We start from the raw sequence: 115,379 nt of genomic DNA, 5'->3' as shown, positions 1-115,379 counted from the left end.
GTGATCATTATTATCAGGGCGCCGCAGCGCGCCTCGCCTGGGAACGGTCATTCCTGGGATTGTCGATAGCCATGAATAATTCAAGGCGCTGGCGCGGAGGCTGAGGAGCCCGCGATAAGGATATCCAGAGATCAGATGGAGGCTCCGGCGTTTTGAAAGAGAAGGGAAGAGTGTTAAACTCGATCCCTGGCTCCCGGTCCGGCTGTGTGTCTCAGCCGTAGGAGGATGCAGTGTCCAGCCGCTGACTTCAGGTCAGTGCTCTGGTCCAGGGTCAGCTCGGAGGTGCGAACTGTCTGTCCAGGGCTTCATCCCCTCAGAACGTAAAATCCTGCAACACTGAGGGATGCACAGCCCTATAAACAACATGCTGCACTGCTTGGCTGCCTTCRTGGGGGAAAGCATCACACACAGGCAGTCTTGTTTCAAGACTGTGGCAATTGACTCCTGTCCTCCCACCCTGCAGCACTGAAAAGAGCCTGACTCCATCTCCTTATATGAATCAGAAGGCTGCTCTCTTCACCAGCTGCATCAGAGGGTCCCATGTAGCCCTCTTCTCCCCATGCTGAACAAACCCCWTTCCCTCAGCCTCTCCTAACAGGGCAAGATCTCCAGTGTTCAATWATTTTAACACTCTTGAGGGACTCATTCTAGTTTATTCATGGCTTTCCTGCACTGTGGATCCCCAGACTGGATGCAGTGGAGCCTCCAGTGAGGCTGTCACCAAGAGACTGTCTCCTCTTATTCTGTGGGGCTACAGCACAGGATGCCGTTGGCCTTTTTGCRGACAGCCTGTGCTCCTGTTTCATGTCCACCAAGGCCCCCAAATCCTTTTGAACAGACCTGCTCCTCACCACTCTGTTTTGTTGCTCAGGGTTCTTCCTTCCCAGGTGAGGGACTTGACATTTGTCCCTGTTGAATTTTGTAAAKTTTCTGCTGGATAAACCACTGAGGTACTATTACTACTATCGTCTAAGCTTCACCATCCAACCAATTTTTTGCTGTCTAGTTATCCACTTATCCAAACTGCGGTATCTCACCTTGGATATAAGAATATTGTGAGCCAGGTTGTTAAAAGCTTTGCAAAAGTCAAGGTGCTGCCCTTGAATCCACAAATTCAGACATTTTGTCACAGATTGGTAAAGCAGTTGGCAAATTCATGTTGGGTCTTGCAGCTTTCACYGTGAATCTTGGGAAGAAGCATGATCCAAAGCCTGGGGATGGYGGTGTTCCTATCTGGGCACCAACAAAATWGTGAATRTTTTTGTARTGTTTTTACTTTCTCATTTCAACAYCAAGAAAACAGCAAGAATGTCRAAGAGCAGTTTGCCACTGATGCCCATGTTAATTGTTCTTGGAGCTTTGTGTTGACAGTGTTGATGACTGCATAACCAACCAAGGATGAAACATTACCAGCTGTTTGTTGGTGAAAGGAAACTGGCAGAAAAATTATTTACTCAACATGACACAACGTGTCTGGATGTACTTCCTCCTGGTCACATACTCATCCCCAGATTCATCACAAGATAATTAATGCCAAGAACATACTCTTCCATTCCAACCTGCGAGACAAATAAATACTTCTTCCATCCAGTGACCTCAGCTTAAGGTTTCATTGCATTATAAATATACATGTCTAGCATGTATAACAAAAAAGCAACACAATGGTGAAGTGAATTATCTGGATTGCAACATGCACTTGGCTCTGATAATAAGCACTTACAGGGAACATGAGCTCATTGGGGAATGTTAAAAACCTGGGATGACAGACTCAAAAAAGMAGGTACATGAACTGAGACAGAAAAGCTGGCAAAAATGCTGTTGTTGGAAATGGAAAGTAAACATTTATGTTTTGAGGGGAAATTCCTAAATGTGTGTGGGTTTGATTATAAAAATACTACATTTTAACATAAATATAGTTTTATAGCTCTCATTCATGTTTTAAAACTTACTGTGAAATTTTTAATTTTAAAATGCAAAAAGCATAGGACAATGTCTTCCTCCTCTTATTCCCTCCCTGAATCATCCTTGTTCTGCCTAGGAAATCACAGGTGTGTCTTTGCCAGACATCTTCTTAAAGGTAAAAACCAAAAAAATGTAGGTTTTCTGCATGTGTGTGCATAAGTAAACTAAAAGGAATCCAGTGTAACATGGGGAGCCAGACATAGAAGGTGAAAACAGCATAATACTGATTTCCATCTGATCATCTGCCTTCTGTACTTGCTTGTTGTTTGGCAAGTTCTACTTGTGAAATGGCTGTGCAACCCTTCCTATACGGCACGTTGTCTCCAGGAAAGCAAGAAGGAGTTTTTCATGCTCTGCTTACATACAGTTCTCCCAAATTAATTTAAAATACTCGCATGTATGTAATAGCTAACATATGAGAAGGCTATTGCTAATTCCCACATAATAAACAGGATAAATCAGTTGCTTGGTTTCGCTGAGATATCCAAGATATCCATATGGTTTTCTTTTAGTTTTCTTTTGTCTCTTGGTCCCCTCATCTCTATAAATGAACTGCTCTTTGTGTTGCTTTGATCCAACAGAAAAGAAAGGYATTATGAAACAAGTCCATTAATAACATTTGTATACTTATCAAATAACTACTCATCAGATTAGACAGTGGCAGGGCCTTCCAAGGTATTAAACAATGGCATAATGAATGTCAACAGGGAGGTGAGCACCAACAAAATATAAAAGATATCTAAAGCAACACAACAAACATGTACTGCAGCTCCTTGTCTAAGAAGATACCTATGGTTTCCTTGCATGCACACCATGTTTGCACTGAAATTGCAAACGTGGTGGATGGGATAGTCCATTTCTARATTATTTTAGCCCAGATTCTCTTGCAGTCCCTTTCACTTAAACCCAGAGTGGCTTGGATGTGATAGAGTCACACCAGTACTAATCAGGCCAGTATTTGGCTCTTTAGTTCAATACTTGTTTAYGGAAAGCTAAAAAGGGATATTTCCTTTTTTATTTTAACTTCTCAGCAAGCATTTTGCCACAAGTAGAAAACCATTATTATGTTTAAGCAGTGCTATCACAAAACGCAGCACATTTAGGAGCTGTCATGGGGCACTGACTAATCCAAGAACACCACTGTCTTCTAAACTGAGCAATGAATTGACTCTGTTAGTGTTAGAAATCAGTATCTTTGATCATCAAAGTTTACATTTTGGGATAYTTCAGAAGGTATATCCCTCCTCAGGCAGAGGAAATAAGGAAGAGCTTGGTTGCAAGTAATTATGGCAGCACAGAAAACAGCACCTGGAGCGATTGGCTTCCCTGGGAGTTGGACCCAGGTCTGCTGGCTGATTCACAGGACTAGTCAGCATGACTTCACAGTCTGTAATCTGGGTAAAACACAGGAAACCACCTGTGGCTACACTAAGGAGAGACATTCTATTCCTGCAGGATTTGCTATCTGTTTATGAATCTAATAGCTTGCTTCCTAACTGTGCACTGATTTGAATGAATATGTTTTATTGTATTTGTCAGTGTGATGAATGCCAAGAGTGAAGTCATCCAGGCTAGGAAATATAGGATATTGTAGTCTGCAGTCTGTACTAGGTCCTTTTTCTCAGAATATTCAGAGTCTACCAAAGTCTCAGCATTTTAAAAGACCCTTGCCCACTTCATGATGMTCTGGATTTGCTTGAATGCTCATAACACAAAAAAAAATGTTGGCAAATTTTAGCTGCAACCTGTTCACTCTCTTTGTTCAAGGAATTGGAAGGAAAACCCAAAGTTTATGTATCACTGTGTAAACTATGAGGCATGCCAGAGAATGGTGACCATGAACGCTGTTGCTGTGCAATAAAAATGATGGAATGCCTGGAACAGAGATGACAAACCACTACGAAATACACAGTAAGAGGATGTCTAAAAACSACCAAAGGACTAGCAAAGGTGTAGTGTGCATAAGACCCATGGTATTGTCTGAGTGACACATGCAGATGACAAAATATCCTTACATGGCATTTCAAGAGATGTTGTATGATACAGAYAAGTCCATGGGACCTGATGGGATGCACCCTATAAGGACTGGGGGAGCTGTCTGGTGTCAYTGGAAGCCTGCTTCAATTATCTGTAAAAGGTTGTGGTGATTGGCCAAGGTTCCCACAGAATGTAAGGGAGCATATCCTCCCTGTCTTCATGAATGGCAACAAAGACGATTCAGGGAACTGGAACATATTTAGAGATTTAGAGATTTAGAGAATGTGATGGAGAAAATAGCCCTGAAAATAGTTTCCAGTTGTTTTAAGATAGTGTTTGGGAGTAGTCAGCACAGATTTATAAGAGGAAATCATGTCTAACCAACCTGATAGCTTTCTATGAAGAGCATCTCATTGGGTGAGGGGAGACAAATGAACAGGGTCCCAGACAACCAGATCGAGGTGCTCTGCATCAGCAGGGGGACAGCGGACAAGAAGTACTCCAAAGGCTCCTTCCARCCTCAGCCTTTCTGTGGTTCTGTAAAATGCACCTAAGACACTGTTAAGGACTACAGTTTGTGTGTGTGCTTGACACACACACCAAATAAGCAATTTAAATGCATGACAGGAGATAGATTTTAGAAGCATCTATAAACTGGAGTTCTGTTTTGTATTCTGTGGCCYAAGCAGCTGGAAAAGTAGATCTCTGTAAATACCATTTAATTACTAGCACAGAGAATAATGCTTTCTGTTTGCTCRAAGTATAGGAACAACAGATTTTGAACTAAGTCTGTGATAAACAGTAAATGCTTTGGCATCCCAAGCTGCTGAAGTAAGTGTATCCCAGGGCATTCATAATTAATTCTGACTACTCAAAAAACAACCTAAAAGAGAGRCAGATCCTGGAAAGAAAATCAGAAATCCCAATATAGTATCTGTGTTTCTATCTCTAGCTTTTGTTCAACTTGTTCTCTTTTTATTCATTCTTCCCATTCTTAGGAAATACTGGTGCCAGTGAGGGACTTGGAAAAAACACATATGGAGAAATCTGTTGAGAACAGCTGAAATAAGGCCCATTGTGAACAGATCTATTGCACTTTGTTGGCTGCTGTCTGTGCAGAAGTTTTGTTCCATAACTCAGAAAAACAAGAAATCTCTGCACCAGCTAATTGGAGTACACCGATTCTGCGGGGTAAGAAATCACTTAGGCTTATTAAAAACAAGAACTCACAGGCACATTATCAAGTGTACACATGAACACAAGAATATGTTTGGGTTATTTATTAGGGACTGTCTTGGATGGGCCTGCTTTCCAACACTCACATTACCCTGTTTACCACATTGAAGAACTCTGCTCCAGTACAGAACTACCCCTCTGCTAACAGCCCTGATATCACACTCCTTTGAAGATGAGACAGACCTATTTTGAGAGTGTTGTACACAATTATGAATAAAAACTCAGGGAATTAAGAGGCCAATTTCAAATGCTATTTATGCAATGCTGGGAATATGGCAATCATGCTTCAAATACCTATTTGCTGTTGTTTTTATGACTTCATGTTAGCTCCATTAAGTTTTAATGTACACTGGAATGCTGTGAATGACAAGTGGCAAAAAATGCATTGAAACAATTCCTTGCTGTGAGGAAGACTTTAAGGAGGACACTGCATTAACAGTTTATTTCAATAATACAAACTTCTGAGAGACTGGAAATTAAGTGTTCCAAATGAGCTTTAAATATAGCACAATAAGTTCTCCATTTTAATGGACAAAGCCTGTTCCCACTAAATGTACCCTTGTACTGCCAAGAGGGCTTTGAAATAAAATAAAGTGGCAAGTTTGAGGCTATTAGTGTCAGAGTCAGACCAGCCAAGCAATTGTAAATTAGGCTGATCTTGGTATTAAAGAAATCTCTTTGCATGAACTCTTATGTTCCATTTCACTCTGGAAACCAAAGTTATTCCCTTGAGAAGCTACCTGGCTTCTGAAGCATTTGCTGAAGCATGCAAAATACTACAGATGACTGCTTGAATTCATTTCCAGATAACAAAGTATCTTTATTTAAAATATAATCTTCATTAATACTCAAAGTTCAGAAAAAGAAAATTAAACTCAAAGAAACATATAAAAGCTTTTTGTAAAATAACAGTACTCCTCAGCAAAATCTTAGGGTTAATAACCACAGATTAGTCAAGTCTSTAACTCTAGACTGAATCATAACAAGAACTGTTATTTGTAGCATCTCCTGATTTGGTAAAACCCAAAAGGTATCACTTTTCATTATGAGGTAAGCAAAGTTTGCCAACAAAGAATTCATTTAAACTGAAAAGGAGGACACAGAAAATGAGTGGCAAACGGGGAAAAGTAAAAAGCTTCTACCCTTGAAAGTCTGTGACAAATCAGGACAAATCAATGAARTGACAGTCTCTGTCTCTGAATGGTCTCTTTGTCCAAGTGGCTGCAACAAYCAACCTGATCATAACCCTCACGTAGTGTCATGTCTGGCACCCCTTCTGGGTACTTTGGATGCCTCAGGGCCTGGCAAATGCCAGTGGAGGTCTGGGCAATTGAATCAAACTTCTGAGATACTGGGTTTTGAGACCCCAGCGATGGTACTGACCAGACCTCCACTGCCTACAGTGGAGCTTAAAGAGCTGCCTGTGCCAGACCAGATACACAGACACGCAATGCAGGACTCTGTCTCAAACTTATTTTCTCTCAAAGGCAAAAAAAACCAGCCATGGTAAACAACCTCTTTCTTAACTTACAATGGCAGCTGAATCAGCCAAAAGAAACAGACCTTTAAGAACTAAGTGCAGCAGAAGATATGAAAGGTTCCCAAACTCTAAAATGATGTCTTTTTGTTCCTATATTAATAGACAGCTCTTCACATAACGGGACTTGTTGATGGGACAATCTGAGGAACCCTTTCTGCTTGTGTCAACATAAATATAAAATGCCATGCAAAATGTTGATAGTGTTATAARTTTGGTAACATTTGTGCACTAAAAAATGGAAGAAAAAATATTTTGTACTCTGCTATATCAATGCATCTGGAATGTCATCAGCATGACCACCAATGAGCTCAGGGTCATTAAAGCAGTAAGGCCTAACAGGCTCTCATCACCCTGATCAGTTCATAACCACCTTTTTTTTTTTCTGCAATACCACTCTGCAACCTCTTCTCCTCTTCCCCCCGGGGATTTAAGCTGTCAGTGCTCGAAGCCAGCTCTGACACAGCACAGCTGCACAACCTGATGCACCTCAGCCTCTGCTGTTTGCTGCCTGCTTCCTGGAGTGGTACCTCAGATGTCCCAACCAATGAAGCCATCACAGAAGCAGCTGGCACACGCAGCTGACAACCAGACACTTGAGGGATGGCAGGACACCCCTGCTTTCACTGGTGCTTTTATTTTAATCACTGCACCCAACTTCTATCCCTAATTTTGCAAAACTCCAAAACCAGTACAGTGAGAAGTGTGGAAAAACGCATTTGCAATGTACTGRGATCACTCAGGTAATTGGAGCTCCAAGATCTTCTTACCTTTATCTGCAGTACTTGAGTTTTCAGAAAGATAAATATAGTGGCAGAAGCTTCTGAAGACTTGTATTTTAATTCCCGATGATTTGCATCTTAACTGCTCAATAATAAATGGTATTTACTAAACACAAAATTATTTCTATTTGTAACTACTGTAACTTTCATTCCAAAACTGCTACAAGTTATGAGAATGTATTTTTAAGGATATGCTAGTGTTATTGTTTAAAAAAAAACCCAGCCCATACCAGAAAAATGGTTTTATTCTCAAAATAAAAAGTCAGCAATATAAAGTATTATTTTAACATTCTTCCTATTTAAATATTGGTGACAGATTATGCATTTCCTCAAGTAAAGTGCTCTTTTTACAAATAGGTATTTCATTTTTACTTTTACTGCTGTTCTAACCTCATAATATTGAATAGATAAAGTGTATTTTGGTTAACAAAGAATGCAGCATTACTTCTCCTTTGTATTTCCTCCCACGAAACCATTACATTTTCAATCTACAYTCCTTTATCTGTATCCAGTCAATAGAGGCATATTCAGTTTATGCATTTCTCCATGTAGAAGGTGTCACAATTTGGGGTGGTCTTCTTGCCTTCTTCCATGCTTTTGTTGCTCTTGACTGGGCCCATGTAGGTCTCCTATGTAGTTCTTCACCTACAGGCAAGAGTGGAATGAAACATCCATCTTGCATGCTCCTCCATTTTTCCTGCTCTGATGATGTTCTTCTTCCTAATTCCAGACCACTGATACCTTGAACAATTCAACACTTAGGTTGAACTATAGAAGCAATCTCTTTATTGTTTTGTCTTTTTGTAGGTTTTGCATTTTAAGCATATTACTGCAGAAAGTCCTGTGCGAATGTAGTCAGGACTAAGTTTTCAATTTTTCATTTGTACACTTGGTTTTGCTCAGTCAGATGCCAAACTTCACCATAAGGAAAAAAAATCTTTTGTTCCAGTAGCTACCTTTTAGAAGAAACAGCTTCTTGTGGTTTTAAAGAGCAGCCAGGTGCTGTAAGAGGGAAAAGAAAGAAGTCTGAAAAACTGCAACCCACAAGAATCATAGCAGTAAACAAGAGCCCACATTTCCCAATGTAATWGTTATACTAGAACCTAACAATTTGATCCTGTAATTCAATTTTACTCATCTTAAGCCACCTCCTGTTTGGAGAAGGCATAAAAAGTCAAAGTCATACATGAAAAGGTCACCTACTGCCACACAGTGTCAGGCACCCTTTTTTTCCCAAGGTGCACCTTTCCAGTAAGTGACTACCTGAATCCTGTGTGGTTTTTATTTGAAGGTCTGTATTATATTAATTTTGCTCGTATTTTTACTTCTCACTCTTGAGTCTCTAATTCTCTGCTCTGGATAATTTGCACTTGATATTTATGAATGTGAATCAGGAAGTGAAAAGCAAATACTCAACGGTATCTACAGATACATATGGATACATATGGATCTATCAATATATACAACATACTAGAACACAGAGRAACTGGAAGACCAGAATTTCCTCTAACTATAGACTGAATGGTATCATACTTTTTTTTCATCATAGGCATAACTACTCTTCATTTAAACTTTTGTCTGCAGAATATTCAGTTTATTCTTTCGATTTCTATGTTCCACTTTTGTTCATTGCCCTCACCAGATGTTTGGACGTTCTTTTTCTTCCCACCTGTTASAAGTGTTGTTTAGATGGGGTACAGCAATTGGGTGCCTCTACCAAGTGACAAGGCTTATCTTTTTCTTTCAAACATTTCAATAAACTTGGCATTAGAAGGCAAACTAGGTTAACTGGCAGTTAACTTTACCACCAACCAATCTCAATGGTTTCTTCATCTTTTTCATAATGATTAAAAATGACCTAGCAGAAAAAAGATTTTGTCCTTCTGAGTATAAACCTTGGATATGTTCTTGCATTTTTAAAGAAATGGCAAATTATGTTGCAAGCCATAGACTTGGGCAAGGAAACTTCCATGGAATGCTTCCATTTTTTATCAGTTAACATGTAACACTTTCTTACACATCTACTGTAACCAGCATATATGACTTTAAGTCTCCTCTTCTGAAGGAAATTTTTCAGTTGCTTTGCTCCCTTTTTCTTTTCATAGAATCCACATGAATTTTTTTTTAGCTTTCCATTTCTGATTTGGCAAATTTGTGCTGAAATGCAGATCTGTCTTCTTTGCTGTCATTTGTTTTGATTAACCTGCAGACCACTGCCAGATCTGTTCAACCTTTTGAATTCACTCAGCTGATGGATGCATGAATCTTGATGCAGCCCCCCCAAATAAACTGAACAGTTAGTCCTGGCAATCAGGGATACAGAAAGCCCAATTTTTCTTTTTTACCAAAATCATGTAAGCAAAAAGGTCACCTCAAACCACAGACAGAAACTTTCCCTGGAGTAATAGAATTTTTTAAATCCCATTCCCTCAGAAAGCTGGACTTCATGCTGCCACTTGCTATTTCATTGAAGCTGGAATGTCTGTCCAGACAAAGGAGGAACATTTTGTTCCCCAAAGCATTTTGCCTCATGCMTCCATGGGCTGATCATCTGCTTTAAATGGTGAAGCAGCAAGGTTTACTGGACACATTCACTGGGCTACAAAGAAGCTGTATCTTCCTAGTAGTTTCTCTTTGCACTGTCAATTTTCAAAGCCATAATGATAGCCAAACTACCAAAGTGTCAAAACCCACCAAAATGTTCACTCTTGGAATGAATTATTTAATCAGAATTTTCTAAACGTGACCAATTCATTTCCATTAAAAGGAGAGATGGAGGCAACACTCCCCATGCAAGTACTGTTTGCCTGTTCAGAATTCATGGTGTCTCCAAACCATGGCTTACAGGTCCAGCAACCTGTGAATTATTTACACTGGTCTGTCTTATGCAGTTCAGGCAAGGACATGGAATTCCCACAGCCTAACTTAGTACCCCTGTCATGAGGTGGGGAGGAAGAAGACTCAGTACTTCTGACAGAATGCAAATGTACGTTGAAGCCTGTTCTTTTCTGCAAGGCAGAATCAGCTCACTTCCAGGCCCAGAGATGATACAGCCACTGATATGCAAAAAAAATTTCTCCCAACTGTGAGCTTGAACATAACTGAAATAGCTCATGTGCCAAAATAACAAACACYCAACAGCTTTTCCACAAGTTCTTGTAGTATCACAGGGAGCTCAGAAGCAATGATCTCAGCAGGAGGTGCTCAACCGGAAGCTGCAAGAAGTCAGCAACTGATTCTGAACTACCAAAAAGAAAAATCCCGAAGAAATTGTAGAATGTTTCCTTAACAAGACTGTTGTGTGAAATAAGTCATACCATCAATCCTGCACTTCTGATGGTTTTGTTTTTACTTATTCTGCCTCTCCTTGTTTTCCTTCTGTGTATTTCCTAGAAGGGTGAATACAGACAATCACAGCAGCTCTCCTTTCCATACTATAAACACTCAGATGCACTTCTGTATCTGCTGCCTGCTATCTCATACCAGCAACAACTCCTGACCCAGTGGTAGCAGGGAAGGGACTGAGTCCGGGCAATGTGGACTGGGGCATTTTGATCAGAACAAAAGCTAGTATGGGTGGGAAGGGTGTGAAAGCTGTAGACATTTGCAGTCTTCGTGATGATAATCAGCCAACAGACCTTCCAAAATTATAAACTACATTTCYAGGAAGTGAGGATTAGGTTTCCTTCCCCTGCTTTTTCATTTATGATTCATATGGATATACTTGGRCTGTATTTCACTTTCTTCTTTACACCCCTACAGGCTGAAAATTCCACAAAAGCAAGAATACAYTGACAGCCACCCTAGTTTAGGCACTAAGCTTTTAAAATTACTCAAAGTATCCAGGAATTCACAGSAATAGTGTGGAAGAGAGTGAAACCAACACAGCTGGAAGAGCAGAATGTTTTCATTAGTCTGTGAGCTACATCTAGCTTTCTCAAAGGGCAAATCATGATSTGGATTTCTTGATAATGGTGTCCAKACAGGCTCCTAAGAAGAGCTAAAGGGAAAAGAACTGTAGATCATACAAAAAGCATAAAAATTTCACATATTACTTTTCAAGTGCACCACAGGAGACAGTCAGTTACAGATGTTATGATATCCATCAATGATTAGACTGTAACGAGCTACAGARGTAAGTTCACATCAGAAAAACTAATTGTATTCACCACAGAAAAACTTGGGAAGGATTTCATTTCAGAAGTCTTCTTTATGAGGGAGCCCAAGATGCCTTAACCTGAAGTACTAGCAAAAAAGAATACGAAACAGGCGCAAAAAGCAAGTAATTTATAAGCAAATTTCTAAGCCAGATGTCCTACAGAAGCCCAAGGATTAAGCAGCTGAACTGCTGTGTACAGAGCACAGGCTGTTTAAATTGTCACATAACTGAGATGTGATAATAGTGATGCAAATTTGTTTAATGGTTCAAGAGGAAATGCAGGGAAACAGAGACCAGTGAGACAGACAGTAAAACCAACCAGATTAACAGAAACTGTAACAAAGATTCTGAAATTTTGTGGAAAACAATCAAAAAGGGATTTGAGAAGTCTTGCCTYACCAACCTACTAGAATTCTTTGAAGGTGCCAGCAGTCTGGTAGATAAATACGGTCCATTTGATGCCTGTATTTTAACAAGGCACTTTAAAAGATCCAAGGTTAGTTCTTAAGATAATAAGGAATTTACAGGGTAAAAATAAAATGTCTTGTGTGGAAAAAATAATCTTTTAGGGAACCAGAGGACAGAAGGCTGAAGTAAATAGTTATTTTTTCCACAGCAGAGATATTCACCACTAGAATTTCATAGGGATCTGCATAAGGATATTCAGGATATGAACAGCATAATCAATACATGATTTTGAAAGGGCAKATAGAGTGAAGTGACAAACCTTCCTAAGTTATCCATGTAAATAAGAAGAAAGATAACAGAAGACTGACAAAAGRACTTCATGTAACATCTGTGCATACACAATAACAGCAGACAAAATYTGGTGAAGATAAATGTGAAGTAATATGAAGTAAGGCAAATGGAAAAGAACATGTATTGTGTGTGTTTATATGAAATTACAGGTTGTGAGCTCAAGCTCAGGTTATAAAAGGTAATTCCAATTACTACCAATTCAGTCTTCAATGATAGCMAATACAGCAAAGTACCAGAAATAACTAAGAAAGGGCAAGGGAATGGAAAGCAGAGAACAGAACTAAAAAACAAATATCCCTCTGTCATATAAATTCGTAACATGCCTATTGTATGCTAGGCTGTTATCTCCCAAGTCTGAAAAGATGATAGCAGAAAAGAAAAAGAAGTTAGAAAAACTATGGTACARGGAATGACAAAGCAGCCTATAAGCCTTCCACTTGGATAAAGAACATGAAGAAGAGTACCACAGTGATCTGTAAAATCATCAGTGACATGGTAGCAGTGAAGAGGAAACAACTATTCACTGTATCTTCTGATCCAGTATGGTGAAGCAGAAGAAGTCAGGACATGGCAAGTTCACAGCAAATGAAAGCAAGCAGCTCTTCATATCAGTGTCAGATGAGACTGGATGAAAAAGTTGAACACAACTGTATGGACCTTGGATCTAACTTGGTACAGCTGCTCTTATGCTCTAAAATACGACACATTCCTGGAAATTCCTTCAAGCTCCAGAGACTGCATAAGAGTTCCACTGCTACTTTTTACAATAAAAAGCTGCTTACCTGGTGCAGAAACTTCTTTTATCAACAAGTTCTCTTCCTCTTTTTTCTCTGTTAGTGCTTCTGTTTCTGTTTCACAGACAAATCTATATCATGGAGCTCTCACACGCAAAACCCCAAAAGCTACATCTCTACAGGCAGCYTTCTTGCAGCATCTTGTCAAAAAGACAACAGGAGCAACTGTTGCCTTCATTCTTACAAAATGGTRTTCTCTCCATCTCTGTGTCACCATYCCTGTCYTTTGATGTCTTCAAGATACTTAAGGTCAGCAAGTTGYTTGAAGATATGTTACACCTTTATGCTTCTTTGGTTCTTGAGTAATTCCAGCTCTTTGCACCATGTAATCAAATCCCAAATAGCTTCAGCTCACCTAATAGTACCTACAGAAGAGGTTCTTCAGCTCTGGGATGTTATCAAGAGACATCCAGAAATTCCCACACATGCTGACTACAATGAGAATGGGAAGCTGCACAATACATACTGTGACACCTGACAGTGGCTTTCAGCCAAGCAGAATACTGGAAGTAGCCCAAATTCACTAACTACGTCAGCAATTCCCAGTTTTCCCCAAGATATCAGTAGGTCAACTGTTAGCACCTGCTTTCACATACCTAGTGAAATGCAGCTGAGACTGGAACAACTGGGACTTGCTCATTATTAAGGTTTCCTAAAGCATACRCTACCTGAATTGTGTAACAAACAAATGAAACAAATGAAATCATTTTGTGAGTGAATGAAAGCATTAAAATAAGCAATTGAAGAAGAGGTACTTCTAACATGATGAACTACTCAATGCTATTCAGTGGCTTTTGTTGTTTCTACTAAAACCGGGATACAGAAGTACACAYGTGAATAGGTTATACCCCATTCCTTAATCTGGAGTAACAGATGAGTATCTGCCTTTGTTTCAGGTGGCTGGCAGGACAGAGATTTGCCATTTTTATACCTGAGAGTGTAGGAAATGTATTCATATATTACAGGTCAGCAAGACCTTCCTGTATGTTTTGGTTACAGCCAGTACATTTTAAAAGGCAGTTTGTCCAGCTTGGCTAGCAGATAGGGAAYGCATGGTTGGAATGCATGTATTCCRAAGAAACTAACTATAGATAATCATAAAAAGAGCACCTATGCAAAATAACTAAATGCACAAATATAAAAATACGTAATTCCCATAGCTGCCTAARCCATTATACCAAATTGTAAATCTGGAATATATATATTCTACCTGATTATACTAAAGTGTCTCCTATAAGGATGCATGCAATATTTATATATATATTATACAGGAACACCTATCACTGATGCTACACATGTACATATAGACGCTATAGACAGTATACTATATACTCTGGTTTGCTATACATTCATACATTTTCTGTTTAGTAATGCATAACAAAACTCTTATGCTTATTTCAGATAGCACTGAAGGGTGTATAAACATCTTACAGATCCCTCTACTTATTACCCTAAAAACTTCTCTACAGTCTCGGCAAGAGACAGTGACACACATCATTACCCAGGAAAACAGCTGACTGGCTTGTTTGTCACGTTCTGCCATTATTAAATAAAATATCCATCCACATATTTGGACATTAGGAAAACTTTTTTTCACAGAAGGAATGATTAGACATTGGAATGGGCTGCCCAGGGAGGTGGTGTAGTCATGATCCCTGGAGGTGKTTAAGGAAAGACTGAAYGTGGCACCCAGTTGCCATGGTCYAGTTGGCATGGTGGTATTTGGTCATAGGCTGGACTCTATGATCACAGAGGTCTTTCCAATCTAACTGATTTTTGTGATTCTGTGATTCAACCTGYAATTCATTTTTCAATTAATTTCAGGTGTTACTTACATTGGGAATGACCTGGTGGTCGTGTATTACTAACACTACTCTCAAAGGAAGAGTGGAAGTTGTGTATAGTTTCTTGCAAAATCTGTCTCTCTCGACCCTGTAAAAGAACAATAAAATAAGGTATTCTTAATTTCTGTTTAAAAATTAATTTATTAAGAGTACACAATAAATATGTAAATACATGTACCTATGTTCAGTATATCATTAGAAATAGTAACAAATCCTTACCTCACAGACACATACAGAAAACCTTCTAGTAATCTTTTCCTGAAACTACCAGACTGCAGTAGAAATACTATCATTATTTGCTTCATATCTTTATGGCATATTTTATCATAAAACATCATCCACCTCCCCTAATTTTAAGCCTCATCACTTGMTACTGTTGATCTTAACTTAGGGAAATTGCCTTTGTGTTTTGTTTGTCTAAGCTTCCACTATTAGAGAGCAAATGGACCTCAGATCTAAAAAAGCAGCTGAGAAGCATCAGCAGGCCTAATCAAAGACATGTTCCAGTACAAAATCCCTCTGACAAAAGAACTGTTTACTGTACATCACTCTTAGCAAATTTGCTTACAGATTTATTTGTTTATATCAATATAAAATTCAAAGTTAATACAAGTGTAAGAAACCAGAAAAGTGCTATTTACCTGATCACAGAGGAGTGTTATGTTAACCAAAGGACACTTATAGTGTATTCTCTAGCTGGACTACTGCAGCCAGATGATTCTCTTTAGCTCTGCTGAAATCAATATTCAGAAACTGCAATATTGCTCATGTTTACAAGTAGCTTCTTCACTGGACTATGAAAGAGAACAGGAAGTGCCACAAARGAAGATTTTTCACTGATCAAATATATGAAACACTTTATTTGGAAAAAAGTAATTTAGCTTTTCTAACTAACATCTGCAACTGAATTTCAAAATGAATGCTGAAATAATTACATAAGCAAACCTTTAAATAATTTACTATATACAATACTTCAAAATATACCTTTCCTGCATTCAATTCAGAAATAGCTGCCAAAATTTGCTGCCTCGATCCATCAGTTTTAATACCCAGCTCTTTCAGATCACCATCAGTAAGTGTAAGGAAAGCTTCCATATCCACCTGCATTAAAATAAAAAAGAGAAAACACATATTTATCTATGCAAAGATTCATTACTATAGGTTGAAGGTGGTTTGTTGGGTTTTTTTAATTGTATAGACTTAGTGTAAATATTCTGCAAAGAATTTTTAATGTGTTACCAGCACCAAATGGAACACATTTTACACTCTGTTGTAAGGCTTCTAATCTGCTGYTATTCATTCAACTAATCATGATAGTACATCTAAAATATTACTGGATTTTTAGKTTTTTTCCCACCAAGTGCTATTAATACATATATTCTTCACAGAAATTCCTTTGCTACTTGAATAAGCCTAAGGTTTCTCTTTTCTTTTCTTCGCCCYTTCCCCCCTCCAAGTATTTTTGGAATTTCAGAATATTGTGTTTACTTTTCCAGTGTCTCCTGMGAAGAACCTAGGTTTTGTTCATGTATCAGTTTTTATTATAACAACATATCCATAAGGCTGTGATAATAACAAATATCTGAAACTTTTCATAATGATATAACCTKCACACACAAAGCTCCTATCATGCAGGAAAACAATAATAATCCAAAATATTGTGATGCAGCTAAATTGTCCGGGCTTGTGCTGAATTTTGAACTCYGTGGCAATGCCAACTTAGTGCATATCCATTTGCTACCCTTTACTTTGACCAAGTAAGCAGACTCATATTGCTAATTGCAGATATTTGCTCACATCTGATCCTACCATAAACATTGTAATGAATTAAATTTTACTTATTTTCAGCAACATTTCCTTTCACCACATCCTTCAGCAAGTCCGTGTCACAGGTGTCATCTACCAGGATGCCTACGTTCCCCAATTTAACTCTCCTGCTGCTTATGCAGGGCAGATAAAGAAGATAAAGCAGCTATCTTGGTGACTCACACCCTGCTGCTCTCCATCTGCAAATGAGGTTCCAGCTGTGATTCCAGGAATGATACAGTTTGTCCTAGAAACTGTTTAGCCATATTGGATATAGACATATATAGGAAAACCAGAGTGTAAAAACAGAGAGGAAAAAAACCCCTGTCTACATGAAAGTTGTAGGTTAAGTGTAAAAAGCTCTGCTATTTGCAGCATCCTGAAGAATGGCATAAATATCTCTTGGTACATGTTTCAAGGTCCTCTCTGCAAGCAGGAATGGTTGTAAAACTTGAAATTTGAGATTCTGAATCACAAATCTGATGCAACATGTGTTGTACCCTTCTTATGCTAAAACAGAAAAAAAAAATCTTTCAAAAAAGACGTACCTCCTGTTCCTCAAATATAGGCTGRTATTTCTCAAGTGACAATTTTTTAAGGATGCCAGTCAGCTCATCTGTAATAACAGAAGAAAAAGGAAATCATCCCCATGGATTAGAAAAGATTTTAATGATCTCAGCATTATGAATAAAACCTGTATTTACAATAGTCATGTATGGTAATAAAAAACCAACCACATTTATTCTCTATCAGAAATTGAAATATTGGCTTACTCTGTTCTCACCGACTTACACATACCTTAATTCCATCTAGTCTTACTTTGCTAGGATAAACACTGATGTATCCCCCTTTCTACTTGATTAGAAGGATCTTACAAAACCAAACAAGTAAGGACAATTTAAGCACTTCAAAGCCTAARATGCAGATGCTTGGCCCCAGATGACTGACCCAGATTGTGCAGGTAAGACAGAACRAAACTCCTCAAGCAGGCAAGGAACCGAATGGCATATTTCTATGTCATCATCCAGGAAGGCAAAGTGTAGAGCAAGCAACCCCTGGGGTTCAGGTGTTTCTGAACCCTCTTCTCCTTAGGTGCCCAACGTCCAGGCATCTTGAACACAGACAGCTGAAGTCCAGCTAAGATGAGAACTCGACAGAATTTAAGTTTTACAAGCTCACCTTCCAAAGCTAAAAGCACTGAATATTGTCTTTCCGCTCAAAGTCTAAGGAAATTAAACATTGCAGGACCTGACAGTGACTCTTCCCACACATTTAAAATGTGTTCAGTTAAAAAGCGTAAGTGCACTTTCAAAACAACCTGACATCACCTCTCTTAATAACATCTATCTCTCTCAGCTAAAGTTTTATTACTTTGCTGTCACCAATAACTAATTATCTTTTTTACCCTTAAGTGCCAAAATAGTTTAGTTAAACTAAGAGGTCAGAATAAAAATGAAGAACATGAATTACTACATTATAAAATGAAACTATATTTAATATTCTGCATATAAACTCAATTTCATTTTAAAGACATCAGTAGTCYATTACCAAATATACTTTGCTTTTATTTATTTCACTTCTTTATCTTTTGACTGTCCCTTTTCTTTCATCACTAGAAAGAGAATCTCACACTCTAAACTTCTCAGAAGACATCAACTACAACATACTTCYGTGTACTATTCTGCAAGACTTCTTTACACAGAAAAGTCTACAGAAAACTGAAGAGGGAAATTCTAGTCGAGTCTTATTGTCTGCTAGGGTTTTGTTGGTGGTTTTTTTTTTTGCCTCAAGTTCAATTAATTTGTTATGCCTAACATGTTTTGCAAAAGTTGACACGGTCCCAGGCTAAAGGCTTTAGTACCCTGACTAATCCATGGGAAAAGGTAACCAGTTTTAAACATGTATCATGGGAACTTCTCCACCTTATTTGACAAAAAATATCTTAGAGAAAGTAAACAGAATTCACATTAGAAGACCTTAGATATATTATTAATGTTTTTTTTTTTCCTTTCAGGTTGTTCGTTACCCTTCTCAATTTTCATCACGCTGGTGTGCTTGGAGTGTAGGCCATGACATGAAAAGAAACTCTCAGGATCTCTGAGCTSAGAGTCTTATTGTCATAAACAACTACAATATCAAAGCCCTTTCACATACAGAAAGAATGCTTTCAGCTGTAGGCACTTCATGCTTTCCTCTATCCCTCTTCCAGCTCCTGTACTATTACACTACATCTGAACAAAACCTGAAACCGCTCAATTTTACAACCCTTGCTTACTATGTTTGTCCTTTGTTTTATCACTCTCATTTGCTCTACACTTACCTTTYCTCCTCACTTCCAACCCTGGAGCAAGCAAAGGTTCTTAAAGCTCTTATTGCTTTTGCCACATTACTCCTACTTAGTACCTCCTTTCATACTACCCTGTAGCAGTAAGGTAAGATCACCTTTCTCCAAGTTTTCAGAGCCTTCTTTTACTCTCACGTGGTTTCGTCTTTCATGATTCTCTACATCGCTGGTTCTCAGAATTGGGCCAAGCTGTTGATGGTCCAAGTGGTTGCCTAAAAAGAAACAAAGAACACCTCTGAACCCTGCTGCCTACTGTGCCTTCACCGTAACAGCCAATGCAAATCAATTTTCTTACTCATTTGAGTTCACTTGAAAGAAAAGTTAACACTGTAGACATTCTGCTCAGCATATCRGTGTTTGAACTGCTTCTGCTGAATCAAATCACAGTAAGAGAAGCCCTTGAATTAAAGGACCACATAACTACAAAAGCTTACAAGCACAACAAACCCAGAGCTGCTTGGGCTTCTGACAACCTTTTCTGTGCTACAAGGGAATTCACTGTATCCTGGCATCAGTGTGCAGTCACAAAGCCCAGCTTCACCGGGTGAGATGACAGCAGCTGATGGCTTGGGGAATTCACCTCATTATTCAGCAATGAGTCCTGTTCCTTTCATGCATTTCTAAATCAACAACTTTTATCTTATCAAGTCAAGTTTATAAAATGGCACCAAATGTGTAAGGATTTGCTCCAGCAGTCACTAGAATATGTTTCAACTAAGCCTTATGAAGAGGACAGAAAGAGGGTCAAGTATCACCCGTTCTCAGTATCAAATGGAATTACAGTTTTAATGGAYGAAGCTGGCACAAATGAAAACGAACCAAAATCGATAGAAACAATTTGAGAAAAAACAAAAATAGTACAAAGTGCCTCTTGCAGAAACCAAATAAAGTACCTCCATTTCTTATTTAAAAATTTCTGAATCAATCTATTTTTTTTCACTTTTTTAAAGATATTTACAGGAGAAAACAAAGTTATTGATATCCTGTTTCCAATGCAGTAAAATGATTTTTATAAGTACTTTAGACCTAATAGTCTAATTTCAGAGGTATTAATCTTACTGGAAAAGTAATAATAAAATCATTCTTTCTTATGACTTTAAGTAAAAAGAGGTTGCAACATGGTTATTTTTGTGATTTACAAAAATAAATGCACTACAGCTCTTAAAAATCAACTTTATGTAGCTATGACTTGCTACGAATAAAAAAAAAAAATCTATCTCTGTAGTGATGTACTGCTCTGCATTTACAAAAAAACCCACTTCTGATGAGGAGAAAGTGTATTTTGCACCTTCCGTGAAGGTTGAAAAACAGGACTTAAGCCACAAAGGGGGAAAAGGAAGGAGGCCATGTAAGAGTGGCCTACCTACAYATTCTATGCTAGCTTTGAGATGATACCAATCTCTCAAAAAATKGAAAGAATCACAGGTTTTGAAAGAGAAACAGGCTCTTATTGCACGAACACAAATGTCACTGTAAGGAACACTACAATGTATTTTCTGGAAAGAAAAGAGATCTTATTCTCATGCAGATACACAGTAGTCCAGTACAGTTATAGCTCCAAATATGTAGTGCTCTTGATGAATAAATTTCCTGTAATTAGTGAGCTACTCACAATCCTCTGTTATAGTACCGCTGCTGGAGCCATTGCTCTTGGCATGTCTGTGAGAAGAAGAGATGGAAGACTCWGCATTTTGAACCTTAGGAGATGGGGAAGGTGACGGAGAAGGTGTGAGAGTTGGTGATGTGCTTTTAGACGTAGATGAAGTCCCAGATGGAGGTCTTTTGCTTATCTCCAGTTTTTGCTGCAGTTAATGACACAATCATGTCAGTAAAAAATGATCAAAAATTGTTTACCTATATATGATGCTTTAGTATTACTTAAGTTGCATATCATTCCTGCAGAGCATGCAGTCACAACTAAAAGTTTCTGCTTGATCTATATTGAAATAATTGGAACAACAGTGATTTTATCCCAGATGAAAGTMTGTCTCCTCAAATTCATCACAAAAATACATTTATTAAGGCTGTAATTTTGTAGTAAGAAAATTATTTCTTGTAAAGCAATACTGCCCACAAGCACTACAATTATTGTCTTCCTAAAAGGAATAGTCCTTTTAGTGGCTTAAGTCCTATAGTGGCTTAAGTCCAGCTGTCAACTATGCACCACACGGCCTCTCACCTCCCCAACTCTGGTGGAATGGGCAGGAGAAGCAAATTTAAAACTTTCAGTTGAGATAAAAACTGTTTGGTAACAGAAACAAAGAAAATAATTTTGACTCTGAAAATAGGGATTTTAATTCAGAGATTAAATAAAGTCTCAAACATTTTCAAAGCATATCAGATGCTCATTTAAAGCAGCACTTCATGCTGGACTAACCAGAAACATGTGGCAAGCATAAACTAAATTTTGGGTGCATTAAAACCCTYGCTGCAATGGAATGGAAGTTTCCAGCCAAGCCTCAAACCTGTTACCTAACAGGAGTCAAGTGATTTAGTAAGTATTTTGCAAAAATTTAACACATTGTGAAGCATGGAAAACAGGAAAATATATGAACTAAAATCAGGAGTAAGAATAYATGTACACATATCAGCAGTCTTTTCTGAAAACAACCAACGTACCTCATCTCCTAAATTCCTCAGTCTACRTGACACATTTTGATGTCTGCACTCTATGACCCAAAACCAAGGTGATTTTTTCATGAATATAGAGTTTAACATCAAATACTTTTTGTYACTCAGGCTACTACAACAAACTCTAAGTTGGGCTGGTAACAATGCATGTGAGAATGACAGTGGTTTTCATCTCTACAATTTTGCTTCTGTGCTGTGGCATAAATGGGACTTTTCTAGTTAATGAAAGAGAGCACATGTAAAATATAAAATTTACATGAGTGSTACCATTCTTCCGTTACTCTAGCCTTTGTCAGAATATCATACATCCGTTGTCCTGCATTGTATTGACTAGAAGTAATGTAGCATGACACAAATTTGAGAGGTCTCTGAAGAGCATCATGAACTCCTTTCAACTTTCAGTTCCAAATTTCAATCTAAATTGTTATTGGTCATTTGTGTTTCAGAATGGTCTTCCTATACTAACACATTGTCTGTATTTATTTACATTACATCATTCTGTAAAACGTGACTAATGTTTTCTTTTCCTTTCTTTAAAACTTGCACAATCTCACCCCTTTTTTACAAAACTAATGAGTATAATATCACTGCATTTTTAGATCAGCTATTTCCAAGTTCARACAGCATGATCCTAATGCAAGGACACCAGCCATTCCTCAATGGGTATTACATTTCTAGCATTTACATTGCTGATTACAACAACAAAGCAGACTGATAGCTTTTGCAGCCAGTGGGGATCCATATTTGACTGTGCTCTCCCAAAAGAAACTGATGCTCCAAAAAATCACCTCAGTTGTGTGACACATAAACATCTATAGTGAGACCCACACTATGACACATTTTGTTACTGTTAGATGAATGAAATTCATCTAGACATCTAAGCAAAGAGCACGGAAAAAGCCATTGCCTTTCCAAAACAGTGGAATAAATGTTGTTTAAAAATCTTTTAAACAGTGTGATGAACAGCCTTTCCAGAAGATGATCTACAGCATACTGCACTTCACTACTGTTTTATTCCCCAATGTCTCCAAAAAAAGGCCGCAGGATCAGCAGCCCAAAGCTCACAGGCACAGGTATTATCTTTTGGTAGACTGATTAATATAAGTGAAAAATGAGATTTTGGGGGGCACACAAGAAGCTCTTCTGAAATTATTTCCAAGATAAAAACAAGCTGAGAGGACCTGCTGAGAGTTTAATTAAAACATACTKGTCAGACCACCTCTGAAAGAAAAAGCATTTGGCAGCTGCTCTGCAGAGAAGACTTTTATGAGGTAAGAGGATGACAAAGGGGTTTTTGTCTATAGAAAAACGAGACTGATCATTTATAACTCAGGGAGCAGTTCCATGGGGTAGAAAGGGAAGAAACATTATCATATGCCAAGAATTGGTATGAATCCTGAGACTTTGTTGGTCCCACTGAGTTAGAAATTTTAGCTCCCCGACTCATCTTTGAAAAGCAGCCAGTAGTCCCTCTGGAATCAGCACTGACAGATCACAGACAAAGTGATTATTCACGGAATCTTTCCGCATTGGTAGTTAGACCTTTTCGGTTTCTGATTCTTGTTCTCCAGAAATTTCCATGAAATTTCTGAACAACTTTGCAATTTCATTTATCATTTATATGTACTGATGAAATACAAATATTGTATACTGTTGCTATATAAGACATCACAGAATGAGATCACAAAATATTAATTTTATACTCTGGCCATGTTCATTTCTTCAGGACAGATCTCAAGAATCTCATTCAAAAATGCAAAAAAATCAAAACAAAACAAGCTGCTTGAAGATTACACAAGCAAAAGTTGGAGAAATCTTGCTTTTACCTAGGTATTCTAACATTTGCTGAATACCAGGCATTAGAACATAACCCCTAAATTATGTGCTTTCTTTCTCTTGTTCTCTGAAATGCAGTGTCCCCCTGTTTAAATAAACCTGTCTATTTCTCAATAGTGTTATGATGCTGCTTTCTAATTTGTGTCTCTACGGATCTTGAAGGTTTACAATCTTTACCCTCAAAAATTCTGTATAAAGCAGTTGTGAACTTCAAAGTACACGCACAAAATGTGCAGGTCATGAGGGTAAAGCTACTCCAGGGAATTGACAGGTAAGTCAGTGCAGGTAACAAGGCCTTGGGAGCAAAACCTGCCTTTGGTGATGGCCTACTGTTTAAAAATAACACTCAGTGGAGCAGACTGGGCACATGCATATTGTTGTGGTCAGCATATCCAGGTACAAATCATGTCATGCTCTGCATTTATGTTGAGCCTTTGAAGGGAAATCATCTAGAGAAACTAATTATACCACTTCGGGATAAAATCCAGGAATAACCTTACATAAAACACTGGATCTGGACCATAGAAAGAAATAATGAGAAACCGTAACATGGCAGATCTACCCTATGATCAAGCATTACGTTTACTGTTTTTTAAAACAGAGTGAAATTAATAATAAAGTAAAATCATTTATTATTAGGTTTCATCCTTTGTAGACTTGCACTTAAAAGTAAGGTTTGTAGAGCTGGAAAGTTTCCACTAATGTAACAAGTGTTCATTCATTTTTGGCTGTGCAATATTGTACACCAGGTACCCATGACTGAGATACAAYCTATTAAAACTAGACCATTTGGAAGTGCAAAATTTTACATTTCCCATTACCTTTACATGTCCATTGCCAACAACCTGAGCACACTGCAAATCAGACAGCGTGGATGAAGGAGTTGACTGGACTGGACTGTGCTGTTGGCTGGGTTTCTGTTCAGGTAAGCCTGCCGCTTTTCTTCTTTGGGCTGCAATCTGAGACAAAACATTATCTGCACTTCCACCTAAAACAAAAAAATAAAATAAACCCAGTAAAGGAAACCATAATTTTGAAATGTTTTCTAACTCTCAAACATTCATTTAAAAACTGAGTGGGTGAAGCAAGAGGAAATTGTTAGGTTCAGATCTGTCCAGCAGCTTTCAGAAAAAAGACCAAAAATCAATCATAGAAGAGAGAAGCCAGCTCTGTCTGTACACACACAGAGCTGTCCTTCATACCCTTGGATATAGCTTTMATGAGCTACTTCATCATATTGTCTTCAACAGCTACCAGGTGCAATGCTTGCAGCTTTGGTTTTAATTGAAAACTGACTTCTATCTTGAACAAAAAGTAAACAACGTGTGTAGGAGTCAGCTCTGTGACATGCATTGKGCAATGAACCAGCATCCACCTGATCCATCATAGGTGGACCCAGTAAAATTGCACGACATGGGCTGAACACTGAGACTTCTGTAACAGATGTGAGGCTTTGCTTCCCTTATGTAAGTGTTCTAAGTCCAGCCCTGTGTCCACTAAATTTACAGAAGCTTTGCTTCTACAATGGTAGGAGTGCTTAGAAAAAGTTTAGCATCTTCTATCGTCATCACAGACACTAATTTTTTAACTGAATCAAATACAAATTACTTTTTTATTAAAAATAGTACCTGATCTGTTATGCAGTTCTCCTCCATGCCTGYTAATTCCTGCAATGTTATTGGATCCACCAGAAGAATGGGGAGAATGGTTGAAGTTGTTGGAATTTGAAGGAGATGCTGGTCTTCTTGCAAAAGTTGGTAATTTGACTGGTCTAGTACCTTTGCTAGCAGATGTCTGGAAAACAAAATGAAAAATCATTTTCCTCTTTCTTGACTGAAAAATAAAGATCAAATTTCAACTGCTATTTTATTTATCCCATGTTCTGAAACTTTCACTGAAGAAAAAAAGGGCTATCAGAAAGAATCTTATTTGACATATATACTGAATACACACTTATATAATTATATATATACTGGATATATTTATTCAAAGAAAGATATTGCACCATATTAAGCTATTAATTCTTCTTAATCTCAGGCCAACACTAATAAGCATATATGATGCACCTGWGATATGATATAAACACTATTATGAGCAGTGAGAAAGAAAATCACAGGTAAAATTTCTTTCCTGAAGAATCCTGGCTTTGTCTCTCCTATCTTACAAAAGAGCTACCAACTTCTCATCCATCATATCCCTGCTTCTTACAAACTAACCTGCAAGAAGTGATATAAACTTTCTCTCCATTACTTGCATTTTTATATTCCCTGCAATCTAAACAGCCAGCTCCATCATTGAAGTTTTAACAGAGGCACTATTGATCTAGCTATACACTATCCAAATCCTCAGCCACATCCTCCTTCATTTCTTTTGCTTTTACACCATTGGACACTGCCAGCCACCTCATATATGAGCTTTTGCAGCTCACGTTTTCATGTTTGTTATCCTGTTGCTCAAATCACTCTTCCAACTCTGACTGACTATTTCTCTCCTTCCTATTCCCTCAGCAAGACCCTTCTTTCCTCACAGGAGTGATGGCTAGTGCTCCCCTACTTTCCCTGCTCCTCACTTTATACACATGCCAATTTTCCACTTACACTATTACAAACATCTTTTTTGGGATGATAAACATTTACCTTCCTGTTATGTCTCTTCCTTTCTAATACTCCGCTTTATTCCACCTAAATCAACTCTATTGGTAATTAAGCTAACCTTCCCTTAAAAAAAGGAAACGAGAAAAAAATTCCCTCTAAATGTTTTCATTGTCCCATTTCTAGAACTGCCATTGAAATACAGTTCTGGACTGGCCTTCTCTACACCTGGCTGTTACAGTCTACAGCTGGAGGAGTAAGGTCTTCTTTTTCTCCTACTATGAAAGARAAGGCTCTGAAGGTTTTATTTCCTGTTTCAAGAGAAACCACCTATTTTTCTTTTGGTTTATGTTTTAACTGAAAACACTGTAGAATCAGGCAAGCTCCTYCTATAAAAAAGAAATAATTGAGACTTTTTCCAGTTTTACAGTATTTGCATTCTAAGGCTGTATGCCTTCAAGCCCACTTGATCATTACTTGATACAATTTTATCTGTTRTTAATCTTCCAGGACATTGTCTGTATATTGCTCTTAATGCTAATTCTTCCCTCCTGCTCAGTTTCTAAAAAATGAGCAATTTTCATTCTTTTTTTCTGTCCCTGGTTTTCTTCAAAATCAGAGCAGTTTCCACCACACTGCTGGTGGTTCTGATTAACAGCAAAATAAAAAAAAAAATAAAAAATAAAAAAAAAAAAAGCAGTTTCCACCACACTGCTGGTGGTTCTGATTAACAGCAAAATAAAAAAAAAAAAAAAAAAAAAAAAAAAAAAAAAACAAAACAAAACAAAAAACCCAAAAAAAAAAACAAAAAAAAACAACCAAACTTTGCTCCTTTATGTTCCTTGCACACAGATGTGCATTCTTCCTAAGCAGCACTGCTTAAAAGGACAAGCCATTGCTGAGACAGTGGGTTAAAAGCAATTTCTAATCAGAAACAGAGTAGCTCACCAGTCAGCAGTGCCTGGGCATAACACAGCATTTTTGTACACATTTAGTTWGCTTACTATATCAGAGTTCCCACTGCTGTTAAAATCATGCTTGATTGCTCTCTGTGGCCAGGCAGTTCTCATCTGTTCAGCTTTGCCATCTTTGCTGAGTCGTGTTCGGTCAGAATTCCAAAGTTCAAAGCTTGAGGGTGGTAAGAAAGGTGGTATCACTGCTTTCAGCTTATCACTGGGTAGCCTGGTAAATGGAGCACTACTCCTCAGCTGACATTGGGAAACAAAGAAAGGGTGGGGGGAAAGAGTCACTTCTTAAGAAAGATTACTGGGAGCTGGTGTTGTAGTCTCAAAATTTTAAACTAAGCAAAAAGATGAAAACATGCATTTTTAAACAGAACAAAACAGAAATGAGACAACAAAAGTACTGAAGAAAAGAACAACAAATAATAACAGAGATAAACCAATGAACATTGTGGCATGGCACCCCTCAATATTATGCTTGTTCATTTGATACAATGAAAATTGTTCATTAAGTGGCAGAAACTGTCTCTTTCTTTACTGGGCTAAATACTGCTCAAGTTGACTTTAACAAGAATGTTAAAAATCARTTTCCAAAGAAATAACAATGCAGTCCTCTCTGTATTCCCAGACAGGATGCTGGCAACAGTGAACAACTGTGTGTTCCTGCTGTATGTGTAGTGCAGAAAGAGATAAAAACGTCACAACTGATTTCACTTCCTGAAGTTCTGTCAGTCACATCAGAAGTTACTCAAATTTCTTACAAAAGAACAGAAAAATAATAACCAGCCAAATTTAATGACATCACCAGGGAGTAAGCTATAAAGAAATATAAAGCTACAGCATAACAAGCAAAGAAATATAGTAACACAAATATACATCCCAAACTAAGTATTTCATGGTTGCCTCTATTAGTAATTTCACACCTTCATTGTATCATCCATGTTTTCCTCAATTCATACTGCTTGTCATCAACTAAGCCGCTGTTCCCTCCATTTTACGAATTCATTGYTGATCAAACAAAGGAGTGGGTAACTCTTGAAAGAGGTTGGTAGAGCTTCCATACCACACGGTGTGTACTGTTTTCTAGTCTAAAAACTACTGGTGTATCAAAGCATGTCAGTTCCTGTCTAGTGACTATAAACAAGCTCTTTTTCTAAAGGTGACTTGGACAGGAAGTAAAAACTTTTGGGAGCTGTATGACCTTCTGAATTAGGCTGAACACACCAAGAACACTGTAACATACCATGGTTGTCAACAATTCATCATCTTTTCCTCCTTTCACAGTGTTTGCACCTGGAAAATAAATAAATGATGTCATATTTATATGCTTCCACTTTTGTTTGTGAGGATAGCTCATTGTTTATAAACAATCAACAGCTCTACCCTCAGTAAGCATACAGTACAAGCACACARTGGCACTGTTATGCACCTCAACTAAAGTTAAGCCAAGTCTTACTTTGCATTGCAGACTGTGGGGGATTTTCATGGAGAGCTGTACAATTTCAGTAGATGTGCTTTACAAATTGGGCTTTTCCCATTTCTCTTTCTTCTCAGAATTATTTATTTGTTTAAGTAAATTTGTTTTCATTACAAAAATTAGTTTATGGAAGATACTAACACTTTCCGGTGACACATCAAATTTAATGGTCCTTGCAAAAGAACATGTACATGGTCCATGCAAAAGTAACATGGCTATATTAGCATTTTCCTGCTTAAATTATGCTGCACTTTGCATGATCAACAGTGAGTACAAATGTCTCTTTCGACATACTACAAATACGTGTTTCTTCACTTCTATTAAGCTAAAGCAGAACTAAACCAATAAATCAGAAATAGTATCATCTTGAGTACCCCGTAAGAGCTCATTACCCCCTAGAGAACTCTGGCTTTACCACTAGCTTTGTTATTGGTGTTCCAAGCTGTAGCASCATCAAGGTTTCCAGAGGTGTCCATATCACTCTGTGAGAGAACTTTTATAGTGGAATTTAATGACGGTTCAGGCTCGTCTGGAAAAGGCACAAACTGATTGGAAGGAAATCCATGGCGCAATGTCTGTGTCAGCTTCAGCTTGCGAAATCGATTGGACATTCTGTTCCACCAGGACTAGATTGAGAAGAAGACACAATAATTTAGTACCAACTAAAAGAAAAGAAAAAGTAATGTATAATTAAGTAAACCTTACAGTAGCAGTAATTCTATCAACAAATTTTTTAAATAATATAAAATGCAAYGTTAAAGTGGTTTTTGCAGTTACCAACAGAATCCTTCAAAGAACTAGAAAAATGGTGTTGCCATTACAGAAATGCCTGAGACATYTGTAACAATACTAGGAATTAAAGAGTATAAGGGGGAGAAGTGGAAATCTCTGCCCTCAAACAGCTTTAATTTAAAATAGGAACTGAATGTGGTAATTCACACTGCTCTAATATTGACACTGAGAGTGCAACTTGCTGAAGAAGAACAGGCAGGAAGAAAAAAGAGGAGATAGAATTTTTGCATATGGAAAAGGGACAACTTTGTTTTTGAGGCTGTTGGGAGGAAAGGGTTAAAATCAAAGATGAGTAGGGAAGAGTTTCTGCTCCAAGTGTCCTTGCAGCTGGGAATGCTAAAAATATAGGTGAGGAAAGCTCCATTTATTATGCCTAGTGTTGTTCATCCTGTCTGTTTGGAGTAGAATTCTTGTGTAGAGATAACCCAACCTCGGAGACATGTGTGAGGCCTTTTGTAATAGGATGAGCTAAGTCTGCTGGATCCTGGGTCCCTGTGTGTCTCTGGCACTCAGCCTTGTTGCTGAAATAACAAAATAAATCTACCCCTTGCATTTTGGCTGTAGTTGCCTTGGTTACTTGCATGTGTTGATTCACACAGGGGCCATGAAATGGTGAGAAACAAAGCAGTTAACAGCTCTTGAGTGATGCAGATGAAGAATGAGATCATGAATATCCACCACACTATCAGCAGGTAAAGGAACAAGGGCCCATATTATGCATAAATTTAAAAAATAAAAAAATCACAAAATAAAAAGTGTTCTAGTTAATGACAAAAGTGAAAAAGAGATGAGACTGAAAAGTGTTTATTTTTTTTAAACTTCAAAAGCAGCCTACCTGTGATCAGGTATTTTAATATGAACACCATTAACAGGATGAAGGCAGGAATATATGTGCATTTGCTTAACAGAATAAGAMTATTTAAATGAGCTTACACAAATTAAAACCAGACACGATTGATTAAAATTAACACAGACTAATTATAGACAACATGACCTCTGAACAARTATTATCTTCTGTAAAAGTTAAAGAGTATTGAAGAAGTTGCAGAAAACACAAAAAAGGCAAATATACAATCACTCAAAAAGGAAAATCCAAAATCTTACTGATCAAAAAGCTTAACATGAAAGTGCTTAACTGAAAAAATTTCATATGCCACCACAGTTCGTAAGACACAGCCAGCTTAGGTTTGTTGAAAATAAATCTTACCAAATCAATCTCTTTTTGACAGAGTAACCATTCAAGTGAGCAGAACGGAGGAAAAGCTGTAATACAGCTTGACTTGAATAAAGCTGTTATTGCTATTTCATGTAGCATTCATCAAACAACTGAGAAATTATGGTTCAAGTAAAATTAATAAAGGGGAAAGACCACAGACAAATAAAGGAGACAAATTACCAATGATTTGTTCTGAAACTGAGAGAACATACTTTGCACAGTATGTTTGGGAATGTTCACTAACAACAGCAACAATGAAACCTAACATGTTTTTCGCAGTCTATGGAAGACACCCATCTACACAGTTTCAGAAGCACCTTCAGTAGCCTAAAGTTAAACAATGCCAAATCAACATTATTCAGTAGAGGTCAAGCTGGCATACAAGAAGAACAAATCAAGTGTACAAATATAGGAAACGAAGWAAGTAGCAAAGTCGGTGTACTAAAGAAAAAAAAAATCATTCATGACATAGCAGAAACTAAGCAAAATGTACAGTGTTACTGCTACTGCTGCAAAGAAAGAGAAGTGAATTTCACTGATAACAGCAGGAAACACATCTGTGAAGCGGTTCTTGTGTGCCACTATGTGATACTAAGTCCCTAGCTAGAATCTCACCACTCATTTCGGAACTCTCATCTTGACGGGTRACATACAAACCAAAAACAGTAAAAAGTTTAGGAAACAAAACCTACAAGCAAAGAAACGTGAATTAATCAATTTTATTTAGACTAGAAAAAATAAGACTGAATATGCTAGTTTTACAAGTATTTATACAGCTCTTATAAAAATGAAGTGGCCACGGAACAAGAATCTGTCAAATTAATCAGCAACAAAAGAGATATAGGTTAGATAGGGGAAAAGAAACTCTGACCACTTGTAAGCACTGTAATTTGTAAGCACATTTAGAATATTAAATTTCTGTCAATACTMATGATCCTTATCACTGACAAATCTTTTACTTTACCTCACAAACTTTTATGACCCTATTTCAAACCTTCGTGTCCTAACAGTGCAAGGGATGCAATCCAATCCATTGTTGATCTGTGTTTCATAAAGCCAAAAACTAATCTGACAACTTCCCATCTCAACACATCCATCTAAATTGAGAATGAAGTTGTATCATACCGAGTAACAGCACAATCAGATGAAAATAATCACATGTTCCTTCATAGTTAAAACTGCAAAACAAATTTGAGCTGAAGTAGAACTTTAAATGGTCTTTAACATTCATGTCAAAAACAGCCTAGAAATTAACATGTTCTGTTTCAAGATCCTCATAATATTTATATTTAAAAGGTGGTATCATGGACTACAGGAAATTCTGAGGTACATCATAATTAAAGATTATTCACCTAAATAAACAACAACAACAAAACTAACTTTTTTTTCTTCTGTTTTGCAAACAGTGTAAGTTGCAGTATCTTTGTTTAAGTGGCATACACTTATTCTGTTGTTTCTTATCCATGTTGTTTCCTACTGGACGACCATCAGTTTTTAGTTAAGATACAGCATACCAGGGGACATGTACACCTGAAGTGCATACTCTTCCACTACTCTTCATATTAAAAACTCTGCTATGATCTTTTTAGTTTTTAATGCCAATAGCCTGTTTGCATTCATGGCTATAAAGGTGTCTACCCTCCACCCAGATTTAAAACCAAGATCCTAACGGAAATTGAGTTCCAAGCTTATGAACATGGGTACCTTCTATTTAATCATGACATCAATTTTTAGGCACTGCAATGCTTCAATGCAAACTCTTCCCACTGCCTTGCCATCTGACAAAAGGAAGCTAAACACRTGCTACACTCCACAAAGCCGGGACACACCATCAGCAAGGAATTCAGAAACAGACACAACTCCCCAACAACCCTGTTACATATTAGCTCCAAAATACTTTTTAGCTATTACTTTCTCTTCATTACAGAAATTACTGAGATTTTATCAAGAATGAAAATATTTACCTTTAGGCCTCCTTTGTCATCTGGCAACACTGGGACATTTAAGGATTGCCTACTTCTGGAACAAGGCAGAGATGATCTGTTGTTCAGTTTATTCTTGTCTTTATCCACTTGCATGCATGCTGATGCCAGTAACCTTACAAGCTCTGTGTCTAAAAGGAAGCAAGTTAAACTAATTTTTGGTTTGTTTTGCTTTCCCAAATTACAGTTGATACACTGACACTTTCCCCGTAAATAACATGTAAGTGGCAATTGATCTACTTCTCAAACACAAAGCAGATGAACCCCCAAACCTTCTTTCTTTCTTGACCTATTTTCCTATGCCTTTTACCCACACTGTGGGCTGCAGTCCTACCACCTCCCTAAAGGTATTTATCAATATAAGTAAGCATGCTATTCAGCTGGAATCAGACAAGTGTGACCAAGTGAACTGTCCCCTCTCATACTTTGTACCAGTTAAGAACAATATTGTGATGCTACCTTTTCTCACCTGACACAGAGGAGAGTAGAGAAAAATGAGTATTCTTTCTTCAAGCGTAGGTTGCAGAAAGGAAGTTCGAAATTAAATTCCAAAGAGAAAGAAGATGTTCAGCCTAGACAATGAACGCTGAAAAGAAATGGTAAGAAAAGAGATGGGCAAAAAAGAAGTAATAAAAAGCAAGAGGAAGAAAAAAGTATAAGAATGACATGGAGACAGGAAAGCAAAACAAAAAAATTCTGTAAATCTGCATTTTGTACAGCAGTCAAGCAGGAATTTCAGAAGGGCAAATGGAACTATTCTGTCACAGAAGTTAGTTCTAAAATAATTCACTGTATTTATTGTCTAAAATGTTGTATTATCAGTGATCTAGTTCTGACAAGGAAAAGAATCTGCTAGTAACCAAGACCACCATAATGCAAAAATTCAGAGACTTCATTAGCAGTAATGGGTTTTGGCTTCAGATAAATCAGTTCAGGTACCAAGGAAGGTTAACAACAACAAATTATGTATGCTAAACAAACTGCAACAAAAACTAAATGCGTTTCATTTAAGCCTCCCCAAAACATACTGCCTCGTTCTACAGAACTCCATACAAACCTGAACCCTAAACTGTGATTTATTCTCAGCCTTCACAGAACTAGTGGGAGGTTCAACCAGGAGTTCCCTAGTTTTGTTCTGTGATCTCTGTCCTGTCCCTTTGGTCTTTACCACARGGCAATTTCTAGCTCCAGTTCATAGCTCTGGGCTAATGACACTACAGGATACCATTCCCCACAATCAAATGCCACTCAACAGGCTCTGGTGACGTGAACAGCACAGTTTTTGAGCATCTTCAGAAACAAAAGCAAGAGAATGCATAAAATCTGTTACCCCATAAACATATACACTCATCTAACCAATTAACTCAAACCCCACCATTTCCAGACAGTATCCTTCCTTGGTCGGCTCAGCCTGGACATCACAGGATACTTCCTAGCAACTGTAATGTATTTTCTAGATTGGAAAGATGTGTATTTATGCTGTACATTTCTCCGGAGCATTTTGAAATAGCATACCTGGATCATTCAGCAGCATTATCAGGTCAAAAGCTGTGTATCCATTTTTTGCACGACGGTTGACATCAGCTCCTTGATTTAACAAATACTTTACAACGTTTTTGTTTCTTTAAGTGAAGAAAAAAAGGCATCGATCATGTTAAAGAAAAAGCAAATGAAGAAAGAAGCCCCCAATATTCCATTTTCAACCTTTTATAACTGCTTCTCAATTAGAGATCAGTTTCACACATTTTACAGCTAACTTAGAGTAAAATTTGTTCACAAGTTCTTCAAGGCCCTCACAAATCCTTTGTCAGTTACTGTTTACTCACSACGAATTACATTAATCAACATGCAGAAAGTCAGCCTTAAAAGCCTAATTTGTACAGTCAATTTCYTAAGCTGATCCTTTGGAAGTGACTGCAGTATGTTGCTAAACACCTTCCTAATGGAAGGTGTTTAGCAACCATTAATAAACCATTAATGCCTAGAGCAGAAAAACAGATGGAACACAAAGGTCATTTCAGTAGTCATCACATGCAAAAGCTAATACTTCAATGTAACCTCATATTCACAACATGCATATTAAGAAATTGTATACAGAAAAGCCAGACTGACTGGAGATAGTTTATAAACTTCAAASAGTACTTCACTTAATTACAGGTACAAATTATATAATTGAGAAGGCATATTATCACTTCCTTGAGGTGTTTAGAATGTGAAAACAATCAGCATTAAATGTCAACCAACACAAACACCKTCCAACAAAAGCTCCTCAAAGCTAGCTGCATGAAAGATGCTCACCACCCCATTCCAGTTAGCACCTCTCCCCTCTGATACATCTAAAAAAATAAGCAGGACTTGCCTTGTGAGTTAAAAACAATACTTTTTAATTCAGCCTATGAAATAACTGAATAGAAAACATACCTAGGGAAAATAGGCAAATATATTCAATACAAAACTCATGAGTAGTGACTGACCTTGTATAAAAACACTGACATGCATCAGCAACACAGAAAAAAAACATTCTCAAGCACCAATGGGTAACAGCAAATTCTAACAATGAAGCTGAAAATGGATCTCAACATCTTCACTTCAGAGCATCATTTCTTGTCATACAAATTCCGCTCCTGAACTCACTCCACACAAAATCAACCCAAAATTGAGGAGGAATGTTACTCCTCTCTTCTAACAAAAATTGTGCTTATCCTTATCAGAGCTCCTMTGCATATTCTTATTATTTTTCTCCTCTTCCTTAAAACTATCATCCCTCCACCCTGTTTTTCAGTCCTGCASCTTAAGCACATAGAGATGTAATTTTTAGTGCCTCTGGCTCATAGGTACCTTGCCTGCTCCCTTCTTCAAGCCCAAAACCCTCCACACAAACAGTGTTCCTGAGGAAGGGTTAGCTGAGCCTCTGTGGAAGCCAAAGATTTCCAGATGTTATGAAAATATGCAACTCTCCACGCTAAGAAAAAGGCTAGGATGAAAAATATATAATTACAAGGGTAAGTATTAATTTATRCACATAGTGTTCTAGCCACTTTGGGGCACTCTGAATGTGGCTTTACACACAGGGCTCTTGTGTATTACTAATAAGTAATTTCAAGTGTATTAMTAACACCCTGATTGCTCCTCATAGTAAAACTTAGCACAGCAACTGTGTTTCTGCASCATTCTTGCTGCTCATCTATTGATCCAGATGTCCATGGAGTCAGTCTTGCTGTCATTTCTTACCTAAGACACCAGAGACAACACTGAGATGGTTTCACAGATGGCTGTGATGCTGGCATTATCTCGGGTGACTAGGGATATCTTTTATCCTTCATGGATAGCTCTAAGTTTCCAAGAAGTCATGGCCTTATTTCCAGGGCTGGKACATCCTTCTGGTCTTTCCACTCAGCTGGAGTCCTTAAGTTAGCTGTACTTAAGCATAAATAATACCAAAGACTCCTAAAATTCCACTATCTCAAACCTTAAGCATATTAACAAAATTAATTAACGAAGTTTCAAATTCTAAAGACTGACTGATGTATTGGATTATATTCCTAACCCAGTCCTCCAGCAAACTGAACAGCCAGTATCTGAACACATGCAGGACTCAGCTTTGTGTGCTACCACAGACAAAAGAAATGCCTGAGTACCAGCAAGGGGACATGCCAGCAGCCCTGCACATCATTTTGTGGTGGCTGCTTCTGTTCCGGATGTGTGCTGGGTGACTGCTCCTAAGTGAAACAGCTGCACCAGAAAATATGATCTTCTTTCACTTCTGTGGAATGTCTGTCASTACTATCAATAAAGGCCCCAAGAACTACTTGAGAAAAGTTTCACAAGGCAATGACAACTTCCTATTTTTCCTCTTTGTTGCACTTGCATAGTCCAATGAGATCTACTGACTAAAAACAAAATCTGGAGCAGAATACCTGCATTTATACAATTAGTACACTACCAGGCAGTGACATTAACCTTCACCTTGCTGAGGGCCTCATCTACAACAATGAGGAGAAAAGTTCACCTTCCTAAACTGAATATCCTGTATTCAATGTTAAGTGTATGATAGACAGCACATATGAAATACCAGCCAGGCCAATGCCTGTGGTCTGATTCCTAAGCGTCTACTTGGATTTATACAGGAGCATTACAGAAAATGACCATTACTTTGATTACATTTCCAAAAACTCCATGAAAATGAAAGGCTGAATAGGAGAACCTAGGAATGGTTTTCAGACTGGAAAATATGGTACATGCAAGAGTGATTGCCTTGAAGCTTAACAACTTCATGTAGGCTTACAACCCTGGCAGGAGSGGTGACAGTCTCTTTCACAATACTGAAAAACATCGAGGGATGGAAGCTGAAGTCTACACTAAGGCTCCCTATGACTGCCTGGAACACTATGATCCCAGTACTTTCTGAGCTTGCTTCAGGTTTCTGAATGTTCCACTCACCCTGAAGCCCAAACATCACAGAATCACARAATAAGCTGAGCTGCAAGGGACCCACCAGGACCATTGAATCAAACTCCCAGCCCTGCACAGCACCATCCTCAAGAGTCACATCATGTCCCTGAGYGTTTTGTCCCAACATTCCTCAAACTCTTGTCAGGTTTGGTGCTGTAACCACTTCCCTGCAGAGTCTGTTCCAGTGGCCAAATAACCTCTGAGTGAAGAAATTTTTTCTAATACTCAACCTAAATTTCACCTTGACACCTCCAGCCATTCCCTCAGATCCTGTCACTGGTCACTATAGACGAGAGATCAGTGCCTTCCCCTTCTCTTCCCCKCATGACAAAGTTGTAGACTGCAATGATGTCTCTGCTGTCTCCTCCAGGTGGAATACACCAAGAGACCTCAGCCACTCCTCAAAWGGCTTCCCCTCAGGGMCCCCCACTATTTTTGTTGCCCTCCTTTGGACATTCTCTAATASTTTCGTATCTTTCYTATASTGTGGTGATTTAAACATGATTTAGATCTGCTCCAAACGGCTGAGGGCAGTGCAAAACTCGTGGAAAACTGAGGTCACAAGTCTCTAAATTTCTTGTAAAACCTCTCTGCTTCTAGAGTCAGCATCAAAAAGGGTTTTTTCTATCGGAATGTAAGAAAAAATAAATTTCTTTACTGACACAAAGAAAATACAAATCTTACCCATGGTACGTGGCCTGCATTAGTGCTGTCCAGCCATGGACATTATCCTGTTTATCAATATCAGCCTTTTTCTCAACAAGGAGCTGAACAAGGGGCAGCTGTCCAGTTACAGCTGCAATCATTAAAGGAGATGCACCATCAACATTGGTAATATTAACCTGACTTGGATCTTCATCAACAATCTCTTTAACCAGCTGGAAGTTTCCTACAAAACAGTGACAAAACAACTTAAATGAGCAACAGAGAACTACCTAGCCACTGAACTATGCATTTTGATTTACTGACACTGGTATGCATTTAGCAGAACTAAAACAGAAAAAAAATAAAGCACTAGAACAACTGCAACACTAAAGTGAAGTATCTGTACTGTTATTTGGTCTTTTAGTTAATTACTACATCCTTCCAGCCTACATAAAATTGCAATTAGGGTTAGGGTTGTTTTCCTCATTTTCCCTGCCTGTATACTTAAGGTGAAACCCCATTATGATAATCATTTTCTGTAATGAATGACTAAAGAAGGCTGTAAGAACTGCACTGCATCCTACATGTGAAGACACAAATAGGGAATATTTCTATTAAATAGCCACAAGATGATGTCATGCAAGGAAAATTGATGATACTGAGGCAACACGATTTCTCCTTCAAAGATCCCTATTCCAYTCCCACAGGCTGAAATCACAGAATCAACAATCTTAGAATGAAAGTAGRTGGATACAAAGGCACTCTAAAAGGTGGTGGAGGCCATCCCTTGTCTCATGCAGCTAGAACAATGCCTTTTCTCACACTGACCCATAGGTTCCTCTTACAAAAGCAGTTCACTGATTCTAAAAACCTTTACTGATAGAATTCCATAACTTCCCACAGAGTCAGTCTATTCCAGTGCTCAACTTTCTTATTCTCAGTATGGTTTGGGGTTTTTTTGCCTCCAGTATTTGAACTACATCTCCAATGCAAAACTYCTCTACTCCTTGCTCAAGAGTAAAGCATCATTAGTCATCTTTCCAGCTCTTTAAAAGTTAACCTAATTTTCAGGTTTCCACATAAAGAAGCTGATAGTCACTTGAGTTGACTAGATTAGGAAAAGTAGTACAAAATATGTCACTTAACATATATGAACAAAATTGTGGGTTTTTTCCAAACCTTGAAGTAGAAGTGCTTTTAAAAAATATATGAGGTAGTCACGATTACCTTAAACAGGGAGMTTATGCTCACCTCCTTTATCTTTTTGATGCCCTATGGCAGCCAAAAGCAGGGAAGAAGATAAAGAAAAAAGTAACTCTGTGACTATGTGTACCACCACAGGAACAGGGGCAAGAACAAACAAATCAACTGCCATGCACATGGAAAAAGTCTCACCTTTGAAAAAACCTTCAGGTGGTAAACTGCTTCATGGCATGGACTACTTTCAACTCAATCACAGGCATGAACATTTTCCTTGGAAAGTCAGTCAGAATTCCAGACAAACCCTGAAGGCACTTGAATGCACTCAGTAAAACTCACCAATACCACTCAGCTAATTTCTTGAAACAGGAATGATAGAAAAGCATAAAACTAGTTTTTTTTTTTTTTATGTTCCAAATAGTTAAAAGACAGCAGGTGGCTTTTTTAACACACACCCACATCACAGACTGTTAAACAGAAACCTTGGAACCTACGACTCCAGAATTTACTTTGAACCCTAGCGGGGACACTCCTTAACCTAATTAGTGTCTTTTTTAATGGTGCTRCCATCCGTACCCAAGTAAAAAAGCCCAAATCCAGTGTGCTGACCGGTATTCATTTGGTCCATCCCATGACACTTCTTCTGACCCAGCACTGACATTTGTAAATCTCAAAATTCACACGGGTACAAGAAGGGCACACGACTGCTCTAAAAATCTAACAGACCCGAGGCTTTCACACATGAAGAGTGGGAACAGAAAAATCCTGTTTCCCATGCTAGCAAACAACATGCTCTGAAGTTAAAAAAACTAGACAAGGTGGAGGAATCATGGCAATACTTACCCAGTTTTAAAGCATGAAACACATCAGGTTGCCTCTTTTCTGTATCTGAAAAAAAAAATATTTCTATTAGCAATCCAAAAAAAAAACCCAAAAACTTTCTAGTGAATTTTTTATAGGAATAACTATTAAAAATTTAAAGTACCRTAAAACTTATGTTTAGACATACATTTAATAAGAACAAAGCAAGTRCTGACAACATCTTTATTACCCATTATTGCCCATGTATCTGCATGGACAGGATGTATGTGCAGGCAGAGTTGGCCTTATGAATCTAGAAAACCTTCTGCAGTCATATGACTTAAAGTTGTATTGAAGGACTGTTYAAGTGAGAAGACTGGAAGAAGGACTCACCTGTATGGTTCTCTCTAAAGAGCTAAAGCTACAAACTATAATAAAGTACCAGCACCACCTTTTCAATATCACKCTCCATCAGGAAATTGTATTTGRAAACTCTTTTGTTTCCAGCCTGGAAGTCTAAAATACCCACTGAAGAACCACAGTATGGTTTTGTGGTCTGGTAAAACTCTCYGCACAACAGTGAACACTCAAACAGCATGGAATTATTTTGAAAGGTGACTCAAAAGGAATTTTGCTGACCAGTTTTATTTCCTCTTGACTATTTCCAGGCTAATTTGCAAAGGTCACAAAAATAATAGTGTCAATTTAACTACACAGCTTATTACTTATGAATTAATTTTTTCAGCTCCCAGACAAACATATTCATCATAAGAACTGTAATTATTACAAATCGTCATGTTTTGAGCAAAGAATCATTCTTTTGTCATGGTTAACAGTGCTTTGAAACTTCTGACATTATGTAAAATGAGGAAAAAATAGTGACATATTTTGCACCTTCCACWCAGGCCAGAAGAATATACCATCCTCTGTCTTCCAAATTATTAAGGACACTATAGAATCAATGGRCTAACAAGATTTTATTGAAAACAAKGAGACACTGAGAGATTTCATTCCAACTCTGGAATTTTTATGAAATACAGAAAAGATTAATATTCACAGCTTGACTCCAAAGGAAGTCATCTTAACATGCTGACTAAAAGCAATTGCTGAAAAGCCTAAAAATACTCCAAGAAACTCAAATTATTTTAACACTAGGAAAGAGAGTGATGGGTGTACATTTTCTCCTGATTCAGAAACTGCTCTTATAGAAGGAACTGTGRGTATGAACTGACCATTGGAAAACAGATTTCAAAAGACTAGTTTAGGAAAGGACCAGGCTCCATACTTGCCATGTGAAAACCCTGGAAGAGAAGCAGCTTCAGGGAGCAAGAGACCATGAGAAGATGCCAGAAGGGTCAGCCTGCCATCTGGGTAAGTCTAAGTAAGGACAGGGACAGAAAGCAGGCAACACCCAAGCCATCCCAGGTGTTCTGAATCTGCTACTGACGACAGCGCTGAGAAGAGAGCCGCTTTCTCCTGGGAGGCAAGTTGCCCTTTCTATGGCAATGGATCAGAAGAAAAATACCYTTTTTGCTGTCTTCAGTATGACAGAAATGATCTTTTTTTCTTCACAGGGTATTTAAGACTCCAGTGCTAGGAAGAGACTGAAGCATTGCCAAAAACAAATGCAGAAGTTTGTGGAAGAGTAACATTTTTACTCCAATCTCTGCCCCAGTAAGTTTCTACACTCCTGAATCAAAATCCCTCTCAGCACAGGTGACAGAAACATTAACCTGCTTTAAAGCAAGCCCAGTCTTCCCCTTCAATATGATTAAGTCATATGACCACAGGTTTTTAAAATTCATGAGGCCAMCTCTGCCTGCACATACCTCCTGTCCATGCAAACATGTGGGAAAGTTATAAAGCGCTGCACTAGTGAATCCAATGGATCTCTGATTCTGTCTACTGTAACCAACTGATGTCTATTCCTCAAGAGACTGATCATGAGCATCTACAATGAATCAAGTTCRCCTGGCAGCATGGCTGTGTGAAAGCTCTAGAGTTTCAACTTAACCAGTAAGTCAGTATCTGATGGAGTTAACACCTCTGAAGCAGAAACAGATGTCTGATGTGTGTTCTTCAAGTACAAGGGAAGCTTGACCTGCAGGAATGACACCAAACTTAGGCAACGCTTCTGGGGATAGCAGGCATGTCCATATTGCAATACAGACATAAATAGGTAGATTTAAGGAAGTCTGTATAGCTATCACAACTGGCACAGACCCTAAAGTGAACTATCCTACCCTGCAAACTTTCTACCACCACTGCCTGGTCGGTGGTAGCACCTGGAAAAGGATCTTTCTAGAGCTAGAYACATCCCTGTATTTTATAGCAAGCAGTCCAAAGCTGGAAAATCCAAATGCAGCTCTTCCAAACCCTCTTATTAAGCAGTTCCCRGTACTGGTTTTCATAAATATCTGGAAAAGTGTCCCCACAGCAGCCACATACAGACAGGAATCTTACCCTGCTAACACAGAAAAAATCAGCTGAAGTTGGGCCCTCATACCTCACCTGAAGTAGGTGTGCTTACTCCAACATTTTCAAAATCCAGTTGCAAATTACAAAGAACATCACGCACATACAAAATAAGCTCTTCAATTTCTAAATACACAATCAAAACTGCAAGAAAGTGAAACAAAAAAATAACATTCCCTACCTGCYTGAGGTCTGATCGTTGTAAGAGGTTCCAAATAGTCCTTCATGTCTTTGTGTTTGAAGCCAACGGAGATTTCATAAGGTGTTTTATGTAGCACGTTCAAGTGATCAGGATTGGCACCTTTTTCCATGAGYTGCTGTGCCAAGCTCACCTTTCCACTAGCGGCTGCCAGCATTAAAGGACTCCAGCCCATCGTCTTTACAGTGTAGTTACAATCAGCTCCCCAGTCTAACAACAGATGTACCACTGCCTCATGTCCATGCTGGGCTGCTGCCATCAGTGGAGTGATATCAGGAAGGTTGTCTCTGCTGTTGTTAAGTACATTTGTGCTAAAATGGTCGTAATTGTCCACAAAAGCTCCGGATTCCAGCAACCATTTTACCATGCTGACATGGCCACCTCTGGAGGCCATTGTRAGGACGCTGGCTCCTAACTTGTTCTGTGCATTGAGATCAGCACCATTCTCCAGCAAGATATGGGCCACGCTAATATGTCCAAACCTTAAGAGAAAGAGACACAGAGGAGAATTAACACTTTGGATTGCAAAAACCAACAGACGCCAAAGACAAACAATTGTGTTACCAAGTTGAATATTGACTAATGCATACACTATGAGGGCTCACACACACATCACCCAATGTGACAACAGGCACCTTGCTAGAGGACAGCAATCATCAGCTGATGTCTGTAAACTAAATCATTCTACATGTTCCACACTCATAAAGCAGGCACCTTTGAAAGAGGATGGTCTGGTCAAAGCAGCAAAGTGACAGCCTCATTCTGCTGCATGGCACCAACTCATAACTTCCATGAACCAGAGTCACTTTTATCGTCTTATTTCCAGAGCTGTATCATGTTAAAGGATCAAAGCCAGTTTGTTTCCAGGGATCTTAAGTACTCATTACTACTGAACTGCAAAGAGTCAAGGCTAACTAAGGGAAAAAAAGACCATTCTATGAGCTGAATCATCAGCCTTTTATAGTTGTATTATCCCTTCTTTTCCAGTTGTGAACCATCATGAACCCTCATAACAGAAGACTCAGGGAATACAGACGTGTCCATGAAGCTCAGAGAAGAACATGGKTGAGTGGCCACCACGGTTGTAAAGTTAGATGAATTTCCTTTGACACCAAGGGGACTAGAAGTGACCTTAAAGAGAAATGGCTCTACTAGCAGAGTGGGACAGCTGGCCATATGAATGGCCTTTACTGTTAACCAGCTGAAGAGCCGTACATTTCAATAAATGTAATACYTGACAAGATGTGGGCATTGTGCTCCTGTTGCAGACATCATGCACTATATGCTAGTGAACATTGTGCTTCGCACAACCCAACTTTGACACTGAAAGCAGCCTTCATACACTGCAGCAAAGCAAAGAATGCTACTAACCACTAAGAGCAAACATGAGCCCCAAAGTCCCTAGTTTCCTTCCAGAAAGTACACAGTTGCCAGAGGAAGTCTCTGGAGTCKGTGTACTTCCCAGGTCTATCCTGGMAGCCTTCACCACATCCATCACCTCAGTAGAGCCTGCAAYCCCCTGTACATGGTTAATTTCATGCATATATACTATCTCCTGTCCACCTGCAATAAGGCTAACTACAGCCAGAAAATTAAACATCTACGGAAGCCTGAAACCTACCTTTGTACAAATACAAACACTGTGTTCCCCTTCTGATTATCCATTAAAAAGAGAAGAGAAAAATGCTCTTCTACTCTATGTTTTCTCCACAGATTTCAGCAATACATACAGTGCTTTTCAAATGTCAGCCAGTAATTTCTTGAAATCAGTGAGAGGGTTATAGTCATCTGACTTTAGTGTTTTTAGGGAATGAGCATATGGTTTTCATTAAAGGGAAAAAAAATCTAAGACTGTTCCTGCAACTTTTATTCAAACTTTCATAAAATAACAAAATTGTTGAACCTTGTCTTCCTTGTTCTTACTGGAAAACCAGCTGTGTGACTCACTCTTTGGGAACTTTYTATGGTCATTAATTGAAAAGAGAAATGTTGACTTTCAAAGAGATTCTTGTCTTCCAAGTATTTTAATGCTATGAAATWAAAAAAAAAAAAAGGCAACAAAACAACCAAAACAACAAAAACTATTTCTCCTCTCAATTAAGCATTCAGTTATTAGAGGGCAGCAAAACATGCCTGTGACCCAAGGTGTACTCGCAGGAATACAGACAAGCATCAACACCATTAGCAACATGGGAACCTCCCACAGCCCAGGAATAGGTTACACAAAGCACAGCATCACCGAAGCAGAAAACAACAGTTTTGTCATTTAAAACCCTCAGCAATGATTCTCTGTATCCTCCAGCAAGCCGCCTAGGAAAACATGGGAAAGGCAAGTGAATAATTGTTTCTGTTCGCTTCAGTATGTTTTACGTCACACTTGAGTTTTCAACAAGGAAGACATACACATACAAAAAAAAACCAAAAAAAAACCAAAAACAAACAAAAACAAACAAACAAAAAAAAAACCATCGAAAATTAATTAGGGCTATGGGTGTATCCTTATTGTCACAGAGAGGAGCAGTGTTTTGACGTTCACGTTATCTTCAATTCTGTGCTGGCTTAACCAAGAAATAGCGGGCTTTGCTTCAAACACATTCTTAACGCGTAAAGACAATTCCTAATGCCTCAGTATAAAACTTACCCAATTCTACACTCGGGAGCCTCTCCTCACCCACCCCCAGGGACAGGAACAAGTAACCACTGCAATCCCTCCGGACAACTCCGGAACACACCGCCAACCACCCACCGCGGCCGTCAACATGGCGCCCGCCCTCTCTCCCTCTCTCCCACTCGCCGGGAGCTCCCGGGCGCTCCTGGGCGCCCTCCTTCGGCCCGGGGACCGCGGTTCGGAGGGCGAGGGAGCCCAGCGCCCGCAGCAGCCCGGGGGCGGGGACGGCTGAGCCTCGGTGGCCCTCCCTCCCTTCCCCGCCCCGGGGCTGCCGCCGACTAGGCCGGTGTCCCGCGGCGATGCGGGACGGCGGCAGGAGACCCTGACCTGGGCCCCGATCCCCTCCTCCCTCCCTCCCGTACCTGGCCGCTTGCATGAGGGGGCTCCAYCCGTAGTGGTTCCTGCTCTGCACCGAAGCGCCCTTCCGCAGCAGGAACCGCACCAGCTGCTCGTGGCCGCCCGCCGCGGCGAACTGCAGCCCCGTGTTGCCGGCCTCATCCGTGCAGTCCACGGGCACGGCGGGGCTCGGYGGGGATGGCGCTTCGCCGCGGGGCTCCGCCGCCGCCTCCTCGGGGCCGCACGAAGAGGAGGAGGGGGCCGCCGGGTCGGAGGGGCCGCCGCCGCCGGGCAGCCCCAAGAGGCGTCGGGCGGTCTCGCAGTCGCCCTGCTCGCAGGCGCGGAGGAAGAGCTGGACCTGCGGGGGCACCCCGCTCTCCCCCATGGGCAGCGCTGCCGGGCCCCGAGCGGCTCGGCCGCCCGCCACCGCCCCCGCCGCCGCCGGCTGGGCGGCCGCCGGGAAGGCAGCGGGGAGGAGGGGACTCGGCTGGCRGGAGGAGGCCGGCCCAGGGCGGCTCTCGCACGGCGTGAAGGGGGCGCTGGGTTGGGCTGCGCTCCGCGGAGCCGGAGAAGGTTATCCCAGCCTGGGCCGGGGGTCTCGGCGCCCCTCCTGCCCCGCTGGCAGTCCTGGAGGTGCCACCCTGTCACGCCCAGCCAGCGCCTGTGTCCCCACGGCTCCTGCTCCCGGCCCCGGGGGATTTCTGCCCTCGGGGCTGCAATCCTTTTCCATGCCGTTACTGACTTCCACACAATTTTCTCCTCATCTGGTGTCTTTTTGCCCCAGGCCTTTGCTATGGGGCTTATTTCTTCTCACCTGACACAAAAATGCCTTTTTCTTGCTTCACARCGTGACTTCCTACGGTCTGGAGCAGTCCCCCGACCAGCCATACYCCGATTACACGATACTTCAGCTTTTACTTGCACTATCATACTTCATGTTTCATTTAGCTCCAAACCGGTCTCTCCCTTGCATGAGATAAGRGGATTCGAAGTTCAGTCTTTTCCCCTACAAACACCCATTTCCTACCTCCTGGTACCACTGACTAATCWTTCAGTTTAAAATCTTTGAGTAGAAAATGTGTATTTCTTGTACGTCTTCCATTTCAGCCCYCTAGGATATCCTGAAATCYTTTCTGSGTTATACTGATTTGMAACATCTAAAGCAACAGGAAAAAGYAAAGAAAATTCTTGAACTTTGTGTCTTAAGAATATCATGTGTTCCTGTGAGTTCAGGCCGGTAATTTTCGATGAAAATCAATGACTTTAATGGCAGCACAGGACACTTGTAACAGGGTGGAGGGTTTGGGAATAAGAAGTCTAGGAAAACTTCTAAAGAGTGTAGTAAAACCACCAAATGCTGCTAGAATGAAGCAATCCTCTGTTTTTGGTCAGTGGCATCCTTATCTTCCAAGCTATGKAGCTTTTTGGCTCTGATACACTTGTGTATCCAGATTGCCAGACCATCATGGCCAAGGGCCAAACATGTTACACTTGGAGAAAGTCTACAGCAAATAAGAGTCTTGGCTGCTGTTACAAACACATTTCCTTTGGGAAAGTACAATTCATATCAAAGAAAAAAATTTGCATATTTATCATTACAGAAAGAACAATTTCCGGGACAAGGCGCATATTCAGTGATACTTCTTTCATTATAGATGGCATGTGTTTACTCATGTAGAATATTTAAATATGTACTGTATGTGCTTAAGTTAAATAATTTCCTAAAGCATAAAGTGGCCATCATCAGAGGGGAGATGCACAGCTAGAGAGGCGTTTGGTCCTCCTTTTGGAGCCAACCTTATGTTACGAAAGTATGAGGAGCTTGCCATTGTCAATAAAGCTGGATGGTGCAATTCACACTTTGTAAGATTTCAGAGCCTGGAAAAAGAGAATGGCAAGAGTGATTAATGCAATACATTATTAACGATTAAAGAAAACTGGGTCATACTTTCCATATCAAAGTGCATGCTCGGATATAATCAAATTACTGACAGGATCACTCCAGTTTATCTTAGAGATAAGCTACTGAACATGTTAATCCTACAAATTTATGTTATGTAGCTGATGATTATGCTATCAATTTCTGCTAATGGTTTGAAACTCCAGACAAAGAAATCATGAATTTAATTAGGAACCTAACAGCAAAAGATGCAGCACTTACTTTCAGAAGCTTATAAGACATAGGAAATATTTCCTGGGGTTTAAAAAATGAGACAGGAAATTAWTTGTCCTGAATTCTACTGCTGTCATCTGATGGCCATTACCAACTTCAGTCGGCATCCTCGGCATGTATATCCATATGATCACTCAGGGATTTCTGTCTGAGAAATCTGATTGAGAATCCAAGCAAGGAAAAAGAATCAAATTTCTTCTGAAATTAGCAAACAGCTATGGAATATTCTCCTGGATGATGCAGTACCAAGCTTTTTTGAAAATACAGGACTTGATTTCTTCACCAATGAAAGAACAACTTAAACCTTTCAAACTGTTCATTAGGGTAAGATAATGGAGAAAACTTAGGTTGGAAGATTAGATGGGACAAAACAAAACCAAGATTCTCAAGTGCAGATTGTGCATTAGTTGTTCAAAAGATTTGTCCAAACTGCATCTTCTTTCTCCAGTCAGTGTAAAATGCATTGCTTTTGACTTGAAATTCCTCACATCTCTTCTGTGTTAATTTGTAYAGGTCAATGTTAGATCACTCCAAGGTTAAAATAATTTTAAATGACAGAAAAAACCTGATGAATGAAGAAATTACTTTCAAATAAAGGAGATGAGAAAAGTCCAAGGAACAGAACAGGCCCACTAAAAAGTGCAGAATAGAAAAGGCAAGAGTAAACATGGGAAGTCAACATTTGTGAAACTTTTCTAATATAAGTCTCCACTGCTAATGATCTCAAAACACCAGCAGGGAGATATAAGCTTTATTAACGCTCATAAGCTTTATTAACTCATCATAAAATGTGACATAGAAGACATAAACTTAGAGTCATTGTTCTACAAGACTCAGAACTCATCATTTGCCAAAAAAAAAGACTAGGAAACCATTAGAGTATGTAATGTACCTGTGGAATTAACTTTTGTAAAGTAAGTATAATATGGCAAATGTGTGATAATGTTGCACATCTTAATTAATAAACATTAATAAATGTTGCTCTTACAGGATGTAATATACTTAGACATGCATATGACATGAGCAAATTTCTGCCTYATATATAATTCAGGATCATGTAATATGGAAGACTGTAAAATTGCCATCATAATCAAAAGCATCTCAGAAATGTAAAAATGCAAGTAGTCAAGCAATCTGTTCTAAAGAAATCCATAAAACTAGAAACAGCTGACTCACTCATAATCTGCATTATCGAAGTCTGGGGATGGTGGCATCTCAAATCCCCAAGTATGATGGCATTTTTTTTCATGGAAATTCAAGGAGAAAAAGGCTTATTTTTTTACTGTAAAATCTTACGGATGTGAATCCCAAGGAAGTCATATTTCTGAGAAGAAGAAAACTGAAATTTTTAGTGTGTCTTTTTTGTGAAGACACTTATTTCTGCCTTAGTGAAAAGGCAGACAGAAAAGTGATACCCCAGTATCACTGGAATCATGTAGGTTAACTGTGATCATTTCAGGCATAGAAAACAGAAATCACCTTGAAAAAATTACTAAAAACCAAATGGTAGTAAGTAGCTTCAGTGTAGGATGACAATTTCTTCTTGACTTCTTTGTTCAGAATTTTACGCATGGTCTTCACTTTGTCTACTGTCACCAGCTGCTATAACTTTACAAGGAATTTACTTAATTTGTATGTTTCACAATATGCCATAGTTTTGACAAACTTTCAATTTACAACTCAGTATTTTAATTCCCTGTGTTTGCGCAAGACTGTATGAAAAGTCATTCAGGTTTCCAACATAACATACCTTCATTTACATGTCACATCATACCATACTTTGTGGGCAGAACTGTGGTTTTGTTCCAATACCTTCTGACAGCTAAGCTTCCTGGCCTCAGTTTCCTTCATGTACATTATCTCCTGCACTGCCTGCAGTTCATATTTGCTGTTTAGTTTGAAAGAATAATTATATGCCAGTAGTGCATACCTACAGCAAGCAAATATACTGGCTGATGCCTTTGACACTCATATTCTGTCTTTAAGATATCCTGGCTTCTATGTGACCTTTTGAGTGAGGCATTTTGTGTGTGCATATGTATATTATATAAGTGTACACGTATGCATATATATGTGCACATACATGTACTACAGAGATCTGAAAACTTGTACAGCTAAGGTCTTGCCCAAATCATCCACTGAATGCCACCTTGTTTTATTGACATATCATTAGAAGAGCTGCACACCATCAGTCTGATAGAAGATCCCTGAAATAGCCGACAGTTTCTATTTCACTCATCAAGTCTGTGGTTTAATCTATTTTATTTTCAGGGTTCTTCCTCTCATCTTAATTCCTGAATCTCTCCRCCTCTGCACTATGCACCCAGGTTCCCCCTTGAGTCAAAGCCTACTCTTAAAATAGGGYTCCTGCTGAAGCACTGAGGACCCTTTGGCACAGACCTGCCTGGGGAAACGGGGTGTGGCTCATTCCGTGTTTTGCATGTGCTATGCAGCTGTCTCAAATAAAGAGACTTTCAATGCAAACACATTAATAATAATAATAATAATAAAAAAAAATCCTTGGCACTGGTAGTACAGTGGGCTCAATAATAGTATTTTTAAAATATTTGCGCTAACAAMAGAGAAAAAGAGCAGCCAAGGTGGGAAGTGGGAAGGCGTTTCAGGGCAGCGGTATTTTATGCACTGTTAAAAAAATGGTGAACCATGACCCAAAAGGTCCAAAGCTATCTTCAGTGGGTATGTTTTATAACTTGGATGACTCCTCCTCTCCTTAAGCAAATTTCCTATCTATCCAAAGTATTTGTACATCATGTTCCCATCATGTTCTTCTGACTATTTTTTCCTTGTTTTTTTAGAATATGTAAGCATTGTCTGTTTCTGAAACTAGAACTTTATTCTGAAATACATTATCTGATACTTTATTTTTACTCTGAAAGTGTGACTTTAGGAAGCTGTTAAATTTACTGAAAATGCAATCTTTATCATTTCCATTTTAGATTTTTGCTTTGTTTGTCTGAAAACACAGATCTAACAAAAGAAAAAAAGGAAACCTTTGGATGAGGTAAATTTTAAATTTTAAATGTAATACCTCTATTTTTTCTGTATTGTATATGTCATCATAAAAATAAGAATACCTTTTAATAATGATACATGTGTCAAGTAGCTCAACTTACCTTTTTAGGTGTTCCATATATGTAAACTGATACCTTCAATAAGCTCATGTATTTTATGTGAATTAAATATTGCCTGTAATTCAAACTTATTTCAGAGAGGAACAGATACACCCTTAATTTCAGCTATTACATTCTCTATAATGTGAATTCTTATGGAAAATTACATATTGTTGTGGTTATTCTTTTTCTCTTACTGCTTTTTGAAAGGTTTACTTTTTTTTTAATACTTTTTGAGGTGAAGAAAAATTCACTTTTTAAAAATAAATTTTTCAAATGTATTAATTATTCCATTGATCTTCTGTTTTAATTTAGACAACTAAGGGCACGAGATATCTTTCCAGATAAGAAATTAGAGCTTTTATATGATTCATTTGGTTACTCTATTTATCTCTGGCTGAAACTCCTGAAGCAGCTGAAATTATAACTCAGTAAACACTGAAAATAGTAACAAATTGTTTTAACTTCCATTGCTATTAAACCTGAAAGGACCAGCAATCTTCTTAAAAGGAACTTTTCCATGAAAATGTTGCTACAAATTTTATGGTTAGCAGTAAACTCATTCATTTGCCTTATTAATTGTAGWTTTTTTTTCCTCTGGGTCTTATTTGTACATTAAGATAGAATTATTTACATATTAAGTACTTCAGCTCAGAAATGTCAGTCTTCCCAATCCACTTACATCCCAAAAACTTTTGAAAAGGTTTGAGAAAATATGTCTTTGCCTTCACATTCTTTACATTTTGTACAAACTTCTTTGTGAAAGCAAATAATTGATTCTCAATAATTTGTACAATAACATCATTATTGTACTTTCTCTTGATGAATTTCCTCTGGTTGATGTGTTTGGACATCATCCCCAAAGAACTACTGGTTACTTTCAGTCTCCACTGAAGTGATCACAGTCTCCAAGTGATCACAGAAGGTCTTCCTTCGCCCATTACTTTGCTGCAAGAACATTATTACTGCTGAGAGCTGTTCTGTCACATTCGGTCATTCGGTTCTGTTTCCTTTTTTTTTTTTTTTTTTTTTTTTTTTTTTTTTTTTTTTTTTTTTTTTTTTTTTTTTTTTTTTTTTTTTTTTTTTTCAGAACTTGTTTTAATCATGTGATCATGTTCTTGTGCTTCTTCCATATTGCTCTAATAATGAAAATACTTAAATACAGATTCCTCTAATATTTAAAAACTCCTACAGCAGAACTCTCTGGAGGTTTTGGTTTTTTTGGTTTTTTTTTCCCACTCAATTAACTCTCAGTCCTACATTTTGCTCTTTACCTCTTCCCAATCTCCCCAATAATTTCTTCTGGGAGTCTAGGAGGATGTCTTCTCCTTTGATTCATTCCAGGGATAGGCTTCCTTTATTCAGAAAGGATGGCAAGCAAGGAGACAATGCAATTACTGGTGCCACCTGACTCTTCAGATCCAAAGCTTGCTTCTTCCTTTATAGGCAATGTAAATTCTCATGTCTAGCATATTGGTATTTAGTAGTTGTCTATAAGGCTTAGTGAAACCAAATTTTATGCCTATATAATTATCTTTGGTAGCTAGCTGTATAACTGAATAAGGAATCTGTTTATATCTGTACACACACACACACACACTCATCTAGAAATCCACCTAAACTACTTGATTTTTACTAGTTTGCCAGAATCAGAATCATTGTTATTCAGCATCTTTCTGTCCAAAGCAAGGCCTTCACAGTGGTCATCAGCCTCTGTGTTTGTTGTCACGTATAATATTTATTATGATATAAAATCATAAAGAGCTCATAGCAGTATGCTCTGACCCTGTTAGTGATGAAATTTTTCCCTTCCTCTTCAGTAGCACTGTGTGTGCTGTGTGCTGGGCTCAAGTCCTCTGTGGGGATTACCAGACTGCTCTGCTGGGTTGRTCTTGACAGATCTCCAACACCATGGGATGCTGCAGTGAACATTTTTTGTAAAATGCGTGGAGCAAATGACGCCTCAAAAACAGTTCCAGATCCCTACCGAATGTGAGAAACAGTATCCAGTTACATTACATTTACTTTAAAATATTTCAAATGCAAAATCAGGAATTCTCAGGTAATCTCACAGCCACCAGACAACAAATTTAGCCAAGATGGGGCTGCATCCTGTTAGAGGCTTAAGTAAAAAAAACAGTATGGATGTGTTGAATATGAAGCAAATCTGAAAGTTTTGAGTAGTGCTTCTATTTTTTCCCCCCATAATTCTGTCAAGCCATAAAATGGACTGCCAATTATCTCCAGAAATTTGGGAYTTTCAGCAGTCTTCTGGATTTCTCTCTCTGAGGCCACATTGGTTGACTTCTTTTTTCAACCAAAACCACACCTTTCTTCAGCAAGAGCTCATCGTTAATGCCTATAGCTTCTTAGCCCGTGTTCTGCTCGTTCTGAAGCACGTTCTAAGCTATTCTAGAGGCCTCAGAATGGGTGAAGCCTGGTTTCCTATCAATTTGTTTTCTTCAACCTCCTAGGCTCCTCTGAGGCTGTCCCTCCCTTGTTGTCCTGCAGCCCTAGATATTTCTGTAGACAGCAAGCCTTGGGACTGTCCCAGTGACTTCCAATGGCCAAAGCAGCTTGCAGTGGCCCTGGCAGCTCTGTGCCAGCCGAATTTCCTCTTGCCGGGGAGTACCCCCGCATATCTGCCATGCTTATGAAAGTGCTTTTCAACGTCYCTCAAGCTTCAGGGCGACCAGATCACCTTTCCCTTGAAGGGTGACAGCAAGCGTGCAAAGGGAATACGCCTTCTCCCTCCTCCCCATATCCCAGATGTGAGCGACGCGGCAGAACCAGGATGGCCTCCCTCCCTCCCTGCCCCGAGCTGGGTCAGGACCAGCACTGGTTCCGCCGGTTGTGTCCCCAGGGAGAATGCGGAGCAGGCTGGAGCCGTGTGCCTTCCCTGGGGTGCTGAAACCCTCGGGGGCTAAGCAGCCTGCCGACCACCACGAAACCGAGGGGCATGGTTCCCTCGGGAGGTGCTGGCGGGCRGCAGGGGCGCAGCCGCTCTCGGGAACAAGCGGGCCCCGTTCCCTGCCCGGGGGTACCGCTCCCCGGCCCGCGGCAGCGCCCGTGCCCGGCTCTTCCGCGCCGCGCCCCTCCGGGCTGGCCGGCGGCGGGGCGGGGAGGAGGAGGAGCCGGCGGCGGAGGAGCCGGGCGSGCTTCCTGGCGGGGCAGCGCTGGCGGCGGGCGGGTGTCGCGGCGTGGGCAGGTCCGTGACAACTTCGCCGAGCGTGCCCGGGGCGGAGGCGCGCCCGTGTCCGTGAGAGGGCAGCCGCCGCCCGCTCGGCATGGCCGGCCGCCTCGGCCGCGGCATGTGCTGGGGCAAGCGGGGCCGGGGCTGTCGGGGCGAGGGCGCGCTGCTCGCCCTGGGGCTGCTGGCCGCCCTCGGCTTCCTCGTGTGGCGGCATGGCCCGCCGCCCCTCCACGCTGCCCGCCGCGCCCCGCCGCAGCCGCCGTCCCCCGACACCGAGCTGCTGCGCCGGCCGGTGTACGAGAAACCCGCCCTGGACCCGGGGGCGCTGGGGGAGCTGGGCCGGGCGGTGCGGCTGGAGCTGAGCCCGGACGAGAAGCGCCGCCAGGAGGAGAGCATCCGCCGGCACCAGATCAACATCTACCTGAGCGACCGCATCTCGCTGCACCGCCGGCTGCCCGAGCGCTGGCACCCGCTGTGAGTACCGCCGGGGACAGGTGGGGCCGGGCCACGGGAGCCGTGCCTACCGCTGCTCTGGCTCTTGGAGAGCCAAACTCGAGTGTCTGCTGGCGGCCGTCAGCGCGGGCTGCTCGTGTCTCTCTCCAGTGCCTCCTGCTCAGGAGCGTGGAGGCTTTCGGAAACTTTGCCGTCCCAAATGCTCTCGGATCACAGCGTTCGCTCTCAGAGTTGAGTCCATCGGTGACTTTGCCTGGCTGCCACACCTCCACAAGGCAGCGCAAAGTCTTTTGTTGGTGCTGGGTGTGTAAGTCTGTTGTTTCCCCCGTAGTCCCGGTAGTGTGGTGCCAGTGCTCAAAAAACGGCGCGCTGCAGTGTTTCTCCTGTTGCTGTCCCCTCCCGTTGCTGCTGCTGTCCCCTGGGTAAGTCACCAGAGGCAGCGGCATACKTTTCCAGTCACTCCCAGCTTTACAAATGTTACGCTTCCCAGACTTCAGCTGTGCATTGTATTCAAATTTCTTAAGACATGCAGTTTAAAGGTTATTGGTTTATCAGCAGTTTTACCAGGTGTGTAATGGTATTCTGGAGTGGGACTGTGCTTGATCCGGGATGCATTGGTGCTGGGACAAGTTACGTTTACAAATTACATTTTCAGATATGACACCWGTGACAGATGGTGGCATAGACAATTGTAAACGAGATTAGATACTGTTTGATGAGGTGGCTCTAGTGTACAGGTAATGGTTCAGTGCAGCTGTGAAGCCAGCATGGCACAAGAGTTCTGACTGTTCTGCCCTTACTCAAACACTCAGTGTGGCGCTGTCATGGGCTCTCCTGTGAATAAGCTGCTGGCTGGTGAGAGAAACGGGCTAGCCAGTTATGGGTATGTGCTAGCCACTACAGAAGATGACATGGAGCCATGGCTGCTACTGGCTCCTCACAGCCTTTACTTCTGTTATACCTGAACTTGGCTTCAGCTGATTTATTTCAGTGCAACTGATTTGTACGATATAGTGGCAAAGAGCTGTGGAAAAAGTAGGGCTCTGGCTCTTCTGTGCATTCACACCAGTGTGTCCTGGTCGGTAATTCACCAACTTTAGTTCTAAGTGCTGAACTTAAAACATGAGTTTTATGATGGCTTTCATAAAGCTSCAGYGCAAATGCAAAGCCTTTTCATCATRAGGCTAAGCCTGACASTAGGCTTGTTTTACTTAGTTATTATTCCTCTTTTATAAGCAGTCTGTAGGCCGCAGGTCAAAAAGGACAATTTTGGTTTCATTTCCATGGGAAGAATTAAATCATTTCAATGAATTATTTTGGACTTCWGCCATTTCTCTATGACAGGATGTTAGAAGAAATAGAAGGTCACAGTTGTTGAACAGGGGACATTAGCGATGTGTGTGGGTGACTATTCTAGAAATGAAAATAATTTGGATTTGAATGAGTGGATAGATTTTGCTACAACAGCAGACCTTTTTGATTTGGATATATGGATGCTGAAATGACAAAATATATCCAAACCAAAAGAATYACAAAGCATCAGTGACATAATCTCAGACATAATTGCCTTCTGAAGCTGGGGCTGTGTTGTACTGGTGTGTCTGCTGGCAGGTGCTTCATGCCTTTGTGCACTGTTAAATCTAAATTATGGCAGAAACATCACGGACCATCTCTCCAACTCAGACCGCAAATGTAAAAAAAAACTTCCCCAAAGGCAATTTTGCAGTGGAGTTGTTAACTCCTGCTCTCAAGAAGGAAGACCATGTAAGATATTGAAGAAAAAAATATGGAAGAAGATATCACGAAACCCACAGCAATAGAAAATTCATTGCACTTCATTCCAAAATTGGAGGCCATATAGTTTGAAATCTCAAATCTATGGAAAATATGATGGGTTTTTTTTTGTGTTTTTTTTTTTTGTTTGTTTTTTTTAAATTTTAACATGGGTAATGCTTGACCATTTRTGATCTTTAATAAACATTTTGGTGATGGATGAGGCTACAATGGTAGTAAGGGTAGATGGCAGCTATGCTTCCGCTGTTCACCAAAACAATGTAAAGGCTAAATTTTGGCTCTAATCAATGATACAATTTTGGTACCCGAAGGTGACAAATGCACCATWTTTTTAGTAAAGTCCTAGAGGACAACCAGAGAACTGTGTGCTGGCAAGCCTTGGATCTTTTCCAGGCTTGTTATTTACAAACTGTGGTAAGGGAAAGAATTACTAACAGATGGGTAGGTGTGATCTRTTGAGAAGGTCAACAAGACTTTTGTCAAAGATGACGTGTCTCACAAACCAGTCTGAGTTCTTTGAAGGTCGTAATTATATGGATAAAGAAGTGTTGTTTCTTGAAGAGTTCCTCAAACAACGGTGGAAATTCCTTGCATTTATACATAACGAGTAGAAGCTGTGAAGCATTTGTTCTGTGCTTTTTTGTTTGTTTGCTTGGGGAAGTTTTTTTGGTTTTGTTTGGTTTTTTTTTGTTTGTTTGTTTTTGTTTTTTTTTTAAGTAGTGCAGAGTCATTGATTAAGTCCCACAGAAATCTGTGTTGGACCCATGCTGTTCAATTTACAGCATGGCTTTCATAAAGGTACTAATTTACAGCACTTCAGCCTGAAAGACAGGTGGGGTGCTGAAAGGGTACCTCCTGCAGCACTGCTGCCAATGCATGGYTGGTGCACGAAAGTGGATGAAACAAATTCTGCCCCCTCCCTGTTCCAAAAATCCATTTACTGTAAAACATAAGTAAGTCCATCTACTAGAAAATTTTAATCAAATATTCAGGAGATATTGACAGATACTGTGCTTGGAAACTCTATTCTGGGTTGTGGGCTTTTGGTCTGTTTCAGCATATTCTTATGTGTGTGGAGTCAAGTCCGGAAATTTTAGATACCTATAAAATGGGAGAATAGAACAAAGGGAAAGAGAGACATTACCATCACCTGGATGCCCCACTGCTCCTTTTAACACTAATGTCCTTCCACACTGATCAGTGAACCCGCTCTCTGTGTGTGAATTGGTGAAAACATTTGAATCCAATGAAAACTAGGGTTTTCCTAATAAGAGAGAATCAGTAAGCAGGTAAATGTGATATGCAAAATGATTGCACAAGGTGTTGCATTATCGGAAACTGATGCCGAAAATCTTTTCCTTCTGCTTCATGTTGTACATTCTGGAGCTGCTATTTGAACAGAAATGTGGCAGGTGTTTGCTTGTACCTATATCTGRTAATACTGTGCAGGAAGGGAAGAATAGTTTGGCTCAGATTACTCTCTCTATGGTGGTATTTAACTATGAAACCAGGAAGTTTCAAATTTAGCTCKTTCTCCTACTAGCATATTCCCAACAGTTAAAATATTCAGGAAGACTTTATTCCTTCTTGTTCCCACCACCGTAACATCCATTTTGTGACAACAGATCCTGTTTCCATTGAACTACAGACCCAAAGAGCTCAACAACTACTATTGTTTCCTTTAGACAGTTTCTGCTTCCTTTGRCTGTCTGAGCTGGAGATAAGCAACTGATGTATTTCATCACACAGGAACTCTCCAGTTTTATTAAAAGTATTCCTGCAAACCAATAAAAATTATGTAAAAAAACAATCTRTAAAGTGTTCATTTGGAAAAATCTTATGGATGCGAATGTAAGTCACTAWATGATGATAGAGTTTGTACAAGGCTAGAAATGAAGTAAGCCAAAAGGTCAGAAAAGGATGGATGTTGGAAGGAAACTTTGGGGTGTCTAGTCCAACCTCCATGTCTCCAAGGATGGAGATTCAACWGCCATTGAACACCTCTTTCAAGGCTACATCACTGCCACAGTGATCTCGTTTTCTTTTCTTTCCCTGATCATAATGTTGTCTGGATGGCCTAGCTTGTCTTGCCAACATCTACCCTTCCTTTCTTGAGTTTATATTCATGAAGGAAGCAAAAATTGTAGATTTCAAACCAGCAAGCGTCCTCTGTCACCCCCTGACTTAGTGAGGGTCCTGCAGGGGCAGAAGCTCTCTAAGCATGGTGTGATGAGTTCTGGGCCTTGGGGTTTAGCTGCTGCTGCTGCTTTGCCTTGCTCCCCCTGCAACAACAAGTCTGCGTCCTGTCCTGTGGGACTTCTTCTTGTGTGCTTGTTTTACAGGACTGTAGGGCTAGGCAGACAACTGACACATTCTCCTAGCCTTTTACAGCTTATTACAATGCGTAAGAAACACATTTCCAGTTTTTCTACTTGGGTTCTTTTAGATTAAGGGCTGTTTTCAAGTATTGATCCTGATTTTAGATATTCTACCTTATTTTTTTTCTTTTCTTTTCTTTCTCTTTTACTCACAGTAGGGATGCATTGCTCACCTATTTTGGGGACGGTTTCTGTAAAATCACACCAGCTGCCTTTTGTCTGACTCTTGGTACAAAAGGAGCAAGTCAGGAATAGGCGCTTTTGTGCCGACTCAGCATTTCATGTTGTGTCTTTCATGGCAGAAGCCTGATTCAGCCCTTGGGGCTCATTTTACTTGTGATCACAAGGAAATGGATTTTTAATTCTTTCCTCTCTTTCCTTAACTGGGAAATATATTTTAAGTAGCCACAAAAGCCCGCAAAATATTGAATGTGACCTGCATAATATTTTTTCAGCTATGAAAAGAGCTTTGGAGGGTCATTCTTGAATTGTGGGTAATTTTCTGTGTTTTGGAAAGAGAGATTCTTTACATAAATGTTTATATATRTATGGTTTTAATGTATATGTTTAAGTATCTGTAAAGACTTTAAGAGTCTTTGTATAGATAGCTAGATATCCACAAATGCCTAAATTCCTGTCACCATAATTTATACTTATATTGTTTATTTTGGGGGAATACTGTATTTGAATTTAACATAACAATTTTGTGCTAAGATTTTTTTGACTTTSAAAACTCTTTTTCCTGTTTGTTCCCATATTTGAATTTGATTCTCTAAGTCTCGCTTTCTTCTATRGTTTATTTTGTTTTCCCAATTGTAAATACTAAATTATACCTGCATGTTCATCTGATAGTATCTTGCTAGTAAGTTCCCAGAATAAGCCTYGATATTAGGTTTTGGTTTCTTTTATACTCCAAAAATCACAGCTACTCCTGCCAGCAGTTTTAACTTGACCCTATTCCAGGAAAAGGCCCAGCRGCTGAGTTTTTCTTCCTCAGCCCACAGTAACTATCTGACTTAATTTTGGAGCTTCTCTTTCATCTCTTACATAAAGATGAAACAACTGCAGTGACCTTTTGTTTTTTTGCAGCCCATGTGAGAACTCTTTGAAGAGGTGAACTGTGGCATCTTGACCTTGCTGGCGCATCCCTTCCCTCTAAACATGCACCTGATGCTGCACCTTATGCCCAGAGCTGGCTTTGGCATGGGTGTTCCCATGCTTTGCATCTGATCAGGAGACACGGCACACTACTTCTTACAAGCAAAGGCATTACATTAAACACTTTAAGGTGTATTTGGAATAGCAATTTTGATCATTGGTTTGGTGTTGGGATTTTTTTTATTTGATTTCTGAGCTTTTCTGAAATGTGTAAATGGTTACTAGTAACTATATTAATCAAAATACCTTGTAGTCATTACTTTAGTGTTAGTTGGCAGGATTTCTTGCATATATAAAAAAGGCTTTAGACCTTCAAAGCAGTGTTTCTCTAGGACATTTAATTCTTTCCTCATTGAGTAAGTGGGGTAAAAATAATTCTTCACTATGGTTGTGCTTTTGTGTTTGTTTGGTTTTGATAAGAAGGTTTGTGTTTTATAGCAGTGCAAAATGAAGCAATGCTTCCACTTTTGATATTTAGGATATTTTGGTATTTTTGTTTTCTGTCTTCTGTAAAAATGTGTCACTTTTCTTTGTCATCATGCTTTTAACAATCCCCAGCAAATATTTTCCAGAAGAACTCACATGGTAATTTTTTAACCATTTTTTCTTTCCAGTTTCTGGTAGACTTCCTCAACTTCCTTTAGCATCTCGATTCATGCTTGGTTTTGGCTGATTTCATATTTAAATTGACAAAGTTCCCAGATCTGTGATTGATAGTAAGCAAAAATAGATATTTTTCTTTATTCAAAAAGTGCTTCTACTGTAAACAATTGTCTATAAAGATCAGGTGCATCCACACCTTACTTACAGCAATGGATACAATAACTTCTTTCACTTACTAGTGTGCAAAATATTTTKTCTTGTCCTGAATCAAATTACATTGAAGTAAGTTTTTGAATGTAGGTGTAGGAAATAGTATGTGCCTGTGCAAAGGTCAAGTGTATTTCACTATCGTGGATGAAAATGGAGAACATTTGAGAAAAATGTAACCACTTTTGCAACTCGGCAAAATAACATCCAAGTAGGTTTCTCCATTGTCACATGCAGAATTTCCTTCTCATCTGCACATCTGGAATCTGGGTCAGGTAGGAGCTTCTGTAGCCTTTCTCCAACCATTGGGAATTAGGAGACCCTATGGATTTCCTAAATTTGTGGATTTTAGGATACTGATTTAGTCCGTTCTCATACTTGGTCTTTGTAAATATTTTTTTCTTGATGTATTTTTAATCTGTCTTAAACAGATTTGCTTTCTGTGCCCACCTTCCCTGATGCCACATAATTCCCCCATAGCTTCTTAACAAATATTTACTTCTGTTTCAGACTTACTTTCTTCCTTGCTTCTTCCGTGTTTGTATACGAGGCAGCACAGCCCTGTATTATCTGAAGTCTTAAGAAGTCTTTTGGCCCTCTGTCTAGTCAAGACCTTCTTGTCATTGGGAGAATCATTCTATAGAACTTTAAATGRCCTGGAAAACTGTTTCACAGTATAGCCAGCCTCTTTTTCCAGACAGCTGATCGTATCACGGTGTTGTAGACCGTGCAGGGGTGCTCTCTCTAACATGGTTTGTTTCAGTAGATACAATTTAGGGAGCATATAGCCAGCCTGCTGGGCTGGGACAGGTGGTGGGGAAGTGTTGGCCAGAATCCTGAACTCACCTGCTTAAATGTTCCAGCCTTGCCCCTAATTACCCAGTTATTATGGCAATTATCAGTGACTTGCTGCTATCTGCTTTGCTAATCACACCAAGACACACCTTCTGTAAACATCAATGCCTTTTGCTGCAATAGCTGAACACACGTGGCCTGTGTAGGTGTATGAAACTGGCAGAACCTCTCCATGCTCAGATAAAACTTTTTTTTTTCTTTTTTATATTTTAAGGAGAAAATCTCTGAACTGACAGGTGGTTCAAGGTAGTTTTGTGTGAGAATATAAATGTGGCATGAAAAGTTGGGTRGTGGTTGGAGAAGATAAGAACAGTGTGGTTTATCATATCCTTTACTTCCACTTGAAATGTTCCACTTCCGTTTCCCAGGCTTTGGGTGGTGTTGCTTTTGGCTTGCATGCTGGATTTTATCCACAGGTTGCTCTTCCCCAGAGAGGGTTGAGGAGTGGCTGTTCAGCTATGTGTTCAGCCTGGAGTAAGGGGCACGGTAGCTGTGGGGTGGCTTAGAAACCAGTGTTGCCCCCTGTGTCATGCTGCGGGGTTTGGGGTTCTTGGGTATGGATGTGCAGAACCCCAAGCTGCTGCTCAGCCAAAAGGATAAGAGGAGATAGAAGGTCCCTGTACAGCTGTGTCCTCTGCCATGGCTTTGGGAAGGTGGGACAAGGAGGTGTTTTCCCTTGGGTGAAGAGAGCTGGCAGATCCCAGAGCCCATATTGCTGCCTCTCCTGTTTATGGAGTGGGAATGAAGAAGGTGAAACCAGATTGAGATGCCCATGGATGCTGCTGTTCATCCTCATCAGCYTTATTTACTTACAGCCTACAAAATGCAAAATGCCACATTTGAGCAGAGTTTTTACTAGAAGAGCAGTTTAAGTGAGTGTTTTAACAGTTCAAAGGAAGAGGAAAGGAGGTTGTGTGGTGAGTGAGTATGTCAATGGCCCATCAGAACAAGCYCAGCCAACCTGGTTCTTAGCCCACCATGTGAAAACCCGCCTGAAGCAGAACCCTGGCAGTGTTTTCTAGATGATACTGTGATGGAGCGTAAATGCCACATACTGTAGTCACATAAATCATGTAGAATCAGCTCCAGCAGTGACATGTGCTATTTTGCACTTCATGAGAGAAGCTATGCAATCCTGAACGTGCCTCGGGCATTCACATCGAAACTTCAAACCCAAAACTTCTGTAGTATACCTTCAGAAGGCCTTAAATAATTTATGAGCAATTTGCGTTCTTAACAAGTCTTTGAAAACTCTCAGAGCATTTAATATTTTTTTTCTTAAAATATGAGTGTGCATATAGAAGATCAAATTTGGAGAAYAAAAGTCTATTTTCCCTTTCTGTCTCATTGCCACAGTTGTGGTGAAAGTCTGAAGAGCATGTCAGCAACCATTCCTAATTAACTCATGGCAGTATGCCCAGTGTACACACATTCATGCTCTCTCTCCCCGTGTATAGATACACATCTCTAAGAGCAACAGCTCCTTACAATGAAATAAATTGAGTGATTACATTAATTGACACAAATGTTCTTGAAAACAACCCATTTAATTTTGTTTAGGCATTTCCTGAGTGATGTCTCCTTAGTTTCTAATAAATAACCTATTGTAAAACTTGCTAACAGAAGTCTGTGTAGTGAAGTAGATTCCAAGGTTAATTTATTAAACTTGTCAGCTGTATACTCTCAGACTCTGAGTTAAAAATCCAGTGTAAAAAAAGGCAAAACCAAAACCCCACAGGAATTTGGATATATGATGATACATTTTTTTACATTTTTGGCTTCTGTCATAGAAAAGTTAAGCAACTTTTCTAAAAAAAAGTCTAACCTCTATGCACAAGAGTGAGGTGGGGACCCACCGAGGTTCTTGTGCTGTGCYGGATCAGTGGCTTAAGGAGGATGAGGAGAGCCTTAGGGCTCTGTCTTTAGGGACCTGCAGAGTTCAGACGAACAGCTAAAAGGTGGCACCTCGTTTTTAGGATAAATAATGTGAGATGCAGTTATTCCTGTCTTAATATGATCCTCTCTGTTGGAAAAGACAGCGTTACGGGTTTGAGGGTGGCACTAAAAAGCACCCTAGTCAGAAGCTGAAAGCAGGTTGCAGTATAGCATACATAAATATACATTCCCAGTATCTGCAGAAACGTATTTTGGGACTGCTGTTACCAGCTGCTGTCATTTTAATGACATTCTATAAGTGGTATGCATTTGTTTTCCCGAATAATCCTAAGTAGGTGTGAAATGATTCACTTGGAAAGTAGGAGCTGGGRTACTTGGCTCGCACATGGAGAATAAAAATGCATCTTGAAATTTGCAAAGGTGAATACAGAAGATGGGCTGCTGTATTCAGCATACAGAATACAGAAGATGGTGCTTCTGTGGTAAATAGGAGTTGATAAATAGAAAAGATTAGTTATGACCACTAGGCTTTAAATCAGGTTTCATACTTGTAGTGGGTTTCTTGAAGCTTTTTTATCTTGTGAAGCGGTAATATTTAATGTCCGTATGCGTGCCACTGAATTGTTATTCAGCAACACTTCCAAGCATTTCCATTTCAGGGATTCATTAGTTTTTTTAAAGGTATTTTTACACTCTAATTTTTCCAGGATTTGAACGCTTTGGGTTTGTAATCTCTTGAATGGCATTAATTTTTAACGRTTAGCAAAACACCTTCATTACAGAAAGATAAGGAAAAGTGTGCTTCACTTTAGCAACACTATTTGAGACTGCTAACAGTTGAGGTCTTGTAGCAGTTTASCAAGAGGTATATGTCTTGGAAGTAATTTCTGAGATAAACATGCAAATCAGCACAGAATTTGAATAAAGGGGTTTTTTTTCCTAATTTTTTCCATTTTTAAATAAGGTTATCTGGACAGTGCTCTGGTCAGGGTGGCCGTAYTGGTGGGCAGCCTGTCCTGCTATCATGTCAGGTCATTTCTCTGCATTCCTGTGCTTCCTTCCACCACAGAGCTGGTAAATTAAACCCCTTTTTTAGTGTTGGCCTCTTTCTTGACTTTGGAAACCTAAGAAACGTGTGCTGTGGTATGTCCTGTAGTAGGCTGACCTTTTCCTGCAGTGTGGGGTGTGCTCAAGGAAGGAGGCAGCAATGCAGAGTGAATCACAAACAGTGTGGGGATTGCCTTGCTCTGTGCCAAATTACGTTTTCCGTCTCCAGCATGTAATTTTCAGGCAAATCTGTTGAAGTCTTTAATCTATAATTAGACCTATAAGCTTCTTTAGACCTTTTGGGTTTCCTTTTTTTTTTAATGATGTAATACGACATTATTATTCCATGAATCTTCCTGACATATTTTTCAAAGAATGCTTTCCTGGAGGGTTTATTTATTTATTTACACTTTCCTTCAGTTTTCTAAAATGGGTATGTAAAGATCCTATTTCCATCAAGAAATGAACTCAAAATTACCTGGTACAAGTGACTGATACACAGGGAGATATTTTTCCTGGCAGTACTGAGCAGAAATGTTTTTCAGTAGGTTAAAGTAAATATGTATTTCTAAAATTGGATTSCTACAGTAGGTTTTTCTACCTTAAAAAAAAAAAGTTAATTAAAATGTCACTCCTTTTCATTTTTTATGTGTTAATACATGAATGTTTGGCTAAATAAATCAACTCTGTCACTGGGTGCTAGTGTGAGACAGTTCTCTGTGTGAATGCCCCTGTTTGCCTCAGGATAAGATGCAGCCTGGAGGGACAGGCATTCTTGTACTTCACTAGATAAGTGTGTGTGTGTACMTACCTATGTATGTATGTCTGTATTCATGGGTGTTGTTGCATGGCATTCCTTTCATGTTTGAAAAGCAGCCTTCTTTGCCTCCTTTGCCCAAGTGTCATTTCTCTTTGTTTCTTCCTCATTTTCAGGTATTTATTACAGAAGTACTCTACAGATTTCTTGTTTTCCTCATCAGAATTTTAATTTTAGGCATATTCAGTTTTGGACTTTTTTTTTTTTCTTTCTGTACATCAGCTCTTAATAGCCACTGCCTAATCTTTATAGAAACCTCTTTTTTAATTGCAGACACAGCAGCCTTAAATAGTTTGTAAAAATATTCTCAATGCGCTACAGGTAAGCAGTGTGCTTTTAATATCATTTTCTTAGTGTTCTGGGGAATTTTTATGCCCCTAAATTGACGTAAGGGATTTACTGTCGCATTTTCTACTGATCAGTTTTGATTTCCCTTTTCAGTTCCCCATGGTAGATGTTTTGGAGGACTCGCTGTTGTTCCCTTTTGGTAGGAGGGATGTCCTACCTGCTTAGGTGTCTGTTGTATCYTAGCAGTCTTTAGAAGTTGAAGTCTGCCCTGCCCCTTACAAACCTTGGTGACTCCAGGCAATAAAAACTCTAAGCAACGAGGAGAAATTATAATAAATGCCATCATTATTTTAAAATTCTTCTAAACCAAAGGATTCTTKTAAGAATGTATACATTTGGCTCAGCTGTAAGTCTCTTGGCATCCTTATGTTCATTTAGGGAAGTTCATATAYGTATTTATAGGAAATACATTCTGGAGCTTGATCCAAAGGTTTGCAAACTTTCTGGCTCTCCACAGAGCCAAACCCATGTATTTCTGGATCTGTTTTAGGTTTTTATGGATTTCACAATTAGATTTTGGCAGTTGTGTGGTCTCTCCAAATTCTGCTTCAGTGTATGTACATTTCAGTTTTGTTGCTGGTTGTTTGGTTTGAGGTTTTTTCCTCTCTTTATGTTGCTGTTCCTTCACAGTTTTATTTTTACTGTCTAACACTTGTTCTGTTTTCCAAACCACAAGTGATCAGTAGTTTATGTTACTGTTTTTACTGCACTTAGGTTTTATATTTTCAATTTTCTTCTTCTTTAATGTGAGACACATTTTAGTCATTGCTTGTTCTTCTACTTGAAATTGTGCAAAGACAGCTACTGCAGCTACACCAGCCCAGTGTACCTCCTATTATTTTTCTTTTTGGATATTTTAGTAGTTTGCAGAATTTTAGTCATAACGCTTCTGTGGAAATGGAACCTGTGGAAGAGCAATTTCCTGATGTGTTCTCATACACTTTTCCACAAACATGCAGTTCCGTTAAGATCCTTTTTATGTTCTYGCTTGCAGTTAGTAACTAGCATGCAAAATGGATTTGAGAATTGCTTTCTGAAAATTAATAAATGCTTTTGCATTAGTACTAAATCTAACCCCCCTCCTTTACAGATGCAGAGAGAAGAAATATGATTATTATAACCTGCCGAAAACCTCTGTTGTGATAGCTTTTTATAACGAGGCTTGGTCAACACTTCTGCGAACTGTTCATAGTGTTCTTGAGACCTCTCCAGATATTCTTTTGGAAGAAATTATCCTTGTGGATGATTACAGTGACAAAGGTAGGAAGAATAAGTCTAAATAATATTGATTGTTCATGGGCTTTTTTGGTCAGCTAGTTCATGGGAAAAATCGTTATGCTGTTCAGGTCGCATACCAGAAAACTGTATAGCATAGGCATCTCACTGGAAAATAGTTTTTCTTGTATTGTGCCAGTGAAAAGTTTGACTTCTGGACCAAATTTAGTTTAGAATGGGGAAGYGCATTTGCAGTGTGGTAACATGAGTGTTTGTGTGTATAGATAAACTACAGTCTGATCAGAGCACTTCAGGTTTCCTGAATTGAGTGTTTCGATTGCACAGCATTCCCCTGGTGTCTCATATAATGACAGTGACCTAGTTCTTTGGTCCTGTTTGAATAATGGGACATAAAGGCAATGCTGGCATTTTCCACCACATGTGAATTGTTTTGAGAATAAAACTTTTACGCAGGAAGTTTTAAGTAACAGTTGAGAAGCACTTATCAATCTGGGAATGAATTACAGAGGGAAATGTGAAGCATTCAATTTCTTAAAAGTAATTTGTGTCCATCCACATTCAGTGCTTTTTTCACATCCTTTCTAAACATGAATAGCAAACAGAATAGCACAACCTGAGTTCAAAATGCCAGAATCTTTAGGGCACTACTGTAAGTAATATGCTACTGAGAGAGCCTTCTGTAGCGTGACATAAACCATTTCAGACTATATTATTCCCTTTTTTTTTTTTGTTTGTTACAGAGCATTTAAAAGAGACTTTGGAAAACTACGTGGCTGGCTTACGCAAGGTGCGCCTGATCCGCGCGAATAAGCGAGAGGGGCTGGTTCGAGCCCGGCTGCTGGGGGCGTCTGTGGCMAAAGGAGCCATCCTGACCTTCCTGGACTGCCACTGTGAATGCCACGAGGGCTGGCTGGAGCCACTGCTGGCAAGGTGAGGTTATGCTCTGGCTGGTTTTCTTCCCATTGGAGAAGAAAGGGTGAGACAGTTTGGCCCACTTCTGCAGTGGAAAAATGACGCATAGTTTACCAAAGGTTACTGCAGTCTGGTCCCTGAGGCACTGCAAGTGTTTGTCTCCTGGCTGTGGGGAAGCAAATGGAAGTGTGAAAGATCAGGACATGATGGGTTTTTTGCCTCTATTCTTTTCTCCTGAGGACCAAACTGCTCTTTTTTCCTTCAGACAATGAAAAGTTTTGAATTTCAGGAAGACATATCCATGCCCAGCTTTGAAACCACCTTGGTAAAAGAGGCTATTTCTGTCAGCCTGGGYGGTGGATGAGTGAAAGGTCAGGAAAGATGTGTGCCCCTGCAAGGCAACGTTTACATAAGCAGATTGGAATACAAGTCAGTAAACTCCATAGCCCTGAGCAAATCTACCTTTCCAGACTGGTTCTTATGTAAAGCATCATGGTGTAGGATAGGGAGGAGTTAATGTTATGTCAACACTGACTCTTGCTTGGAAGCCATCTGTCCTGGAACAGTGTGCTTTATGCTTGTGTAGTCTCTTGTTTATACTGCAGATCCGTCAGGCTGTTCAGAAAACTTCCATTAATTAAAAGCAAACAAACAACAAAAAAATCAAGAAACCTTCCTAAAGCTCTAACAAAACCCCCCTAGAAACCAGAATACTAGCCCTCTGTTACAGCTGAGAATATTTATGATATTCTTGAAGCCTCACCCATGTGTAGTCAGCAGCCATACATGCACTGTTCCTGCTATGGGTTCAGCCACTGGTACTTCACCCCAGCACCTGCTGGCCCTGTATCCCATCACGTTTTATTGCTCTTGCTCCTTTTGCTAACAGCTCATGTCTTTATCCTCTTGGATGCCATTAGCAGATTCTGATGGATACAGTCAGACCTGAGTCAGACCTCCTAAATATTGTATATAGAAAACCAGCTGTCTTTAAAATATAATCAAATGGAAAAAAAAATGTTTTCTCAAGGCCAGTGGTTTGATTTGGATTCTGTTAAGATTCCCACCAGGTACAGTAGAGCACAGAAAAGCACCAGGAAAAATAGCCCTATACAAATGGGAAAGAGACTTCCAGAAGCATGTAGTGTCTTGGTTGGTGCTAGTCTTCCTGATTTCTAGTGAGACTTGTGTTCTCAAATTCCCCATGTCCATTTGAAATTTTATCAAGGACACTATTTCAATTTTTTGTTTTCTGAAAGTTGTCATACTTACCATGTTCCTAAATGTCGCACCGAGTATATTCCAGGTAACTGTGGATTAATCATTAAAGCGTGAAGAAAAGAGATAAACATAAAAAGATGAGCATGGGTTTAACGATGTAATTCCCCTAAAGAAACTAGGGAGATGATTCTGTGATTGCTTGGCTTCTTTAGTACACCACTAGATGGCAATCTTGAGGAAGGATTGGGATTTTTTTACAGGTAATACTCATCACCTGTAAAAAGTTAGCCCCCTCTTGGAATTCCTGCCGTTTTTGCTGCAGATGCAGATGTACATTTCCAAGGGGGTTTTCTCTGTGCTATATCTGACTGAAATGTATGGAAGCAATACAACAGTGTTAGCATTTTGCAGTGCAAACATAGTTGCGTTTATATGCTCCCTGTGCATTGTACCACCTAGTTAATTCTTAACTTACAGAAAAGGTGATGGCTTTTCATWTACTTCATTCCTTTCATAATTGAAATCATATGCCAGCTACCTAATTTTTACTTCTTTTCCTACTTGTTACAGGAGGAGCAAAATATTTTTACATTTTGTTCTTTTTTTTCCTTTTCCTCTGTGTGTGTATCATTTTCATTGCTTTGTACAATGAGGATTTGTRCAAAGTTTTATGCAAGTGAGACAGGAGATAACAATATTTGTATAATCTCTTTTGTGTGCTCTACCAAACAAGATTTCAATGGGAGATCATAAAGAAGAAAACAGCTGTTTCACATATTCCCTCCAGCAACAAGAGAGCATTTCATTTAAGGCAGTCCTCGCCTCAGACAGTACTTCTGCTATTCTCTGCTGCATTTAGCCATCACAAGCTSCTCTTAATTTCAGAGTATGAGCCCTTGGTCAGCCTATGGGTTTTAAGATTAATAATAATCCTGTAACGAACTTGCTCCCTTTGAATTACAGATGCACTGCATCTCTTGCTTGTTGGACAATTTAATGTGTGCAGTCTTCCTTCATCTCTGAAGTATGTAAATAGAAGATGGCAGGGCTAAAGTGCATACCTGCATTTTTAAGTCCAAGAAGTTACTTAATTTCACTGAGCTAGCCGGGGWTGTCTAACACCAGAACAGGGAAGATCCTAAGCAGTGATTTAGAAGGAAGACCTTGCCTTGAGCTTGTGTGCTTTAAGTTGCTCCTAGTACTGAGGGAGGCTATTCTAGAAAGTGAGGACAAGGCTAAAAATCCCACTGCCTTTTGTAAGGACAAATCCTATTGGAAGGGAATCCTGAAAACCCTGCATGGTATTGAGAAATGGGAGGACGGGGTTTATCTCCTTGTATACCTGCACGAAATGTCATCAGCTCTGACGTATTCTTAGTATGATAAAGATCTTGACTATCTTTAGATCACCCTTGTTGATAGGAATGTCATTCTGCAGTACTATCTTGTTTCTCCATTTCATCTCCTATGTTGCCAGGGTTTCTGGAAACCTTCTTCAGGTATGTTTCGTTGTTAGAGGTCTAATTCCCATGTTGCAGGTTTGGTCTTTTCTAAGCTCAGCACTTTTTGACTTTCTTTTACTGTACTCAATATAACATTTGCAGATAATCCCAGTTACAAGAAAAGCCATGACTCTGAGGGCCAAGAGGCTGGCTAGTTAATTATTCAACGTTGTGGAGCTATGCAACTATGCCACTCTCTTAAAAACAGCTACCTGTTCAGAAGAAAACAGATATTTTTTTGTTGAGAAAGTAGTGCTGGCTTTGGCAGCCAAGCCAGCTGCTGGATGTGTTATCTCAAGCCATCTGGCATACCTTGTTCCCACCGTCCAGGATGGATGATGCTTGCCAAGTGCCTACAGTGGAGTCCATCCTGATCCATCCTCCTGATGCATCCCCAGTAGGAAACTGGGGGTTATTCTTGTAYCCATCATTTCCTTATATTGCAGTATTAATTGAAAAGGAGCAAAATTTCRTGTTTGGTATTTGTCAGCATTCTTTGTTCTTATCAGTTCTAGTTTTTTATTTTTAGAGAAGTTTATAACAGAGGTCACCCTTTTGTTTTTAAAACATGCCAGGATTGCAGAAGAAGAAACAGCTGTTGTGTGCCCTGTTATTGATGTTATTGACTGGAATACATTTGAGTACTTGGGAAATGCTGGTGAGCCACAGATTGGTGGATTTGATTGGAGGCTGGTCTTCACTTGGCATAGTACCCCTGAAAGAGAACAAAAACGGAGGAAGTCCAAGACCGACGTGATCAGGTTAATTTTTCTGCATTCTRTAAAACTGTGAATGTGTTTTGATTTCACCTGAAAATGCCAGATGCTGAAAGATATTTGGGAAATAACCATAATAATAAAAATTATATATTTTGTTTGGTCCCATTTTTTCCAAAACAGCTCCTGTTTGCCATGCTCCTGTAAAAAATATTGCTTTAAAAGGCTGAAATTCCTGTGTCATCTTCCATATGGAAAACTTATTGCAAAATAGTCTCTTGACTCCTCTAGGCAAACTCTTACAGATGCTTATCAGCACATGGAAGGAGTGGAACTGATTAATTAATACTGGAGGATGTCTTCTGCACGAAGCAAAGAACTCTGTGTTGTAAAAAATGTATCATGGGCAATGAAGAAAAGGGAAAAGAATCATTAACCAGTAAGAAGGCAAAAGTAGTTTTGAAGATTTTYTTCTATGCTGTAATGATAGTGGTAGTTCRCWGTGCTATTTTTAAAKGTGAACCATTTTTCCAGTTCTTTATTGTGATGAAACAATKCAGCTCTATCCACCATGGTTTCTGTGAAGGGCTAACTCTCAGAGTTCAGGCCGATGTCTTCATTATGGGTTTTAGTTTTGTTTTCATTTAAGACAAGTTGCCATCAATTGGTATTATTTCTCATTTGAKGATGTACTTTTTAGGAGAGGTAAGGTAATAGAACAAAAAAGGCATCTGGAAAATGGGAACTGTAGACAGGATCCTGATACCTGAGGATCTGCTATGTTAAACCTGGAAATTGCTGTATTTCAGCAATTTATTGTCGTAAATTAAGTGTTTGGCGTTTTTAATACTGTGCTTTTGTTAGCACTTTTATCATATAGACCACAAAAARTATGGAATTATTAATCTTTCTCAGTCTTTTCTAGGTGGCATATCATGATAATAATACCCAGTATTTCACAAATATTAAAGAACTTGTCCTCAACKGAGTGAACTATTTTTAAATGGGAAAAGTGAGGCAGGAATTAAGTCTTTCTCAGCATGTATTAGTCCAAATCCTCCTTTAAAAAAATCCAAATAGAGTAAACGTTTTTAAAACTTTTAGTTCCAATATGATGCTTTTTTTACTTCATGATAAGAATTTTCTTTGACATACCAAGAGGAAAATGATGAGGGATAAAGTTTCATGGTAGCGTGAGGACTGTGAGCTCGACAAGTGTCTGGAGAAAGCAGCAGTGCTGGGAGTGGCATCACCAACAGCTGGRTTTGGAAAGATGAGATCTGGAGGCAGAGAGAATTTAACTGATTATGGAGTTTGTTTTTTTTCCTTTTGTCTTGGCTCATCTTATTCCATTCTTTGAAACAATGTGACAGTGTGAGACAGTGTTGCTTCAAAAAGATAGCTGGTAGAATTAGTTTTGACAGATAAATTGATCTGCACCTTGCATTTGTTAATATTTACCTCAACAGCAATTTGGTAAAATTCACAAAATGTCAGCTGAACCTAGTTCTAATCRGCAATATACACTTGGCACTTTAAAGACAGTAATTTTCTAAGACTGTAAACAATTAGGAACAATATTGAACAAAATAAAGTTTTAAGTGCACACTCTACCCTACTGGAAGTAGATCCCTTAAGTGTGGTGTCACTCTGGGCCTTGTGATCTTCTRTGAAGACCTGGTCATGACTCCCAATTTTATTTTTTTTTCCCCCAGACTTAGTAAAAAATTTAGGAACATACAGATGGGTAGATTTTCTTAGAAAGAGAACAAATCTCTTTAGAGGCTATATTTACTTAATAWTTGATGTCTGAAAGTTTTTTCAATTTATATTGGTGGGATCAAGAATGTTGTTTTTAATTACCAAAGCACAAGTGTTTAATTATTACTTAAGTAAAATAGATAAGTATACAGCACTTAGAATTTCAGAGCCGATTAATACAGTTCTGCCACAATGAAGCTAATGTTCTGTCATGTGAAAAGGCTCTTCATTTACACACAAAGGCATTGCAATTAAAAAAAAAATTATTTTAACACAGTATTTTTACATTCTGGTGCTTGTTTCAGATACAGTTTTTTATTACAAAATYAAATTCAAATGGCCTTGTGATGTTTGATACATTTCTGACTTCACTTTGTATCCAGAAAAGACTGAGAAAATAGGTTTTTTTTAATCTGTTGCATTGGTTCAATATTTTTTTCTTTTTATTCAATTCAGAGTTACTGTTCTCTTTTATAGGTCCCCAACCATGGCAGGTGGATTATTTTCTGTGAGCAAGAAGTATTTTGATTATCTTGGTTCTTATGACACAGGAATGGAAGTCTGGGGAGGAGAAAACCTTGAATTCTCATTTAGGGTAGGTGGCTTAATTGAAAGTTTCTTTTCCTCAGAATACAAGAAGTTCCTATTTCTTTCGTCCTGCCCTTTTACTTAATGAAATAGCTGTAATGTAAGCAAGTGTTAAGAAGGGAATATTKTGGAAGCTGTTTATCTGAATCTTGTTCTTACACTTTAGGATAGCTGTATTTTCCTTCCAAATAGCCATATTAAAGCAATTTTTAAAAACATGCCTTTGTTTTGAGCTCTAGTATAAAATGGAAAAAGGGGTGTGATTAGTGGGTGAAGTTTACATCCCGCAGCTTGAAGGAGGTCACTGGGAAGAAGATTTTTAGTGCTCTGATGTGACTCAGAGTTCTTGCTGTGGTTGATGGAATGAGCAGTTCCCAGTGGGCCAGGAGAAGGCAGTCCCTGTGCTAATTTAAGGCTTTATTCTGTTTCACCTGAGAAAAAGTTCGTATAAAGGTTATAAAAGGTGGGAGGGAAGATCTGCARTAACTGTAGAATTGTGCCCTCATAGAAGGCTGGACCAAGTGCTCAGGTGTGGGGCAGATAGATGTAAGGAAAAGGATCCACAGCAGCAAAAGAGGRGACACTGGACAGTCCAGATTGAAGAGCAGAGCTGAGTTGTCCTCCTCAGCTGAGCTGTCAGCAGTGCTGTGGCTGATTCCCACTGAGCAAACCCTGCCTGTGGTTTGCCCCATATCACACTTGGCTGATTCAAGCCATCCAGTGGTAATGTAAGTGGGATGCTGTAGGGCTGCTTTTGACTTTCAGGGAGCTCACAACTTACTATCCTGGATTTCTCTTGTCTGTTCTGCCCATCATCTGTTATATTTGAGGGTCATGTTTGCATTTCTGTGARTCATTGAATTGTGGTCCAGGAGGGCTTTTGGGTTTTTTACTAGGTAAAACACCCAAAACTGATTTCAGGGATAAACAGCATTTTAATGTTAGAAAATTACTTTATTGAGAACGGAGGCATCAGCAGACTGTCTCTTGGTGTCTGTGTGTTAACCAGAGAAAMATGAAGTCTTTCTGGCTGCTGTTCCTATCTCCTGCTGCTTGCAGTGAAGAAATTGTAGAAAAGAGGGTATAAAAATAAGGAACAAAAATAATTAGGAATGATAAGCACAGGCCTAGAGTCGATATAGTTTCTCTCAGGAGGGAGATGTCTCAGCTGGAAACACTATTCTAAATTCATGACCACCTCCTTTTTCACTTAGGGAAAAGTTTCTGCCACTTAAGCTCAAACACAGCCTGCTTAGTAGTCTTGGTCTAGTTCAGCCTCCAGCTGAAGCACAAAGCAGCTGACCCACCTCCATSAGCCCCGTGACCCTCTAAAGCAGGAGTCTCCCAGCTGTCTCTGGTTCTGGTGTAACTCTGCAAGGAGTATCTACTCCTTGTAGAACTCCTCAAATACAGCGTGCAAATTGGTATGCAGTTGTTGGCTTTCTGCAGTTGTTGGCTTTCTGCTCTTCGTGTCTGCTTTCAGGGAGACCAAGGCTTACAGAGAGCCTGACCCCTTTCCTTTGACACAGAGTGCCCCAGCACCAACTGCTGCTTTAGGTATTTTGAGATCTTTCATTGCCACTGACCTCTGCGAGCCAGTCTCATTTTTTATGTCACCGTTTCCCCTGAGCCAGGACTCTGTGGGGTGCAGCAGCAGGTATGAGCAGTGCCTTTTCTCCTCCAACATTCAGGACTGTGGTGTCCTCATGGGACAGAGGAAGCATCAGCAGTCCAGCACACAGGAGAAGCACAAAGGGGTCAGCAGAGTCCCAGGAGACAGCACAAAAGCACGCTGCTGTGCCCTGCAGGGGCTAAGCCAACACCTGGGGGGGCAGGTGGACCAAGCGACTCCTGGGAGACAAAGATTTAACAGGACAGACTGCAATGGCCAGCCAATATCCCTGGTCATGCCAATTTTTCTAGTACAGATTGCCAGGAGCATCTGGGCATTTGTGCTGTACATGCTTTGCTCTGTTTGATTTGGAGCCCTTGTACTTGTGCTCTGTGTGGTGAGGATTTTTGTGGAAGAGAGCAGAATGCTACGATGTTGTTTAACTGTGTTTTGTTGGCAGCCCATAGTGTTCCAAGAAGTCTGAAGGGATAAATCATTGTTAATGTTGTTGTCCTTGTGTTTTCTAGACCTGACAGACCTGAGAATTAGGAGCAGAGCTACTCAAAACCACTGTAAATTAATTTATTGTTGTTCTTGTCTCTGRAAACACCGCTCTCTCCCAATGACATGAAAAGACTTGTCCTCAAGACTGCTATTTCTCGCACTTCGATTATTCTGAACTGAGGAAATTCTCTGTGGTTTTGAGAGRTGCAACAAGGACAAAGCTTTTGCTAAAAGCATGATGACTAAGAGAGATGGAGACTACGTGCTGAATGCAGAATTGAGTCAATGTACCTTGATTTTGGATTGCTTAATGCTATTTGGCTGGATAAAATTTCACTTCATGGGCATAATRGGCATCAAAACTCCTCTTTCTGAGGGATTTGAAACATGCTCTTTCATATTCTCCCTCTTGTACTCAGAGCAAAGGGGAATCTGGTTGCATCATCCCTCCCCTCTCTGCTCCTGCTCCTTCAGGTGGCACTGCAATGTAAGTTTGTTTCTGGGGTCCAAGGTTTAATATGCCTGTGTCTGTCTTTCAGCCCACCATGTTCAAAAAGGCCTTTCTTCTCAGAAATTTTATTGCCCGTGAGCCCGGATCATATGCCTCGAAATACTTGGGATCTTCTCTTTTCCAATATTTTTGTGTTGTTTCTTTTTGTCTCTATCTGAATTGCATTGAGAGGAGCCAGGATGGGTGCATGTGTCTGGGGTGCTTTTCCACCCACCCAGCTTCCAGCAGATTGTGCATTAGCACCACACTGGGAGCTCAGCCACAAGTCATCAGGAAAAAAATAAGCACAGAGAGTAGCAGAAACATAGGGTTTCCCACATTCTGCCCTTTTTTAGGATGCAGCATCCTTTTTATGCTTCATATTTCTTCCAGAGAGTCTTAAAATGTTAGAATGTTGTGATAGAGCTTTTATTCTTTAGCATTCTTTGACCCAGCACGAGKTCAGTTGTCCAGAGACCTTGGCAGGGACAGCGATCTCAAGGCGAGATCTGAACATTTTCTGTAGGTTTTCATAATGCCACCATCTGTCTGAAAACAAAAGAATATGCAGATAGTCAGCGTGCATCAAGATGAAAGTGAAAGTAAAAAAAGGAATGTCACCTTGTTTCCTTACTGAAGGAAAAATGTTTTTTAATGAGAGCTGTGAGTTAGCCAGACCTAGTAAAGAAACAGATCTGCATGTACGTGAGCTTGCAAAATATACATGAAATTTAATGTGCTTTTCTGGTACAGAAGGTTGAAATAGTTTAATGGAGAATCTTCTGCAGAGCCACTTACTTAGCATTTAGTAATCAACTTTAGTTTCTCTATTAAATTGATGCTTTATTTTATGGCTGTTCATTTGTACCTGATTTTATATAGAGGTCATAATGTTTTCCATTAAAATGAAAATGAATAAACCTTTTGAGGATTTTTTTTAGCTTCAATGTAATTAATTTTTTTTTAATAGGAAGACAAGATAATTTTTGTACTCTTTTTGTGAAATATGTGGAATATGAGCATTGCTTAGCAACCTACAGTTATTTTTTTAGAGAGCTTTAATTATTGAAAATTCAGCTGTTATAGAATTCTCTTTTTGTTATCAGTTTAACATAGGTATGGTCAGTTTGTTTCATTCCTTTGAAATCAGACTTTATCAAGGAAGAATTCAAGCATGTGCTTCCTTCATTTTTATTTCGGTAGTCTTTATCATCTGTTCCTCATGCCTTATTTAAAAGTAGATCTAAACAATAATGATTAATTAAAAATTCTTATGTGGAATATAACATTGGACATTATTAAACTAACAATCGTATGGTTCTTAATGTTTGCTGACCAATCTTGAATGATAATTACAGCTTAAAAAAAGTAATCTTGAACATAGAAATAATAATTATGAAAAATACTGTTTTGAAACAAATCTCAAAAATGGATGTCCTAAAGTGAAGGTGGGTAGCTGGTTCCTAGCAGCTTTCAGGTGGCAGTAGGCTAACTTACATATGACAAAATGCAGATTGTTTAAAAGATCCGTACAGAATTCTAGATTTCTTGCGTAATTCCTTTAATCATCTTTGTTCAAATGGCAACTATATTGCTTCCCTGAAAAGCAGCAAAAAGGAAGAGAGAAGCCTCACATGAAGAATAAGAAATGAAAATTTTAAATCCTGGAAGTAACAATTACCCAGTACTCCCTATAGTTGAATAGTGAGTTCCCTATACCTTTAAGGAAACTTAGTTTTAAAAGCAAACATGTTAGAGTGCTTATACTTTGGTAATGAAGCATAGTATTTTGCCACACATAAAGTCTGATGTCATTATCCAAAACCWATTCAGTGGGGATGACATTTGTTGATTTCCAAATTTAGAAATTCGAGAGAAATTCTAAGTAACTTAAAAAAAATCCTAGCAGTCTAAAACCGAGTCCCATCTTGTGTGAGCTGRAAGCCTTCATCTTTTTAGATCCCTAAAAATCCCACAGAGAGATGTGGGAAAAGTCTCATCACGATCTTTTAACTCTGTTAGCAACAGAGCTTTTATTTTCTACCTCATAGCTTTCACTCTTGCTGTGTTCATTTGAATAACATGTAATTAAAAATGTCTGTCTCATACAAGAAGGTTGTCAGGGAGCAAACCTCTACCTCTTAAGCCTATCCCAGCTAATTTCCTTTGTCTTCCATTTACAAAGGAATGATCAGCTGCCACTTATGCACAGTTGAATACATGAGGAGAATTCTAAATTTTTAGGGAAGGTCTGTCAGAGCCACTGGTGACCGCCTCAAGTTATTTCAAGTGCAGGAACATGACCCTCCTTCCTCCCATCTGACTGCRTTTCAGAAGCCTTTTTTCAGGCACCCTTCAGAGACACGGTGTCTGCCATGTCGTGTCACACACAATATTAAATAGGAAGTACCTAGCTGTGCTTTACTTTTACATAATCAAGCATGAGATCAGAATGGGTGATGGAAAAGTGGTGGTGTAGGTAAACTGACAAAAGTCCTTGGTTTTTCAAAGGAGGAGAATRTAATTACAAAAATGTGCCCAGAGTGCTGAGGCAAATGGATCTGCTTGATAGTTGTTTCTGGACTTTATCTCGTGGGCTGTACATTTCCCAACCTGAGGAGCCAGAGAGGCAGGAAGATGAGCACAAGGGTAGAGTGATGGTTGGCAGGGTTCTGCCAATTCCACCTTCARGTGCAAGTTCTTCTTTGGCAGCAAGCAGGAATGTTGGTTTAGACAGGGGAGCATGTTGCTTTGTTTGCACCGCCGTAAGTTATAGAAGTACTTTCCTTTTTCTTTTTTTGTGCTGGGTCTGGGGTACCTTTCCCATCTTTCCAATGGAAAAGGTTAGTGTGATTTTACCACCAGGCACTTATGCTTCCCTTCTAGACTGGTGAATGTACAAATGGGAGCACATAGTACTGTTCTTCGATGATACAACAAGCTTACCTCTTTTGTCAAGTCAGCTTTCAGTAGAGTATGTAGATGATATATAGATCGTAGATTTCCGGTAAGAATTAGTTATCAGCCACTGGATTCTTTCGAGGTTGCTATTTATGTGAGTAATTTGATACAGAAGCATGCCTCTTTTTGCCTTTTTCTTCTTCTTTTTTTTTTTTTTTTTTTAAACAGTGCCTGCATAACGTGTTGTAGACCACATCTTAACATAAGAAAATAAAACTAAGAAAGGAATACTTCTCTCCAGATAAAACCAGGGATGTCATTATCTCCTTGTGAACTCAGAAAAAATTACTGAGAGCAACAAGGATGTAATTTTATCCAGTTTAGTCATCAAATGAGACACTAAATTATTTTATGTGTTTCTTGTAGTATGGTGTGRTATTCTCAAGAATGTGTTATTCTTGCACAGCTTATTGTTACTCCGTCCTTGAGCTTGCAAAATCTCAAATTAATGATACACACATTGTCAATTCTTTGCTCAGATATGGCAGTGTGGAGGAAGTCTTGAGATCCATCCCTGCTCCCATGTGGGTCACGTTTTCCCCAAACAAGCTCCGTACTCACGGTCCAAAGCTTTGGCAAACAGTGTGCGTGCGGCWGARGTGTGGATGGATGAATATAAACAACTTTATTACCAYCGAAACCCACACGCTCGCCTGGTGAGTTCAAATGCACTGTTCCTGGAATTTCAGTAGAATTTGTTTTCAGCCTACCAGCTATTGTTGAAGCCCATATTTAACATGAAGGGCTTCTTATGTTTATTTCTTATTTCTTCTGAAACTTTTTCTTGGGTATAGAATAAGCGTATAATTTTTAATTCTTGGAAGAAATTAGAAATTCTCTAAGAGTACAAAGTCACCCAGTCTATGTCAATATTACAAGATTAAATGAAAGAATAACGTGTAGAGGGGTGATCAAAGCAAGGAGGAATTTAGCCTAAAATGTGCACTTCTGTGAAATGGCTGATACAGGATTCTCTCAAAGAGAATTACAGACACACAATAAATGGAAATCAACAAGTTTCGGTGGACAGTAGACCTTCAGATGAACAGCATGGTACTAGTATTTAGCAAAATTGTCTGTCTTGTGATAATTGTAAAACTTTGGACTGATGTAAAATAAAGTAGATTTTTCTGTTTGATTTACTGCAGCACCATGTTTGGTTAAAAAAAAACCCCACCAAAATCAATATTGAAAAGATTAAATTAATTAAAWTCAGTCATGGGAATTCAGATGAAAACGTTCCTAATAAAACATTGCAAGTATCAGTTCTCTTGGTTTGAGGTTTCTTTTAAGTTAATGTTTTTGTTTGCCATGAAATGAAAATACAAGCCCATTTGTTTGCAGAATTTTTCWGGAGATAAATACTATGAAAATTGAGTATGTCAAAACAGTAAAGCAGTGTGCAAATTCATAACTTGGATGCATTTATCGTGAGGGGCCTGTAGGCTGGAAGACAGTAACACTGAAATGTCCTTGCAGTGTGTAGAATTGAATTAAATGAACCTTTGGCAGAAGGTCCAAAATTTAGGCTCCAAAGAAATGATTCTCTGCTGTTGCTTGTTTCTGGASGTGCCTRGTCTYCCCAGCATGATCTCTTTGCAGGGARAGTTTCCTAAGCACTGCACTRCCTTTCTGGTTTTGTGCCTGGGGAGAGCTGCCCTGTGTGGGCTGCTGGGCACCCAYCTCTGGCTACACTGGACCAGAGCTGAGGGACCAGTGTGGGGCACAGGGAGCTCCCCACTCATTTTAGTGGCTGAGCCCAAYAGACATGCCAAGGGAAAACTGCTCGTGAAAACATTAGGCTTTTAAAGGATGTGCTGGAGGATGCTGGAGAAGATTAATTTGGTTAGCTTTCATCTTGTGTTTCTTTGTATTAAATTGGGTAATTAGATCATTACAGTCCACACATTTGTAATAATTGTTTTACTTTAACATCATAAAAGCCATTCAGGTTTTATTATCAGAGTCTAACTTAGAGAGAAATATGGGATTTGCCCACAGGCAACGCCACGCTGATTCTGCTTGTCATACACAAAAAGAGCAATAAACTCTGACAATTTTTCTTRTAAAGTGCTGGGCATCTTATGTCTGTAAAGACAGAGCTTTAACTTTAGAGGATATTTGTGTGCTAGTACTGGAAATTTCTTGTATTGGCTTATTGTAACACAGTGGATGTAAGCTGAAACTCATGCAGGTTTTTTTTTTCCCCATATCAAAGCTGCTGCCAATGAACTTTGGTTTCCATAATACTCTGTGCACCACTTGTTGCAGCAGTTGAGTTCAGACCTTTTTACTTCATCAAACCCAGATATTCAGTTCCATAGCATAATAGGAAAATGATTGATGCTATGGCTGCAAAAATTGGTTCCATGAAGTTTCACTTCAAGATTAATGTTCTGACCTCAGAGCTAATATGTCACGCTGTTTGTTTATTCAAACAGGCATCTCTGCCTCTGCTTTACATCTGCTTTGTGTTTTTGGTGGTATTTCTACAGCTTTGAGAAATGCAAATACATTTATGGTTTGATGAAAGAGTGCATCAAGTGACCTATAAAAATCTGGGGGCTGCAAATGCTGTCTCATGCCTGACTATCTGAGGTCCCTAGTCAATATAAAGATAGGTTTTTGAAGACAGACATAAAAAGATGTGAGCTCTGCTTCAATCCATAGACAGGGAAAAGTYTGCAATGAAAGCCTTTCTCTAGAGGTTTAAGATTTCATACTCCCCACCCCCCAAAATGATGATGTTCAAAGGATGCATTAGCAGATTTTACAAATTCCATCACTTAAGTGTAAAACTGTACAGGTAATTTGCAAATGGATGGTGGTATAATTTAAAATCCTCAAGATTCATTTGCTGCTTTTGAGATTTTCAATTATCRGTCTAAAGGCAGTTTTATTTTCCAATATACCTTCTCAGTCTCCAGCAATCTGTATTCAAGGGCTTCCTCACTTGCAGATTCAGGGAGTTTTCTCAGACAAACTGTCTTCTAGAATATTTTAAAGTTTTACTTGCACAGTTCCAGTTCTTTTTTGTCAACATTTAACAAATGTAAGGATAATGAAATCAAATCCAGCACCCAAACATGGTGATTTTTCCTGGCTAGAAGTCCTACTCRTCACTATAGCATACGGTTCCTAATAATGTATACAGATAATTTAAAAGAGAGCATCTGTTCTGGATGAGTCTTTTTTAATTTTTTTTTTCTCCTTTCTTTTCCTCTTTTTTTTTTTCAGGAACCATATGGAGATGTGACAGAAAGGAGACTTCTACGAGAGAAGCTGAAATGTAAGGACTTCAAATGGTTCTTGGAGAACGTGTATCCAGAACTTCACGTACCTGAGGACAGACCAGGCTTCTTTGGAATGGTACGTGGCTGCTGAGAAGGGGGCCTACTTGCAGTTCTCTAAGCTYTCCTACTAAGTCAGTGTGAAGGTGTTTTTGTGCCAAAATCAAATTTTGTGTTTTGGGATTTTGGTGGAATTCTGTTAAAATTGGTAGGTTTTAACATGTGGTTTCTATCAGAATCTTTATTTAAAGGGGTGCTGTTTATGAAGGAGTTTTGTGACAGAGTAGGAGAACAGGTATTGCTGCCAAGAATTACTCCTTCTAAGTGATAYCTAGGGGCTGTTAAAGGCAGCAAAGTGTGACGTTTTTATTTCTTGAAACGTTGCATAACCAAAAAAGAGAACAGTGAGGTGTTTTATTTTAGTTATTGAATTGAAAAGAGTGTGCTTTGAAACATGTGTTCGTACATTTTATCTGATGAAATCTATGATGCTCTGCTGATGGGAAAGAGATCTGGTGCTAAGTGCTTCCAGGTCGTAGGGATTCTGTGTATCAAAAACCAACATGTTAATTTTTAATCTGGAAGTCTGGTCTAAAGACCAGCAAGGGTTCACAGGCAATGGGTTCAATATYAGAATCCTCTTCTCTTTTAAATAAAGCTCTTTATGCTTTTTGCAGCTTACCAATAAATACAAACTATAGCTCCATGTATATCACATTACTGTAATCTCATTTGGAAGGGATGAAGGCAGAGATGATGCAGCAAATACCTGTTTCCTCTAAAAACTCACCCTAAACCTGCTGCCTGTTAGGAACACAGAACTGCACCTTTCCACCAGACAAAGATGTATCAAATACCTTCGTAATTACCAATGCCACATCGACTTTAAAGTACTTTCGCTGGTAATTCGATCTCTCTGCAGATCCAGCCAAGCTGCATTCCCACCTTGCTGCATCACATCCAGCCCTTTTCTTGCTACAATCTGCCCTTCAGTTACCCAGCCTCTGCTGAATCTCCTTCAGGAAAGGGGAAAAAATCTGATCTCTGTGGATATGCAAAACATTCAGGAATCCCACAGCCTGCCCTAATAGCTTTGTAACTCGTTGAATTAAAAAGATCCTAATGTGGAAATGCTGTGGCTATCCCTGGGAGACTGTATTTCCCCTGGGGAGTGTGGGAGTTCCCAAAGGGAGGGCAGCAGTTGTCAGAAAAGCCCTTAGGAGCCTCTGGAACATTGCCACCCTCATACATTTGTCTTGGAGATTGCAGGAGAGGCATCTCTGTGATCACTGACGTGGAAAGTATTACCCACCATTGTCCAGTGCTTTGAACAAACCCCGGTACAACAAGGGTTCAGTTTTTGCTCTTTTGTGCTGGACTGCTACTGACAGAGTCTGAGATAGTTGAAACAGTAAGATCTTACAAGTCTTATATTCCAGGAGCATTTCAGGAATTTTATCCTTCCCTCCACCCCCATCCTTCCCCCTCCAAAAGAAAGGGTTGGGCTAGTGCCAGTGGTAGTGCTTCAGCTTTCTGGGGAGGAGAAGGGATTTGTGCAGTTTCTTTCAAGATTTAATTGTCATCCTCAGACAAGGGGTTGACAGTACTTAGAAATAATAACTCTTGTTCAGAGCTGCTTGAGGTATCTAGAGTGTAATTTAGGTGCKCTCTATATATTTCTCTAAAACAATTCATAAATGCTGTCATCTAGTCTTGAGCATAATAAGGATACACCATTTTTAGGGGGAGGAGGAATTTAAAATGTGATTGAAGTACAGTTGTACTCTGAGAAACTGAGAGTGCAAAAATGGCACCTACTGATTCAGCTGATTTGTGGRTATTGAGTCCCATCTGCCAGCTTCAATGAATCACTGATGATSTTCTTTACTCCCGCCTTAGCTGTGTAGTGCTTTTCTGGTTCACAAAARCACTGTGTTTTAAAAGTATCAGTTTTAGTAACAGCTCAACTGAGTGTGAAGTTATTAATTGTTCAAAGAGAATACAAGGGAATATGGGGATTTTTACCTCCCTTAAAAATTTTTTACGTTTGAACTGAAGTTGAAAATATTTCTAAGATTATCCATAAGCCAGCCATGTATTATTCAAAGAGAGTCAAAAATTATTGAACAGCTGTGCACTGACAGACTCTTGTGCTCTGTTTTTTTTTCTTGATACATAGATAAAAGGTATCCATACTACACTTGGTTGTCTAAAAAATTAGCTGCCTAAAACTTTACTTAAAAATAAAGAATTATGAACCTTTTTGCCTGAGATATGATCACAGTCCTGCAAACTGCCTGAGACCTAGAAATGAGATAAATATCTTCTTGCTTCCCATTGGACTTCATGCAGCTTTGGAACATTGTGGGACATGAACGAAACCTTTTGGCTTGAGTAATTTCTTGGGTGGCAGGAGGGAGTGAAGCTGGTGGGCACTCTGTGGGTTGAAATAATAAGATGATAGCTCTTCTGGAATGGCTGATAATAATTTTTTGGCTCTTGTGTAGAACACTGTTGTCTCTCTTCTTCTGGCATAGCATCTGATTTGGCMTTCCTTGAGCACGTACTTACTGGTAGAGTGTATACTGGACTTGTGCTTTGGTTGGTGTGAAATTATAGCAAGAYTTGAGCCCCAGCTCAAGGTTGCCCACCTGGACAGCAGGGAAGATCACAGCTTTGTGATGTTTTCATGACAGAGGAACTGGGCAGCTCTGTGATCTTTTCATGTTATCAGTGGCTGTGGAAATGCATGGCTGCAAAGCAAGGGAATGTTTCTTCTCTCCTCTAAGGTATATATTAAATATTGCAGGCATTGAGGTGCATATCTGAGGAAAAAGATTATGGTCAGTCAGTGAACTTGGCTTTGGACTTGGCACCATGAGTGCTTTTAAAACAGAGTGGTGACACAAAAATCAGGATTTTATACTAGCTTTCTGTAGGTTTGATCACTTAGCAGTGTGACCGTACTATGTTCTGACATGTTAAGTTTTTCTTTGTTCTTCTCAGTTTCTAGCTGATATTTTTCCCAGCTGAATGTGAAGCAACTAAGCTGATAGAAGTTGTTGTGACTTTCTATCCAGTTGCTTTTTCTGCCATCTATCTGTAAAGGCATCTGTCACTGACTGAATCAGTTGGGAAATCAAAAACTTGAATTTTTCTTTTGACAGCTTCCTTCCCCATTTTTCGCCAAGATCATYTCGTCTTCATTTCCAAGTGCTTAGTCATAATTTTCTTTTAATTTAGACTAGATATACCCTTTAAAAAATCAGAAGGAAGATTCTAAACTGTGCCTCTAAAAYTATGAAGAAATTTGTTTTGCTGGAGCATGAAAGAGAACATTGTTTACATTGTCTACAAACCAAATGATATATATGGACAGGCATGCAAAAGAAGATCTTAGCTCTGCTGTTTAAATTAAATAATCAAAGATTTTATTCCATGTTTGATCTTCTAAGTTCTCAAACATACTAGGGTCCCTTCTCTATGATACACCTCTAAAACTGAATTATAATCTAATTTGTAGAGTTTCCTCTTGAAATTGAATTGGTAGCCAAGAACTGACTAGACCTACAGATTTCATGCCCTTCACGGGAAAATACACCCCACTTGGTTGGCTCTACAGCCTCTGAAAGCTTGGGAGAGACTTTTTAAAAGGAAGTGGGAAAAATTCAAGGGTTTGGTAGTAGTCTCAAGTGAACACACCATTGTTTGAATCACATGCTTATGTTTTTGAGCCTCCCAGGGAGATCTGCACTTGCTGGGGTGGGCCAATGAATCCAACAACAGTGTTTCATTATAGGTTCCTTCAGAGGATTTTAGTCATCTGTTATATTCCTGTTTCAGCATTGCCCTTGACAAGTTAACAGGTTATATGAAAATAGCATTCACTCTGTAAAATCATTCCCTGTGACTGCTTAGATTACTTTTGAGGTAAATCTTACATCTGATYAGTACCAGTGAAGCTGYTTGGCTTGCTGCAAAYTCGTATCTTACTGTGTCCCATGATATCATCTGTCCATAYCACTAACAGATCAGCACCACTGCCACACTGGCAGAATAAAGAGGATTCTGATCTGTTTTGTGGATGTAGAGAAAGGTTGGCAGCACTCCACTGGCCATATTTATCAACTAATGTACTGAAGTTTTAATGTCAAAAATCTGTTGCTGATGGTTTGTTTAATGTCAAAAATCTGCTGTTGATCATTTGTTTACAATGGATTACCTTATCTTTAAAAAATTCAAGCACAAACTAAGAATTATTCATAGAATGTCATCTGTATTGTGTAGTTATATGCAAGTGTCCAGATATTAGGAAACAAAAGATTTAAATTTCTCCAAGCAGAAAGGGATGAGGTCTGAGGTGAATATCTCAGTAGCTGATATTACCTGTCTCAGCCTCCAAACAGTRGTAACTAAATGGCACGTAGAGTAACACCAGCAATGCTTCAGTAGGAGGCAAGTGTTGTAGAAAGACTCAGCCAATWGTCCTGCATGGGCAGAATTTTTTAGATCTAAACAATGTATTTCAATGGCAAGGTGATCAACATTTTTCTTGCTTCTGTTTCTCTAATGCAGCATCTGCAAAAGAGCTAAGGTAAGTCACTGAGAAAATTTTGTTCTTATTGCATGACTTGTTTATGGTGGATATGGGAATAAACACAGCTTCAGAAATGAGTGGATGATCACTGTTTTGATAGAGCTGTTGCACGTAAAAGAAACTTAAACTGTATATTCTCATTTAACAAGAGAAAAATATTTCACAAATTCTCTCAGACCTTTTTTCTGCCTTGCAACAGAGGACAGATTTGTGGGCTTTTTTTATAAATATTGCTGCATTCAGATTTTTCAAATCTTTCTGTGTCATTTCAGATGAGGTAATTTARAAGCTTTGAATATACTCTTCCCACTGATTAGGTCTTGAATACCTGTTGGGCTTCCTGATAAAGAGTGGGCATATCTACCAGTGTTGACAAAAGAAAAGAACCAGGTCAAAATATGGACCATATATGTGTAGGAATATACTGGCATGTGTCACAAGGATTTATGTGTGAAAGAGAAAAAGGAGAGAAAAGCATACATGGTAACATCGTGGAGTACAGCCTCATTTTCAAACCATCTGAAATGAAGCTTGAGTTTAATCAAGTTTTACACAGCTTTTGTTGTGTATATTTGGGCATTGAGTAACAYGCATAGGAAAGTTACTGTAGTTCTGGTGGTGCATGGCATTTTCAAAGAGATTTGAAGACAGATATTTAAAATTTTGGGCCCCAAAAGGGAGCACATGCTTGAGCTTGTGCCAGGGAGTGATGGCAGAGAGTGATGGTGAAGGCATTGGGTTACCTGGAARGGCACCATGGATAAGGGCTTTGCTGGTCTTAGAGCCACTAGACAGGCAGAGTCATAGCTTATTAAACACATTAATGGGAGAGAGGTCTTCAAGACAGCTGCTGACAACAACAACAACTGTGGAGATACAATTACCATTTTAAGTGGTTATGACTTTGAAGTTGATGTTTCTTGATGTAGAACGTAGATATATGAGAAGCTTATTGTTTGATTTATGTAGTTCCATGGCAGTGTTAAAAATAGGCTGTGTAAGACGCTTCTCTTTCCTGTTTTTCTAAGCGTCGTTCTTACCTCCTATTAGGAAGGTAAACAAAATGTTTTCTTTTGGCTGTTCAAGGAGGGTTGCAGTGGTCTAATGTGGGAGTGAACACAAAGCAGTGAAAAGAAGATGTTGGGTAGCACTGAAAGTAGACGTTGGCAGAGCAAACATATACAAGTATTAAATTTTCCAGCTTGTGTGGTTTGCTCTGTGGTGGGTTTAAGGCCCTGCGAGGTTTGTCTTGTTTGTTTGGTTTTAGCCTCCTGCAATCCCTATGTGTCCGCTCATTTTCCACATTAAGAACTGAGGATATGATTATCATGACTAGGGAAGAGCAGTGAAATTACACCTTGCTGAACTAACTCTGCTGAGATTTACTCTGCTCATTCTTTTTGTCTGGAATATAATTACACTCAGTAACAGGGGCATTCAGCTTCTWGTTTACAGAACTGGTTTTGTTCTGTGTAATTTCAATTTTGGTTACATGGCAAATAGCAGGAATCAATTGTTGTTATGTCATTGTTTAACTTACTTTCAGTTACTTTTGCCTCCTGAATACTTAAGTGCAAATCCTTGTTAACTAGGAGTAAACAGCTCCTTGTTGTTTTTAAAATTAGCTAAATTAATATTTTAAAATTTAATATGAAAGTTATGCACCTTTTTTGGCAGAGATCAGCAACATAAGTAAATAGCATTTAATATCACACCGAGTGTCTTTTTCCAAAGATATATTTTGCCTACTTTCATGATTCCTGATCCTAAAATCTGTCTGCTTGTTCTGCMTCAAGAGGGTAGTGGAGACCTTTCGAGAACAAATCCTCCTAACATTTCCCATTTGACAAACTGAGAAAAGTATGTAGTCATCTTTTCATAAGAAAATTGAGCAAGTAGATCCTGGGGGAAAAAAGGCATGGCAGACTCTTTTGTTCTGCATGAGTTGTTGGCTTGTTGGGTTTCAGTGGAGTTTTTCATCATTTCTACCTATTTTCTTTGCAAATACTTCGGCACACAATGTCACTCCTAGGGGAAGCCAYCATGTCTGGCTGCTTCAATGCTCTAAGTCAAGACGGTCCAGACAGTCTTATTTCACATTAGTCTGAGAGATGTTACCATTGCATCCCTTTGATCTATTCYAGTTAATTTACACCAGCTTTGGGATGGRTCTCAGAGCCCARCAGGATGGGTGTAGAGTGACTATGGAATATCTTCCTCACTTTGGACTAATACTTTACAATGTTTTTTGTTTTGATTAGCTGAAGAATAGAGGAATGGAAAACTTCTGTTTTGATTATAACCCTACAAATGAACATCAAGTAACTGGACACAGGGTCATACTCTACCCATGCCATGGCATGGGACAAAATCAGGTAAGAGTAATGATTTATTTTCCTTTTGATTCATACTTGTGGTGGTAATGTAAGGAAGTATGGTGAAGTCATTGCAGTAGATCTGAGAGAGTATGTTGCCACGGTAAGGTGATCTTAGTTGGAATTTTGATTCTTGCATTAAATGTTTTTTATTTTGATGTATCTTCAGGTCGGACTTTTTTCATTCTGAAGATGTGTCTACATAGTCCAGGGAACTCACACATATCTTTATTATGCCTTTCCACAGAGCTCATTACAGGGGTTGATAGCACATCAGTGCAGCTGTAGAGTTCATGGGCCAGTGTTCACTCATCTCCAAAACCCCGTGAGCTTTTGTGTGTCCATGCCACTAAAGCTCTTAGCATGGCAAACCTCACCTAATTCCACCTGTATCTGTCATCATCTTTCTTCCTCATGGTGCTTTTCTAACTGCACAAGAGGTTTTGGACCACATCTTCTCCTGTACAACTCTCTACAGAAATGTCCCCTACAGTCCTGGAGAGCAGGGATCCTCGTTTGCACTTTCATTCTTACTCTCTTATTTTTAACTTCTGAAGCTGAAAATGCTGCTGTCTTTCTCCACACTGTGCTGCACACAAACGATGTGCAGCAGTGGTTAGTTTTGATGTCCAAAAACCTGTCTGAATGATGCCATGGTAAAAGTGTTGTGGGGCTCTGTGCTCCGAGCTAGGATGGCTGTTTGGCACGGTTTTGAGTGACCACCCTCCATAACTGAAGTTGGGTGTTTGATGTGGGGCATGAGCTTGCCTGTCAATCTTGAGTTATGGCTTCTAGCCCAGATTAGACTMAACAAAGTACTTGAGATGGGGTCTCACGAGTTCTGAGTACCAAAGCACTTGTGAGACCTCTTGCACATAACCCTGTGACAGCTTGGGTGGCTTAACTGTTTGGGTCCTTTTRTAAGGAAATTAATCCAAACATTCAGTTAGGAATGTTTGGAAAAAGGGAAAAAGAGAAAATAAAGTTTGGAAAGAAACCAGAGATGTGCCAGATAAGCAGTGTATCTACTATCGTTCTGAACTCTGATTTGAAAAAAACATAAAAGCTCGAGGAGTGTAACACAAGTCTGTATTGAGGAGGGAGCTTTTAATTTGGATTGTGTTTTACATRAGAAAGGGAAAAGAAACAACAATGTACTTCAGATCTTAAAAGGAAATAGATTTGTTGCTGATAGCAAGTTTATTGCCTAAAATATTATAACTGCCATTTAGTATTATTTATTAGCTCACGTCTGGTTTATGTTTTAAGTTTCCCGATATTTCTGGCAAGGAGGTCAAGATATAGGAGAAGGCAGGGGGAGAATCTTGTACCATAAAAACCAAAGGATCTCAGTACTGACAKMWGTATGCCARTTATTCTAAGCCCTCAGTTTACCCMTTACCTCACCCCTTTTGGTCCCTCAGTTCARTTTCTAGCCCAAGTTAAGCATAGTTCTATAGATCTATATAGAAGAGAAGTTAATAATCAGATAGCCCAGTCAAGCCACTTTCCTATAAATAAGAGTTGATTTCTTGTGTAGATTAAAAAGTATTCCATGTATATGCTAATGTGTCAAAGGTATTTATGGATTTATTTTTTCCTTGTATTGCCGATTATAGAGAGGAGAGGGGTTGAATTTTTTGTACTTCAGTGAACAAAAAGAGTTCACTTAAATTTTATCCCTTTTCCCAAGAAAAAAATAAAGACGTAGGATAAAAGGTGAAAGCGAAAGAGAAGTATAATTGAGAGATGAATTGTCATGACATTTTTACAGTTATCCTTTGTTTAGCTAGCACTAAGAGATTAACTGAATTTACTGCAAGGTATCACATCACTGGATATGAATGCTGTTCCATCTCTGCTGCTGGTGCAATGCAGCCGTGGACCTGTGGTAGCAGGCGCCAGGCTGGGAGCAGCATCACTCAGAACTGTGCAAACCGCTCCCTCTGCTGGCATCCAAGCAGGAGGAGAAATGGAGAAATGGAGAAACTGCCTGACTGCAATGTAAACCAATAAAGGAAAATATGAGATGGCACAAGAGAACTGCAGAGCCTGCGGAGGGAAGGCCAAACACAGGAAATGGGTAAAACAAGATTAGTGAAATGGGCAAAAGGCATGGGAAGGCTGGAGGAGACGGGGAAAAAGGGCCAAGGTGGAAAAAGGCAGTAGTAGGTTGAGACAGAGGTTGGGCAACAGGTGATGAGCACAGCGTGTGTGACAGAGGAAAGAGTAGGACAGGGAGTGAACCGAGCAGAGTCACTGGAGAATATTTTAATGGAAAGGGGCAGAGTTGGTGAACGTGGGAGCAGAGATACCAGTTTGCAAACAGGGGCATGAGTAGGGGTGATAGGTGGTTGTGAGAGAATATGTGGACAGCAGGAAGAGTTGTGGGTGGGGGAACCRAGGAAGGCTCAAATAAGACAAGATATAGAAGCAAAGGTGAGATGGGGATCTGGAAGTTTTGTCATCTAAATAATTTATGAGGTTGCTGAACTTGGCACCTCCTGGCTCATAAATAGCTGTTAAACCTACCAGCAGGACATTTCTCTCCATTTCTGTCCCATCACACCACCTCCTTGACAGTCATTCTCAAAAGATCGYGGGCTGCTCTTTGTGCTGTGAATTCCTTGGCAGGTGACAGTGTCAGGACCAAAACAGTCAAATCTTCCCCACGTATATCCATCACTGTTTGCTGATGAAATAATGGTGGCAAGGCTGGTCATTCTCTAGTGTCAACAACCACTGAGTTTCAGAGGTGTTTACTGACAGCAGGTAGCCCTTAACTTCTGTTTGGCACCTTGGAAAGGAATCTGCCCTCTTAATGCCAAACTCTTCCTGCCTTTGCTCCTCGAGTCTGTTCTCATCACTCCACTCATTATCCATATAGGTCTTTAGCAACAAACCCTCATTCCAAGCTTCACTCCAGTTCCCTGTCCCACACCACAGGCTGGTGGCTGTTTATGTAGGGGACAACTGCAAAACTCTTTCCAAAGAAAAGTTGGAAACAAATCTCCACTTAATGACCTCAGAGTATCTGTGCTGTGTGTGGTGAGAGAGCTTTGTGCTCTTGGTTATTTATAAGGTCCAGCACCTGATCCTGTTTTACATCTCAGTGAGTAAAACCACTCTCAGAAAACTAAAGTTCCTGGTAATTTGTTGCTGTTCTACCTCAAATCCATGGTCTAATTGAGAGGGTTTCCTTTAGTCCTTTTGTGTGAGTATAAGAAAACTAACTGGAGGTTGTTTAAAATCAGCATGTTCATTATCACAAGAAGGTGAGGATAACACTGTGGTGTTAGGAGCTGAGTGTATATGGAAGAGGCAGGAAACACAAAACACTGGCCACTGATTGCTTGTACCTCAGGCTGCTTATGTTTTGGGGGAGTATCTGCTCCCGAGGATGAGAATGAAAGGCTTTGAAATTCAACACTAGAATTCAACACCATTGCCCTTCTTGGTATGGCTGGGAAGCASTACAGAGGGCACCAATATGTGATGGAAAGAAATCAACATTTGATACATTTGAGGTAAAAAGTGAGAGGTAAACAAAGAACTTAGCAAAGCCCTTRAGTTTTCAGCAAAAAAGGGTATCAGAACTGGTAACCCCTCTGCTGGTTCTACCCATCAAGTGCAAACTTTCTCCTGCATGCAGAAGAGCAGTAGCCAGGCACAGAGRGGGATCAGAATGTGTTTCAGGGTCCGGTGAGGTAGACAAAATCAGCTGCTGGCCTCAGTACCACAGAGACACTGATGCAGCTGAGGCATATCCTGTAGATTGTCCAGAAGCCATAGATACTGGGGAAAAGGCTTCATCAGGTTTCCCAATAACACTTAAGGGAATTTACTCATTCTCAGAAGGAAAAAAATGCAATAAGGCTACTAGCTATTGGGCTGTGGATTAGTTTGAAAATGCTTCCTTTCTGCTGACAGAATGGAAGAAAAGAGAACTAAAAAATGCTTTACCTTTTGAGGAGGAAGAGGTTGATACCATGTATTACCAGAGCTTAGAAAAGCCCAAAGCCTGAAGAATTTATTCAATTTGAAGCAGTATAGGGTAATGAACTGTCTTACGTTCATGGGGCAACAAGGCAGGAGGGCTTGTTTGCTAATACTATAACCCTGTTCCTTAAAATTATCCAGAAATTAACCATTTTAYTTGCTCTTCTTCAGAATCTGGTGCAAGTCCTTGAGAGACCATTCAGGAAAGATGTCAGTAGTAAGCAGTGCTCTGATCTAGGAGCTGCTCCATTTATTCTTGATGCATCTGGTACAGTCAGCAGCTTGCAGGCTTTCACTTATAATACAAATTGCTAAGGAGTTATTATAGCTAATAAATCCCCTAATGAGCAAGGCTCTAAATATGGCTTGTGAAAGTGGCAGCTGTAAAAAGGGTCCATCCACACACAACTGAGCAGAACTGAGCCTTTTTCTTTATTCACAAGCCATAGGATTAAAATGCATGTCCCTGTGGTGCCCCAAGTAGCGGGTTTTCCGTGTGCTGATCAGATACTGAACCTGGGAATAAAACCTAAAGGCCAGAGAATATCCACTGCCTATTTGTGCCTATTTGCCTATTTAGGGTAAATATTAATAATAATGATAGGACCAATATTTGCACAATTCACTTTTGTTGATGAGACTTGTTTTTGCATAAGGCAAATGTAAAGGTAGTGCAACCTTACATTGTGGGAACAGATCCTAGCAATATATTTCAAGGAGAAATCATGGTCTCCAGGGTCTTATGTCAGCAGGGAGACCTCAAACCTGATGTTGCTTTCTCCAAACCTCATTTCCTCTTGTGGTTTACCACAAATGACTGATGGCAAACGGGAGAATTCTGGGGGGGTGGTCACTTGCATCATTGCTGGGAAAGAAACACCGTGAAGCTCCGCAGGGTGATGCAGTGGGCAGTGGTGTTGCAGTTGGTCGGTGTGTGGCTGTGACAGCCACCTTGGCAGAGAAATTCCTGATTGTGATAATGGCAGGGGCAGATTTCATGAAACAACTATCATCAGTGTAACGTAGATCAGAGCTCTTACACTTGGAAATGGATGGCTGCAGATTTTGTAATCACACGGCTCTGTTTATACTGAAATTCCATTTCCAATTTCTCTTTCAGGGTTATTGGCCTTGGTGGTTGTTAAGGATGTTTTTGTGCTAAGTTCAAGTATATACATTTCTGAATTGGTGCAGCCTCTTTCACAAAGCCTTACAGRCTGCAGGGGTGAAACAAAACAAAAGAGGATTCCTTTTCTCCCTCGTTCTTTTATTGGTCTCTGCTAATGCAGCTGTACTATTGGTAATAAGCAATTTTCCGATGTTTATAAAACTCTCCTCTACTTTATTGAGTGTAATCTAAATCAGATCTAAACACACTTCCGTGCACTATAGTCATCTAAATAATTTATGAGTGTGCTAAATACAARCAACTCTCAAACTCTGCTGCTCTTTAATGAAGTCCAAAAGTTGGCAAATGTACATAGGTATAAAATTTTAAGGAAGTCTTCAACCATGATTGCTACAGAAGCCAGGAGTTAGAAAGCATGTTCAAAACACTTCTGTAGAATATCATTCAAGTAAAGATAGTAAATTGTCTTTAAGAAAGTTTAGTTCATCTTTAAGAGCAGCTGYAACTGATTTGCTTTAAATAATATCTTAAAACTTTATGGAATAAAATGCTTATCACMATGCATCCTTAGTGCATTGTAACTGGAAATCAACCTGGACCAAACTGCRTTTGAACTATGCAGTGAGCAACTCCTTAGTTAAAAGTAACATTACTTTGTGATGAATTAAGAAAGTATAATGTCAGGCTAGAAACTGTTTTCTGTCCTATTTTTAAAGGGGGTCTAGAATGTGAAGGTCAAATAGTACAGTTGAATTTTGTAAGGTCATTAATGCTGGAATGCCTGTTTTCCAGGGCAATATTCAGCATGTCTTGCATTTTAAGTGCTACCAGAGTAAAATTTATCAACAAAAAAATTTTGTTGATACTCTCTGTGCACACATGAAATGACTGCTGSCCTTTGTTTCTTCTCTTGGGTTTGTAGTTTTTTGAGTACACATCYCATAATGAAATACGCTACAACACACGACAGCCAGAAGTCTGCGCAGCAATCRATTCAGGGACTGACTACTTGACAATGTATTTGTGTCACGAACAYGTCCACAGTGTTCCTGAAAACCAGAAGTTTGTTTTCAGGGAGGTAAGTGTGCCTGCTTGGGTTTGGGTTTGGTTCTTTTTGGGAGTGGGTGAAAGGAGAATTGTTGAGGTTTTTTTCTTGTTCTCTCACTGCATACACATCATTCAGGCCACAACACTGACACAGGTCTCTGGGAGAAATATGTTGTCTTGGCTTTTTAATATCTGAACACAGAAACAGGGTGGGAGGAAAGAGTATGTCAGTTAGAAAGAACTGGAAGATGAGAGGAAGGAAAACACCCWTGTTAACATCAAAGAAGTTGGGAACATTCTCTTTTGCATGTCACCTCCATTGTTTTCACGTGAGAGTGAATTTACCTCAATTTACCCCTTCCCCAGCCAGTCATGTGGGTGCCTACTGCTCTGCTCTCTTTTCATTGATTTATTTTCCAATATTTCTATTACCATATATTCCCAATACTCCGCACACCACCCTTACTTTATGCTCTTTCCTGCTTTTAAGCAGCTGCCTCTACATGCTATTAGAAAAACTTGTGTTTAGAAGTTTTGAATCTTTAAAGAAGCTGCTGGATGCCTGAGAGAAAATAAGCKGGATGAAAAATTACGGCCTTGGTCAGGTTCTGGAGTGTTGTTATTTGGCTAAGGGAAAGGTCACATAATGTATCAAAATGGTATATTTACATAATGTGTCTGCCTAATGTGTCTAAACTCTACAGGCGCCGTGGTTGACAAATTTCACGCTTGCATACTACCACCAGTGACAGGTAGCCGGGTAAACTCTAAACAAATGAGATGAAAATTGCTGTCCATTACCTAAACCTAGTCCAGACTGAAGCTTWTAGTGATATTACTAAATAAAAATGTTTAAAAGGCTGACTTTATAAATGATGTTTCATTTTTAATGCTGACTTTTAACAAAATTGCTCAAGGTCATATACATGAATCCCTAAGATGATATAATCTTGAAGCATCTTCAATCACTTTTAAGAAGTAATTGAGAAAACCGAAATTTTCAAAATGAAAAAAATGATAATATTGGAAAAAGATRTGGAATGCATCTGTTTCCACTGTGTTCCTAACCATTCATTTTAGCACCTGAATCCTTAGGAATCACTTTAAACATCTCGCGTGATCACTTGGTTCCTGCSTGTGTGATTTGAATGTGCTGCTCTGCTCCAATTCCTCCTGTTCTGCTGCATTAAATCAAAACCTCCAGTCCCCACCTTTCAAGGCGAGTGATGGCTGAGGTGTCAGTGCCACATTCCTTTTCCTTTTGTGCACACTGGTGTCAGACAGCTGTCCTTATGGATGTAGCATATTCAAAGACTTGAACAGCCTTCCCAGCAGCCTGGCAAGAACTGAGTTCTTGSAGACACTGAGTCAAAAATGAGTGAGACGGATACTGATTAATCCACACCAAAATTTGAATTACCACGACGGAAACAGGAAAGTCATTCATCATCTCAGTCTGCCAGCAAGCCTGTGAGCAAGCACACACGGCTGGGCATCAGGAGCTTGGGATGCAATTAAGTGCAACATTCCTGATGAGGGGAGGAGCAGACTTCCACAGGAGGGAGCAGGGTTACACCCAGAAACCAGACGTTGGCATTTTGCTTTCAAAGCTGCCAGGGACTTTGGGAGTGCTTGCAAAGGGGAGTGTCACCCAAGCCAAAGGGATGGCCTCAGAGCAATCCTTCCCTCAGGGCAATTCTTCATGGCTGGCTACACTGCCCTTTTGCAGCTTGCTGTCCTAGCTGACAGTGCTCCTGGATTGGAACGAGAGACTTGGTCTGGAGATTACAGTAAAAAAAACCGGCCTGAGGTCTCAGAACGTGTTCTTTAGGGAATTTGACTGTGGAGGCCTGTCAGACCTTACACCTCTGAGGCAGCTGTACTGCCCTTCAGCAAAGCAAGTGAACTCCACACAMATCTGCATGCAAGGGSCATGCTTAGATWTTTTTWYTTTTYCCACCAAAAATATACCCTGTGCRGAGAYGGGAAGATTTCTTRCTAAAAAGATGTCCAACRTTTACMCTTAATGAAAAATATTTASCTTTCATTTACAAGATGTGCARTAAATTGATAAATTTGGRTAATGCCTGTGTTTGGCTTTGGTTTTTTCTGCCATGTTCTGGTCCAGTAACAAAAGGCAATGAAAGTGAATGTTAGCACATCTTTTACAGGCTKAGTTGTCACTTCCTGAGTCACTCTAAAGCAATGTTGATCTAAGTTTTCATGAGTTTAAAAGCAGGATCTGCTAATAAAGATTCAGAGATCCTGAAGTCTGGCATTTTGGCTGTACTGCATGACCTCACTGGGAGGATATGAGTGATAATTATTTGTTGCCAATATCTTCTGTTAMTTTTATCACAGTGATATGCCTGCAATTTTTGAGACCTGAAAAGCAAACTTTATTTCTGTCTTTTGTAGGATGGTACCTTGTTTCACCCACAAACCCAGAAGTGTGTRCAAGCCGAGGCAAATGCTTACAATGGGAACCCAGCGCCATTGTTGCGACCTTGTACCAACTCGGACTACCAAAAATGGTTCTTCAAAGAAAGAAGTTGATCCAGATGTTGTCTAGGATACTGCTGAATACAACAATTGTGCTTTTTCTAGTCAGCAGTTACTCAGCCTTTTGAAAATCTCATAAGTGATATATTTTTGTATGGAAGGAACTGTAATTAGTTTACAAGCCTTGGTCTCGTTTCCTGGAGCTTTAGAAGGCACTAAGCATTGAGAGCTATGTAAAGTGCCTCAGAATCTGCTCCTTTTCTCTTTATTTGGCAGCTACATAACTGCTTCTGAAGTGTCTTAGGTTCTTTTCACACGTGATAATGTATTTTTTTAATCTACTGTGTGGCAGTAAGGCAGTCAAAATAATTGCACTAATGTTAATCTGCCAATAATTTAAAATGTTTATTTTTCTACTAAAACATTCTGCGGTTGGTTCTTTTAACAGATAGTAGATAGTTACTATTCTCRTCTTTAAAAAACCAGGAAAGTAAATGTAGGCCATATTCTGCCCTAAGTGACTGCCACAAAGCCCCCACTGAAGAGGGTGTGGATTTACAYGTGGAGGCAGAGTATGTCTGCATGTTTTTGCACAAATAACAGTCTAGATGCATACAGATTGCACATGCTTGACAATACTGTACCTTAAATGTTGTGACAATTTTAGATACGTGGCACTTGGCAAGTTTCTAATCATGCTTAAGTCTGGTTTGGGAATAAAATGGGGATTTTCTCATCTTTCTTAAAGGCAGAAGGCAACAATATTTAAAAGTGATGCTTTCAGAAAAGCTGTTTAGATTCATATGGAGCTATGTGGCTATGTCCTAGAATGCACAACCTACTTTAACATTAATTGGGTTTTTAACATGCATAAAACTTGCAAGGTAAGACCTAGCAAAAATTCTTTTGAAAAAAAATTGAAATTATAGTTAGAGAAGATGAATCTTAAATTTTAAGTGTTTAAATGATTAATGTAAAGAATTACTATATTTTTAAATGGTTTTTCAACTGATTGCTATGTTWTGCAACTAAATATTAATACAAAAAGGATTGTCTCTCAGTTATAACTTACATTTTGTCTGGGAACTCCTTTTTGGTGAGTTGGCCATGCATATGGTGCCGTTGAAAACATGGGATCTGATCTGCAGCAGTACAGGATGGTTTGTGCCCTGGTGTGTGGGATAGCAATGTATTGACCATCAGCATTACCATGTTGATTAGAAGGGTTTCAGCTCATAACAAGAGCTTCATTCTCTGTTTCATGAAGGAATACTTCTGTGTAGAAGGATGAAAATGTCAATCTTTTTCCCCTCAGAAGACTTGGCATCTGTTTTGATTAGTTTGGTATGTRTTTTGTTACTTGCTTTTGTTCATGTTTTCTACAAAAAAAAAATGTACAGCCTTTTCTTTGAATCCCCATAAGCTCATGCCATTTTGGCATACCTATTTATATGATTGGGTTGGGGGGAGGGTTTCTGCCTGTAGGAGATATATACATAGGTTCTTCCAAGGTCTTCTTAACCCATGTAGATAGAATGTTTTTATGAGCACTTTTAATGTTTTGTCTCYGAGGGCTGGACTGATGAAACTGATTTTAGAATTAATAAAATATTTTGTGATTTAGTAGACTGGAAAATGTCTTATCAAGTATTAATTTTTTTTCTTGTAGTCAGTGGTTTTAATTCAATCATTTTGCTGATCTCTTCGTTCCAGATCCCTGCAGCACTTGGGAGAAGACAGTTTTATTTAATGGTGTCTCAGGTTCTGTTTCCTGAACTCAGTAATGCTTCTGTTCACCTGGTAGCAGCAGTGGTTTACACTCTGTGGAGCCACAAATCAAAAGTGGGTGGCTGCATGAGAGAACAGCAAGGATTTTTCTATTAATTTCTGCTTTGCCTTCTTGACTGCTGATTGAACAATATTAGTGAGCTAATAAAAGCCCAGCTACTGGAATCATAACCAAAGCTCTCACTGACCTCCCTTCTCAGAGAGGTTTGCTTAGTTTTGGGATTTCAAGATTTCATCATTACATGGTGGTATGCAAGTGAAATTTAGTAATTGGACATTATTTTCCATACATCTTACCACCTTGCCCTTGTTTCGAGGGAACTATTGATGTTTTTGGCTTCCTGCAGCTGAGATGTTTTCACATATGCCAGCARACCTGCTAGCCTTGTATATTTGCTAGACAAACACACTTGAGTTCAAAAGCAAACACCGAGCATTAGCAATGCCACCAGCTTGCTCCCTCTGTGTTGGCCTTTTAGCCCATCTACTTACCATTTTTTATTCCTTGATAGCCTTTTCTTCTGGAAACACTGGACACTGGAATTACTGTAATGTCTGGCTTCAGATTTGGAGGGGAAGGACTCCCAACAAGCAGCTGAGTCATAATGCACATCCTCAGAGTTCCTTTAACTTCTCCAGACTTCTTTAGCAGGAGGTCAGGGCTACCTGCTGAGGAGTGGACTGGACTTTGGACTTCTCCTGAGCAGAGATGGGGCTGGATGTCTTATAGAAATGGAAAAGTTGGAGGACTTCAGTCACAAATAAATGCTTATTTCTCAGTCTTTGTGTTCCCGTCATTATTTTCTTTTTTCAGAAAGCTATCCAGACTACAGTCAGGTGCATAATTACCATACTTATTTGATATCATCAGGTAATGATTTTGACTTTTTTTTTTTCATTTATTCACCCACCATTTTCCTTTAATTTAAAAATCGTGTGTCTTCCACATGAACTTAATGGATTTTTATTTCAACAGAAGGCACTATATATGARCCTTCCTCCTAAGAAATAAACCATTAAAGCCCCTGTATATGCAGCCTTAACTGAACCATTATGTCAGGGGCTTGTTAGACCTTGCACAAACACCTGGGAACAACAGTCATCATTGTACATGCATCAGTCAWCATGAATTGGAAATAGTATTTCTTGCTGGCTCTGCTGAAACAGACTCAAAACTGTGTTCAATTTTTGTTGCATTAATAGGAAGTGGTAAGATGCACTGCAAGGGGAAATTCATGTTGGTTGATAACACCAGGACTGGTGAGATTGTGCTCCTATTTCCTATTTATGAAAACATGGGCAGTTCCACAGTGGTAGTGCTTGTTTGGTAATTTAAAATCTGATGCTCTTCTGACTTCATTTGCCTCCCTTAAAGTCTTTAGATTTGGAGATTAACTTGAAGTTAGTTGAGCTTTGTCCTGATACCGTGATATAAAGATGTAGCAATCAAGATGTCCAGAGATGCTGTAGGGTTAGGATCATACAGCTGTGTACATACACTTGCATCTGTGCAGTGTTTGTGCATGCTGTATATTCTTGTAACAAATAGGGAATTTTGTGCTAGCAAGTTAGCTGAGGGAAGGTGGGAAAGCCCTTGGGAGGGAGGGAAAAGAAGGATAGCAGAGTTCCCCCTGTTCTGTTCAGGTGCAGCAATAGCTGGGTTCRAATTACAGCACTGCAGTATTCTTGCACTTCTCATTTACTGAGGAGAAATGTTATGCATGTACTTGCAGTACTAAAATTACTATGCCTGGATTAACAGTTGCCATTCTTTTATTTTTTCAATCCATTACTCACTGATATTTTTATGAATAGACAAAGCCTAATTAGACCAGTCTCAGTCAGCACTGACAGGAATTGCATGGCTCCAGGATTTGTCTCCAGGTTGGAGACAAAAACAGGGTGGGACCTTCTCAGTGACCTCTGCAAACTCCAAAAGTAGTTTGTTCCAAAAGATGGGACATACAGGAAGTTAGTTGCTGGACTAAGGGCTTGCATGGCATATTTCATGGAGCATCARACATCTTCCAGAGTGGGGAAGGACTTGCAGCAAATGCAGTTTATTTGTTGGTGTTAAAGGAGAATCAGTTTTCTGCATTTCTTGATTTTGTCCATAGTCTAAAGATACTTAACTTGAAACTGAAGAAAGAGTGGTCAAGGGAGTCATACCAGTTCAGATGCTTAAATGCTTAAATGTGAAATTAATTAATTAGATACCACGTAATGAGAAAATACAAATATATATATAAAGAACAAAAATGTGAGAAATGTTAACTGTGAGAAGACTTAGTAATAACTGAGAAATTGGAAGTGATCATTAGCAGGAAGATATTTGACAGTATTTTTACAGAAATATGGTTGAAAGATTCACATGATTGAAGCACTGAAATGACTGGGTAACATGCCAGAAAGAAAGCAACATTTGATTTTTGAGTTAAGAGAACAGGTTTTACAATTCTTGTGAACTGATATTTTAGCCAGCAAGGAAGAAACAGATGCAGAGGGTGTCAGAGGTGGACCACAAAATGAGGATATAAAGTCTTTTTGCCTAACAGGTAAAGGATGTGTGCTGCTTCAGAGAATTTCATCCTAGGGAATGCACTTTACCAATTTGATGGTAGCAAAACATTCTGGGGATTTCTAAGAGAAAAAAAAAAGGTAGCTGGGCAAGYGGCTGTGTCTGACACAATCTTTAATAAGCAGCTTGGTGCAATTCTCCTTTAGGCCTCCTTTTATTTAAAATGAGCTGTTACCTGGGCATCGGCATCTGTTACGCATAAACACAGCATAATACCTAAGAAAAAATAAATTTCTCAGTGCTGAGAATTGGAAGGAAGCTGGCTTTACAGAAAATAACTGTAGCACAGAATCATGTTGAAAATGTATGCGTACAAYGTGAAATTTTCTATCAGATTGCAAATGAAACACTTAGGTACCAAAAATAAAGGTTTTTGTAAATCCAAAGTTGGCCTCAGTGCATCTATTAGACTATTATTTTTAATTGCATGGTCTTCTTGCATTGTATTCCCTGTGTTGGGTGGTGGTTGGGGATTTTTGGTGGGTTTTGTTTGTTTCTTTTTTTTGGGGGGGGGGTGGTTTTTTTTTGTTTTTTTCACAGAAGGTGGAGAAACTGTCTTTTTCATGTCTCACTGATACACAGGAAGTATTTTGAGAGGCTTACTTTAACTAATCCTCATTGTTCAATATATATTTGGCTGCATTTGCTTCCCCTTAACAAATCCCTAGACTGAAAAATGAAAGTTATTTTCTTAGTGTGGGTTATTTCCTGACCTTTTTTTTTTGGTGGCTGTTGTTGTTGTTGGTTGATTAGTTTCTTGTTTTTATAGAACTTGAATGTTACAGTTTCTTGGTGTTATTAATGTGTCTTCACAGTATTACCATGAAGGAAGAGCATCCTGTTTTACTGGCAGGGAATGCAGTGATGAACAGATTAAGGTCAGAAGTACCACACTGTTAAATACTGTAATTTGAAGTGCAGCTTCGCTTGTTTTAAATGATATCTGGCCATATTCCAGACCTCTGCAGTTCCTACATGCATTTCTTGGTCCTGCTTCTCCAGCACTGGCCCTCCCTGTGCTCTGCAAGGATACCTGTTGAAAAGAAGGATGTCAAGCAGTTGCTAATAATGCTCAAGATACTAATTCTGTTATGACACACAACCTGGCCTCAAGTTTTCTTTCAGAAAGACTGAGTTCTCAAAAATGTGGAAATTGCTTCCAGAAAAAAAAACCAAAACCTTGGAAAGCTGGTGAAGATCCAGAGACAATGTGAGAGTGCATGTTAATAAACTGCCAATATTGTAAAATGATCTCCAAATTGATGCAAGTAGCTGTACTACTAGCCAAGTACTGGAGAAAATCACGGAATGATACAGTATACAAGCACTGAAGAATGATTTTCTGTGAAATGAGTTGTGACAGAAAAACTTGCAGATCAAGTTGGAAATGGCAAAACATCGWTTAGCATTTGACATTCTGATTAAAAATAGCATTATACAAAATCAATATGGCACCTATTCTTGCTGGCATCCTAGGAACATTCTTGGTGTTACAATAATCAATTTTCTGGAAGCAAATGARTTGCTGGAAAGTTTGCAGGTGACAAACTGCTGGACAAGTCACTTGTACAAGTAAAGCCCATGGTTTGATTTATTCCAGTGCAAGATCGAGTGTACCAGGGTGAGGAAGTAGGTGATGCTTTTAGGCAGTATAGATTCAAAACATGGTGTAGATTTTTCCATGAAGAGACATTCCTTCAAGGACAACACACTGTCTGGTCTGCCTTCAGGGATTAGGTCCCAACCTGCCCATCCTATGGAACTGGCTGGTACTGAGCGAGGTGCTGAGGTTGCAGTGAATGGCYCAGTGCTGGCAGGTCATAGGGCCAGAAGGGCCAGTTCAACATCGTGTGGAAAAAGGAGAGGTGCATTGATGGTGCGTTGGCAAAAAGGAGAGGCCTGCAATGGCCTCCAGGAATGACTCTTGAGGTGAAAGAAAGCTGGCCTTATTATTTCACAAAAGCAAAAAGTGATGAATCTTAGCCCCTGTGTATGGAGAAATCATGGATACCATGTCCCCTAAAGTCAATAAAGGTATGATGAGAAGTAGTTATTGGACRTTGGAATAAGATAAATTGATACGGAATATGAAATGCACCTTTTAGCAAACTAATTAATGACTGAAATGATTTATCAAGAGATGTGGTGGATTYGTCATTACTGATGCCTTAAAGTCAACACTTCTGGATGTCATTCTGAGTGGAAGGCTATAAAGCAACAAGTGTTATGAAATTACTAGTTGAGGCCTTTTAGCCCAAGGTCAGATCATTACAATCTTAGAATTTATTAATCCATGAAGGTTCTTCCCAATTTACTGCACAGATGCTGCCATTGCTCTGTAATGTAAATTAGATGTATTAGGTTGATCTTCAAAGGTTTGCTCAGAGTGACCTCAGGAAATTTATGAATATGTATAAAAAGTGGGGTGCCTTAAGGCAGGGTTAAGGAAAGTTTTGCATTTTGGCTGTACTACCTCCTGTGTGGGATCTACCTGCGATGAAACAGATCAGTGAACTGCTGCTCAGGGACTCTGCAGACCACGAATATGGGTGGGAAGTATGAACCTGCTCCCTGGTATGGGGGGATAGGCTGGGAGCAAGGTAGAAAGCCATGGGCTGGCTATGGGACATGCCCCACGGCCACTGAGATGTGGAAACAACTACCTGGGAGAACAGGCATGGAAAGGGCTCGCGTCCCGCAAGCTGTTCACAGGGTTGCGACAGCCCTCGGGGAAGCTCAGAGTCCTGCCGCAACCTTCATTTTTTTTTTTTTTTTTTTTCTTTTTTTTTTTTTTTTTGTAACCCGAACAGTGTCAGGCTCCCAAAAAGCCGCTAATTCTGCAGGAAAAAAGAAACCCAGTGTTTAAAAAAATCCCCGCGACTTCTCCTGTAGCGAAACGCCCCGCTCCTGCGTGCCGCAGAGCTGCCGTGGCCCGGGCTGGCTGCGCGTGTGCGTGTGCGGGGAGCCGAGCCCGAGTGGGAGCGTGTTTGCGTGCCGCGTGTGCGCGGGGGAGGGCGGGCAGAGTGCGCGGAGCCCGCCCGCGCCGSCCAGCGCTGCCAGCGGGGTCTCGGTGCCGTGCCAGCCGGGTCGCGCTTGTCCCCCCGCTCGTGGGGACAGTGCCAGGGCCTCCCCTGCCCGCGGATGGGCAGCGGCCACGGCGCGCAGCTCCCCGCGCCCACCCGCGCCCGCCGTGGCAGCTCCACCTGGGGAAGGTGCCCGAGCCGCAGGCGGCGAGCGCTGATGCCGTGAAGGGGGAGCTCGGCCCGGCCCCCGCCGCCGCACACTTTGCTCTGCCCCCGGCCGCGCATCCCGCCCGGCGGCTTTGCCCGAGCCGGAGGACGGGAGCGGGCGGCACCTCCCGCCCGCGGCGGGGGCTGCCCCGGCTCCCGCGGAATGCGGCACTAGCACCCCCGCCCCGGCTCGGCACTGCTCCCCTCCTCCCTAGAGCCGGGGAGGCTTTTTCCTCCTCGGCGTTTTCTGCCGGAGCATCTTTTTTTTTTTTTTTTTTCCTTTTCACCCTTTTGGAGGAGCAGGAGGAGGGGGAAGGAGGGAGGTGTTCAATGAGGGCTGCTCGGCTCCCCCCCCCGCGCCTGAGAGGTGCTGTCCCTCCCTGAGCGGAGAGGGGGGAGAGCTGCCGGGGAGGCAGAGGCAGGTCCCGCTCCCTTGCTGTGCCGCCGGGAAGAGCGGAGGAGGGTGGTGGGGAGCGTGTCTGTGTGTGCGTGGTGGTGGTGGTTATTTATTTATTTATTGCTCCTGGTGGTTGCAGCTGGCAGACCTGGGAAGGAGTAGGCGCCATTGCCAGAAGGATTATTGCCAGGGGAGGGGAGGGGGGGGGGAGAGAGAGGAGACCCCGAGGCTCCCGAGGAAGCGGAGACAGGCAGATCTTTTCCTCCCGCCTTGGCTTCTGCCGCCCGGGGATGCGCCCGGACTGAGAGGGGCTCGGCTCCCTCCCGCCGCTCTGCCCGTTCCCCCACCCTCAGTCCTCCTCCTCCTCCTCCTCCCCCCCATCCAGCAGCATGCATCCCTCTCCGCGGAGACCGGCCGCTGCCACCTCCAACCCTGCCATGCTACTGCTGCTCCTGTGCCTGGGCTGGGCGCCGCCGGGCTGGGGCTGGCCGCGGGGCAGCTCCCGGGGGGCGGCCGGGCTGCCCCCCAACGCCACCACGCCGATCTCCATCATGGGCTTGATGCCGCTCAGCCAGTCCGAGGAGGACCAGAAGAGCAGGATCGGCCGGGGAGTGCTGCCCGCCGTGCAGCTGGCYATGGATCAGATTCGCAACGAGTCCCTGCTCAACCCCTATTTCCTGGACCTGCGGCTCTACGACACGGAGGTAGGGACCGCCGCGGGCCCCGCGCTGCCGGGCGCAGGGGGAGGCGCCGCCGCCCAGTCCCGGGGCGCTGCGGGTACAGGGGCGCAAGGGCAGCGCGGACGCCCGGGCCGGGGCTGCGGCTGCCGGCGGGGCCGTGAGCGCCGCCTCCGAAGCGCCTCGCCCGCCCGGCCCCGCAGGCTGCCGGCAGATGTGCGGGGACCGGCGGCGGAGGGGGAGGACGCGGAGCCGCCGGGCCGTATCCCGGCCGCCCGGCGTTATCAGGAGCGGCTCCCCCGGCAGCCGGGGCTCGCCCCGCCGCCCCAGGAGCGCCCCTGCCCGGGAGTCGCCTGCAGCGCGGGGGTGGGCCCGGACGGGTGCCCGGGTGGCGGGGGTGCTCGGCGGCGGCGGTGGCCGGGATGCGCTGCCCTTGGCACGCACGCACACCGGTGGGAGGAAGGCTGCCTCGCCCGGCGAAGCCAGCATCCCTGTGCCAGCCGCCACCCGCTCAGCAACAGATGCACGCCGGGCGCTCCGCTCCCCCGCTCCGCCAACGGGCTCACGCTGCCAACCCGCCTTATCCCATGCGGCGACGGGACGCGAAGGGCAGCGATGGCAGCCGTAGCCTCAGGAGAGGCGGGGAGGCTCTCGCACGGTTTAGCTGGGTGCCCCCCATCCCTGCCCTCCGTCAGGAGCGGCGGGAGCGGCCGAGCGCCGGCCGGGGTATGTGGCGGGCGSCGGCGGGGCGCGGAGGCGCTCGCTCCTCGGGAAGAACTAAATTTGCAGTCCCGGTCCCCGCGGAGCATCCCGGCATCGCGCCGGGATGCCTGTCCCTGTTCCGTGCCCGCGGCCGGCMGTCAGGGCTGGCACAGTGGGGAGCTCCGCTGCGAGAGGAAACATTCTCTTTACCTGGGAGAGAGGCAGGGAGCGAGGCGAGGGCTTTGTCGAGTTGGTTGCCACTGCCACCCGCCCACAACTGCCTTTGGTATTTGTCACAACTTCGGTACCTGTGTGTTTGCGGAGGGGACGCGCGGGTCCGGTACCGGGGCTCCCCTGAAGATGGCAGTCGCTTCTTGTGTAATGCTGGCGGCCGGGGCTCGCTTCCAAGACAACCCCCGGCAAAGCGAGTGACTGCTGAAAATCTTCCCGGCTGTAATTTAAGGAAGCCCCTGCCTGCTCCCTTTCGGCTCTCAGGGTCCGGGGGGAACAAGCTGAGAGCAGCAATGACAGGCTGTGCTGCTTCKTGATAGTGTTTCCGTCCCTCAAATGACTATCAAAAGCCTCTCCTTCCAGGGTGGCTGCTTTTTATGGACATACATTTGTCATGGTATTTTTTTTTTTAGCTATCTCTGAGCAGAAATGCATGGAGGGCAGTACTGCTGAAGATGTCACTTAGGAAGGAGCACGCTGCCATCCTGTTGTGTTGTGTGAACAAGACTGAGATACTGACAGGGAATACAGGCAGCAACAGCCTAGAGTAGCTGCTTGTTTCCTTAAAAAAATGAATCTCAGGGAACTCTGCAATCGTAATGAAAAGAATTATGGGGGATTTTCTGAATGGCATTACCTGTCTCATAAAGTGAGTCGCATGTTAGGAAAAAAATCACAGTTCTCCTAATCCTGTTTTCATTACATTATTCTATGTTAGTTCTTCCCTTGGGTAGAATTATTACAGAAATAACATATGCATAGGAATTAGAGCAGCCTAGGCAGAATCTTCCTTCTTCATACAGTTACATCTTAATCAATAAGGTGCTGCCCTTTATTGCAGTCGAAATATTGTGAAGTTCCTAATAGAGATTTTGGGTTCTGAAGTTACCATTAAAATATTCAGGAAAAAAAAAAAAAGTACCCTGTTTGTTCTGGATTGAGTGTCAGTTGCTTAAAAATTGCATTTTTACTATTTTGTGCTCTAGGGACATCAGAAATCAGGGTCATGTTGCCAGGTTGCTGTGTTGCTTTGAATGCTTTTAAGCAATTAATAAATGGATGATTATGGAATGCTAAGTCAGGCAAACGTATATGTTTGGAGTAAAGTCAGATCATTATTGTGTGCTTTATAGTGACAAGTAAATAAGTCAGTGTCCATGAAGAGCACTAGATTGACTGCACTCAAATGGAACAGACTAATGTCTGGAATAGCCATTAAATACCTAATGGCAGCACAAACTTTTTCACTCGGTTCAGACATTACCTTTTTCCTTCAGTGCACTTATGGTAAGCAGGAAGGTASCTGGCTCATCATACCCACTTGATTCTGAGCCTATTTTCTGAGGCTGCCAATAAATAGATATGCCTGAAGGGCCTGGATCCTTATCATTGCATAATCAGARACCAGGGAGTAGTTCTCCCTCTCAGAGCTTCACAGGTGGTGCTTGTGACATTGTTGGCTCTTGAAAGAGAAAATGTAGAGCCTTGAACACATGGGATTTTTTAATAGCTTGAGAAATAATTGYGGTGTATTTGTGACGCTTAGGAAATGTATGGCAGTGATTTACTAACTCGTGTATTCTCCCTTGTGTCTCTCCAAAATCCCCCATTGTTGAAGTCTGATCTTTGTATTGCAATTTTCCATTATACTTTAAGCTTATGAACAATAACAATGAAAATAAAGAGACCGGATTTTTTCTTTTTTAAATGCATTCAGGTAGTTTGCTGTCTTGAATTTTGAACTGAATATTCTACCTTGCTTGATAATTCTGGTTTGTATAATGAAGCGTTATAATGCCTTTGCTTTCTGACCAACCATCTGAAAAACTGCAGCATGCCTTCTAAGTTCAACTGCTGTTTGTCAGCACTTGAACTCGTTAACCTCTGAGGACACGAGCAGCAGCTCTAATGTTTTTCAAAGCATTTAAATTGAATTAAGCACTTAAGTACAATGTTCGGCTTATGTCTCAGTTGAGATTGTGTGAATTACATCTTTATTATGAAATAGAACCAGAGGTTACATTGTACAAAAATGCAGAGACTTCTGGTTTGGGTATTTTTTGATCTTTAGATGTACTTGGTGTGTGATCCTGATCCAGTTTGACAGACTTTGTTTTGCAACTCCATGGGCATGTCTTTATCTATTTGGGCATTCCTACGTGGGCTCAGTCAGTGAAACGAAGCTCAAATGTAGGCATCTGYAGAACTCTGGTCTAAGTGACTTTACTTTGTGCTGTTCATTTCAACRAGAGTGGGAGTCTCTCTCTAGATGAGACGCCTGGGCAAAATTTCATGATTATGYTATTTTAGAAACTCAAGAATTTATAAAGTGATCATCATTAGAGTCTCATCCAAACCCCATTGAAATTAATGGCAGTAATGCACTGATTCCAGCGGCCCTTGGACCAGGTCCTAGAAGTTAAGGGTGCTTGATAGTTTATGGCTTCAGATCAATTACCATGATACAATATTTCTTCTTTTTTTTCTTTTTTTTTTTCTTTTTTTTTTCTTTTTTTYCCCCCATCCCTTTGATTGTAGCTTCAGTTGGTTGAAAAAGCAAAGAAATATTTCACAAAATAGTGAAAGAAAAAGCTCTGCACACACCAGATATAGCTCAAGCTTCACATAAATCAGGAAAAAATATTTCAGCTCAAGCATCCTGATGCACATCTGGAGGAAAAAATCAGAATAACCCTAAAATAAAGGAATTAATAATTCTAGTAGACACTATTGTACATTTCAACYGTATTTGATTTTCATCAGGCAAAAGCTGACCATATAGTAACTTGATAGAGGCATTGTTGAAGAAGGCAAGGCAAGTTAACAGAAATTGCATATCTGTCCTTCTACATCTGAACATCTTCCTTCAAATATGCACTGGATTTTCTGATTTCTTGTAGGAGCAGTGCTGCAAATGGTGCACAGACAGTATGAATTTGCTTTGAATCTAAAYACATATAGTCAAGAAAGTGCTTGTTTCTGAGGAACAAAGTGAGTCTTGCCGAGCTGAAAAAGAATCTTCCAGAAGTAACTGGGTGTAATATCACAAAGAAGGAAGAATATTTGTATCAGGGGGATGAGATTATTTAATTTTCTCTAACTACAACAAATACCTTGTRGTGATCGTTATCTTTATGTGATAATACACTCTAATACCTTTAAATGGCAGGTTGGCATAGAAGGGTGAGCTCTGGAAAATGCACAGGACTCCACTAAATCTGAGGGAAAATGTGAGCTTATTGACATTTGATATATATTTGCCTTTTTTTATTCTGTAGCTAAGTAGAAAGTGCTTTTCCTATTTTATCTGGCAAGAAATTACAGTCTAGGCATATTATGTGTAGACTTTCTCTTTGTTTTCTTCTTCCTTTTTACTGAAAAAGCACATGTTTTCAGTAAAACTCTAAAAGCTTAAGAAAGGCCATGCACCCATCTGAGTCATTCTTACCAGCTCTTCTAAGTTTTAAAGGAYCCTGAGCCTCTAAACAAAGACTCCTTTTCCAGAAACTCCAGTCCTGAGTTGTGTCAACAAGGTTGATTCCTGTTGTATTCCTGCAAGTAGGAGAACTATTCGCTTCTGCTAAGTATGGGGAACAAATTCTGGAGACAGAAGAGCAGCTCTGTGTCAGTGGCAGAGAATAAGGCTCAACAACACACAGTGGTCTTCAGAGAGRGACAAACAGCTGCTGTTTGCTGTCTGAAAAGCTCCACCATTGCTGTGACAGGACTGAGCCAGGGCACCCCCACCCCAAAAGAARTGTGTGTGATGTGTTGCTTAGGCCCTCTGTTGTGGGAGGTGTAGATCCAAGTCCCTCCAATAGTGCCTGGATTTGCAAGAGGCARTATGGTGTCCCAAAGTCCAGTGGGGTCTCTGAGGGTGAGCCCTGTAATGCTTGGAAATGCTCTGAGCACTAAATTGTCTGGAGCCTTATTTGGATTTTCGGAGTGCTCACAGTGGGATGGATAAGGCGGTGTTGTGGTCATCTGGGGGTGACAGCTGAACACTCAGGGATGTCAGGGTCAGAAGGAGGGCCCAGTGTGCAGCAGACAGAGGTGGCAGACATTTGTTCTTGCATCGTCAGGTGAGCGTGTGCCTGGCATATGTTGAGGCAGCTGGGTAATTCCTTACCTTTCAATATTACTGAGTACTTGTGCTGTCTGATATTTGCAGAGTGGCATTAAAATGCACTACACCACGTGTATGGTGACGTTGAYTGTCTGCTCTGCTGGCGACATTCTGCTTGGCAGGGACACACTTCTTTAAATAGTCAGCGTCCCCTTTGACTTTTGCGTTATATGACTCTGTTTACGACATAACCTCTTTCTGCTTTGGAGTTTTGTAAACTTGGAGGGAATAATCGAAAAGTTAGGTGTTTATGTTAATTCTATGCTGGCTTCTCYGCTGATGTGAAGGTGTGGGTGGGGAGAGGAGAGAAATCATGTATTCACTGCACCCACTCCTCTGGGTGCGGATCCCAGACCTGCAGAATGTATATCCTCTAAATATCTCTGCAAAGAGATTAAAGCCAATTTCTGGCATATGTCTTGCAATTTCTTGTATAACTWATCCTATGCATACTGCAAAACACACTGTTATGGAATCTTTGGATTYAAATGCCAAATGCTCCATCAGCATGGAAAAACTATTTTTTGGAATAAATCTAGGAAGGAGTATCGATTTGCATTTGAAGAAAGAGGGGAAAGGCCATATCCTCTGATATGTTTATCAACCAGAATTAATTACTCAAGTTCATGGAAAAGATGGGGTGTAATATCCTGGTGATAACTGTGAAGAAAATATTTGCAAGAGGAAAAAGGAGAGGAAGGAGCTAGATGAGAGAGATTTGATGATGGCGTTCACAAAGAAAGTTGCTGATGCACTATTTACATTATTTTAATAACATACATGTAAATGTTTGGAATGACTTTATAAATGGCCTTGCATATCAAGGGTACAAAACACCACCTTGTGTTAATAATCTGAGTATGATACATGTGCATCTCAAACATTGCTCTCTGCTTTCATTTTCATTGCTTTATGGACATTCCCATGGCATGAGGCAGAAGAACAATGCCTTGGAGCAAGAACCTGGGAAACAAATAGCTCTTCCATGAAAGATCAAGTGGAGAACACTGTTCTCACAGGAAGGGAGATACTTTTCCTTGGGAAGAGTTGAACCTTGCAAGCAGAGATYTGGCTCAGAGAATCAAGTAGTGGAAATTAACTGAGGGAAATCCCCCCGTGATACATTTTGTCTCAGATAATTTTTGGGGTAGCTGGGGCAGCAGAGATGTKCACTAAGATCAGTGAGCACAGCTGTGACTCAATCCTATGGAGATATGCAGCAGCCCCATATATCTCAGGAAGCCTTTTTCAGACTCTGGGATTCCAAACTGAGATGGTACAGTGCACATACATCACATTTTCTCAAATTTATTTTTGTACTAGGAATCTGGGAACTAAATTAGTGACAGAGCCTCAGATTTTCAGGATGCACTGTTCTCTGATTTGTGGGTGTAGCTGAGCTGCAAATGAGTACTTTTGTGGTTCCTGGGCTCCAGCACTAATGGACCAGTAGCCTGGGTCMTGAAGCAAGCTCATTCAGCTACACCATTGCCCTGACTTTAAGGAGGTASTGCCCCTAGGAGCAGATGGAATACATTTTCGTCACACCGTGTCTTCCCTTGCCATGCCACTGTCACTTAAGGGATGTCTTCTTTGCTAAGCAGGGATTCATCTGCTTGCAAAGGCTTTTGCTGTGGGTAAGATCTGCTGGATTTGGGGACTGCTTGATACTGCCGGCTGAGTGGAAGTGGGACATACTGACTGGAAAATACTTTATTTCCTATTTTTTTCCCTTTGTGATGGAATAGCCATGTAATCTCATTGCTAAGTCAGTGATTGATGCCCAATTTCTGTGCCTTTAATTTTTCATTATCACCAGCCTTTATTTCTGACAATTTTATCCATAGTATTTTTCAAACAAGCTTTCTCGGACGTAAAAAGGAAAGCTAACAATTTAAAGACAAATATCCACCATCTGTCTGAAAACTGTACTCACAGAGAATGAAGAATATGGGGGCTAATTCAGCAGCCATTGTTGTTACTGAGGCTTCTGAGAGATAAGGGGCCGGATAATGGACTAATTGCTTTAAAATGAACATCACGAGTTTGAGTGATAGGATTAGAAAACTTAGGTTTCCCACTATGGCCATGGTACTTCCCTTAAATAATTAATGACTTCTAAGATCAGAGGACCATTAGGATTATCCATGTCTTACAATATAGACCATCTATTTCACCTGGGGATTTCTGTCCAGTCCGCTGCCAACTAGAATGTGTGCTTTAAAAAAACTTCTGATCTTGTTTTAAGAATCCCCCAAAATCCTCGTCCCTGGAAAACTTTTCTCTGTGATTTGCTTGCAATCCCTTTAAAGGTCCATTGCTATTTCCAGCTTAAACTCTGCTGACCCTGTAGCTGCTGATGTTGTGAGTGCAACAGCTCCCATTTTTTTTGATATACACTGCTCTCCCTGCAATGCCTTCCTGGCTACAGGCTCAGGACATCACCAGCAAGGCCGGGGAATCAAGGCTTTCTGACTTTTATGGCTCTCTAGGGGATCTATCTCTTGTATGAAGGACTCTGATGGATTGGATCCTGATCAAATCAGAAGAATTCTTCTCTTTTTCAGATTGTCACAGACTTTATGTGAAAACCTTGTGTGCTTTCTTCTTTGCAAGCTGGGTCTGCCAGACTCACSTGCTGTCACTGAGTAGATGATTCTGCAGAATATTTTTTGAATTCTTGGCTGAACTGATTATTTTCTTTACACCCACCTTTTTTTGTAAGACCCATTTTGCCACAATCCCCATCAAAGGAACTTATCYTGTCTGTCTGATAAAGTTATTTCTGGAATCTATTTTATTTATTAAATAAACACCACCACATATCTCTAAAAKAATCTATTTGTTGAATCTTTTAAGTCCTTAAAGTAATGTATTCTAATTTACCATTTACCTAGCATAGACCTCAGCTTCTWCTGCAGCTTCATTGAACTACAGAATTATGTGAAGATTCATACACACAATAGGTGTCTAAGTAACCATTTTACATCCAAAACCTCCAGGGAGAAGTAGTAAGAGGCCCCTTTTGGGATGCTAATTAACTTCCTTTCCACTGTTTACTGCTCCTGTTTTCACAGGGAATTAAGTGTTTTTCTAGCAAAGAATAAATCTCTTTCTTTACTATTTTTACTCTATATGAAGGGGCAATTTTTGGCAGTCTAACAGTGTGATACAAAATGCAACACATATTTCTACAGGGATTGTCATTCAGATGTGCACTCTTGTGCATTTTAACAGCAYCATGTAGGTATATTTTAGAATACATATGAGGTATTAATATAAAGAAAAATATTAAGCTCTCTATTTAAGTTTTTAATTTTAAAGTTCTGTAAAAGCACCTTGGGTTTTGCTTTCCATTCTCCCATGTGTATTTGGCAAGCCCTAAGTATTAATAATTTACAGGAGGTTGACCAAGAGAGAAAGCCAACTTTTTTTTTTTTTTTTTTTTTTTTTTTTTTTTTTTTTTTTTTTTTTTTTTTTTTTCCGATCCATTTTCTCTCTTTCTAAAAATTGTAAGCAAGACCAAATTCCATGTTGTTGGTGAGAATCTGATCTGGAGGGATATGCTAGTGGCAGCAAGAAGTTGCGCAATGTAGCGAGAAAAAGTTCCAAGAGCTGCCACTATATAAAGTGATACAAAAAGTTTTGCACTTTTAAATTTAGCCAAGCTCCCTTCTATTCCTCATTTTTTT

The 115,379-nt window shown here is 40.2% G+C and overlaps 2 protein-coding genes across 3 annotated transcripts; one reads left to right on the top strand and one right to left on the bottom strand.

Annotated features, from left to right (window-relative positions):
* Nucleotides 1–7,721: 7,721 nt before the first annotated feature.
* ANKS6 (ankyrin repeat and sterile alpha motif domain containing 6) lies at nt 7,722–45,906 on the bottom strand. 2 transcript variants are annotated; one of them, XR_008965570.1, is made up of 18 exons: nt 45,490–45,906; nt 42,442–42,941; nt 39,828–39,872; nt 37,824–38,028; nt 34,203–34,309; nt 32,670–32,818; nt 29,113–29,323; nt 28,464–28,513; nt 27,263–27,466; nt 25,296–25,461; nt 24,489–24,655; nt 20,813–21,002; nt 19,299–19,412; nt 17,405–17,472; nt 16,035–16,151; nt 15,042–15,138; nt 13,195–13,571; nt 8,435–8,496 (listed from the first exon to the last, which is right to left on the bottom strand). XR_008965570.1 is itself a non-coding variant. In XM_057369447.1 (17 exons), the coding sequence occupies exons 1-17, from the start codon at nt 45,846–45,848 to the stop codon at nt 8,447–8,449; spliced, it is 2,799 nt and encodes a 932-aa protein (XP_057225430.1). In that variant the 5' UTR covers nt 45,849–45,905; the 3' UTR covers nt 7,722–8,446. The 2 variants fall into 2 exon arrangements, 1 of the variants encoding a protein (XP_057225430.1); XM_057369447.1 differs by lacking the exon at nt 13,195–13,571 and having other exon boundaries at nt 7,722–8,496; nt 45,490–45,905.
* An 8,027-nt stretch (nt 45,907–53,933) lies between these two features.
* Nucleotides 53,934–98,760, top strand: GALNT12 (polypeptide N-acetylgalactosaminyltransferase 12). Its single transcript, XM_057369446.1, has 10 exons — nt 53,934–54,434; nt 66,607–66,776; nt 67,493–67,682; nt 70,963–71,148; nt 73,342–73,459; nt 79,499–79,675; nt 82,257–82,388; nt 89,168–89,281; nt 95,332–95,487; nt 97,875–98,760. Exons 1-10 carry the CDS (start codon nt 54,055–54,057, stop codon nt 98,010–98,012), a joined length of 1,761 nt encoding a protein of 586 aa, XP_057225429.1. The 5' UTR covers nt 53,934–54,054; the 3' UTR covers nt 98,013–98,760.
* The last annotated feature ends 16,619 nt before the right edge of the window (nt 98,761–115,379 follow it).

This window comes from Malurus melanocephalus, unplaced genomic scaffold (genome assembly GCF_030028575.1).
Source record: "Malurus melanocephalus ecotype Western Australia unplaced genomic scaffold, MMel_1.1 scaffold_110, whole genome shotgun sequence".
NCBI classification, from domain to species: Eukaryota; Metazoa; Chordata; class Aves; order Passeriformes; family Maluridae; genus Malurus; species Malurus melanocephalus.
Note: the sequence above shows the minus strand (reverse complement) of the source record. Positions and strands in the feature narration are given on the sequence as shown.